Consider the following 103,923-nt stretch of genomic DNA (forward strand, 5'->3'; position numbering starts at 1 on the left):
TATTGATTGCTTCCTTCCCCTGGCAGCTTACACAGTTCTTTCTGGGATTTCACTTTCAGAAATTGGATAAGCTTCAAATTCATAGTAATTTAAATGAGTGATTTTCCATTTTAGTCAAATTATGAATCTTCAAATGGAACTGCCTTTTAATAAGAGAGTGGAGAATATTGCCAATTTTTTATTAAATTGTTTTATTTATTTTACATACCAACCACAGTTTTACCTCTTTCCTCTCCTCCCATCCTTCCCACTTCATTTCTACACACCCCCATTCACTTCTCAGAAAGAGTAGAATCAACAAAGCATGGCATATCAAGTTGAGGCAGGACCAAGCTCCTGCCCCCTGCATCAAGGCTGAGTAAGACATCTTACCATAGGGAATAGGTTCCAAAAAGCAACTTTTTACGTAAGCCACCAAAATGCAAACACTTTTTTTCTCATATTTCTTCAATAAATATATACAGTGCAAGGAAATCCTGTAACCTCCATAGTAATTCAGTGCAAACACTTTGCCTCTATTTATATTTCTTCAATAAATGTACATAGTGCAAAGAAATCCTATTTACCTCTGTAGTAACTCTGTATGTATTAAATGCATACAGTATTACTACCATTTAAAAAATCATTCCTAATCATTTCATAAAGACACTGTATCCAAAGAATTTCAGACAATACCTTTAACAAGCACTGGAAGCTGGAATTTAATTAATGTGCTTGATACTGTTTCCAGGAAGTCTTTATTTTTAGTGAAGAAAATGCCATGGGTTTGAAGGAGAGTAGAGAGGAGAATAAAAGAGGGTTTGTTGGGAGGAAAGAGAATGGAGAAATATTTTAATATTTTATAATCAAAAGAGTAAAATAAAATGTATAGTATCTAGTGGGAACATTATTGAAAGTACTAAAGCAGTTAAATATAAAAGCAAGACACATGTTGGTTGATCCTAAGAACTTTACTACTTTATCTATCAAGTACAGGAATAGACTGACTTGAAATAAACCTATTGTCACAGACAGAAGTGATGTTCTCCTTGATCTCACTATGCATTCTCTGACTCACATGATCTAACCCTGAAGAACTGACTGTGTTACTATTAACTGCTTCTTTCTCTTTATTTTTTCAGGATAACCTCAATCTGTGCACTGTAACTTGTATGTTTGTTTCCAAGGATGACCATTTGGTACTAGATAGCCAAATGGTGTGCTCTACTACAACTCTGCAAAGCCAACATCCTTGCTCTAGTTTAATAAGTACTTTGGGTGAGATGGCAGAAAGAGTTTGCACTGTAACACTTAGTTTACATGATTAAAATTTCTTCAAGCAATCATTTATGTAGTTCAATACCAAAAGTTTTGATATTATATTTAGCACTGTAGTTTTATTGGCTTTGCTTGAGCTTGTACTTTGAGCTGGTCTCACAAGCATTCAAATGCTGTTTTTATTGTTATTGTTGTTGCTGTTGTTTCTTGGTTTGACTAGGAAATGCTAGCCTCTTCCTCCTATTGACAATGTGACATCACCTTTTTCCCATTACCGATACACACTCTGAAGTTGTCAGTTGAATATCAGTGCTGACCCTTGTACCACTGCAGCACAACAAGAAAACATCATGTAGAAATGAGGAGTGGCCAGAGTCACCAAATTGTTTACATAAGTGCCTTGTTCTCATGGATCCTGACAAATGACTAGGACAGTTTTCTGATTATAATGGAACACTCTCAAACTAAAAATAATTGTCTTGTTGATTGTTAGACTGGCAAATACTAGTATGTGAAGAAATCAAAATTAGTTGACTCTTTTTAAAAAAAATTAGAGAATTATATATGCTATTCATCATTAATAATTTTTCATTATCATATACTGATATCCATATAATAGGAAGAATGTACATCATTTTCATGTCTGTATACAACTTGCAATGAATAAATACATCACTCATGACCCTTCTTTTCTATATACTACTTAACTCCTAATAGACATAGTTACACATTCAAGAGCATTTTGTTTCCTGTACACTGTATGAGAGTGAATACAAAAGACTTGTCTTCCTGTGTTGGCTCATTTTACTTAATGTCCTCCATTGCCATTTTCATACTCAAATAATGAAAATTATTAACAATATTCCACCGTATACTACATTGTATACAATGGATAGATGTCGAAAAAAGTTCCCATCATAGTTGTGAGGTAGCAAAGAATATTCATGACCTTGAGAGCTCTATTTTGTTTCCTTAGAGATCCTGCCAGAAAAGGGACAGAGAGATGACAGATCTATTTCCAAGTTTTTAAGGAATCTCTGCATTGTTCTTCATAGTAACTACACAAATCAAATTCCATCATCAGCTTTTTTTAAACATAATTTTTTCATTGATTCTTTGGGAGTTTTACATCATGCACCCCAATTCTGTTCACTTCCCATTCCCTGCACATCCTCCCATCACACCTACAACAATCCTCAAAAGAAAATTTTAAAAGATCAAAACAAAACAATAACAACAACAACAAACCCTTCCCTCCTTCACCTTTCCCACCTCTCTAACACCTCTTCATTCGTTTTGGTGGCACTGGGAACAGGGAGTCACATCTTATACCCTTTTGTCCAATCAGCTTTACTGGCAAATGATCACTACCAAGAGTCACTGGTCTGGTTCAAGGTCTCTGGTTCCTGGTACACCATCATCAATGGACCTCACCGAAACTCCTTTGGGATATCCTGGGTCCACCCCAAGCCATAGAGCTCCTACAGGTATCTTTCCACAAAAACAGTCCCTTCGTGAGCTCCAGCAGGTCCTAGATGAGGCAGATGTTAGGGTGGGGCAACCCAAGGCACAGCTATGGGCCTAGTGGTAGCTGAACTGGTCAGTCCAGGCCACGGGAGCCTCCTGTATCAGGTGAGAGAATATAGCCAACTCCCTGTGCCCATGCATCAGGGTCAGTTCTCTCTTGCCTTGTGGTAAGGGGTGGGCCCACATTCCAGGAATAGTTCTCCTGTGAGGGTCGGGGCCAGCTCTCTTGCTGCAGTGTCCAGTGAGAGTCAGGGCCAGCTTTCCCAGACCCAACAAAGGGCTAGACTGGCTCAGAATTGCCCTCTGATTTTATCTCGAATGGTTCCCATGGCTCCCTGAGGTGACAGAGGCCACAGGTATCAACACAGACCCCAGCTGCAGCTGGACCATGGACCCAGACATGGCCCTCAGCAGCAGGTCAGGTATGGATAATAGCCAGGCTCTGGATGGAAGCACTGACTGCTCAGATCAGAATAGCCTGTGGCAGCAGCATGGCCCCCCAGATAACAACATGGCCACAGGTTGTGGCCTGAACCCTGGACCTCTGTGACCTCTAGCGGCAACACAGGCCTTGGACTTTAATACAGACCCAAGCCATGGTAGAACCATGGACCCAGTCATGATCCTCAGCAGCAGCTGGGTCTGGATGTCACCTCAGGTGGCAGTGAAGACCACTCAGATCAACACAGACCCAACAGCAGCATGGCCCTTGGAACTAACATGACCCCAGACCTTGGGTGTCCAAATGACCTTTAATGGTAATAGAAGCCTTGGACATCAACACAGACCCTGGCTGCAGTAAGGTCATGGGCCTAGACATGACCCTCAGCTGCAGCTCTGGCCCTGATGTCATCATGGCATCAAGTGCAGGCAACTCAAATGTATGGCCCCAGCTTCAGCCTGGCCCTGGACACAAATGTGGACACAGATGGCTGACCGGACACTGGGAATCCGCATGGCCCTCAGTGGCAGCAGGAGCCATGGATGTTAATCCATGTCTGGTTCTGTAGTCCTCCCATAGCCAGGGTCTGTGTGGACATCCAGGACCCATGTTGCCACCAAAGACACAAAGATGTCCAGTGTCTGAGATGTGACTTGTGGCCATTTTGGTGTCCAAGGGCTGCTACTGCCAGAGCCACACTGATCTGGGTAGCCTGTACTGTCACCTGGGGCCATAGTGTCATCCAGGTCTAAGCTGCTGCCAAGAGTCGTGTCTGGGTGTGTAGTCCTACAGCAGCCAGGGTTTGTGTTAATGTCCATGGCCCATGTTGTCTGGGCCGTAACATGTGGTCTTGTTGGTGTGCAAGGGCCATGACATTGCCAGAGCCATGCTGGTCTGGGTGGCAGTCTTGGCTGCTGTTGGAAACCATGACTGGGTCTGTGGTCCTACAGCAGCCTGGGTCTAAGTCAATATCTGTGGCTCCTGTTGCCACCAAAGGCTTAGCATTTGTTTCTGATTAGCCACCTGGGATTGTGTTGATTCCCAAGGACCATGCTGCAGCCTGGGCCACACAGATCTGAGTGGCACATGCTACTACCTCATTCCATGGTGATGTCTGTGCCAGGGCTGAAGCTGGGGAACATGTCTAGGTTCATGGCCCTCCTGCAATCAGAGCCTGTGTTGATGTCTGTGGCTCCTTTTGACATCAAGGGCCATGCTGATTCCCAGGGTATGGATTGCCACCTGGGGCTATGTTGATGTCCTAGGCTGTCACTGTGGCTGTGATGATCTGGGTAGCCTTCATTGCCACCTGGGACCATAGTGACATCCAGACCTGGGCTGCTGCCAAGGACCATGTCTGGGTCAATGGTCCAACTACAGCTGAGGTCTGTGTTGAAGTCCATGGCCCATATCACCAATGTGGTCTGGGCTGAAATCTGGGTGGCCTTACTGCAACCAAGGTCATACAGATTTGGGATGGCCTGTACTACCACCCAGGATCATGGTATCATCTGGGCCTAGCTGCAGCCAAGGGCTATGTCTGGGTCCATGGTCCTATAGAGACCAAGATCTGGGTTGACATCCATCAACAGCCTTTGAGTTTCTTTCCAACTATACATTCACAATCATTTGTTATTTTAAGGCCTTCTTTCTGTAACACAATTCTAACTGGGTGATAAGATATCTCACTGGAGCTTAGATTGGCAGTGAAATTATAGATAATGATATTTAGCATTTTTTTCCTCACTGATATGGACATTTATTTTTTAAGTGTTTGTTCATTTTACCTAGTTTTGTTTGGTGAACTTTATAATTTTTTTTTCAATTTCATGTTTTCTTGACATAGGAGCCTCTTATGTAACATGTGTAAACCCCTGACACTGATGAACTGACCACCATTTTCTCTAATTCTAGAGTCTGTCTATAAGTTGTATTGATTACCGTCTTTGTTATACAGAAGTATTTTAATGTGCTAAACCCCATTGATCAAGTTTGATTTTGTGTCTTTTACTTCAGGATCCCATCCACACATTCAGTGTTCAAACCCAGTGAAATGTTTCCCTAATGTTTTCCCTTTTAAATTCAGTGTTGTTTTAGTCTTACGTTTATGTCTTTAGTCCACTGTAAGTTGGTTTTTGCCCAGAATGAGAGACAGGAATCAAATTTTAATCATCTCCACATGGATATCAATTTTTTTGTAGCTTCTTTGAAGATGCTGTCCTTTCTCCAATGTATGTTTTCAAAACTCTATCCAGATCAATTAACCATAGATGCATAGATCTCTTTATTAAGTATCTCTTCCATTACATTAGTATGTATATCAGTTTTTATTCAGCTGTCTTACAGTTCTAGTTTCTTGAGTTAAGATATTATGATAACTCCAAATGTTTTCTTTATGATCATGTTCTTTTGTCTACTCATTTTAATGTACCTCCATACAAATTTATGACTATGCAATGCAGTACATTATAAGTATATAATGTTTAAACTGGAGTTACTTTCCTGGGAGGCAGTCAAGTTGATTTCACTGAATTGCCTTTAAAATTTCCACTGAAATATGTTTTTAAGAGAAATTTTTATATTCATTATGGTGATATTTTATTTGTAATGAAATATGATTTTAATTGTATGTTAATAAATAAAGTTGCCCGGGGGTCAGAGCTATTAGAGCCATAGCAAATGCTGGGCAGTGGTGGCACACGCCTTTAATCCCAGCACTTGGTAGGCAGAGCTAGGTAAGTCTCTGTGTGTTCAAGGATACAGCCAGCATTGGAGACACATGGTTTTAATCTCAATACCATAGAAGATCTGGAAGTCTCTACAGACAGGCAGTGATGAGGCAGTCATGTGTTTGGGTTTACAACCAATGAGAAGTCAGAACAGAAAGACTATATAAAGATAAACAGACAAGAAGTAGGTCTCTTTCGGAGAGGTCTTTTGGCTGAAGAGGCTAGCTGCAGCAGGCGGTAAGGCTCTTAGCTCTGATCTCTTGGCTTTCTTCTTTGCATTGGCTCTGTGTTTCTTAATAAGACAGTTGGTTACATCTACAATTCATATTTGATTTTTCTCTATACTTGATTTGTGTATCTACTATTTTAATGGTATTTATATTTTCATAAGATTTCATGTTGATTTTGTTTAATTTCTGATCACTGCTTTCACTAAGAAATTTTGTTAGGCTGCTAAGTTACAGAGATGCATTGCTTCAGTTTTTATGGCTAATCTTTGAAGGGTTTTTGTTTTATATTTTAAGCCATGATTTTGCTGCTATTGACATTTTCAGACATATTTAAATTTTCTTCTGTCTTAGTTAGGGTTTCTATTGCTGTGAAAAGATACCATGATGATGGCAATTCTCATTAGGAAAACATTTAATTGGGGTGACTCACTTACAGTTTCAGAGGTTTAGTCCATAATCATTATGGCAGGGAACATGGTGGCACACAGGCAGACATGGTGCTGGCTGCATCTTGACCAGAAGACAACAGGAAGAGTACTGAGGCACTGAGCATAGCTTGGGCACATCTGAGACCTCCCAAGATCAACCCACAGTGATACACTTCCTCCAACAAGACCATACCTACCTCAACAAAGTCAACCCTCCTAATAGTGCCCCTTCCTATGAGCTTATGGGGGCCAATTACATCCAAACTACCACAACCTGTACTATTGTTTATTTCCAAGTTTGTGTTGAAATTTTTACAAATTGAATCTGGTTAAAAATTTTCAACATAATCTCCACTGTCTTCTTCAATTCCTTTACTGTTTTATTCTGTTCCTTAGAAATGAGTAATTTTTTCCTTTTTTGCCTTTCATATTAGGTTCTATCCTAGGTCTCTGGGTTATCCCAGTCCTGAGTCCTGGCCCTCAGTTGGGAACTCCCTCTCAGGTATGAGTCTCCAGCTGAACCAGTTATGAGTTGGCCACTCCCACAATTTCTACACCGAATTTACCCCAGCACATCTTGTAGGCAGGACAAATTTTAGGTCAGTGGATTCTGTGGCTGGCTTGGGGTTCCAGTCCTTCCACTGGAAATCTTGCCTGGTAACAGGAGAAAGCTTGTTCAGACTTCACATCCCTCATTGCTAGAAGTCTTGGCAAAAATCACCCTCAACGATTCCTGTGAGTTTCCACTGCTCTGGGTTTCTAGCTCATCCAAGATGCCTCCAGATTTCAGTTGTTTCTCCCTGTACACTCTAATGATATCCTGCTATACTCACAGATTGGTGCCTAGCCTGTCATCAGAGAGGCTTCACCCAGAAACTGATGGAAACAGATGCAGAGACCCACGACCAAACCTTAGGCAGAGCTGGGGGAATCCTGTGGAAGAGGGGGAGGAAGGACTGACTGTAGGTCCCAGTGCTGTCAAAGGCACCACAAGAACACCCACAGAACCAACTAACCTGGGCTCATAGCGACTCACAGAGACTGAGACTGACAACGAGAGCCTGCATGGTTTGACCTGGGCCCTCTGCATATATGTTATGCAATTTGATCTTTGTGTAAGACTCCTAAGAGTGAGAGAAGGGGCTGTCTCTAACACTGGTGCCTCCATTCGGGACCCATTCCTCCTACCAGATTGCCCATCTAGCTTTGATATACCATGGCTGGCTGATATCTTTGGGGGAGGGTGCTGTCTATATCTGAAGAAAAACAGTGAAGGAGGAATAGATGGGGTTGGGAGCAGAAACTGGAAAGAGGGCAGGGAGGAGAAACTTTGGTTGGAATATAAAAATAGATAGATAGATAGATAGATAGATAGATAGATAGATAGATTAGATGATAGATAGATAGATAGATGATAGAAAAGTTAAATGAATAAATTAATTAAAAATTAAAAAAGAAATTTAATCTCTCACTTTCTTTTCTGAATACTACAGTTTGATTGTCTAGGAGACTGGCACAGATAAATTGGATGCTTTTTATTGCTTAATAAATGTAAAATGATTAACTTAGAGTATTAATGTGAAAACACCAATAGAATATTGTTTATTTTGTTCCTCTTTCTGTGACCTTTGATATTTACCAAACTAGCTGCCAGTAATGCAGTGAAATTCAAAGTCACGAATAGTACTGTTAATGACAGGATTTCCAGATGCACCACCACTGCTGGAGAGCTTTAGGTTTTAGAAGATGGGGTGGTCTAGCATGTTGCTCTTAGACAATGTCCTTCTAACCCTATGGCTTTCTATTGTCAAAGAAGGTAAGTAGAAACAGGTTTGAAACAGGTACTTCCTAATCAAATTTATCTGCTGTGTGTGTATTGAATATTTTTAATCAATTTTAAATTTTATTATAAAATATTGGACACAGAAAAGAAACTATAAAAAATTTAAGTAAAAAATTAGAAAAAATTTTTGAGTCATAAAAACTGATTGATTTATGGAGTTTCTGATAAGCAATTAAAGAGAAAAATTTTAATAAAATGGGCTTTTCTCTGTCTTCTAAACCCATTTTATGTGTGAATGGCTTCTAAATATAATTTGGAGACACAAATAGAAATCTCTTTTAAAGTGTGTGAATAATAGATGTAACAAGATGAATCTTTAAGATGGTATTCAACTTAAAGCCACTGACCAGGACAAAACTCGCAACAGACTCTAAATATCTCTGAGTATGTGTGGGATTTATTTTATATTTACAGATCAGACAAGTTTTAATGTCACAGTCATTAAAATGAGTAACTTTTCCCATTGAAACCAAATTATCCTTTATCAAATGGAAGTGCCTTTTAATAAGCCAGTGAAGAATATTGCTATTTTGAATGTGAGGCACCAAAATGCCAACAATTTGCTCTTTTCTGTTCTCTCCAGTGAACTTAGAAAATAGGAGATTATGTCACCTCTGCATTAACACTGTGTGCTTTACCAGGATTTTACAGCTGTCCCTCAGTGTTTCAGGATGCCATCACATCCAAGGAATCTCAAACAATGCCTTAAACAAGTTGTAGGATTCTGGAATTAAACTATTCTTTACTCTGGTTTTTATATTTTACTCTGGTACTCTATATTTTGCTATTTGTTGTTTGCTATTGTTTACATGTAATTATGGATTATTTATGTAACTCCTCAGTTCTCATTTAAGTGAAAAGGGTAGAATCAAGATAATTACAAACTTTTTAGAGATTCACCTTTTCACATTTTGTAACAAAATTTGTACCATTATTTTAGAGATTTTCAGCTCATTTTATTACGCTATGATAAATCACTTTGATTGCAGTCACATGAAAGCAGTCACCTAATGAGAAAAAAATGCATCCTGTCAAAGAACAGAAAGCAAATGCTTTAAATTTTTTGTACTTTAAAAATTTTTGAGATTAAGATATAATTACATTTCTCCTTATTTATTAATTCTAAAATGTTCCGTATACCCTCCTTTTTCTCTGACTCATGGCCTCTTCTTTCATTAATTTTTTATTGCATTCATGTGTGTGTATGTGTGTGTGTGTGTGTGTGTGTGTGTGTGTGTGTGTGTAGATGGGGAATATATGCATATGTGTATATATATATGGGAGGATATATGTGTATATGTGTATAAATATATACATAAATATATCCCTAAACACACACTGCTCAGTCTGTACAATGGTATTTGTAAATGCAGTTCATTGTCTGGTATTCTGTACATTCTGGAGAATGACCTACATATTTATAATATTCCTTTTAAATAAGTGAATTTACTAAGTGTACAGCAACAAAAGTTAAAGAATATGTAGCAAGTAAGAGGTAGATAAATAGATTACAAACAGACAGTAAAACATGATTTCAGGTCCTCAAGATATCAAGCATTGGTCCACTACAGTGGCTAATTTATGGCAGGCATCTGGATTTCCACTTTGAGAGTCCTCTTGGATGAGGTTTCTAAGAAAAAGAACAAATAGCAACAGAGATCACATGAACAAGTCAGGTGCTCTTAATATCCAGCAGGAACTCACTGGACGAGTTGAAACTGTAAGCTGGAGTTTCTGATTAATTCCCCTCTCCCCTGCATAGGTGAACTTGCCAACCCTCGTCTTTCACTGTTTTTTATGCTCTTCCTGGGAATCTAGATGGGAAACTCCAGCTGGCTAGCCTCACACATCCTTCTTCAGTCTATGCTGGATATATGCAAGACAACTTGATGATGTTACTTTTCCATTAGTTTTGTGCTTTACTTGGAAGCCTCAGGTCATGGGACACTGCTGTGCCCTTTGGAACCCCAGCTGTCTACAATACTAAAACAGTTGTAGTCTTGAGTTTATGCTATGGAAACAATTTGACAAAGTTTGGCTATCAGTTTTGCTGTCTGTTGGCCTATCTACTTTTCTATTTGTCTTTCATTCTATCATCTATCTAGTCTATCTATCTATCTATCTATCTATCTATCTATCTATCTGTCTATCTGTCTATCTATCTATCTGTCTATGCCATCATCTTCATCTATATCTTTCAATTGATTCTTTTACCCCTTTTATTGAAATAGATTTGTTTCTTATACAATATATCTTAATTTCAGTTTCCTCTACCTCCCAGTTTGTGCACACCTCCCCTCTCATCCAGATCTATATTCCCTTTCTGTCTCTCATTAGAAAAGAATAGGCTTCTAAAAGATAACAACAAAACATAACTAAATAAAATATAATAAGGTAAAATAAACATAATCACATTAAAATTGGATAAGAAAAATCAACATAAGAAAAGAGTCCAAGAGAATTAGAAAACCACTCATTCACATATATAGGCACTACATTAAAAACACTAAACGGAAAGTTTTAATGTATATTCAGAGAACTGGATGCAGACCTATGCAGGCCCTGTGCTTGTTGCTTCAGTCTCTGTGAGTTCATATGAACTTTTTTTCTCAGTTGATTCAGAGGGTCTTGTTTTCCTGGTGTCCTCCATCTGCTCTTTCCCTTACACCCTTTCCACCTCTTCTTCCACTGAGTTCCCTGATCTCTGAGGGGAGGTATTTGATGGAAACATCTCATTTAGAGCTAAGCATCTGAATATCTGTCTGTCTGTCTTTCTCTTTCTCTCTCTCTCTCTCTCTCTCTCTCTCTCTCTCTCTCTCTCTCTCTCTCTCTCTCTCAGTAATGTCTGGCTGTGATTCTCTGTAATTGATAAGATGGAGGTGTCTCTGATGAATGCTGAATAAAGGGCTCCTCTACAAGTATAGCAGAATATTATTAGGAGCCATTTTTATCGCTATTTCCTTTTTTAAATGTCCAGTTTTCAGTTTTACTCTAGGTCTCTGGGCTATCTAGTGTCTGGTTCTTAGTCACCCAAGTAGTGTTGGGTATGGGTTTAACCTCATGGAAGGGTCATAAGTCAAATCAGACATTACTCGGTTACTCCTACAAGCTTTGTGCCTCCATTGCCTTAGTATATTTTGCAGTCAGGGCAGCATTGTAGACCAAAGGGCTTGTGGCTGAGTTGTTGTATACATTTCTCTTTTGGTAGTCTGCAGAGTACCTGCCTTTACCAAAGACACTAGAACATAGGGAAAAAAGTTTTATATAGGCACCAGCTTGACCTCTCCATGTTCAATGAGTTGTATGAGTGTTGTCTTCAACAATAGGACCTTGTTGTCAGCTTGTAGAGAGCATCTTACTTCCTTGGCAACAGTCTGGATTATCTGGTGCATTCCAATGTGAGCCATTTAGCCAATAACTTTGGATGTAACCCAGTCCTTGTACTGGAATCTTCTCTTAGCTACAAAAATGACAAATTGGGATTTTCCCCCTCTTATTTGGATAGCCATCATATGTTTGAGAAAGTTTCCACTGCACTGGGCTTCGATTCTTCTCCTATAATGCCTCTCAAGTCTAGCTGTGCCTCCCCACATTCCATTCTTTCTACCTGATTCTCCTACTCCAGTTCTAGCCATTCACAGTTCACTCACAAAATCTATTCAATTTTCCAACCACAGAAAGTCCTATATGTCCCCCTTCCCCAGTCCTTTCCTCTATACATAATCTCTCTGGTTCCATAGATGGTAGCTTGGTTACCATTTATTTAATGGATAATGCCCACATATAAGTAAATACATACTATATTTAACTTTCCGGGTCTGGATTACCCTACTCAGAATGACTTTTTCTAGTTGCATTCATTTACCTGCAATTTTCGCATTTCCATTGTGGCTAATGATGTTAAACATTTCTTTATGTGTTTCTTAGCCATTTGAGATTCCTCTACTGAGAATTATCTGTTTAGATCTATACCCTAATCTATTGGATTATTTGGCTTTTTTGATACCTAGGTTTTGAGTTCTTCATATATTTTAGATATTTAGTCCCCTATTTATATGAAGTCAATAAAAAATTTTCCCATTCTGTAGGTTGCCATTTTGCCTAATTGACAGTGTCCTTTTCCATATAGTATTTTGGTTTCTGTAAGCTGGAACATGCACCCCTCATAGTAGCATGACACATTAACCAATGCTTAGAGTACCCCACTGCTTTCCTAACCCAAACTTCCAAAGTCTCATTTGCTCCAAACAAAAGCATGGTCAGGCCTGTCACAGTAATGCCCCTGTTACTGGTTCCAACTTCTGTCTTACTTAGGATTTCTATTGCTGTGAAGAGACAACATGACCATTGCAGACAAATTTCTAAATGGTCTTATTAAATAAAAACATGGGGCCAAATATAGGGGTGAAAAGATCAGAGAAATAGGAATAGTCACCAGCTAACCTTACCTCACCAGCTCTGCAGCTTCCAAATGCCAAGACTTCCTGTCTACACAGACTTTTATTGCCTTGCTGTTCTACCCTCTCATTGGCTATCTTAGCCCAGCTACCTCACTTCCTTGTGACCGCCAGTCTGTACAGACCTACAGGTCTCTGTGGTTGGTACTGGGATTAAAGGTGTGTGTCACCACACTTGGCTCTGTTCCCTAGTGTGGCCTTGAACAAACAGAGACCTGCCTGCTAAGTGGTCACATTAAGGGTGTGTGCTACCACTGTCTGACTTTTGTGTTTACTTAAAATGGCTTGCTATTTCCTCTGATCTCCAGGCCAACTTTATTTACTAATAGACAAATAAAATATCACCACATTTCAGCACAAATAAAATATCACCACATTTCCCCTTTTATGTCTAATAAAATTTTAAAAATAAAAAATTATAACTAATATAAGAAAAACTATATACAATAAGTACAATAACTATAAACAATATATACAAGGAATAAATACATCAACAATGTCTAGTCCATTTGCATTGACAAATTCAGAGAAAATATTCCATTATCTATCCTATTTTGGTGAGTCCAAAATGTACCTAATTCACTTTCTGTGCTCTCTTGTATTATCAACAGAAAATTATCTTATGATGTCTTTCAAACTAATACACTTAACACCTCTTATTGAAAGCTGCCATTTCAGTCCTAGTAATGCTGCAGTTTAAAGCAATAGATTCACAATAAGGCAGATTCAGATGGAACAAGACTTTAAATGGTTTACAGTGTGTGTAAAAATGTACATAGGCTTGGAAGAGAGAAGAAAATGAATATAGACAGTTATATAAAGAAATAGTTTTTTAAAAATAGTCTTTAAAGAGATAGTAAAGGTATTATAAAAATAAGCCACGTAGAGATGGATATTATACAGAGAATCTGGATTGTGTTGTCTTTGGTGTTTTTAACTGCAGAAAGACATTTGTAAAGGTTGCTAAATTGAGCATATATATACATATATGTATGAATATATATATGTGTTGTATATATATATATATATATATATATATATATATATATAGTATCTTGACTTCAAAATTTGGATCTAAGGATATGTTGCTTTAGAAAGGAGACTCTGCTTTTGTGTCCACAGGAAGCAAGAGGCTATGGATTTGTTTCAGATTAAGATACATCAGGTTTGACCAGCCAAGACCCCCTGAAAGGTCTCCAATGACACCATGGCTCAGATCATCCAATATCCAAAATCAACTTCAAAACATCTGGTTCAGAGAATACAGCATCACAGACTACTCCAGTCAGGACTTGACCATAATCCTAAAATTTTTTTTCTGTACCCTAAGATGATCAGTGCCCTCTATCAGCAGAAAGTAGCCTAGAAAACTATACCCACATACCCCCCCCTCCAAAAAATGGATTATGGACATTTGTCTTTGTTTAGGTTGTTGGTTACAAATTGTTATTGGTCATAGTCAATTTTTTTTCTAAAAGACAAAAAGAGGATATGATATAACAAGGCAGTAGTGGCACACACCTTTAATCCCAGCACTTGGAGGCAGAGCCAGGGAGATTTCTGTGAGTTCAAGGCCAGCCTGGTCTACAGAGTGAGATCCAAGACAGGCACCAAAACTACACAGAGAAACCCTGTCTGGAGAGAAAAAGAAAGAAAGAAATATAGGATATAGATATGATGGGATGATAGGGTAGATTATTGAATCTACTTTTAAAGAGCAACAACTTGTTTGAAATGTTTTACATTGCTATGGATTTTATTATTGATACAAATTTAAAGTTAAACTTGTTATATTGTATGTATATATCTACTCTTGTTTAAAGCATTTTGTTTATGCAACTCATTTGAAATTACAGTGTATAGTTGAGAAATGCAGATTAATAGTTAGTCTTCCATTCCATGATAGTCAAACTTATAGTCATGTTAAGTTTTCTAGGTTACATAGGTATAATTCAATTATATACGTAATCTTCAAACACTTCAAAGACCTACAGAATATGGCATTTAAGATGTTTTAAAAACTTAGACTTTTCTGGACATTAGGATATGCCTACTCCTGGCATTACCAATTTACTTCAAAGAGAGAGATGGGCATCAAAGACACTCTATATGGAGTTTATCTTCTTGACAAAAATAACCATTTGAGCAAGAAACTGTTCTTCTGGACTGCTTGACAAAATGTTGTATAAACTGGACATGCTGGGCCCTTAGGAAGATGACCACTGAACATTGCAAGGTAAAATGGTCCTTCAGGTTCCTGCTTCACAGAAGAAACTGTCAGACATTCTACAGGACACAGAGAATTGACTGAGAGACTCTAGGCCTATGGGCTAAAAATGGATGTCCCAATATTGTAGAAGAACTTTAGGTGACTGTCCAGGCAGCCAGCTGTCTCTGTTATTCTAGATTTTTGGAAGTTGCTTATAATGCACTTCCTGCTTACTTTGGTAATATTATATTCTTCTGGGGTCTTTGATGTAGTTGAAGACTAGATAGTTATAATTTTCCTTGGTTATGATAAAAGATAAATTAGATATGAAACTTTAGACTCACAAATATAGGATAGATAAAATATTTTCTTTAATCTTACAAAATATATAGATTAGATATTATAACTGTAATTCTTGATTGATATATACAATTTTACTATGTTAAAGTTAAAACCTTCCTTTTGTTTAGAAAGAAAAGAGTAAGTGATGAGGGAATGTCTTTTTGCATGCTGTGAAAATGTGTTGCTCTGATTGGTTGATAAATAAAATACTGATTGGCCAGTAGCCAGGCAGGAAGTATAGGCAGGATGAGCAGACAAGGAGAATTCTGAGAAGAGGAACGCTGAGTCAGGAGATGCCAGTCTGCCATCCAGGGAGCAGCATATAATGGCACACAGATAAAGCCATGGAACACATGGTGACATAGAGATTAACCAAATGGGCTGAGTTTAAGTGTAAGAGCTAGTCAGTAGTGATCCTGAGCTAATGGCCAAGCAGTTTTAGTTAATATAAGCTTTTGTTACTTGGGTCTGAGCAGCTGTGGACCAGGTGAGACACAGGAAAACTTGCAGCTACAAAGCTTGGAAATGCTTATAAAGGAAAATATTTAATTGGGGTGGCTTGTAATTTCAGAGGTTTAGTCTATTATCATCATCATGGCAGGACATGGAGGAGTGCAGGCAGACATCGTGATGAGGAAGGAGCTGAAAGTTAATACATCTTGACCTGTAGTCAAAAAGAAGTGATAAGTGTAGCTTGACTATTGGAGACCTGAAAACCTATCCCCTCAGTGACACACTTCCTCCAACAAGGCCATACCTATTCCAACAAAGACACATAATAGTGCCACTCCCTATGAGCTTAATGGGGGCCAATTACATTCAATCCGCCATACATGACATAACAATTTACACTAAGACTAAGAAAATCCCCTCATATTAAGGTTGGATGGGGCAACCCAGTAAGAGTAAAAGGGTCCCAAAGCAGGCAAAGAGTCAGTGAAGTAACCAGGAGCCAGAGACTGGATAGCCCAGAGACCTCGGATAGAACCAAATATGACTGACCAAAAAAAAAGTCAATGAAATGATTCCTAATTATATTGTGTTATACTAATAGACCAGAGCCCAGAGTAATCTTCATCATAGAGGCTTCATCCAGCAACTGATGGAAGCAGATGCAGAAACCCACATCCAAATATTAGGGGGAGCACAGAGAATCCTGCAGAAGAGAGGAAGGAAGGATGGTAGGAACCAGAGGGGTCAAGGGCACCAGAAGAACACAGTCCACAGAATCAACTAATCAATTTTTATTATAAAAGACTTTCACTTTCTTGGTTAGGTTTGTTTTGAGGAATTGTCAATAAAGGGGACAGAGACAGATTCACCTGTACCCGTATGAGAATGAAGACTAACTAAGAGCTGGATTGTGGTCATAATGATATTCCTATCTGAAACCATGCCTCTCTTTGGTAACCTCTAACAAGAAACCTCAGTGAGCTAACTTGATTTATTAATGCTCTATGAAAAGTATAATTCTCAAATTTGTTGAAGAAGAACACTTAGGATGGAAAGAATATACATTAGTAAACCATGTACCAAATGTATAGAAAAATCTTGAAATTTTTATCTTATAAAACAAAGTAAAATGAATAAGGAAGCTATAGAAAATTTGTGTGTTTTTGTCAGTGGCATTTGCTGAAACTCTTTTAAAATATTGCATGAGGTTCCCTGAAGTAGAATCATCCTTCCTGCAAAAATTCATACTATTCTGATATTAAAAGTACTAATTATTTATAAATAAGAATATAAAGAAGAAAAAGTTAATGAAACATTACATAAAAACTTATTAATGTAATCAACAATATAGTACTTCAATATGAAAGTACAAAAATAGTTCAATATGATGTAATAACATAAGATTTTTCAGTCCCAATTCAAATTATAAATAGTTATTGAATATTAATAAATATTCCTGGCCCACTTCTCTGGTGAGCTGTAAGGAATAACTTGATTTCATGAGGAAAGACCATCTCATATACCTCAGCTCTCTGAATTCTATTTGTCTCCTTCTCCGGGACAATCTCTGGACATAGTTATTTTAATTAATAGAAAGTAATTCACTGATCGAGTTTTTGTCTATGATATGAGTGTTTTTCTGTCTTTTTTTTATTGCAGTGAAACCTTGTGATTATCCACAAATCAAAAATGGTGGTCTAGTTTCTGCTGCAATCCACAAACATTCTTTCCCAGCACAGTTAGGAAAGAGATACATCATTTACTGCAATAGAGGATTTGGGCCTTTTCCCATGAATGTCATTTACTGCACTCAACAAGGATGGGAGCCTAAAGTTCCATGCCGCAGTAAGTCAACATCTATATTAAATCATGTTTAACTCTATCAAAGAGTGGAGAACAGAAGAGCACATACATGATTACATTTAAGTATCATGTCAAAAATAAGACCAACAGAAGAATTTGTGAGAAAAAAAAAAGACCAGTTCCTGTCCCTTGTGAGCAGCTCTTCATGAAATGAACATGAAAAATAGGGACTATGAGAAAGTCTTCATTGCTTGTATGTTTTATTTATAAAAACAAAAGATAAGTGGTACTCTTTTAAACATTGAGTATTAGATTTACTTTTAATGTCATTTAACTATTGTAAAGATAAGTTTTAATTTAGTTTTTTTTTAATAAAAGAAGGTCTTATGTTTTAATTTATCATCTTATGGTTCTTAGGACAACGTGTTTTCCATGAAGTGGAGAATGGGGAATCTTCAGCTTTGCAAGCAAGAAAGTTACAGGGCATGTCTATAAAAGTTAAGTGTTCTGTATCCAGAGGGCCTAGTCCAGTCTCTGGATACGGAAAACGGATATTTGGCTCAAACTGTTTTGGGGGCACCAAGGCATGGGGATCGGGATCTGTCCCTGGTCTATGGGCAGGCTTGTGGAATCTGGTGCCTGTGGTGTGACACCTTGCACAGCCTTGGTGCAGTGGGATTGGGTTCAGACCTGCCTAGGCTCAGTGTGCTGGGCTCTGCTAACTCCCCATGGGAGACCTTGATTTGGGGGTTGCAGGGTGGCTTAGGAAAGAGGGCTGGAGGGTGGGAGGAGGGAGGAGAGGGGGGTTTGTGGATAGTATGTGGAGTGAGTAGAAAATTTCTTAATAAAGAAAATCATCTAAAAAAAAAAAAAAAAAGGTAAGTGTTATTCTGGCTACAGTCTTCCAAATGGGTCAAGACACATTACATGTACAGAGAATGGCTGCTCTCCTCAACTCAAATGCATCCCTGTCAGTAAGTAACCAGCACCGAGATCACAAGATGCTCTTGACTCCCCATCCCATGTGTACTGACTATAGCAAAATGCTTCTTTTCAAGTGTATATAAGTGAATACTGAGGATTTTTGGTAAGTATATAGCAAAGTAAACACACATAATAGATATTGGGCCATACTACAACAAAACATTTAGTACATTTCATTTAATTCATAACAGTATATATTTTGAAACCATTTTGTCATTTGATTCATAACAATTAAAATTTTTTAGCTTAAAATTGAAAAAAATATAAAAGCTATGCACATAATTCATATATTCAAGAAGTAATACAACATTTTACAGAAATGCCAACTATCTCTGAGTTCTTTATGATGTGTAATTGGAAAGGGAATTCTGGGGCATTGTGCATTTTCTAGTTATCATGTTTTTCTCCAGTTTCTGTACCAATATACACTTGTGTCAATGCCTTCTTCTTATTCTATGTCCTTGCTAATGACTGTGTGATGTTACACTTCATTATTATTTTTCAAAATAACTGTCTATAAACATTACAGCAGAGCAATGCTGCTATGTATTTCTTTTATTAACATTTGAGATTTTAAAATACAAACCTAAGAAAATTTGAAGTTTTTCATTTATTTGTCAAAATCAGTTTTTTTCTATGACTTTTTTCCTGAAAAGTTAAGAGTTCAAAAAATTAATCTCTTTGAAATATATATATATAATATATATATATATTATATATATATATATATATATGTGTGTGTGTGTGTGTATCAAATGTGTTGCTTACTTTGAACCACAGCTTCTTAAATTAACCTTGGTTTGATATATTTTGACATTATCATGAATTTTTGGAACAATTTTGAAACAACCACATAATATTAATCTTCCTGTTTATGAATGTGATGCATCATTAAAAGTTTAATCTGTTTTTTAATGTTTGGCAATTGTCTTCTATTGTACCATTTTGCTGATGAGAAACTTTTGTTAGTATTATTCTTCGATATATTTCCATTGTTTAATTAATCTCTAAGAATTTTCTGTTCTCAATGATTTAAACTTTTATAGGATGAATATTAGTGACATACTTAAAATTTATACTGAATTTTTATTTGACAGTCTTTCCTTCATGCTAGTTTTACTTACATTATTAATTTTACAGATTCTTTCTATGGTCTTAGTTGGGCTGATTTCTATGGACATACTGCTTTTGTGTATTTCTGTGACTTTTTAAGATGTTATTTTATTTTTATCACCATAGATTACTTTAGAATTCTTTTTCTTTACATAAATATATGGTAATTTAGCTAGGTACCATTTTCAGAAACACATTGGTTATTTTTAATTGTGGAAAATTTTGAGGTATTTATGAAAATTGGAAGATAAACTGTTAGTTTGAAATTTATAAAATATTTCTTAGATTAATTAAATCTACAACTGAAATGAGTGCTATGACATGTGCATGATTTAGTCTGTAAGAAACTGGCATGTACATTTTCAGAATGATTGGGACATTTTATATCAATAGCAGCAATGAGCAAGGCTTCCAGTTGACTTGTTTTCCTCTAAAAATGATGAGAGTCACGATTTAGATTCTAAATGCATTAGCAAAGGAAGTATATCACTATACTTTAATTTTATATTCATAGTTGACTAATAATAGCAATCACCTAAAATGCCTATTATAATTAAATATTTTCTTTTTTAATTTATTTTATAATTCTTTACATATCTAGGATACGATTCCTTTATCAAATTTGTGAATATTTTAATTTATGGCATGGCTCATCTTATGAGTTTATAATATTATTTCCAGTCAGTGTATTTTAACACTCAATGAAGCCCAAGAAATATTTGTGAATTATTTCTGTTTATATATGACACTTAAAATAATTTTAATTTTTTTCAGAATTTTCTTTTTATTATTATTTATTTGAAAATTTTATGCCATGTGTTTTGGTCATATTTGCATAATCCAACTACTCCTGGGTATATACCGCTTCTACTACCAACCCAAATTTCTGTACTCTTTATCTTTCATATTAAACCAATGCAAGAAGCCAAACTTGTACTATTTTCATTTTGTTTGATGTGTGGTATTGTACTGGAGAATGGCTGATTTGCCAGCCCTCTCTGTGATGGAACTGGTCTAGTTTGCACTTGTGCATGCTCTCACAACCACTCAGAATTCATAGGTGCATCCCACCACATATTTCTCTCTCTTCCCAGCCATGTCACTTCCTGCCTCCATCTTTCTAGTGCTGGGATTAAAGGCATGTGTCTCCCAAGTACTGGGATCAAAGGCATGAGAATCTGAGTGCTGGAATTAAAGGTGTGAGCCTCCACTGCCTCGCTCTGTTTCTCTTTTAGACTGGATCAATCTCATGCAGCCAAGGGTGGCCTTGAACTCCTGATCTTCCTATTTCCTCATCCCAAGTGCTAGAATTAAAAGTGTGGGGCATCACTGCCTGGCCTCTATGGTTAACTAGTGGCTGGCATTACCCTCTGATCTTCAGGCAAGCTATTTGTTAGAGTACAAACAAAATATTACCCATTTCTCTTTTTTTGTCTAAAACAAAACAGAAGGTTATAACTAATATAAGAAAAACTATATACAATAAGTACAGTGAGTATATACTATATATGCAGGCAATAATTACATCAATAATGTCTACTCCATTAACACTTGACAAATTCAAAGAAAATATTCCATTATATATCTTATTTTGGTTCTATACTAATTTGCATTGTCAAAATTATCTTTTAATGTCTCTCAACCCTATATACCTTATGCCTCTTGGTGAGTTTCTTTTCTGTGTCGGTAACTATAACTATCTAGTCTTCAATTCCCTCAGAGACCTGAGAAGGAAATATTATCTATGTAAACAGGAAGTGAAAACAAGCAACTTCCAAAAAAATGTGAGAAATGACAGAAACAGCTGGCTGCCTAGAAAGTCACCCAGGGTTCCTCTGTAACATTAGGGCATCCACCTTCAGCCTACAAGCCTACCATAACTGACAGACTTATCTTTGAAGCAGGTTTTTTGAAGGACTGTCCCACCTTGTCTTGGCAAAGTTCGGCAGTCTCTTTTTTGTCCTGTTTGTCCATTTTGGACAGTAACTGTCAGCAGTCAAGGCAATGGCACTTTCTTGTTCAGTAGCTAACATTTGCCACAAAGAAAGTAAGCTCCATATGGAGTTTCTTTGATGCTCATCATCTTCCAAAGTAGATTGATACTGCCAGGAACAAACATTTCTAATAATCATAAAAAAAGAACCAATGTTATTACAACATCTTAAATGTCTATTCTGTAAATCTCTGAAGTGTTTGAAGACAACCAGTCTATTGAAAATATATCTGTTTGACCTTGAAAACATACCTAATATGATGACAAGTTTGATTGTAATGACTAACTACAAACCTTCTTTATTCTCCTAAAAGTTTGTAATAATAACTTTCAAGGACTAGCAATTTGCATTATATTGTTAAATGAGATGTATAGGTACAATAACTTGAAAAAGATTAGAAATGTATGTACAATATGTTCTAACAAATATTACAACTTTGTATCACTATACAAAGATCCTTATCAATTTAAAATATTTAAGACAAGTAGATACTTTCTAAAAGTAGATTCAATAATCTACCTTTTTATCTTATCATATATATATGCATATATATATATATAAACATATATATATTATATATATCCTTTTTTCTTTTCGGAGTAGATTAAATAATCTACACTTTTATCTTACCATTTCTATATCATTTTTCTAGAGTAGATTCAAAAATCTACCCTTTTATTCTATCATATCTGTATCTTTTTTAGAGTAAATTCAATAACCTATCTTTTTATCCTATCATATCTGTATCTCCCCTTTTTCTTTTCAAAACAATAACCCTGAATCTAATCTCCTTTGTTTATCTTTTTTTTTTGACCATTACCAATAACAACTTGTAACTAGTCACCCTTAACATTGACAAATATCCATAACCCATTGAAAGGTCAGAAACCACCCACCCCAGCTCTTGAGAATGTGGGCATCACGTCTTAAAATTACTTCCTGCTATCTGGGATCTTTAGGGGATCTTAAAAAAAATTTGGGTTAATTGTCAAGTCCTGGGAGAGTTAGCTGTATCATTTGTTGTCCAGTCCCTGTATAATGGGAAAGTGCAGGACTTGAGTCAAGTCCTGGCTAGAGTAGTCTGTGAGGCTGGGTCATCTCAGTTAGCCACCTCAAAATTGTCCTGAGCAGTTTGTAGTCCAAAGCTGATGTTTGTGTGGTATTTGTCAACTTATTGAAATTATCACACTCCATATGCAATAATAATTGTGGGACCACATTAACCGTTTGGAAACTTCAAATATTGCTAATAGGCATGATCATGATTCTCTGCAGAAAACTGATAGAGACTCAAACCCAAAATCATGTATGGGAAGCTAGATGAAGCCTTTTCTCTAAATTAGTTAGTACTCTATATGACCATTAATATCATGACAAAAGTTTAATATATATATATTTATTTATTTATTTATATATAAATAAAAATTATATATAAATAAATTTAATATATATTATAAATTTTGAGATAATATTAAAATCTTAAGAAAAGTTTTAGAGAGTCAAAATAAATTGAAATGATCATGCATGACATTAGTAGAAATAGAAAGATTCCTTAATTTGTTTGTCTGTTTTTTTTTTTTTTTTTGTCTGCTCCATATCAGGTGAGATAGAGATTTTGGATTTTACTTTAACACACATGCTTGGGTTTAGAGAAGGAGAGAGCCACACTCCAACTCCAAAGGCAGCTTTAATGTTAAATTGAACTGGGACAACAAAAAGACCATTTGCATTATCTGTCTGTAGAGAAAAGCAGAAACAAACTTTTGGGAATATTTATGAAATTTTATCCTATTGGAAATGTGATATACTAATAGGCCAAATTACTCTTACTCTTGGGACATTTTTTTCTGGTTGATTTGTCCTTTTTTTTCAGATGTTTCATTTGTTCAGTGGTCTTCAGATTCTTTAACTGAATGCCTTTATTCTCCTGAAAAGCCAAAAACAGAGCCTTCCCCAACCCTAATTTTTGGGAGGTTCCCGTTTGACAAGTTACATCTAATTAAATGACAAACATTTGCTAGTCCTATAAGTTAGTTTAGATTGAATGGTTATGCTGGTTGATGAGCTATCATCTCTTCTAATTAAGAGGACTCTCTTGTTCAAATCAAACCTTTATCAATTAGGATGTTATTTTCATAGCTTTTCTTCTCTTGAGGAAACAAAAGTAAAACCAATGTAATACATATCATAGTCTCAATTCTCAATCAGCACATCTTTAAAGTATACAGCCTGATTTAATTCCGTAGCTTTTTTCTATTATCCAATGTATCTCCACATCTGTCATTCCTTTCTAATTAGCATTGAGAAAATTCAAAGTTAATAAAGCATTATGCAGCCTATTTCTGGTGGTCTTTATTACCACTTTCTGTTTATTTAGCATATCCTTTAGAGTTTGATTTGCTCTTTCTATAACTGCTTGAATTGTGGGATTGTGTGGTATACCTGTAATACAGTTAATAATGTAATAAGCAAAAAACTGTTTCATTTTACCAGAGACATATGCTGGAGCATTGTCAGTCTTAATTTGTGCAGGTATATCCAGAATGGCCATAACTTCTAACACGTGTGTGATTACAGAATCAGCTTTTTCAGAACTCAAATTAGTTGCCCATTGAAATCCTAAATAGTTATCAATGTTGTGGTGTCCATATTTTAATATTCCAAACTCTACAAAATGAAATACTTCCATCTACCAGATTTCATTCCCTTGAGTACCCTTAAGGTTGCTTCCTGTAGGTAGTGGGGTTTAGTTGTATAAAGAACAAGTAGGACATTTCCTTATAATTTCCTTGGCTTGTTGCCGAGTAATAGAAAAATTCCTTTTCAAACTCTTGCTATTGACATGTATTTTTTTTTTTATAAAACTCTTGGCCTCAAGCACATTTCCTATCAATAGTTGATCAATTTCAACATTACCTTGTGCTAGAGGGCAAGGTAGACCCATTTGGGATATGATATGTTATATATAAGGGATGATTCCTATTCTTGATTATTTTTTGTAATTGTATAAATAAAAAAGTTAATTCTGACTCATGAGGAATAAATTCAACAGCTTCAATGTGTAAAAACAACTCTTACTGCATACTAAGAGTCAGTAACTGTGTTAAGAGGTGTGTAAAATCCATCAATACCATCAGAATAGCATATAAGTCTGACTTTTAGACAGACTCATATGGGCTTTGAGCAACTTTACTTAAATTTCCTGATTTACAACGTGCCTTTACTGATTTGTTTACATCAGTATAAAATGTAGGGGCTCCAGAAATTGGTGTTCCCCATAAAATATAAGGAAGAATCCAATTACTTTCTTTATAAATTTAATTCCCCCCCCCTTTTTGAATATTTGTTGTTAATCTCTCCAATAAAATCACTGCAAGCTCTTTGCCAAGGTTCACTTTCTGCCCATAATTTGTCAATTTCATCATTAGTAAAAGCTACTACAATTTCTGCTGGGTCTATTCCTGCTAATTAACAAAATCTCAATTTTCCTTTTAGAATGAACTCAGAGATCTTTTCCACATAAGCATTTTTTTTGTTTTTTGTTTTTTTTTTTTTTTTCTAGAGAGTTTCCTCTGTGTAGCTTTGTGCCATTCCTGGAACTCACTTTGTAGACCAGGCTGGCCTCAAACTCACAGAGATCTGCCTGCCTCTGCCTCCTGAGTACTGGGCATGTGCTACCACCGCCCGGCTCCACAAAAGCTTTTAATTTTTTACTCTGTTTATATAATAAAAAAATCCATTATAAGATAATATCTTCCCTCTGCATTAATATTTCTGTAGGAGAATGCTTAGAGGGTAAAATAACCAAAGTGCAATCAAGCCCCAGAATCAAATGATCCACATATGCATCCTGTAATTTCTTTTCCACCAAAGCCAATTCTCTCTCAGCTTCAGCTAATAATTCTCTTGGACTATTTAAGTCCTTGTCATCATTAAAGTTTTGAACAAATTGTTCAGTTCATTATTTTTTTACCCCAATAGTAGGCCATAGAATGGAAATGTGTCCTAGCAATCTTTGAAAGTCATTAAGAGTCTGCAATCAGTCTCTCCTAATTTGAACCTTTTGAGGTCTAATTTTTGTAGGCCTATTTTATACCCTAAATAATTAATATAATCTCCTCTTTGTATTTTTTCAGGAGCAGTTCGTAATCCCCAACAAGGCAAAATTTTCTTCTTCAAACATTCTTTCAAAAGTATCTACATTTGAATCAGCTAGTAAGATGCCATCAATGTATTGGTAAACTATAGGTTGAGGAAATTGCTTACATATCATTTCCAATGACTATTGTACAAAACATTAGTACAGGGTGGGGCTATTCTCATTCCCTGTGGGAGAATACTCCATTGATATCTCTTAACAGGCTGAGAATTATTATAAGTAGGCACCATGAAGATAAATTTTCTCTATCTTTTTCTTGTAAAGGTATAGTGAAGAAACAGTATTGTAAATCAATAACTAGATGAGGCCATCCTTTAGGTAATAAAGGATGCAAAGAAATTCCAGACTGTAGAGAGCCCATTGGCTAAATCTTCTTGTTAACAGCTCTTAGGTCTGTTACCATTCTCCATTTTCCAGATTTGTTTTTAATAACAAATGCAGGAGAATTCCAATGGCTGGTTCATTTTTCAATATGCTAAGCATTTTTCTGCTCCTGTACCAACTTTTCTAAGGCCTGTAATTTCTCTGATGTTAAAGGCCATTGCTCAACCCATACAGGTTTATCTGGTAACCATTTTAAAGGTAGGGCTGTTGGTGCCTTTGAAAAATCAGCAGCTGTTATAGCCTGTTCTTGCACAACCTGAATGGTTAGTGACTGTTCTTTATAATACCTTCTAATATTTTCCCCAGAAATATATGTTAGTTTATGGTTCATTTCTGAGATTGAATGAATGTTAATCTGGGTATTCCATTACTTTAACAAATCACATTCTCATAAATTCATTACTATGTTAGCCACATATGGCCCTAATTTTCTTCTCTGTCCTTCTGGCCCAATATATTCAACCCATCTCACACTCTGTTTTGCCTGAGATAACATTTCAGTCTATAAAAGCTGGACATTTGCCTCCTGAAGAGGCCAATTTGAATGCCAAGATTCTGGCACAATTATTGTTACATCTGCACCTGTGTCTAGAAGACCTTCAATGACAATGTCATTAATTCACATTTTTAATTTTGGTCTTTGTTCATTTATAGAAGTTTTCCAAAATATTCTCTTTATGTTTCTTTTTAATTTTTTATTCTCTCTTCTATAGCTATTTTATTATCCAGAGCAGTTTGGTTTATTACAATAGGCATTAGGCTCTTTAATTTGCACTGGGAACGAGTTTCTTCCATGATGACAGGAAATGACTGAACCAAATTTGCCATGGGGCCTGAAAGAAGGCCCTTAAGGTGTTTCCCATTGGCATAGGGTTACATTGATTGCCCCTTGTTGATCTACAAACATTGGTCCAATGTTTACCTTTGCTATACCCTCTGCATACTCCAGAAGAAGGGACATTTTGTTTGGTTTATTCTTAGAAAAAAACGTTGTTTCTAGAAATGTCCTGTTTAATAATCCCTTTTTAGGTGACCTTGTTTACTGCAATTGAAACACCTGACATTTTGATTTTTTTCTTCAAGCCTCTGGAAATCACCTCACCTTTCTAAGCATCATCGTGGTCATGCAATTCAATAGTGACTGATCTGAAAATTCATTCCTCCAAGGGTGCTGATCGTGCCTTTAATACCTAATTACCATTTTGCATTGGGCATTAGAATGTTCAAAAATGCTAGAGATTCAATTATTATTTGTCTAGCTTCTGAATTTGGCATTATTCTCTTTACCACTGAAGCTAACCATTGTTAAAAAAAATCAGTGAAGGGTTTTTTTTTTTTGAGCCCTGCATAACTTTAGTAAATGACTCAGTTTTCTTTCCTACTTCTTCAATTATGTCCCAAGCATTCAAAGCTGCTGTACAGCATAAAGCCAGGATATGGTCACCATATAGAGATTGCCTTTGTACATTAGCATAATCTCCCTCTCCAAGAAGTTGGTCTTGGGAGATTTCCATACTTCTAGCCCTACTTCATTGTTCAATGCACTTAGCTTCATGTTTCTACTAGGTCCTCCATTGTAATTGAAGACCAGGCTCTAATACTGCTGTAACCAAGTCTCTCCAGTCTTGAGGGATAATTCTATTAGTAGTTGACCATGAGTTTAACATCTGTATTACAGAAGATGAATGCATACCATATGAGAATATTGCTTCCTTGAATCTCCTTAAATCTGACATTTCCACAGGAGTCTTTTAGCTTTTATATAGCCTTGGGGATATCTCTCATTTGGTCGTTTCTGTAAGGCTACTAGATAAATTAAAGTTGTTTGTTTGAAAACTTTGGGCTGTTTTTCTCTGTTATAATGCAATCTTGAAATTGGTTATCCTTTAAATTCTTCTATCTGGGTCTGAATATCTCTATGATCTGTTTTAATAAGTATTTTTAAAACTTGTATCTTAGCATTCATACTAACCAATTTTTTTAAGGATAAAACAAAAATTATATAACTGGTAATGTTTACAATGGACATTACATAAATCCCATCTAAATTAATTATCCTCTCATTTAATTGCTCCATTTTCAAACTGTCCAGCATGTTATCATACAGAGACCTAACTCCCTCCATCATGTTACCCATTTTTTAAAGTGAGGAAAGCCCTCTCTTTTAATAATTCCTTCCTTTAAGAATTCCCATTGTCTCAACAAATCTGCTGGTGATGATTCAGATAATGGTGAAATACGAGGCTGATTTCTCTGCATATAACAGTAGACACCTGAATGGGTGTCAAAGCAGCTACCTAGTATGGCAGCAGCCCAAGGAGGGGGTCCAGGGAAAATACTGAAGAGAGGGAACCTGCTGTCTTAAAAAAAGAACACAGGGAATCACGGGAAGAAGCACATGTGGTAGGAGCTGCTTAAAGGCATTGCTGGCTGATGGTGAGGGTCTAACTCTGGCAGCCTTCTGAGCCCACATACCTGTGGAGTTTGTTGCAGAGAAGCTGCAACAGAAAAATTCCCATCTTTCTCAGAGGCTTGTAGAAAAAAAGAAAAAAGGAAATCCTAGCTGGTGGGGTAGTGACTTTGGCCATGTGCAGCGCCGGGCTGTGTCAGTGGCTACAAAGCCACAAGGAAGTGGCTTTTTGTGTGTGAATTCATGATCCAAAGTTGAACACCAGATATAGAGCAAATTCTAATTGGTTTTAATATGACCAGAAGTCAGATATCTGGGTAAATGCTGAAAGATCAAAGAAGTACAGGAACAACCACAGTCTTACCATTTCCCTTCCCCTTTCCTTCTTACCACAATAAGTCCTCAGACTGAAAAGGGCCAAGCTCCTGTCTCTGCCCACCTTATATTCCTCTCTCTGCCCAGTAATATCACTTCCTGTCTCCTATCTATATAAATCTCCAGATCTCTATGGTTAACTAGTGACTAGCTCCACCCTCTGATCTTCAGGCAAACTGTGTGTTGGGGAGGGATATAGTGGGAGAGTAATGAAAGAGATGTCTTGATGGGTGTCACTTTGGAGTCAGGGAGAAACCTGATGTCAGGGAAACTCCAGGAATCCACAAGGATGACCCTAACTAAGACTCCTAGCAATAGTGTATAGCCAGCACATCAATAGTATAGAGGGTACCTGAACTGATCATCTCCTGTAATCAGATCGGTGACTATCCTAATTTTCATCAGAGAGCAATCGTCCAGTAACTGATGGAAAGAGATGCAGAGATCAACAGCCAATTTTTTGGAAGAGTTTGAGGAATCCTACTGAAGAGAGGAAATATTGTATGTGCCAGGGAAGTCAAAGTCATCATAAGGGAACCCACAGAAATAACTCACTTGGGCTCATAGGAGCTCACAGACTCTGGACAGACTACTAGGAGGCCTGCATGGGACTGGCATAGGCCCTCTGCATATGTGTGATGATTGTTTAGCTTGGTCTATTTGTGGGACTCCTAGCAGTGGGATCAGGGCCTGTCCTTAATACTTAGGCTAGCTTTTGGGAACTATTCTTCATACTCGGTTGCCTTGTCCAGCCTTAATACAAGGGAAGGAGCTTAGTCCTAACTCAACTTGATGTACCATGCTTTGTTGACACCCATGGAAGGTCTGCCACTTTCTGAACAGAAACAGAGGAGTGGGTGGGGAAGGTGCAGAGGGAATAGGAAAAGAGGAGGGAAACTGCAGTCAGGATATAAAATAAAGGAAAAAGGAAAAAATTTTCCTTTATTCATTATTTTTGTCATATAAAATGCCATTGTCTAAGCCAAAAGCAGATGTTCTTCTAGAAGTTCATGTTTTACATTTAGTATTCGATCATTTTGTGTTCTTTTTATATGAATGTGAAAAATAAATTTAAGCCTATTATTTTTCATTTCAATGCGTAGACGTTAATATCCTATTTGATAAAAGACTATCTTCCACGGTGATATTGCTATTGACTCCTGCTAAATATCTCCTGGTCCTTTGTGTGTCTGGTTATTGACTCCCTATTCTCCTCCACTGCTCTGTGGGCTGGTATATTCACCAATATCACAGGTTTCTTTAATGACTACTGAAGACTTAATATATTGTAATATTAGAACTTCCTTTCTTTTTAAACAATTAAATTTAAAATATTTAAATGATAAAGTATAGGTTGTAGAAATATATTGTTGGGGAAGTGTGATATTTCTATTAATCAACCCATTGTACAATAGTTACATTCTATTTAACACATCTAGCTCCTTGAGTACTTTATAAAACTGTTTTGCTATTGTGGTCCCTTGCCATGTTGACATTTCACCTTTAGAATGAGCTTGGTCATGTATGTGAAAAGCTTTTCTTGAGAGCAATTTAGAGATAATCTATACAAATTAAGTGAATTTTCCTATTTTTGAGAATAATATATCTTTATATTTAGTTATAACTTTGGTTTCTTAGAGCACTGTTCTATTGTAAGTAGCAGAAAGACCTTGTGTGATTTCAGTAGATTTATAGCTATTGCATGTTTTTCATATTAAGGCAATTATATTCATATTATCTATTTTTCTTGATATATATGGCTTTTACTAACTCTGTTCATTTTTAACTTGTCAAATTAAATAACATGAGTGTTCATAATATTTCACAATTGTTCTTTCAAAATAGGTTTTAAAACATTATAATGATGTAATTCCCATTATGGTTAACATTGGTAATTTGTGCCATCACTACTTTTTTCAGGCAATTTTTTCCAAATATTTATTAATTTAGAGATATTTTATATTATCAAGGTTTAAAGATAATTTTATGCAGGAATGTGTTGGTCATTACATACCTTCTCTAAAATTTTCCTGCTTTATTATTTCAGTTCAGTATATAAAGACCCCCACCCTCATTTTACAAAATGATTTTAATTTCTGCTTTTTTCTAAAGACTTTTTTGTTTTTTATTTTTGTTTTAAATAGACATATCTTTTTAATTCTTGTTATATTCCATTTCCTCTTATGTTGGGGATTATGACAGTAAAATGAGATTTAGAAAATGCTTCTTCATAGATTTATTTTCAAACCAACAAAAAGTCATTCCAAATAAAATCGAGTCCCAGTACTCACAGCATCTAATTTCCTAACTCAGTGTAGAAGACAGAAATTATACCTTAACAACCAGAAAGTCATAAAACATTCAGTTTAAACAAATCACCTAACTGATGCTATGTGAACGGTTTGTACTATATCCTTTCTTCTTTATAAAAATTACAAAATAAACATAATACCCATGTAAGAATATTTACATAGGTCATGATTTCAATAGTCACCCAAATGCCAATATAATGTTTTTGTGTCTATATCACTGAATTCTTCTGCCTGGTTTCTCTGCCTTTTTAGTTGGCAAATGCAACTTTATATTACTTGGATTACTTTTGTGATTGTCTTTTATGGTGTTTTGCCATTATCCATTGGCTACTCAGTGATTACCAAGCTCCATGGAAAGGACCAATGGAATAGCTAGGCATCCAGGAGTTTCTAAAGTCTGCACATATGACTCTTTATCATGGAGCAGAGAGCTCCAAGTTTGTGCCAAAGAGACAGGCTTTATCACATGATTATCTTCTGATAATATCTCATGTTTTGTTGCTAGAAGGAGGCTCATTCTCAAATACTCAGATTGTTTTCCTTAAGATAGCTATAAACTTCTGATTTTGTCTGTCTTCATCACCATGACTTGAAGAGTATAAAGAGTTTATTTACTCTTCTGAAATTTTGAAGCCCATACTGAGAAGGTGAACAGACCTCTGATAGCAAAACTGTGACAAGTTTGATTCAGCAGGCTAAGTAAAATCTAGTTCACTTAAAAGTGTTGTTGCTTTTAGTACTTTTTTTTTAGTTTCATTTTTTATTAAATAAGATTAAACAAAAACCATCATATCAAAGTTGTCCTCTTCTGTGGGGTTCCTTGAGCTCTGAGGGAAGGAATTTGATAGAAAGAGGTATCTTATCTCTCTCTACATATATAATGTCTGTCTGTGAGTCTCTGTATTTGTTTGCTGCAGAAGGAAGCCTCTCTAACTATGGTTGAATAAGACACCAAACTAAGAACATAGCAGAATATCACTCGGAGTCATTTTTTCTCACTTTCCACTGTGCTAGGTTTCCATACTGCCCCTCGCATTGTCCTTCAATTATACCTGCCTCTCCCCTCATTCTCTCCCTTGACCTCATCTCTCTTCCCCTTCCTACCTGATCTTCCCATTCTAGTCATTTCCCCAGCTCTATTCCACCCATAAAATCTACTCTATTTCCCCCTCTGAGGGAGATTTATGTGTCCACCCACTCACTTCCTCTATGCCTATCCTCTTTCTCTAAGTCTGTGGATTATAGCTTTTTTCCTTTATAGAAGAGTTGTGCTTTATTTTTCTTTCTTTCTTTTTCTTATTAAGAAATTTTTTATTCATTTTACATACCAATCACAGATACCCCTCTTCCCTTTTCCCTCCTCCCGCCCCTCCATCCTTCCCCCAACCCACCCCCATTCCCTCCTACAACAAGGTAAGCCCTCCCATGGGGACTCAGCAGAGCCTGGTACATTCAGTAGAGGCAGGTCCAAGCCCCTCTCCTTGCCTCAAGGCTGTGTGAGAAGTTCCACCACCGGTAGTGAGCTCCAAAAAGCCAGTATATGCACCAGGGATGGATCCTGATTTTACTGTCAGGGATGCCTTAAGTAGATCAAGCTACACAACTGTATTTGTGAAATTATTAAGGCCACTCCACATAGTTAAAAGGTAGGTTTATTTTGTGGGGTAACTTACAAGTGAAGGGATAGGCTACAGGGTCTGGGAAAGGTGTAGTCCGGCAGTGCTCTCTGGAGAACTCTGCTCAGTCTACCTTCAGCGTCCAGGGTCCAGGGACCAAGAGAGCCAGAGCGCACATCTGGATCTCAGGTCTTTATTGTTCTCTCTCAGCCCCGCCTTGTAGGCGTGCCATTACCTAAGCCTCAATGAACGTTGGAACTTCCAGGTCAAAGCTGGAATGGCTACCCACTTCACAACTGTCTTGCTTATGTAGAGGGCCTAGTCCAGTCCTGTGGAGGTATGTACTCACTCATAAGTGGATACTAGATGTAAACCAAAGGATAACCAGACTACAACCCACAGCACCAGAGAAGCTAGCTAATAAGGAGGACCCTAAAAGGGATACATGGATCACATTGGGAAGGGAAAATAGGTGAGATCTCCATGAGTAAACTGGGGGTGAGGGGAGGGAATAGAGGGTAGGGGATGGGAGATGAGAACATAAGGGAATGGGATGGTTGAGCTGGAACAGGGATGAAGTGGGAGAGCAATGAAAGAGATACCTTGATAGAGGGACATCATGGGGATAGGGAGAAACCAGGTGCTAGGGAAGTTCCCAGGAATCCCCAAGGATGAACCCAGCTTAGACTACTAGCAATAGTGGAGAGGGTACCTGAACTGTCTTACCCCAGTAATCAGATCAGTGAGTACCCTAACTGTCAGCATAGAGCCTTTCTCCAGTAAGTGATGGAAGCAGATGAAGAGATCCTCAACCAAACACCAAGTCAAGCTCCAGGAGTCCAGTCAAAGAAAGAGAAGAGGAATTCTATGAGCAAGGGGCATCAAGGTCACGATGGGGAAACCTACAGAGAAAACCAAACTACTGGGATTGTAGCTTTGTTATCATTTATTTAATGGCTACTATCCAGATATAAGGAAAAACATACCATATTTATCTTTCTTGGTTTAAGTCACCTCATTCAGCATGAATATTTTCTATTTCCATACATTTGTCTGCAAATGTTTTATTTTGGCTTTTAATAGCTGAGTAATACTCTATTGTGTAAATGACATTTGCTTTTCCATTCTCTCTTGGGGGACACCAAGGTTGTTTCCAATCTCTGGCTATTACTAACAGAGCACCAATCAACATGACTGAGCAAGTATCCTTGTTAAAGGATAAAGCATCCTTGAAGTATATGCCCAAGAGTGGTATAGCTGGATCTTGAGTTAGATTGATTCCCAACTTTATGAAGAACTGCCATACTGATTTCCGAAGTGACCATAAAAATTTGCACTCCCACCAGCAATGGAGGAATTTTCCCCATTGTTTCATGTCCTAGCCAGCATGAACTGTTATGATCTTAGAAATTCTGACAAGTGTAAGATGGAATATCTCACTGGCACAAATGACTTTTTGAACAGAACACTGTTAAAGCAGACACCAAAATCAACTATTAATAAACAAGAGCTCATAAAACTGAAAATCTCCTTCACAGCAAAGGACATTGTCATTCAGACAAGGCAGCAATCTTCAGAATGGGAAGAGGTTTTTACCAACTCCATATCTGATAGAGGCCAAGTATCTAAAATATATAAAGAACTCATGAAATTGATATCAAAAAAACCAAACAACTAAATTTTAAAAATGAAGTATAGCTCTAAATAGAGAACACATATGTGGATATATTCACATTACATAGAATGGAGTTCTAAGTACAGTTTTCTTCTGGTAGGTAGAGTAGTGGATATTTATTTTAGTCATTGTTTTCTTTGCAATTTAAAAGCATTTTCACTTTTCTTTTTGCTTTCACTCTTCTTGAAAAATAAGAAAATTCTCTTTTGAAAACAAAATGGATTATTTAAATTTGTATTACTCATCTCAAGTTACAAGAAAGTCCCAGATTAAAGTGGTATCATTTATCAACTAACATTTGTTTTAAAATTTTTCCCCAAATTTGTTTCTCAAGATATTATTAATTATCCTATGTAAAATTGGAAAATTCCTTACCAAAACAAGCAAGCAAACAAACAAACAAAAACTGAGTATAGATCCAAACAGAGAATTCTCAATAGAGGTAATTCAAATAGCTGAGAAACCCTTAAAGAAATGTTCTACATACTTAATCATCATGGAAAGGCAAATCAAAAATACTTTGAGGTTCCTTGTTTTTCTAATGTCTTAAGAGAGCACCAGGCACTGATGTGAGGCCTTGTTCCTACTCAATGTGTGTGTTGAGGGCATCATACTTCCTCCATGGTCTTTGCCATCTTCTCACGGATTTGTGTATGTGGCTTACATTTTATTTGATACCATTTTCTTATAACTATGTTATTCTTGAAACAGTCTGCCTTTTTTCCCTTTTGTTGAGAATAGTTTTTTCCTCACATAATATATCCTAATTACAATTTCTCTTGCCTCTATGCCTCTCAATTTCTCCCCACATCTGCTAACATCCAGATTCACCCCATTTCTGTCTCTCATTAGAAAACACTTTTCTAAGAAATAATAATAATAAAATAAAACAAAAAGTAGCACATTGGAATAGGACAAACAAACTGAACAAAAAGAGCCCAAGAAAAGGTACAGGAAAAATATATATGCATAAAATGCCAGTTGTTCACACACTCAGGAATTAAAAAAAAAAAAACAAACCTGAAACCATTCTATATATGCAAAGGACTTGCAGAGTAAAAAGAGAGAAGAAAATAAAGACAATAACAAGAAAGTTTTAAATTAAAAAAAAAAAGGGAAAGAAAACCCCCTATTGACCTTATAAAACAAGGAAACTCCCAAAAAGCCTTTGAGTTCATTTTCTGTTGGCCAACTATTGCTGGGCATGCAGCACACCCTTAAGAGTAATTTGTTTCCTCAGGAAGACTCCCTTGGAGCAAACTAAATTTCATCTGCAAGTGGTTAGTAATTAGAGATAGCTTCTGGATTAGGGATTGAGACCTGGGTCCACTTCTTTCTTCTTTAGGACCCCATCTTGTGCAGATCCATGCAGGCCCTGTGCATGCTGTGTCAGCCTCTGTGGACTTATACGTGCATTGATCCTGTTGATTTAGAGGGCCTTATGTTTTTTTGTGTGTCCTCCGTTCACTCTGGCTCTTACACTTCCTGCCTCCTCTTCCGCATGGTTCCCTGAGCCCTCAGGGCAGAGATTTAATGGAGACACCCCATTTAAGGATGAGTATTCCAAGGTCTCTCATTCTCCGCATAATGTCTGGCTTGGAGTCTCTGTATTCTCTGTATTTGTTCCCCAGCTTCTCTGATGATGGTCTAGCCAGGTAGATGATCTATAAGTACCGCGAAATGTCATTAGCAATTATTTGATTGCTCCTTTAAAAAAAAATTACAGTTGGTTTTACCACGGGTCCTTGGGCTATCTAGTCTCAGGTTCGTGGGCACCCAAGCCACATCGGGCTTCATCTTGCGAAGTGGGCTTTAAGTCAAATTCAATACTCGTGGCTTATTCCCACAAACTGCGCCACCACTGTGCTATCATGTCTTGCAGGCAGAATACCATTGTAGATCCAACAGCTTTTGCTGGGGTGGTGTTTATATTTCTCCCTTGAAAGCGTGCAAAGTGCATTCCTATACCAAAGACACCAGAACTCTAGATAAAACCTCATGGTAGGCAGTAGCTCAACTTCTCCATCTTCAGAGAGTTATGTCTTTTCTTTATCAGTGGGGCTTTGCTGTAAGTTTGTGGAGAGCAACCTATAGTCTTTGCAAAAGCTTGGTTGTTTTAAAAATCCCATGGGACCCCTTTGGCCAACAACTCAGTTAGATGTAACCCATTCATGTTACTGGAAGCTTAATTTAGTGACAAGAGATGTCCAGTTTGGGACTCTGTCTCCTACATACATGGAAATTTTATTTAGAGAGCCAGCATATATGCATATATATATTTAAGCATCATCTACATTATTGGCTTTCCAATATCACCCCTAAAGTGCCCCTTAACTGTTTCTCCCTATTCTATCCCTCCTCTTCCCTGGTTGATCCTTCCATTCAAGTCCCCCCATCCCTCCATAACTATCTATTTTATTTCCCTTTCCTAGGGAGATCTACCTGGTTTACCCTCCTCACCCCCATCTCTTACCATATATCTAACCTAGTGTTTCTATGGATTGTAGCCTGGTTATCATTGACTTAACAACCAATATCCTCATATAAATGAATACAGACCATGTTTGTCTTTCTGATTTGTCACTCGAGATGACTCTTTTCTAGTTCCATCAATTTACTTATGAATTTCATAATTTCATTTTTTAATGCCTGAGTAATATCTCTTGAGGTAGTTCAATTCCCATCTTCCTGAGGGAGTCTAACACTGATTTTCATAGTTGCTATACAAGTTTGCATTCCTACCAGCAATTGATGTGTTTTTCCCTTGCTCCACATCCTAGCCAGCATGAGCTGTCACTTGTGTTATTGATCTTAGACATTCTGGCCAGTGTAAGATGAGATCTGAAAGTAGTTTTGATAAGCATTTCCCTGTTGACTAAGGATGTTGAATATTTCTTAAAGTGATACTGTGTTCTTAATTCTTGAACTAGTCTCCAAAGAAATACCTCTGTGTTTATTCTTATAGGGAAATTTTAAAATTAATAAACAAGATGATGGCCAAGCCAAAACTGATGTCAAGTGATCTCTTCATTCTGACTTTTGCCTTTTTAAGTATTTCTTATTAAGAAATTTTTTATTCATTTTACATACCAACCACAGATCCCCCTCTCTTTCCTCTTCCCATCCTCCCTGGCCTTTCCCCCAACCCACCCCCCATTCCCTCCTCCAACATGGTAAGGCCCCCCATGGGGAGTCAGAAGAGCCTGGTACATTCAGTTGAGGAATTCATACTGCATTTATAGGATGTATTCTATATTCTGTATGCTGCTGCACCTAAAGAGAAATTTGAGGAACACTGGCTTCAGTGTATAAAATATTGATCAGTTTTCTCCTGGAGGACTGGAAGAGATTTAAGGAACCAAATCCCCATCTTTTTATAAAAGAACATTATTGTATATTCAATAACTCAATATTACATGTAAATTTGTTGAAAGTAGCAAATAACTTTAGGAGATTATCAATGTTTTCTAAATGCCATTTAAATATATATGGAATCTTATATGTTGATTGATATTTAAGATGAACAAATAGGTAATAATAGTTTTTTCTTCTCTTTAGCTAATTCCTGTATGGACCCCCCACATGTAGAAAATGCTACTATAACATGGCTATCTGGTGAGACAGTACGTTATGAATGTAATAAACCTCTTAAAATATTTGGGGAAGTGGAAGTGATATGTCAAAATGGAACTTGGACAGAACCACCAAGATGCAAAGGTAGGGCATAATATTCCCAATATTTATTTGAAACTTTAATTTAAATTTTCATATTAATAACAATAATATGAAGTAATTCCTGTGAGATGAATTTTTCAAATGCAAAAAATATTATATTGCTGAAATTTTATTTCTTTTGGTAAACTAGTGAAGAAATATGGTAGGATATTTTAACAAAGATTTTATTAAATTAGTGGAACAATTGCAACTAAGGAAAAAAATTCATCATTTTAAATCTTAAGCCACTAATTTATTTATTAGATATTAAATGTATAAAAGAAAATATACATGTTTAAAGCTTGAGAAAACACTCGCAAAATATTCATTTTGAAATGTAAATAGATGGCATAATAGACTATCACCATGTAAATAAAATACAATATTTTCATCATAGTATTTCCTTGCTTCTTACTTTTTGAATACAACATATGGGAATGATTTATGAATATGTGTTGAGACATTTTTCTAAGTTCAGTAATTTCCAAATTACTTCAATAATCACATAGATTGAATATGAATTATATATCGATGAAGGACAAATTTACATAAAGTCTATAAAGAATCTTCAACTAATTAGTCTATCTCTCAAACCTCTGTCTAGATCATTTGCATGGGAAAGTTACTTGTGTGTTAAAGATATCTGTCCTTTTGTTAATTTCTGTTTGTGTTCTCTGTCCCTCAGTCTTATTTATCTTTTTTCCCTTTCTTTGAGTAGTTTTCAAGAATTTTATTTTGGCATACATCTTTCATTCCTCTTGAGGGCATAATTTAAGTATGCTATCTCTAATAGTTTCCTAAACTCCTATTACTGAAGTCACCCTAATTATTTGTGTGTATGTATCATCCTTTACTAATGCTGTCACTTTACACTTCAATGGAATCTGGAAACTGCACTTACCTTTAAAATCCATTTACCTTTCCAATTTTCAATGTTCCTGTAAAAATGCCATTAGAATTTTCTCTTACAAATATTGAGCACCATTATCAAATGGCAAGTTTCATATCAAACATAAATATAACTTAGCAATCTTATGATCAGGAATATCTACTATATGCCCATTCTTGTACCAGTTACTTTTCTCCTGAAGTCTTTATTTCTGACATGATTCCAGTAATTATTTTTATGGGGAACTCTCTACTGGAGAAACATTCTCTTTCTCTTCTTTCATATGAAAATGTCTTCATTAATGTCTTTGTTTAAAAGGTTAGCACCACAGGACATAGAATTCAAAGTTCATTCACTTCCTGTGGCCTCCATGGTAGTTTATGGGAAGACGCTTTTTTTTACTCAGCTCTTGAATATGCTTAAGCATGCCTTACCCAATTTTTTCATTTTCCTTCTCACAAAAACATTTTGTTTGGGTCTTGAACTTTTTGCTTTTTTTTTCTAAACAATGTTGGAATTCAGTTCAGTTTCATTATGCTTCTGTTGAAAACTTATTCATCAGAACATATTATCATTACCTGATTGCAGCCTTCTCCAGTGGCCTCACCAGGACAGTTAGCAGTCCAAAAGAAAATCAAATCACACACCATTGTCTGGTTAGTTGATTCCTGAGTTTCTTAATCAGAATTCTCAATGTCTCCCTCCCTTCTTCATATATTGGTTACTAGAGGTATATTCACAAGAATACCAGTTGAACTTAGCAAAAGCATAATATGGTAGCTTGAATGAAATGTCCCCCATAGGTTCATAAGGAGTGACACTATTAGGAGGTGTGGCCTTGATGGAGGAAGTGTGTCATTAGGGGTGGGCTTTGAGGTCCCTCCATGATGACATTGGACTAGACCTCTGAATGTAAGCCAGCACCAATTAAATGTTTTTCTTTATAAGAGTTTCAATGGTCATGGTGTCTCTTCACAACAATAGAAACCCTAACAGAGGCAATACTTATTTTTACCTTGACCTTATCAGGAATCTAGCAAGCCTCATTTGCTTCTGTAAGTTTATACTCCCCACATTACTGTTGGTAAATGTGTGTTTCTACAAAATAACAATGAGAAACAAGAATATCTGATTACAAGAACAAGGGAAAACATTGACCTCTGTCTGGTCAGCAGCTGTTAAGCCATTTATTAGCACTAGAAAGTTTCAGAGCAAACATGCTTATTCTATTTCAGTAAGTGTTTTAGGTGAATAAAGAGGAAGAACTTGCACTGTAACTCTCAGTTTATATTATTAAAATATCCTCAAGCAATCTTCTCTGTAGCCACAAATCACTAGAGTCTTGATACTATGATTAGCACTGTACTTTCATTGGTTCTGCTTAAGCCTGTACTTTGATTTGATCTCTCAAACATTCAAATGCTGTGTTCTTAGACTCAACAAGGAAATGTGGGCCTCCTCCAACTATTGCCAATGGAGAAATCGCTTCCATCCAATTTTCAGTATACACACCATTATCATCAGTTAAATGTCAGTGCCAGTCTTTGTATCAACTGCAGGGCAACAAGAAAATAACATGTAGAAATAGAGAGTTATCTGAGCCACCAAAATGTTTACATAAGTACTGCATTTTTATAAATCATGGGAAAATCAGTTTCCTGGTTGGGAAATTTTCCTGTTTATAAAGGAACACTCACAGGTTAAAAGAACTGTTTAGATGACTGCTTGACTAACAAATATCAGAGGAAGGCAAGATGATTAGATCATTTTCATATAAAAAGAGTTGACAAGTTATATGTTATTATATATTATTGAGTTTTTGTTAACATGTATTGATGTCCATAAAGCTGGGTGCCAGCGTGATATTTCCATATCTGTATATAGCTTGCAGTGACTAAACACAGCATCCTTCATACATGCTCCCCTCCCCTTTGATACACCATCTAACTTCTACTAATCACTGTCATTTTAGTTTTACTTTCAACATGGGAGGGGAGCACAAAAGACATGTTTCCCTGTGTTTTGCTTTTATAACTTAATGTCTTCCAACCTCTGTTAATGCACCATCCCATTACATATGCAACCCAGCTCTATGAATCATTGCCATGCATTCAAAGGACTTTCCACTGTATGAGAGATTATGCATAAGACTTGTCTTCCTGGTTTTTTGGATCATTTCACTTAATGTCTTCCACTGCCATTTTCATGCTCAAATAATAAAATTATCTTTTTTATTAAATATAAATATATTACATTGTCTTTATAAATTAATCAATTGGTGGGCATCCAGACAAATATCCCATCTTAGCTACTGTAATGTTGTTATATACTATAAACATATACATACATGTTTTGTAGGTTGATTTCATTTCCTATGGGTTTATACCATAAGAGGGATACAGGGATGATATATGATAGATCTATTTTTATAATCTATGGTAGATTAGATTTTTAAGGAATCTTCATATTGTTTTCCATAGTAACTACAAAATAATCACATTCCCATCAACAGTTTATCAGCTTCTTTTCCTCCACACACTATTAAGCATCTGATATTTTTAAGGGCAATTTTATGTAATAATGGATTATTCTAACTGGGTGAAAAGGTATCTCATTGTGGCTTTAATTGGCAGTGCTGTGATAGCTAATGATATTTAGCATTTTTTCCCTCACTTGTATGTGTATTTACTCTTTTGAGAAGTATCTGTTCATCTTAAGCAGTTGTGGTTGGTTTACAATGCTTTTGTTATTTTTTAAAAATTTAATTAATTAATTTATTTTAGATCCTGACTGAAGTTTCCCTCCCCTCCTCTCCCACCATTCCCTCCCCCGACCTACCCTCCAGGACCCCCAATCCATTCCTCCTTTGTTTCTGTTCATAAAGGGGCAGACCTCCGAAGAGTATCAGCAAAGCTTGGCACATCAAGTTGGCATAAGACTAAGCATTTCCCCTTATATTTAGGCTGTGCAAGGCAATCCAGTGTGAGGATTAGGTTTCTAAGAGCAAGCCAAAGCATTAGAGACAGCCCTGCTCTCATTGTTAGGAGTTCCACAAATGGACTAAGCTACACAACTGTCTCATATATGTAGAGGGCTTAGGTTGGTCACATGCAGGCTCCTTGGTTGTTGGTTAAGACTCTGCGGGTTCCTATGAGCCAGGTTAGTTGTTTTTGTGGATTTTCATGTGATATCCTTGACCCCTCTGGGTCCTTTGATCCTTCTACCCTCTCTTTAGCAAGATTCCCCGAGCTTAGCTTAATGAATGACTGTGGGTCTCTGTATCTGTTTCCATTCATCACTGGAAGAAAGCTCCCTGATGACAATCGTGGTAGTCACCAATCTGATTACAGGGGATGGCTAGTTCAGGCTAGGTAACCACGAAAAGAAAAGAAAGAAGGATATGATATAGATATAAAGGATATAGATATGATAGGATAAAAGGGTAGATTATTGAATCTACTTTTAAGGAGCAACAACTTGTTTGAAATGTTTTACATTGCTATGGATTTTAATTTATTGATACAAATTTAAAGTTAATTTTGTTATACCGTATGTATATTTCTACTCTTGTTTAAGGTATTATGTTTATGCAGCTCATTTGAAATTGTAATGAGTAATTAAGAAATACAGATTAATAATTAGTCTTCTATGATAGTCAAACTTATAGTCATGTTAAGTTTTCTAGATATACATCGATATAATTTAGTTAGGTAGGTAATCTTTAAACACTTTAGAGACCTACAGAATATGGCATTTAAAATGTTTATAAAAACTTAGACTTTCTGGACAGTGAGACACATCTGCTCCTGGCAGCACCAATTATTTCAAAGAGAAAGATGGGCATTGAAGACATTCCTTATTGAGTTTATCTTCTTCTTCTTGGCAAAAGCAGCCATTTGGGCAAGAAACTGTTCTTGCCTGGACTGCTTGACAAAATGTTGTATCTACTGGACATACAGGACCCATAGGAAGGTGACTACTGAACTTTGCAAGGCAAGATGGTCCTTCAGGTTTCTGCTTCACAGAAGACAGACATTCTAAAGGACATAGAGAAAAATGACTGAAAGACTCTAAGCCTCTAGGCTGAAGATGGATGCCCCAACACTACAGAGGAACTTTGGGTAACTGTCCAAGAAGACAGCTGTCCGTGTCATTTCCAGAGTTTTGGAAGTTGCTTATAATGCTCTTCCTGTTTACTTAGCTAATATTATATCCTTCTGGGGTCTTTGATGTAGTTGAAGACTAGATATAATTTTTCTTGGTTAAGATAAATTAGATATGAAACCTTAGGCTCACAAATATAGGATAGATAAAATATTTTCTTTAATTTTACAAAATACAAATAGACTAGATATTGTAACTGTAATTCTTACTTGTTATGCATAATTGTACTATGTTAAAGTTAAACCCTTCATTTTTGATTAGACAGAAAAGGGGAGATGCTGTGGGATGTTCTATATGCTGTGAATGTGTTGCTCTGGTTGGTTGATAAATAAAATGCTGATTGGTCAGTAGCCAGGCAGGAAGTATAGGCAGGATAAGCAGAGAGGAGAACCCTGGGAAGAGGAAAGCTGAGTCAGGAGAGATGTCATCCCACTGTCCAGGGAACAGCATGTAATGGCACACAGGTAAAGCCATGGAACATGTGGAAACATACAGATTAACAGAAATGGGCTGAGTTTAAGTGTAAAAGCTAGTCAGTAGTTAGCCTAAGCTAATGGCCAAACAGTTTTAATTAATATAAGCTTCTGAGTGATTATTTTATAAGTGGGCTGCATGACTGTGGGGGCTTGGCCAGACCAGGAGAGAAACTTCCGAGCTACAGATCATGTTATTTTTTCTTTTATTTTGTTTTTATGGTGGATTACATTGACAGAATTTCCTATGTTTAACCATCCCTACATCTCTGGGATGAAGCCTACTTGATCATAATGGATGATCTTTTTTAATGTGTTCTTGAATTCAGTTTGCCAGTGTTTGATTGAGTGCTTTTGCGTCAATGTTCATGAGAGAAATTAGTCTGTAATTCTTTCTTTGGAGAATCTTTGTATGGTTTGGGTATCAGGGTAACTGCAGCCTCACAAAAAGAATTTGGTAATGTTCTATCTGTTTCTATTGTGTGGAATAATTTCTTATTAATTAAAATTTTCCATTTATTTTATATACTGACCATAGTTTCCTCTCCTTCCTTTCCTCCTGTTCTTCCCCCAGCCTCCCATCTACCCCCTCCCCATCCATCCCTCCTCCATTTCTATTCAGAAAGGGGCAGGCCTCCTATGGGCATCAACAAAGCATGGCATGTGGAATAATTTGAGAAGTACTGGTATTAGTTCTTCTTTGAAAGTCTGGTAAAAATTCTGCACTGAAACCATCTGGTCCTGGGCCCTGAGTTTTAGTAGATGCTTCACAATGAACCTTTGTTGTCTCTCCATTTTTGTGGGCTAGATTTGAAGATGATTTTGCTGTCGACTCTACATCGGTGTGGTATATATGTGTTTAAATTATATTTAAAGTATTTCTCAGAAGTTATTAATGAGTTAATTTTATAAACATACTAATGAATTATGTAGAGCACAATGGATATATAACAAACCTAAAAGATAGTGAGTCGGCCATGATTTCTTTGAAACGTCTTTGATATGTAGAGATTTTCCAGGATGACTGAATGGCTGGATTTCCTAGCACCCTTCTCCATTTCCTGAAATCAACACAGGTAGATAGATTTCTTATCCCACCCCCACTGGCTCAACGCTTCCAAAATTGGCCTTGAACTCTCTGTTTGGCTAAGGATGTCCTTGAACTCTTGATCTTGATGCTTCTGTCGTTCAGACACTAAGAAGAACTGCAATCTCAGGCTGCAACACAGGGCCAGCCTTTCACAGCCACACTTTTGAGTTAAATTACATGGTGGTAGGGAAGCTGGGACTCAGCAAGTACAAGATCCTGAGACCTGGAACGGCAGCACAGAGAGAGAAGGAGAGAAGCCAGCACTAGCTTCCCTAGCTCTCCAGCCAGAGCAAGAAGAGACTTCCCCATACAGAGGAAAGACTGCAAAGAGACTCCTGGATGCTTTGACTAAGATGACTCAGCGGGCAAAGACACAAGCCCTCAGTCTGATAAGGGAGCAGATCAAAGGAATTCAAGCAAGGAAAGAAGGAGTCAAAGCATCTCCATCTTCAGATGATATCATTTTCTACCTAAAAGAACCCAAGACTCTACAAAGAAACTTCTACAGCTGTTAAACACTTCAAGCAAATGAACTAGACACCAAATTAACAGACAAAAATCAGTAGCCTTCCTCTAAGCAAATAAAAAACAAATTCAAGGGAAAAAAACTCAAAGAAATAGTACCTTTCACAACAGCTTCAAAAACTAAAATACAGTTTATTGGCATAACTATCCAAGAAAGTAAAAGACTTATATGATAAAAAAACATCAAGACAGGCAAGAAATAAAGAAGATACAACATGGAATAACCTTGATGCAATGATTGGTGAACACTTAAAATAAAAATGAATTAAATTTATAGACCATGTACTAAATGCTTACAAAAGTTTTGAAAATATTCCCTGCTAAAACAAAAATTAAAATGAATAAAGAAACCGTAGAAAGTTTGTGTTTGTACATTTTTGTAGGAATTCTCTTAACATATTTCTGTGAGGTTCTCAGAAGTACAACCATACTTCATGGAAAATAGTATGATACTATTTTCATACTAAAAGTATTACTTTAAGAGTAAGAACATGTAGTTGGGTGGTGGTTTGAGCGCACTTTTAATCCCAGCACTTGGGAGGCAGAGTCAGGTGGGTCTCTGTGAGTTTGAGGCCAGGCTGGGCTACAGAGTGAGTTCCAGGAAAGGCACAAAGCTACATAGGAAAACACTGTCTCAAAAAACAAAAACAAACAAACAAAAGAATAAGAACATGAGGGGATAAAATTTAATGAAAGATTACATATGAACATGTTAATACAATGATCAATATAGCATTTCAATATGAAGATACAAGAATGGCTCCATATGATGTAATAATATAATATTTCACTTCTAGTTAAAATTATAAATAAGCAGTTATCACACTAGATTTAACAATATGTATAAACCACTTCTCAGTTGAGTTGCAATAAATAATTTGACTTCATGAAGAAAGACCTCCTCACATACCTCAGTTATCTGAATTTTATTGGTTTTCCTGTCCATCATACCCTCTGTCTTCTTATGTAGTTATTGCAATTAATTGAAAGTAATTCACTGATCAAGTGCTTTATCTATGATAGTAGTGGTTTTTTCTTATTTTAAAAGTGAAAGAATTACACTATGTTTTTGTGTAGGTGAAAGATATAGCTTCCTTATTCACTAAATTGTCCCATGTAAATCAAAGGCATACTTACTTCAAAAGGATAAGATGTGAAATCCTCACACTATTTAGAAATAAAAGCCTGTGAATATTAATACATAGACTCAGTGAGAGTCAAGAGCAACAATGTCAAGGAAAGAATTAGAAAGTGAAAGGAATTGTTAATGTTATATATGGTGAAGTTATTGCCATTCATAGAATCATGAAGTACTATATGTGACAGTATCCAGAGAAACTAATTAATGTCAGAGAGGCACACATACATCATGATGAGAGAGGGGAAGCCTGACTGATATGTCAAGCATATAAATATGTGCTCATTAAATTTCATTTGCACAGTTATCAGTATAAGTAAATAGTATCTGTATTTAGTTTTTATATTCTTAATTTTAATGAGAATAAATATTTCTCCTTATTTATATATACTTCTTTTCAGAAACGACATGCAAACCCCTTCTATTCCAAATGGTTTCTATTTTCCTCAGAAGACTGAATATAAAACTGATGATGCAATCATATATGATTGTAAAGTTGGCTCCTATCCTGCTACTAAAATATCTCTTGTAAAGTGTACAAGTGATGGCTGGATCCCTGCTCCAAGATGTAACTGTAAGCTTTATTCACATGTTTAATCCTATAATCCTGAAAATTACTCTTTTAAAAAGGCACAGATAGAGATACATTAATAACAAATATTTGACTTATTGATTGTGTACAATCCTTAGAAACACTTTATTGTTCAAAGTAATATTTTATGTAATATTATATTTTTAAGTAAAACTAAAATTTAACATTTCAAGTAATACTAAACCACATTTTAGAAAACAAATAATTCATAATTTGTTTCTACTCAAATTTATATATATATATATATGCATAGGTATATTTTTCTAATTAATAAACCTTTTAAAGATTTTTTTAGCAAATTATTAGATAAGAATATCATCATAGAATTAATTTTATTTATTTTCATTATAGCAAATATCCATCAAAAATATTTGCTGCATAATGAATAAATATCTTCTTCACATTTGTGTAGTCCAGATTTGAGGATGACTTAGCTACTGTCTCTGCATCAGAGACTGCCATGGCTCTCAGTCATCAGGAGCCTTTGCTGAGTGTTAGGCTCTGTGTTCAACATGTCACACTCACAAGGCTTTAACAAGAGGCCTCAATTCATTATTAGATATGCCTCTGCATAGATTGCTTGATGAAAGCTAACTTGCTGAGAAGTTATTGATCAGAGAGACAGTGGGGGCCCAGAACCCATCTGTGATCTATTCACACACAATAGTTTTGCCATGGCTGTTCCTCATATACTGAGTTCAACACACACATGAAGGAAATTCTGTTTCCCTCTTTGGAGATTTTGCTTGGAAGAACTTCAGTTGCTTCTTAACACGTGTACAACACAGTGTTATTTGAGTCAAGGGTATTTTATTTACTTCATTCTTTTCAGGTATTTTGCCTATCTACATCCATATTCATTTATTTATTTATTTTTCTTTCTTTCTGTTTTTCTTTCTTTCTTTCTTTCTTTCTTTCCTCCTTTCTAGCAGTCCATGGTAAATGTGTATCATACTTAAGCCTGGTATTCCCTAAGCCAAAAAAAAGGGAGTGGCCAAGGAACGCTTTATTGTCATCTTTTTGGCTTTGTGTCAATATTACTGAAGTAAATAACTTAGAACAAGGATTGATTTACACTTGTAGTGACTTCCACCACTTTAGACATGTGGCAGGCAGAGTATCATGTCAAGGATTGCGTGCTAAGGCAAAGCTACTTGTCCCCTCTCCACCAGGAAACATAACTAAAAAGGAAAAGCCAACATCCAAATATCCCTTCAAAAGCATAGCCCCAGTGACCTAAGTTACTTCAGCTGGCCAGCAGTTCCTGAAATTTACACCATCTCCCAACAGGAGCTGCAGTGAGGAACCAAGCTTGTAACTGACACAAGATTTTGGAAAATATATAAAATATATAATATGATAAATATATAAAAGAAGCTAGTTTCATTACAAAATACTATTAATACATATGAGAACTAAAAGGAAACTGTTTAGTAATTTTTCTATATTTTTTAATTTAGTTCTTTAATAATTTCTTACATGTATATAATGGATTCTCAATATTCTTTCTTCTCACATGCCTCCAACTCTATCAACAACACCTCATCCTTGCCTATCTTTTCCCCAGGTTCCTAAGTTTGAGTTTTGATATGATGATGTATTTAGTTTAACCAGAACATATGTGTAACATTGGATTGAAACTGTCCCTTGGAACCAGGTTTATTCACTGGTGGGTAGATGTAGACCTGAGAGTACTGACCTCCTCCCCTTTTCCTGAATCTATGAGCTTGAAATGGCTCAGAGGTGAGAACCATGGCTCCCTGAGACCTTACTCCATTTGTGCCTACATGCTGATTTTCTATTCTTGTGCAGATTCATTGTGGTATCTGTAATTGTTGAGTTTGTGAATATAATGGCTGTGAGGTTCTCTAAAGTACAATCCTACTTCATAAAAAGATTAATGCTATCCTGATATTAAAAGTGCTAATTATTTAAAATAATAACATGAAGAGTTAAAGTTTAATGAAATATTGCATATAACATATTAATACATCAAACTATATAGTGTTTCAATATGAAAATAAAATAATACTTCAATATGATGTAATGATGTTAGATTTCTGTTCTAATTCAAATGCTAAATGAGCAGTTATTATATATTAACAAATATCTCTAATTCACTTCTCTGGTGAGTTCTAAGATATAACTTGGCTACATGAAGAAAGACCTCCTCACATACCTCAGTTGCCAGAATTCCATTTGTTTCCTTGTCTTGGACATACTCTGTCTTCTCATGTAGTTATTTTAATTAATTAAAAGTCATTTACTGATCAAATGGCTTATCTATGATTCGCATGCTTTCCTGTTTGTTTATTTGTTTCTCTTTTTTAAATATATAAATTGTTTTGGTTTGTTTATCTATCTATTTATTTATTTTACAATAATCATCCTGAGTGAGCTAACCCAAACCTAGAAAGACAAACATAGTATGTACTCACTCATAAGAATTAGCTATAAAATAAAGGATAACTATGCTACAATCCGCAGACCCAGAGAGACTAGGTAACAAGGAGGGTTCATGGTGGAATGCCTGGATCTTCCTGGGAGGGGGAAATAGAAGAGATTTCATGGGTGGACTGAGGATGGGAGGGAATGGGAACATGAGGAAACAGGTGAGAGGATGGGGGCGGGAGTACTGAAAGAGACTTCCGCTTTGTTTTCTTTTGTTTTATTTCAAGCAGAACCTTGTGATTTTCCACAAATCAAAAATGGACGTCTATATGATGAAAACTATCTCAGACAGCTCCTCCCAGTACCTGCAGGAAAGTGGTTCTTCTATCACTGCAACAGTGGATATATGATATCTTCAAATAGGAGATCCATTATCTGCACTGGACAAGGCTGGGAGCCACAAGTTCCATGTGTCAGTAAGTCAATGTCTGCATTAAATCATGTTTAATTCTATCAAAGAGTAGAAAGAGAAAAGCACATACATAATTACAGTTAAGTCTCTCATAGCAAAAATTAGACCGACAGAAGAGTTTTTGAGCAAAAAGACTAGTTTCTGTCCTTTATGAGCAGTTTTTCATGAAATGAATGTCCAAAATAGGGACTATGAAAATGCCTTTATTGCTTGCATATTTTTTTATAAAAACTAAAGACAAGTGGTATTCTTTTAAACAATTGAGTACTGAACATCATGCATGCTCATTTAACTATTGTAATGATAAATTTTAATTTATTTTCTTTGAATAAGTTAATGTTTTTACATTTTTAATTTACCATCTTATGGTTCTTAGGAGAATGTAATTTCCATAATGTGGAGAATAGAAAATCTTTATTATGGGACCTATCATATACAGAGGGCCAGTCTGCAAAAGTCAATTGTCAACCTGGCTACAGTCCTCCAAATGGTCAAGACATAGTTACATGTACAGAGAACGGCTGGTCTCCTCAACCCAAATGCATCCCTGTCAGTAAGTAACCAGCACTGAGATCACAAGATGCTCTTGACTTCCCATTCCATCTATAATAACTGTGGCAAAATACTTATTTTCTAATGTATGTAATGAATACCAAGGGTTACTGGTAAGTATATAGAAAAGTAAAGACACCTAACAGACATTAGGCCATAATACAACAAAATATTGGGTAAATTTTGACTAATTCATAGTAGAACATGCTTTGAAACCTCCTCGTCATCTAAATCATAGTAATTACAAAATTATAGTTTAAAATTAAACAAATGATAATAGCAGCACATACCACTGATTTACTCAAGACTTGAAATTTTTTTTTGTTTTTTTTGTTTGTTTGTTTTGTTTTGTTTTTCGAGACAGTTTTCTAATACTTTGTGCCTTTCTGAGCTCACTTGTAGAGCTGTCGATCACAGAGATCGCTGCTCTGCTAAGTGTGGATTAAAGGGTGTGCACACGCCGCTAAAGACTTGAATTTTTATATGATTAATATTAGTAATCTATTTAAAATATGTACTGAGTTTTTATTTAGTAATTTTTCCTTCATGCTAGTTTTGCTCATATTCTTAATTTTACATATTCTCCCAATTTGTTAATTGGGCTGATTTATATGAACATATCACTTTTTCATATTTATGTATCTTTTTAAGTTTTTTTTTAAGTTATATCCAGGTAGATTGCTTTAGCTTTTTTTCTCTAAGTAATTCAACAAGATCCTAAAGCAAATGGCATTTTTATGCTCACTTTCCAAGGACTCATCTCTGAAAATTCATTTTTATTCAAGAATCAGTTCAAACATGTATAGTGCTCAGGTCATTGGCATTGAAAAAAGTGAGTGTGTTGCCTTTTTGTCCAACTGACAGTTGACATTTTCCTTTGCTTTGCAGAGGCTTTTCAGTTTCGCAGTTGATATTAGTGCCCGAGATACTAGTTGATGTTCTGTTTAGAAAGTTGTCTCCTTTGCCAGTATGTTCAAAGCTGTTCCATACTTTCTCTCCTTTCAGGTTCACTATAACTAGATTTATGTTGACTTCTTCAATCCTCTTGGACTTGAGTTTTTTATATATATTTTTATTTTATAATTAATTTAATTTTACATATCAGCTACAGATTCCCCTATCCTCCTTCCTCCCTCCCCCCCAGCCTTCATGCCCAATAATCCCCCCTTCCCACCTCCTTCAGGGCAATGTCTTCCCTGGGGAGTCAGCCCAGCCTGGTAGATTCAGTTGAGGCAGGTCCAATCCCCTCCTCCCTTCACCAAGGTTGAACAAAGTGTTTCAGCATAGGCCCTAGGTTCCAAAAAGCAAGCTCATGTACCAAGGACAGGTCTTGGTCCCACGGCCTCGGGGCCTCCTAAACAGTTCAAGCTAATCAACTTTCTCACTTACTCAGAGGGCCTGATCCAATTCAATGGGGGTTCCTCAGCTATTGGTTCATAGTTCATGTGTTTCCACTAGTTTGGCTATTTGTCAATGTGCTTTTTCCAGTCATGGTCTCAATATCTCTTGCTCATATAATTCCTCCTCTCTCTTGCCAATTGGACTCCTGGAGCTCCAACTGGGGCTTGGTCATGGATCTCTGCATTTGCTTCCATCAGTCACTGGATGAGAGTTCTATCATGACAGTTAGAGGTTTTGGCCATCCGATTGCCAGAGTAGGTCAGCTCAGGCACTCTCTTAACCATTGCCAGTAGTCTATAGTGGAGGTATTTTTGTGGATTTCTGGGGACCTCTCTAGCATTATGCTTCTTCCTGTTCCCATGGGGTATTCATTTATCAAGGTATCTCTTTCCTTGTTTACCCACTCTGTTCCTGATCCAGCTGGGATCTCCTGCTCCCCTAAGCTCTCTTTTCCCCTACCCTTGCGCTCCATTACCCTTCCCTTACCCCAGTTTGCTCATGTAGATCTCATCCATTTCTCTGTCACTAGGCAATCCCTGTGTCTTTCTTAGGGTCCTCTTTACTAGGTAGCCTCCCTGGAGTTGTGAATTGCAGTCTGGTTATCCTTTGCTTTACAACTAGTATCCACTTATGAGTGAGTACATACCATGTTTGTCTTTCTTAGTCTGGGTTACCTCACTCAGGATGATTTTTTCTAGTTCCATCCATTTGCCTGAAAACCTCATGATGTCATTGTTTTTCTCTGCTGAGTAGTACTCCATTGTGTATATATACCACATTTTATTTATCCATTCTTCAGATGAAGGGCATCTAGGTCGTTTCCAGGTTCTGACTAACACAAATAATGCTGATATGAACATAGTTGAGTAGTCCTTGTGGTATGATTGAGCATTCCTTGGGTATATGCCAAGGAGTGGTGTAGCTGGGTCTTGAGGGAGGTTAATTCCCAATTTTCTAAGAAAGCACCGTATTGATTTCCAAAGTGGTTGTACAAGTTTGCATTCCCACCAGCAGGGGAGGAGTGTTCCCCTTGCTCCACATCCTCTCTATCATAAGCTGTCTTCAGTGTTTCTAAACTTAGCCATTCTGATGGGTGTAAGGTGGTATCTCAGGCTCATTTTGATTTGCATTTCTCTGATGACTAAGGATGTTGAGCAATTCCTTAAATATCTTCCAGCCATTTGAACTTCTTCTGTTGAGAATTCTCTGTTTAGCTCTATAGCCCATTTTTAAATTGAACTGTTGGGTATTTTGATGTCTAATTTCTTGAGTTCTTTATATGTTCTGGATATCAGCCCTCTGTCAGATGTGGGGTTGGTGAAGATATTTTCCCATTCTGTAGGCTGTCGTTTTGTCTTGTTTACCATGTCCTTTGCCCCACAAAAGCTTCTGAAAATAGCCACAAATGATATAAAATACCTTGGGGTAACTCTAATTAAGCAAGCGAAGGACCTATATGACAAGAACTTTAAGTCCCTGAAAAAAGAAATTGAAGATGTCAGAAAATGGAAAGATCTCCCATGCTCATGGATAGGTAGGATAAACATAATAAAAATGGAAATCTTACCAAAAGTAATATACAGATTCAATGCAATCTCCATCAAAATACCAACACAATTCTTCAGAGACCTGGAAAGAATAATACTCAATTTCATATGGAAAAACAAATAATCCAGGATAGCCAAAAGAATCCTGTACAATAAAACAACCTCTGGAGGCATCATAATCCCTGACTTCAGGGATATGTAGTAGCTCTTTTACTATAGAGCTACAGTAATAAAAACAGCTTGGCACTGGCATAAAAAAAACAACATGTGGACCAATGGAATCAAACTGAAGACCCTGAAATTAATCTGCACACCTATGAACATATGATTTTCATCAAAGAAGACAAAACTATACAGTGGAACAAAGAAATCATCTTCAACAAATGGTGCTGACATAATTGGATGTCAACATGTAAAAAGCTGCAAATAGATCCATATCTGTCACCATACACAAAACTTAAGTCCAAGTGGATCAAAGACCTCAACATAAACCCAGTTACTCTGAACCTGATAGAAGAGAAGTAGAAAGTAGTCTTGAACACATTGGCACTGGAGATTGCTTCCTAAATATAACACCAGTAGCACAACACTGAGAGAAACAATTAATAAATGGGACCTCTTGGACTTGAATTTTGTGCAGGATGATAGATATGAATCTATTTGCACTCTTCTAATTGCAGGCATCCAGTTAGACCAGCACCATTAGTTGAACATGCTTTCTTTTTCTATTGTGTATTTTTGACATCTTTATCAAAAATCACACATCAATAGGTATGTGGATTTATGTCTGCGTCTTTGGTTCAATTCAATTGATCAAACTGTCTATTTTTGTGTAAATACAATATGTTTTTTATTACTATAGCTCTGTAGTACAGTATGAAATCAGGGATGGTGACACCTCTAGAAGTTCTTATATTAGACAGGATTATTTTAGCCATCCCATTTATTATTTGTTTGTGTGCTTTATTGTTTTGGAGTTGAATATTGTCCTTTAAAGAACTGTAAGGAATTGTCTTGAAATTTTGATGGAAATTGTATTGAATCTATAGATTTCTTTTGGTTAGATGGCCATTTTAACTATGTAAATTCTTCCTATCCATGTGCTTGGGAGATCTTTCCATCTTCTCACATTTTCTTCACTTTCTTTTTTCAAAGACTTGAAGTTTTTCTCATACAAGTCTTTCACTTGCTTTGTTAGAGTTACCCAAGATATTTTATGTTATTTTCCACTATTGTTAAGGGTGTTGTTTCCCTGAATTCTTTCTCAGCTAGATTGTCATTGGTACATAGGAGGAGTATAGATTTTTTTTTAGTTATTCTTGTATCCAGCCACTTTGCTGAAGGTGTTTTATCAGAGTAAGAGTTCATCTTATTTTCTTGATGCTAGAATTGACCCTAAGGCCATGGCTTAACCAAGTGTTGTTCCAATGAACTAATAGGCCTGCCCTTGCATTTTATTTTAGCATTGTATTGTAGAAAGCCATGTTCTCATAATCTTGAACTTTCAATCAGAGAGAAATTAATGATCATCAATTCATTTGTTTGCTTCTACTGTTTAGTTTTTTTTTTCCCTTGACTTTACAATGGATTTACACTTCCTCTAATTTCTTATTTGTCTTTTCCTTACTTTCTTTAAGGAATTCATTCACTCCCTCTTTAAGAACCCCTATCGTCTTCATAAAGTTGTTTTTGTGTTCTTTTCTTTGTACTACAGCTGTGTTGAAATATTTAGGCCTTGCTGTAGTAGAATATCTTGGCTTTGGTGGCAGCATTTTGCCCTGGCTCTTGTTGGAGGAGAGTAAGTCTGGGACCAAGTCAGATTTATTAACTAGTGAAATCAATACAGTACACTCGCCAATACAGAACAAAGCTGCATTGCTACCTCTTCGTTCCAAAAAGAGAGATGGAGACCAAACTGAAAGCCACTCTTCTCCATCGCTTGCTCCCACCTCCACCCAGCCAAAGAGAGGGGCCACCTTTTCCTTCCCAACTCCTTATCCGGTCACATATTTTCACAGAAGACCATGCCCATTGGGCCAAGCTGCTGGTTAATGGATCGGTGTTAATAATTCCTACAACATGTGGTTGTTGATTGTATTCTTAGCTGGCATCTATACCTCTGGGTTTCAGGTGACTAAAGGCTTAGGTGCTAATTTCTGAGTTTGTGTTTGTTGGGTGGGGAACAAAAGTTCCTTGGTTTCAGTTTCTTTCTCTGGTTTTCTGGTCTGTGTGGCCTGTGGTTGAGCAGGGGTTCTCTACCCAAGTTGAAGAGCTGGGACCTGGCAATGAAGAAGGGAGAGAGTATTGAGGATAGTGTTGGAGGGGGGAGACCAATGACCATGCCACTACCTGGAGTTCTGGCATGGCCTTTGGTCAAGTTCGCGTACCTGTTCTTCTCACTGGCGTGGCCTACATGTGAGCAGAGGATGTCCACCTGAGTTGGGAGCAGGGACACATCAATTGGGGTGGGGGTGGAGGGATTATTGAAGATTGTGTCTGGGAACCGAGTTCTATGAGCAGCCTACCTGTCTTCTTGCTGGTATGGTCTGCACTTAAGCAGGGGATGTCTGACCCAGTTGGGAACTTAGACATAACAGTGGATGTGGGAAGTGAGGAAGTAAGTGATGGTGGTGGACTGAATCTGTGGGAACTGAATGCAGGGACTAAGAGAGTTCTGTGGGTAGACCACATACCTGTTCCTCAGGTTGGTATGGTCTGCCTTATTGGTCATTTTTTTCTGTCATCTTAGATGTCATTGCCTAAGCCAAAAGCAAATGTTGTAGAAGTTTATATTTTACATTTAGATGTTTGATCAATATTGGGTTAATCTTTATATGAGTGTGAGAAAATTTTTTTCTTATTTTGCATTTAAATGCCTATTGATGTTCTATTTGATAAAAGGCTATCTTCCACTAGGAAATTGCTATTGATTCTTGATAAATATATCCTGGTCCTATTTGTGTCTGGTTATTGACTTGCTGTTCTTTTCCACTGCTCTGTGTGTTTGTACATTCACCTGTAACATCACAGATTTCTTTAATGACTACTGTAGACTAAATATCTTGTAATATTAGACAACCACTCCTTTTATTTTTTAATCAATTATATTTACAATATTTAAATTATAAAGAAAGTATAGATTGTAGAAATCTATTCTTCGGTAATTATGATACTTCTATTAATCAAGACAATTTATAATCTTTAAATTGGGTTTGAAATATCTAGATTCTTGAGCATTTTGAAGGATTTTCTTACTGTTTTGTTCTCTGGCCATGTGACTTTTAGAAGGAGCTTGCTCTTGAATGTAAAATGCTTTTCTGAAATCAATTTGGAAACAATTGATATTGTATAATTTAATTTTTCTATTCATGAGCATGGTGTATCTTTATATTTACTTATATATTTTGTTTCCTTTAGCTCTGTTCTGTTGTATGCAGCCAAAATATCCTGTGTGTATTCAGTAGATGGTGAGCTAGTATATGTTTTTCCATACTGAAGCAACTATATTCATCTTACCTATTTTTCTTGAATGAGTGGTATAATCTATGGCTTTTACTAACTCCATTCATTGTAAACTTGTTGAATTAATTGACATGAGTGTCCACAATATTTCCCCAATTATTCTTTTAAAATAGGTAAAGGGGTAAAATAATATAATTGTCATAATTTCTGATATTGGTGATCTTTGTCATTTCTACTTTTTATCTAATAAGTCTGTTTAAAAGTTTATTAATTTGCAGACTTTTTATACTATCAGAGTTTAAAATTCATTTTACATAGTTGTCATCCCACAGATTTGGATTTGTGTGATACTAAGTGAGCATTACCAAATGTTTTTTCTAGGATTTTTTTTTAATTGGGGGGAAAAGATGTTGCCACAAATATATTTTCTTTCACCTCCACCACAATCCTTCGAATAAAGCAGCACTCAATAAAGTTGGAACTCTAGCCATCAGGGCTTAGGATAGCAAACCTGCAGGATAGGAAGATTGAGTTTGAGTAATCATTTTCTTCCCTTTGACATTTTATTAGACTTGTTTAGAGAGATTTGTTTTTGACTCAACTAGTGTGTTCAGAGTATCTATAAACTTCTTCTGGGGAACTTCATAAAGGATCATAAAGATTCAGAGGAATCCTTCCACTCTTCTAGTTTGAATATCACACATTGTTGGTGTGCGGGGAACCTTCTATCTTACTATTTGTGGTGGTTTTTCTTCTTGTGTTCTTCTGCATCACAGCCTTGTACTGTGGTACATTGTGCTGGCCTTTGGACAGAGAAGCTATAGGATGGCTGTGGAGACTGTAGGGTACTACTACTCCATGTTCTTTCCTCTGCTTTTCTGTGCCACAGCTCTCAGTAACTCCAAAGTCTTTAACAGCAGTGACTTTTGTTGTTTAAATTCAGTAAAATACCCATTTCTTTTCTGATTGGGAACATTCTGTTTATCTTTTCTTTTATTTACAATTTATTACATTCCTTTATTAAAAAATCACAACTCATTACCTTTCCCTCATTTGGCTTTGGCTTGATCACTGTTCATCATTTTAGATTTCCACAATTTGTGTTTGTGTTAGTATTTGCTTCCTTCTCCACATTAACAAAGTGATCCCAGCACTCGGGAGGCAGAGGCAGGCGGATCTCTATGAGTTGAGCCAGCTAGGCTACCAAGTGAGTCCCAGGAAAGGTGCAAAGCTACACAGAGAAACCCTGTCTCGAAAAACCAAAAAAAAAAACAAAAACAAAAACAAAGTAAAAACACTTATAGATTTTTTTTTTTATTCTTTGTTCTTTTCCAGTTGTTTGAGATGATGGTCCTGTCTTCTTCACTACTTAGTGTTTCCTTCCAATGTTTTATCTCATGTTTTCATTTGCATTTATATAAAATATTTAGCTGGCAGTGTGGCGCACACCTTTAATCCAGCACTCGGAGCAGAGGCAGGCGATCTCTGTGAGTTCGAGGCCAGCCTGGTCTCCAAAGCGAGTTCCAGGAAAGGCGCAAACTACACAGAGAAACCTGTCTCGAAAAACAAACAAACAAACAAACAATTTAATGTTTTCTTCTTTGATTTTCTACTTATCCATACACAAGCAAATGTGTGTACTGGTAAAAAAAAAAAAAAAAAAAAAAAAAAAAAAAAAAACTAGAAAGAAGTATACTTTTATAATTTCTTTTAAAATTGATTTTTCATGAAATATACTTTTAGTGAAGATATATGTTCATGTTTTAAATCCCAGAATATGTGATAACCTTTATAATATGTACTTGACACTATTGGTTAATGCCCATTTTGGAATATCTTCCGCAGCCCCAAAACAAAACAAAATCTAAAATAAAAACCAAAAACCAAACCAGCAAAAAAAAAACAAACAAACAAAAAAAAAGAATCATGGAAACTGTAGTGTGGCCAGGTGAGTCACACAGTGTATCCTTTAGTCCATTTATCTATTTATCTCTATCTGTAAGTGTTCATTGCTATGAGTCACTGGTTTGGTTTGAGGCATCTAGCTTCTACTACACAATTAATAAGAAGCTACAGACTTCAACAGAGTAATCTCAATATTATTAACGATTGTTCCATCATTGAACATCAGAATTGGTTATCATATATGACATAACTCAAATTGTATAACTTTGCCCAATACCTAGATCCCTAAAGGAAAACAAATATGAATATCTTGAAATGCAAGTTACCACTGTTAGAAGTTTTTGATTATAATCTTATTGTCACATTAAACATATAACTTTGACATCATGCAATGTTATGTATTTATTTAACTTTATGTGCTACTTTTATAGTTTTTTAGTTTAGTTTAGCAAAGAATGCTTTAAACATAATACACTCTACTTGAAAACTGAATCTCTGTAGGTTTATGTATTGATATTTTTTGATAATTTTTTTTCTTTTAGATCCATAAATAGTATCAGAAGAAATTATGGAAAAATAAGACCTAATTTTCAGATGGAGAGAAAAACAAAAGGAGTATTATGAATCAGGGGAGACTCAACAATTTAAGTGTAAAAAGGATATCATCTAGCAGCATCTCAACCATTCCATACAATGTGGATTGATGGTCACATTGATTATCCCACTTATACAAAATATATTAAAAGCATTATTTGAATTTAGTTATACAACTTTCTTTGGTTAAGGTGTATGCATATTATCAATAGTTTCAATTTTATTTTTGAAATATTATCTAACTCAATTTTATTATAAACTTGTATTGATATAGTGGTGATTAATCTGGCAACTGAGAGACTGTTGAAACAAAGGCCAATGTGATTTATTCAAAACTCCCCAAACATGATGTGTCTTAGCACAAAAATCAGTGGCAAGGTAATAGATGCAATCACTTCCCAATCTGTCTTTATCCACCACTTTCCCAAAGCTTCTTCTACACCTTTTGATATAAGTCCAAGATTCACAGTGAACACAAGTCTTTAAAATGTGTAATTTCACAAATATGAAAGAACAAAATGTCATACTTTATATTACTAATGAATATAAGTAATTTGTGTGATTTTGCTTTTGTTACTAATTAATAAATAAGAATTTTGTGAATTAATTTTCAAATGTACCACTTTTATAATGTTAAATATACAACAATTATATAAAAGAACAAATTTTAATTGGGCATAAGAGTACATTAAATACCACAATTTTGGCATTAAAAAACTATGAAAATTTTGTATAACTTACAAACAGGTAAGATGCACATACTCTATGCCCCAAAACAATAAAGAAAAATTGTGTTGAATATAATAAACATAAAACCTATGTTTGTCTTAATAACTGGTAGGGTTACAAGTTATTGCTTCTCCTCCTAGCCTACCTCCATCCCCATCCCCTAAATTCCCCTGTTCCTTAGCCTTCATCCATTCTTTCTAATCCTTCTCCATGTCTTTGTAACTCCATGTAGACCCACTGAACAGTTTTCCACCAGGGGTCCTATAGCCACCACACATGTCTAGGAATTGGGGATCCTAAAGCCACTACACATGGTTAGAGTCCAGAGCAGGCAAGAGCAACCCAAGTGTGAAACTCCTACTCAACAAAGGTAAGACCAAGTATTTTCAGCAAGAAGAATGTCAAATGGCATAACTCTAGATGCCTATATTCTAGCATAAAAACATAAACATGAATAAACAAGGCAATGTGCTTCCTTCAGAAACCAGAACCCTTATTATAGCATGCCATGAGAAAAGCAATAAAACAAGAGCTTCAAAGGGGCAATTGTGCATATGCTGGAGAATCTTAAAAAGAATACCAATAAATGCCTAAATGAAGACAGTGAAAACAACATATAAACAGTTGAATGAAATACTGAAAAAAAAAAACAGATTTGAAAGTAGAATTTAACAACAACAAAATAAAATTACTAAAGTAATGCCAGAATGAACTAAAACTCAAAATAAAAAGCTCAGGAAGTCAAACAAAAACTCAGAGAAAAACCTCTCCAACATATTTAATCAAGTTAAATAGATAATTTAATCTTGAAGATACAATAGAAGAAAAATGGATAGCTCAGTCAAAAGAAATATTAAATTTAAAAGAAAAGAAGGTAGGAAGGAAGATAAAGGAAGGAAGGAAAGAAGATCCAGGCACAAAACATTAAAGAAATTTTTGACATTAAAAAGACCAGTAAATAGAGGAAAGAGGGAAAAAACAGACAAAAGGCATAGAAAATACTTTTAACAAGGCAAAGAAGAAAATTCCACCTGATCTAAAGAAAGAGATGCTTTCAGGGTATAAAAGACACAAAGAAAGGGAAATAGACAAGACCAGAAAAGAAAATTCCCATAACACATGATAAGCAAAACACTAAATATGCACAATAAAGGATTTAAAATTTGAAAGGGATAAAGACCAAGCACACACAACAGCAAGCACATTACCTGACTTCACAATAGAGACTCTAAAAGCCTCTGGACATTGATGGGTGTTGTACAACTCTGAAACATCATAGATCCTGACCTACACTAAATACCCAATAAAACTATTCATCAAAATCAATAGAGAAAAAGATTCATGATGAAACCAAGTTTAAGGATCCTTTTTGTTCACCAATAAACCTCTAAAGAAGACATTAGAAGGAAAAACTCAGTCTCAGAGAGTAGGTTAGCTACACCAAGAATACACAAAGATAATCACAGAACAGTAAATCAAAATTAGAGGGATACTCACAACACTACAACAAAATATCAGGAATCAATAAACAGTGCTTAATAAAAAAATAACTTACAATATCAATGGTCTCAACTCCTTGATCAATAGACACAAGCTAATGAAGGAATTAGAAAAAAGTATGTCAGTTGATAGTGACACATTCCAGCACTTAAGAGGTACAGGTAGGCATGTCTCATCTGAGTTTGATGCCAGCCTGGTCTACAGAGTGAGTTACAAGACATCCTAGATTACAAAGAGAAACTGTAACACAAATCTTAAAAGGTCTCATTAAAATAAAAACCTGGAGCCAGATATTAGGGTGAACAACTGAGAGATCAGAAGACTAGAACAAGCCAAGGCAACCTCACCTTAATGACCCTCAGTCTCCAAAGAGACCTACTTCCTGTCTACCCATGCTTATATGCCTTTCTGTTTTGTTATCTCATTTGCTCACTCTGCCCAGCTACATCACTTCCTCTTCCTGCCCAACTCTGTCATTTCCTGTCTGTACAGTCCTCCAGACCTTTATGGTTAACTAGTGTTGGAATTTAAGGTATGTGCCACCAGGCTTGGCTCTGTTCCCAGTGTGGCCTTGAACTCACAGAGATCCAGATAGATCCCTGCCTCCAAGTGATAGGGTTAAAGGCTTGTGCTACTACTGCCTAACTTCTATGTTTAATACAGTGGCTGGCTTTTTCCAGGCAAGATTTACTTATTAAAGAGCACAAATAAAATATCACTACAAGAAACCCTGTCTCAAAAAATAGGAAGAAAGGAAGGAAGTAAGGTAGGAAGTAAATAAGGAAGGTAGGAAGGAAATAAAGAAACAAAGGATGGAAGGGTTAGTATTGAGAATCTTATCCCCAGCCCAGTACTTGTAGTGAGCTGTCTTCCTTTGCTGACTCCATTCCCTGGGGACTCTACTTTGGAGACAAGAAGAATCTGCTTTCCTCCTTATATTGACCCTTTCAGTCACCATTCCTTAGTGTCAACCGCCAATACCCAGAATGACATTCTTCCTGGTATCCCCAGTGGAGATACCTGTAAGGAACTACCAGGAACACAAGCCACCACATGTTCCCAAGATCAAGTGACAGCAACAGAAAACAAGGAATTGAACACCCACCCAAAAACACAAGACATAATATCAAAACTTAAAAATCACAATCATCCCAAACACAGGTGCCTCAAAGCCAATACAAAAACACAATAAATAACAACCAAGACAACATCCCACCAGAAGCCAGCAACCCTACTACAGGTGCCTCTGAGAAATGCAATATAGCTGAAGCACAAGACAAGGACTTCAAAATGATTATTATGAATTTTTTCAAAAACCTTAAAGAGGGTGTAAATAACTCCTTTAGTGAAGTCTGTGAAAACACAAACAAACTGATGAAAACAGTTCAAGTAGAAATGGAACCACTAAAGAACACCCAAAGTGCAGTAAAAGTGGAAATTAAAAATTTAGAAAGTCAAACAAAAAACTTCAGAGGTAAGCCTCTTCAATGGAGTAGAAGAGATGGAAGGAAGAATCTCAGGCATTCAAGAAGTGATAGAAGAAATAGACACTTCAGTCAAAGAAAATGCAAAATCTTTAAAAATCCAGGCATAAAATGTTCATGAACTCTAAGACATTATGAAAAGACCAAATCTACAAATAATTGAAATAAAAAGGAAAAATTAAGTCAAAGGCACAGAAATGATTTTGCTGTGGAATGTTCTGTATGCCATTAATGGGTTGCTCTGATTGGTTGATAAATAAAATGCTGATTGGCCAGTAGCCATGCAGGAAGTATAGGTAGGATAAACAGACAAGGAGAATTCTGGGAAGAGGAAGGCTGAGTCAGGAGATGCTAGTCCGCCATCCAGGGAGCAGCATGTAATGGCACACAGGTAAAGTCATGGAACAAGTGACAACATATAGATTAACAGAAATGGGCTGAGTTTAAATGTAAGAGTAAGTCAGTGGTAGGCCTGAGCTAATGGCCAAGCAGTTTTAATTAGTATAAGCTTCTGAGTGATTATTTTATAAGCGGCCGCGGGGTCTGTGGGGCTGGAAAGGACCAGAGAAAACTTCAGCTACAGGATTTTCAACAAAATGTAGAACACAATTTCCCTAACCTAAAAGAAGAGGTGCCTATCAAGGTAAAAGAAGCATACATAACCCCAACTATACTGGAGCAGTAAAGAAATACCCCACAACACAAAATGATCAGAACACTAAATGTGCAGAACAAAAATTATTTAAAGATTCAAGGGGGAAAGCCCAAGTAAAATATAAAGATAACCCCATTAAAATAACCCCTGATTTCTCAATGGAGATTCTAAAAGCCAGAAGGGCCTGGACAGATATTCTACAAACTCTAAGAGACCACAGATATCAGACCATATTACATTACCTAGCAAAATTTTCAATCACAAAAAACTGAGAAAAAAAGCATTTTATGATAAAAAAAAAACAAATTTAAGTAGTATCTATTTATAAATCCAGAAAACTGCTACTTGAAGAGGTGAACTTCACCCATAAAAACACAAGGAATAAACAATCTCAAACCAGTAATCAAAGGAGGGAAAAACACAATAACAATAAAGTAACAATAAAATAACAGCAGTCAATAAACACTGCTATTTGACAACTCTCAATATCAATCTTCTCAATCCCCTAATAACAAGATACAGACTAACAGAATGGATGAGAAAACAGAATCCATTCTTCTGCTGCATCCAAATAACACACCTCAACATCAAGCATAGATACCACCTCAAGAGAAAAGGTTAAAAGAAGAAATTCCAAGGAAATGGAACAACAACAAAAAAAAACTAGTGTGGCTATTTTAATACCTGAAAAAATAGACTTCAAACCAAGAATAATCAGAAGACATAAGAAAGGGGACTATATTATTATCAAAGGGAAAATCCAACAAGAGGATATTACAATTCTAAACACAAGGGCACCCACTCCAAAACCAAGAATTAGACACTGGCAGCCGTCAAGGAAGAGACAAAAATATCTCTCCATTGGATTTTCCTAAAAGGTGGTACATACTGTACATACTATCTTTCCCTACATGTCCCTGTCATTATTGAGACAGTAATCTCCTCTTTCACATTCTTCCCTTTCACTGACTTTGTGTTTATCTAAAGATAGACTTTTACTCACTGAGACACTAGTGTTGGTGAACATCCTGTTTCTATGCATATTATGTGAGTCGAGAAGGAATTTAAAGGAGACACAAAAACTTTGTTGTATAAAGAGACCAATAGTGCCAGAGAAAGTAGGATTCAACACATTGACACTGGTTCCCTGACAGAGCAGACACTCTACCATAGGCATAGGAGACAGTGTGATGGAGCAGCCTCAGCAGACTTCATTGAGGAGGATGCCAGTAATCTAATTACAGATGCTGATAACCAGCCAATGGGAAGGGGTATCTTGGAACTCATATGGGATAAGTTCTTCCAAAGCTTTGCTACAAGGAAGAAAACCATGATATATTATATGATAATAAATTGTAAAATCTAGAAGAAATAACAAATTCTGAACACCTATGACCCACCAACTTGAGCCACAGGGTGAAATGCAATATGAATACACAGGTGAGACTGAAGGAGAATTCGAGACTCAAACAGAGTGTTTAAAGAGAATTCTCAACAGAGGAAACTCAAATGGCTGAAAGACATTTAAGGAATTGCACAACATCCCTAATCATCATGGAAATGCAAATCAAAATGACTCTGAGATACTACCTTACACCTGTCAGAATGGCTAAGATCAAAAACACTTATGCTAGAGAGGATGTGGAGCTAGGGGAACTCTCCTCCACTGCTGGTGGGAATGCAAGCTTATACAACCACTTTGGAAATCAATATGGTGCTTTCTTAGAAAGTTGGGAATCAATCTCCCCCAAGATCCAGCTATACCACTCCTGGGCATATACCCAAGGAATGCTCAATCATACCACAAGAGCACTTGCTCAGCTATGTTCATATCAGCATTATTTGTGTTAGTCAGAACCTGGAAACGACCTAGATGCCCTTCAACTGAAGAATGGATAAATAAATTGTGGTACATATACACAATGGAATACTACTCAGCAGAAAAAAACAATGACATCATGAGGTTTTCAGGCAAATGGATGGATCTAGAAAAAATCATCCTGAGTGAGGTAACCCAGACTCAGAAAGACAAACATGGTATGTACTCACTCATAGGAGGATACTAGATATGGAACAAGGATGACTGGACTGCTACTCACATCACCAGGGAGGCAACCTGGAAAACAGGACCCCAAGAAAGACACGGGGATCACCCAAAGATGGAGAAATGGATGATATCTACATGAACAGCCTAGACATGAGTGGGGATAATGAAGGGTGAGGGTCGAGGGAAAGAGAGCCTGTGGGAACGGGAGATCCCAGCTGGATCAAGAACAGAGAGGAGAACAAGGAATAGGAGACCATGGTAAATGAAGACCACATGAGAAAAGGAAGAAGCACAGTGCTAGAGAGGCCCACAGAAATCCACAAAGATACCCTCACAATAGACTGCTGGCAATGGTCGAGAGACAGCCCAAACTGACCTACTCTGGTGATGGGATAGCCAAACACCCTAATTGTCGTGCTAGAAACCTCGTCCAATGACTGAGGGAACTGGATGCAGAGATCCACGGCTAGGCCCCAGGTGGAGCTCCAGGAGTCCAATTGGCGAGAAAGAGGAGGGGGTTTGTATGAGCGAGAACTGTTGAGACCAAGGTTTGATAAAGCACAGGGACAAATAGCCAAATGAATGGAAACACATGAACTATGAACCAAAGGCTGAGGGTCCCCCAACAGGATCAGGCCCTCTGAACAGGTGAGACAGTTGATTGGCTTGATCTGTTTGGGAGGCACCTAGGCAGTGGTAACTTTCCACCAGGACCTATAGATGATAATAATCATTTTCCATTTTTGTAGTTTGTAGGTGAATAAAGGAAGGCTGACAAGTGAGGTAACCATTCCATAGCCAGCAACATTGCTGATATGCATATTCAGTATTAGGTGAGTCATGTAGAAAGGGTTTTGAAGGAGATTGGAATATAACTGGATGATAGCAGCAATGTCATTCAGAAATTAAAGGAAGATATGCAAATAAAGTCTTGAAAATTAGGAGACATACAATGGATATATGAAACACGGTACTACCAGGATACCAGGAGTTTTTGCCATCAATATTTTCAAAATGACCTAACATCCAATATAAAAGGGTTAGCAATTTCAGATATCACAGGATAACATAGGAATAAATAACTTTAAATATCATGCAACAATGAGAATTCCAAATAAATGAAAAGGAGAGGTTTCATTATATGTAAAGATAGTACTAAAAATATTGTCAAAATACCTAGTATACACTATGTAGTTTGGGTAAAAATTAAATTGATAGTAAGGGAAGCTGTGCAACATGTACATAAGAGCAGTACATGATGTTTATGTTCTATTAAAATTTCATGTGGACTAACTCCTAAAGTATAAGTCTAGCAGCATATACATGCAGAAATTTTTATAATTCAATAAAAAGATATAAGAAATTACATGTTAATTGTTTTAATTTATTTATACATTTATATGATGGATCATGCATACAATTATACACATTATGCTAGGGGACTGTATTTATAGACATGCATGTGGTATGAATATCCTATATGTGAATGAAATGACATAACTTCCTGAATATACTCTTAAAAGTAACCACATGAGTGATCAAGATTCCACTGTCAGTCAATTCTGAAACTGCTTTCCATTCTTCCAAATAGAGTTGTAAATGTGTAAGCAGAGAGAAGAGTGCTTCAACTGTTGGGGTGTGGATCTTCTAGTGATAAGATACACAAAACATGCTCTTACTTCACTTCATTCTACCTAAGCTCTCCTAACTGTTTAAACCATGTGAGATGATTCTACAGTACTTTTTAATCAACTTCATGTCAGTGAAAATAAGGACGTTATGGTAATTGAACCTGATATTAGTCTTACATACAAAAACACATTGTTTGTGCTTGTAGCAAGCATTAGTAAATATCTGTATGTTCTCTAACGTGACTCTAATGTCCATTAAATAGTGAAATTTGCTTAGACTAAATATGCCACCTTCTATAAAAAAAAGATTTTGGATTTTAAACAAATCCTAGTATAGTCTAATTTCATCAAAGTGGGATATGTATATACAGGGTGAAATTTAGTCATTTAGAAAAACTGTACATATAAAATTAAAAAATATATAAACATTTAAGTGGGAAGATTGAAACACAATATCAAAATGATTATACATGCTTAAAGATGAATAGGCTTATAAAGTAAAAGAGAATGTTATAAAATTCTCATTATTTTCCTACATTTTATATATTTTAATATCTATTGCTTGTCCATTTAGAATCATTACAATAAGTAACTAAATGTTGAGGCAATAAAAATGTGCGTGTTATGGTCTCCTGTTCACCATGGTGCTGGCTTCGTTTACCTCCTCCATAATTTCTCCTAATTCCCTTGTTTTTATTTTTAAATTTTTTACACCATATATTTTTATTATATTCATTTCCCTCCAAGATAATTTCCCCTCTCTACCCACCTGACTTATTGTTCTTTCAAAAAAAAATAACAAAAACAAACAAACTAAAAACATGGAGTCCAATTTGTGTTGGTCAAACTACTCCTGAGCATGAAGCCTGACCCAAACTGTGGTTTATATGCCAAGGCTCATATCATTGGAGAAAATTGGTTTTCCTTTCCCAGAAAGCATCAGTGCAAATAGCTTCTTGGTTATGGATGGGACTTTGTGCTCAATTCTCCTTTTCCATGCTGGTAATTTGTCTGGCTTGACTTTGTATTTGTATGTGCTGTCACAGTCTCTGTGAATTCATATGTGCATTAGTCATATTGTATCTGAAAGACACACTTTCCTTGGAGTTATCTACTACATCTGGCTCTTAGAATGTTTCCATCTGCTCTCTCACATAGATCTCCAAGCCTTGAGGGGAAGGGTTTGATGATGGCATCCAATTTATAGATGAATGTTCTAACATCTCTCGTTTTCTGCATATAGTTAAGTTGTGGGGACTTTGAGTTAATTACTATTTACTACCAGAAGGCACTATTTACTATTTACTACAGGAAGGCACTTCTATGATGAAGGCTGAGTGATACAGTTACGAATGAATATATCAATATGGCATTATGAGCCATTTTATTACAATGTTCATTGAGCTGAATAATGGTAGTAGGTTTTCCTAGAGCCCATGACCTGTGTAGTCTCAGGTTCTTGGCCTCATTAACAGTGCTAGGTATTGGTTCCATCTCATGGAGTAGACCAGACCTTAAATCCAATAGGAAAGTGGTTGGTTATTCCCATGACATTTGTGCCACTATTGGACCAGTACATCTTGCAGGCATGATACCAGTATAGCTCACAGAGTTCACAGCTGCATGAGACTGATTATTACTTTTCTCCTCTGGTAGTGTGTATGCTATCTTCTAGCAATACAAATACTGGTAAGTAGATGAAGTTTCTAGTTAGACATTAGCTCAACTTCTCCATGTTTGATGACATATATATGGGTAACAGCCTAGAAGTCCACCAACTGATAAATGGGTGGTAATAAAATACAGCACATTTATACAATGGAATATTCAACTGCCAAGAAAATGCAAAAATGACATTTGTAGGTATGTGGGCAGAGTTAGAAAAAAATCAACCTAAGTGAAGTAACTCAGAGTCAGAAAGACAAACATTGCATGCTTGCTGATGTATGTAGATACTTGCTTTTCATCTTTAGCTGTGTTTGCTTCCTTCAGAATATTCACTGAGGTTAGGTAGCTAGATAGGGGACTGGATGGGGAAGGGGGTGGGTCTTCCAAGAAAGGGGAAGTAGATTATAGTGTTATAAAGGGATAAAGGGAAATTAGAAGTAAATGAGGAAGGAAATAGGAAAGAAGGGTAAAGGAAGAACTAGGAAGAGGGATAGCTAATACTGAAGACCTTATGAAAAGCCCTGTGGAAGCCTACCATAGAGGCTTCCTAAAATATAAATATATATGAAAGGAATTTAATTTGAGTTAATACATAGTGGTCAAGACAATGTCCCAACTAGACATTATATGCTACCAAGTAAAACTCCCTGTACCAGAAATGGGTTACATCTTTTTTGAGTCATTGACCAAATGGTCATAGATACTCCTCAACCACAACAAACAAAATCAAAGCAAGCTGCTGCCGATGCTATTGCTTACACTCCACAACCTCCATCATTTTTAAGTTCATTTTGATTTTTACCATGGTGTTAATGATATATTGAACAGAAAGTTTTAAATTTTACAAGGGTATTAAAAACACAGATTTCAATCAAAAGCAACGTGATTATGTCAACCAATTGGCCAGAAAAGGATAAAAACCAGGAAAGCCATGACCATGCATTTCCCCAGGAAAGTCATCCTTCTGTAACTTGCACTGGAGATGGTATGGACCAGTTTTATTCTTGAGTTTTAGGGTAAGAAACGTTGGGCTGTTTCAAAATTGTACTTGCTGAAGGTAGCAAACCAATTTCAAGACAAATAGAATAGCGTAGAGCACAGCAAAGTAGTGTCTTGTTATCAAGCTGTGTGCAGGGCATTTACAAAGGCTGGGCTGACATCAAATAATTCCTTTGGTTTTAGAGCATTCCCGTCAATAATCCTTACTCCAAAGTTCATTTAGAAAAAGGTTCACAAGTACCAATGAAGGCATAGAAAAATTCCCAGTGTTGAAAAAAATAATAACATATTCACTTGTTACATGAGAGTCACCTAAGGTGCCTAGATGTTTGTCTGCAATTCCTTGAGTGGAACTTTTACCTAGGAAGCTCTTGTAGCTTTGCTCTTGAAGGCTAGTGATCTGAGGTGAAGGTTCATCTTCCCTTTGGAAGGTGGGACATCATCCTTCACAGTTGTTTCCCTCTATGCAGAGGGCACAGATCCACGTCCTAGTTATTGGAACTCACTCTGCTGAGGGGAATTCTTTCCTGTGGCCCAAACATCTGACAATTATGGTAAGCCTATCCCTTTAAAAATCCTTTTTCTTCAGCCTTGTGGTTTTTTTTCCCCCTGTGGTGTTTTATTTCTGGGTAGTCTTGTTCTTGGGTCTATTATTGTTTCCCTGGGCCTTTTTGTAATCCTTGCATTTTACTTCTGTTATTGTCAAAAAGAAAAGCCAAATTTAAAAGTTAAGTTGAAGAGTCTGACCTCCAGTGATGATTGCCCCTCATGTCTGCAGAAAATTGACTGAGGAAACAATATCTGACTTTAAGGAAATTTTTAATATCCTTTAATTTTGGTTAAATTAGCCATATACACAGCATCTTTAGGTTTTATCTCAGAAACCTGTTAATGACTTACTTGGACCTCCAGAAACAGGTTTAGGCTTTCTGGTTTGGTTTTTCATTTCTTTCCTCGTTTTCAAACCATCGATTACCTTAGGATGACACTAACACGTGCCTTCCATTCTCATCTGAATAAGTGTTCCTTCTTCTCATTAACCTTCAGTAACAAAAACATAGTCTATGCAACAACTTTTTATGCCCCTTTTTACTTCATAGTACATACATCTCGTCTTATCACCAGAAAATATTTCTTTCTTGAAAAAATAACTGTACTTGAATGAAACACAGAAAGCTGTACCTGAAACAAGGGCAAGACATATTAAGAGTCCTTGATATGTTGTTAATTTTAAATCAAAGGTAAAATAAAAGTGTGACATCCTGTCCTCATTTGTGCTCACATTCATGCCTTGGGGTTACTCACTTACTTCTTTACATAGTAAAAGAAGAAGGTCATGAACTTGAGAGTGAATGGGGGCCAGGCACAGGAGGAGATAGAGGAGGGGAAAGGCAGGAATGATGTAAGTACAATGCTCATGTATGAAAACCGCAAAACGTAATTTAAAAATATCCATTACCAAAAAAAAACAAGTATTAATTTTGATAGACCATAAGTTTTTAAAAATATAAAGGTCTGAAGAGGTTGCGGATTTTGTTTTTAGGTACTAGGAACTTTAGTCTTCCTCATGCTATCTTGAACACAAAATGATACATAAATAATTACATGAAAACAGTTATCATTAATACGGGCAGCACAAATCAGAGTGTATGCAGGAGAGACACAGTAGAAATATTGCCACCTTTAGAGTGGTAGGGATGACTGGTAGGGATCCATAGGGAGGTGACTTTTAAATTTTCTGCCAAAAAGATTAATTTATTTATTTTACATGGCTGTGTCTACACATAAGTAGATGCTTACACAACCTGCAGAGACCAGAGGACAGAATCAGATCCCCTGAAACTGTGGTTCCAGGCAGCTGTGAGTTGCTGTGTAGTTGTCCGACTCTCTAAAACATTAGCCAGTGCTCTTATCCTGAGCCATCTCTTCAGCCACTTGGTTAGACTTATTAGAACCACATTTTCTCTACTTTTCCTCAAAGAAGTCAAGCTGAGTTCTCCTGAACTCGGTTTTAATATGTAATGTCCTCTAGTGCTTTGATCTTTCCTTTTATGAAGAGAAGGGTAGATAGCTATGAATTCTTAATTTCCTCTTGAAACTTCCACGTTTCTCTGTGAAGTACTAAGCAATGCCCTTCTACACTGTGTAATACCCCCTGGGTAATCATCATGTTAGTGCTTCTTTGATCTTTTATCCTTGTTCTACAAAGACGGCAAATTATCTAAGCAAAGTTTGCTTTTTCATATTCTTATTGATGAAACTGAGAACACAGTGTTCTTTGAACAGCAAATGATGATTATTGTAACATTATTTTCAACATTTACCCATCTGTGATAATTCACTGAAACTATTCCAATGTGCCAGGTTACCTGACTTTAGACTGGTTTCTCTGAATTTCTCTCCCCATCTGTGATCTCGCCCCATGCTCAGCAGGTAAATTGCTCTTTTTTTTTTCCACAGAAGAAACAGAAACCATAGGATGTAACAGTCCTCAATCCTGCCATTCTTCCATTCTCCTTCCCAACAAAGGTCATTCCTGCCCTGTGCTTTGGCTGTGTCTATTCTTGTCTTTCCAGAAATTCTCTACTATGTATTATTTCCCCAGAATTTTCTACATGTCATTCCTTATTAATTCTATTTAATTTTAATGTGTCCATATTTCTACTATTATTTAAAAAAGCCCCCCTCTATTCTCATCCCTCTGTCCTCATTCATGGCCCCACTTACTGACAAACTCACATTTACGTCTTCATTTTTTTTGTGTGTGCCTTATATTTATTCTCCAATCTACAAGAGTCTGAAGTTCACACAATCCTGTTTCCTGTGAGGGAATCCAGGCCATAAAATGGCAATTTTAGTTTCGTGTCTGCTTGTCTTCACTGGGCCAATCCAGCCAATCTCTTTGTGCTCTCTGGTTTGTTCCCCACTCTATCCCCAACCACTAGGCAGTGCACAGCTGCCTCTGTACCGCCACATCATGTGTCTCCATTCTCACTCATTTCATTCTCTCATTTCTTCAGAAACTGGAACTAGATCAATAGGCTTTGCAACAACAAGTCAAAAGATATAGAATTGTAACTTGGAGGGTTAAATAATGCCAGGTAATAAGAAACTAACATCTTAAGGTAAATGTACAGGAAAAGTTGTATACTCTGCTTGTACTAACTGCCAGTCCTAATGGGGACACCATGATCCTGATAATAATGCTACACACCTGAGAGTGAACAGAAGTCACAACTGGAAATATAACTCTTATTTGAAAAAGGAGGTAGCAGTGTTGCTATTTCAGGTGACCCACTGAGCTAGGTAACTGACATGATCACCTTGCCTACAGAAACTCCACTTTCATAATGTGTAATCGACATGACTCCAACAACTACCTGACCTTAAGATACTGTGCAGAAATTGTAAACTATTAAAACAGCAAAAGCCATTATTTGAACAAATAGATAGTACATTACACTATAATTTGATCATTATCCCTGTAGCATACATTAGAGTTAATTTTAAAAGTTCTTTACATTTTGAAAAGTAGTCTCTTCTTCATTTTGTAAAGTAACTCTTCCACTATGGCATGACAGTTGCCTTATTTCAAGTGCATTTGTCTCTGATATTAATATAAATATTAAATTAAAAGTGACAGAAAACCTTAATTTTAATGAATAAAATAAAGACAGATGTATTTTCCATATAAACTCAAGAAAACAATAGAATCTGGCAATGATCAATAGGAAACAGGAATAATTTGCTGACTGAATCAAATTTAACAGGTGAAAGATACAATGAAGTTCAGGTTAAATGTGAAATCAAACTAAAATGAGATACATTTTTGCTTTGATTTATAAATAAGGAAAATATTGAGCACAATTTTTATGCATAGATAAAACCTCAGGACACTGAACTCAGCACAGTCTTCCTAAAATTATTTTGTTCAGGACTCGTGATGTGTTGAAATACTCCTTATCTTCCTTCCATTTGTTTTTGTGTCTGTAAAGCTCCTTGAAAAGACAGACTCCTTGATGAGAAAGGGAAAAAGAAGAGAATGTAAAAGAATGTTCATCACAATTCAGTGCCTGTTACAACTCTAGTCACTAGACATGTCATGGGAGCATTGCCTTAAGTAGGGAACAACCAGTGCAGGTAGCCATGCTTAATAAAGTATCCTTCTGATTCTGTTTGAAAAAAAAATCAATGTTGTTCATTAATGTTTTTGAATATATTAGCGCCAGGTTTATAATTTCTTCAAAATATTTGCTTTATTTTCCCCTCTTGGAAAGGATGATCTCAGAAACCAAAGCTTTTAATATTGTACAAAAATCTTCTACTCCAATTTTGGCATATTAAACATAACTATTTCTAGGCAAGCACCCTGAGCATTTGTAGAGAGCACATAGATGCATTTTAAAGATCATCATTGTGTACTTCCCAGAGCTGGCTCATCATCTGCAGCTATACATGTATTTCCAAAATTTCATTATAGGTGAATGTATGACCAGTAAGAAGTTTGATAAATGTGCTCCTTTTTTCTTATTTCAAAAAATAAGTCGAATTTTGCACATTTATCTATTGTACATACAAATGTATTTCTTTTCCAACTGTCAAAATCTCACAGATATCAAATGGTCAACAGTAATTTGACTCCAGGAAACTTAAAAGCTTTCAGCGTTTATGGGTTTAAGATATGAAGAAAATATGATTTTCCTTCTAATAGACATAAAGACAGAGCACTGTAGAGCACAATATTTATGAAAATTATAAAACAATGAATCTCTTGAATGATATTTGACAAAAAAATACCATAGGTACATTTTCTTACCTTTATCTTTGAGTACACTTTGGATATTTCAGCTTTCCTCTGTCACATTGCACTCGAAGTTCAAACCCACTAATAGATGTCTCAGTTATGTATGCATCTCTCTTACAAATAAATTCAATATACTCGCCATGGAGAATGAGTGGTCTATTGTCAAAGTTCCATTTCAGCTGTAAATAATTTTTATCCATTTCAACAAATGATAATGGGCAAGGCTCTGAACAAACACAAGAAATTAAGATGAAAACTATATTGATACATCTTGTACTAACAGTACTTTCAATGTTGCCCATATGGGACGACTTTCATACTCCAGACAGAGACAAGCGAGTTAGTTAGAATTATTGTTGGAATAAAAACATATGCTCATTCCTAGTCCCAAAAGGAACCTGTGTGATGTTTACTACTGTGGTGCTTGAGTCAAAGACTACAAAGATAGTTACAAAAATTCATTTACAGTCTCTTTCCTTTGCTTCTTCAGAGAGTTTAAATAATGTGTCTGAGAGGTCACTCAGTGATAAAGAGCTACCTAACATGGATAAGACCCTGTTCTGTGTTCAAACCCCAGCAAACCCATATGCTGGGGTTTGAACAAACGTGTGTGTGTGTGTGTGTGTGTGTGTGTGTGTGTGTGTGTGTGTGTGTAAATGTGTCTTCACTGTCTTCATATGGTTCCATGAGTTAACTTATTGTCTGCAGAGAGTAGGACATATACTTTGCCACTAGTTAGTTTTTAATATGCATAATCAATTATAAACATAATTTCCATTTTATTGTATTTTCAAAAAGGTAAGAAGTCTGATACCATGAAATAATTCACATAATATATAATATTCCTTTAAATATTATATATATTTTTTTTCAAGATAAACCATTAATTACTACTAAGGTGGCAATGTAGAAACTAGCTAGATTCTCAACCCTAACCCAAATGTTGTGACCTATCTCCATCCAAAGCAGTTGACAGTTTTCTCTCTTTTAAACTTCCAGTTGAGGAGTACGGAGACTGGATTCCATTTTAAATCCTAAATAATGAAAGTGTTCAGATTTGCTTTCAACTATGTATTAACATAAAGCAGGGCAAAAAAGTTGAACACATATAATAGATAAATAAGTATCTCTGATTTCTCCCCATGGTAAAAATAGAATTTTGAAAAAAAATAAAATATTTTCAAAATAGGGATCCTTGTGTCTTGTTTGCCTCCTGAATGATGTAAAACCAAAGGAAACCTTCTGGGTAGATTTAAGATGTCCAGAGTTGTTAATGCAACATACCAACCATAGATTGTTACTATATAACCAATATATTTATTCAGATACTTTTAAAGAATGCATTGAGTATTTATAGGTCAAATGTTATGTGAGAGGTACTATAAGCAATATGCTAAGTTAAAAAAAAATGATGGGAAAGTGTCCTTAGAATCTTCAGGCTCTTCATTAAATATTATTTTAATGAGGTCAAATTGAATTGTAATTTAAATTAGTATTGAAGGTAGAAAATACCAATTATTAGATACTCATTGATTGATTAGCTTGTATTGCTTATTGCCAAACATGACTTCACCTCCTTGCTACCTAGAACAGAATAACCTGGAAAAATAGATGAAACACAATAGGTTATTGCCCTTAGCCACCTGACCACAAAAGCTTACACCTGTCAACTACAACATGTGCCTTTGAAAGCAGAAGCCCCTAGGCTTGCTGCTGCTTAAGCTTCAGGAAAACCCATCAGCTTGCCTGCTCACCCTGCCTTGTGGTTTTAGAGTATAAAAGAAGAATGCAAACTAGACCTGCAATTGAAGTCTTTTGGGATCTATCCTGGCTTCTGTCCACTTGTGAATGTATCTCTTCTCTTCCATTCTTATTGGTGTCTGAGAGCTCACTCCAGGGACATTCCTCAAATAGGACTCTTTTCTAAACCATGAGGTTTTACTTAAAATGGATTCATAGACTTTCTGCTTTTGCCTATGACCCTGTACCTTATATAAAACCAAAAATTGTATCAAAAACTAAAAATAATTTTTGAAAAACAGATTAAAACTATAAGTATACAGGTATCTGAGAACCACATATGCAGCCAGTGAGTTGAAACCACTAGAAAAAAAATATTTGGTGAGTTTTTTATTCTCAGTTCAGCTGAAAGGCTATGTGTAAAATGACCAATAACAGGCATATAACAAATAAAGTTTTTGACAGTCTCACAGGGTTGAGAGCAGAAAGAAGCATGAATGGGTCTGGCTGGAGTTGAGGTTTGGCTTGACTTAGAGGTTTGGACTGTAGCTAAATGAGCTTAATTCTCTAAGCTGTTTTTTTTTTCCTTTGAAGTATTCATCGTTTTGTGGCTGTTACAGAAGGGTGAGTGAGCCATGTTAGTTGAATTGAAAACTACCCTGCATGTTTGGTATTCTTCACATACACCATTGTCAGTCTAGAAGGGGGCAAGGGAAGGAAAGTCTCAGCATAGAACCATAGAAAACAAGCATCTTCCACAGTTGGATCTAGCCCAACTACCCCAATCCTAACCTTTAGGCAAAGATGGAACAAGTATTCCATGGAATAATATCACTGTCTAAACTCCTAAATTTGCTCACATCTAACATTTACTGTTGTAGAAATGGAAAAATAGTAGCTAAACTTTTCATAGTTCCAGAAGGTGTTATGCACGCTTCTGGGGAGGGAGCCACATCAACAGGCTTATCCATCACTCAACTCTGCATATAACCATACAGGTGCACTGGTTTATTAGTGACGTGACTGTTTGGGAGTTACTAGCTGCTTTCTGATAGGATTTGAATGCGAATTCATAGCTAGCATTGTAATCCTGGCTGAAAGAAAGTCTAAGGCTGGGGAGGTCATAGGTCGGTACAGAACAGAGGAAGAGAGGAAAGGATGGGACATAGGACATCATCAAGTACTTGTAAATGACTGTAGCCATGCCTCATGGTTACCTACCAGAACTAGAGGAGACCATATTGCTGAAAACACCACACACCTTGGATGCATGACACAGCAAATGTAAGCTAGAATTGAACATAAGCTAGACTTGAACTTGGAACTTCCTCCCTACTGATCAGCTTTCATAGTCACAGAAGAATCAATGCAGGCTACTGGTAGGAAAGTGAATGGCCTCATCCAGATGAATTCTATGATGTATGACACCAATTTACTAATAAGATGTGCCAACTCATAAAATAGTGGCATTAGTGTTATGGAGGTAACTAACTACACTCCAATTAAATTTGAGACCCACCTCACAGGAGGGAATGCATGCCTGGAACAGTAAACCTGCTTTAAAAAAAAAAATCTGTGGTAAGGGAGATCCCATAGTTGAAAGGGGGAAACGAATATTGTTATTTAGCTAAACTGATGCAGCATCAAGCTGCATTCCAAATATTTAAGTTTATACTAAAAAATAGATACTGCTTTCAGCCTAAATCAAAGAATTGTTTCTTTCCAGTGAATGCTGATACATTTATACCATGTCCTCTAAGACCTAGGCAACATTATAGAAGAGAGTGTGTAAAGAATGTAGGACGTGGAAAATAGAGAGAAGGGCTTCAGACTGTTGTCTCATGGGCAAGACATCCATTGCAACTGCAGTCACAGCCTGAGCTGAGCTCATCAACAGTCAGGCTGGGTGGAGGAGGGCCTCTGTGACCCTACCCCTCACGGCTGGACTATTTGCTATTGAGAGATTCAGAGAGAGAGAGAGAGAGAATCTAAATGAAATTCTTGTCTTCAGGTGTATACCCAGTGATGACCCTACCAGACTCCAGAAGATATTGCAATATCATAGTCACACAGATGGCCTTGTTAAACTAAATGAGTCACAAAACTAAACGTCATGAATCTGGGAAAGGGACTTGCTGGGATGAGGGGATGATAGGGCTGGGAGGGAGATAAGAAAGGTTGGGAGGGGCAGAGTCATCAGAATACATCATACACATGTATGAAATTGTCAAATAACTAACTTGATCACAAGAAAATGAAGTAAGATTGTCAGACAAAAATAATGCTAACAATGTCTCCAGGTCTTAAACTACATGTAGAATTAGAAGGTACAGCACACTAACACAGTGTGTGGAAAAAGTAAGCAAACAGAAAATGTCCTAAAGTCTTAGAGAAGAAATAAAAGAATGATTCACATCAGATCTCAGAAAATCAAAGTGCCATGATATGTGATATAATTTATGGTAACAGTTAAGGAAAAACCAGAGGAAAGCATAAGAAACTCATAGACAATACTATCATAAAACAAAAATGCTAATTTATCCTTAAGAGAAAAAAAGAGTATAAAACAGGTAGAGTATCTATGAATGTGGTAAATGACAGCTATAAGCCAAATGTGTCAGTAAGTACATTTTATATGCCAATGATTTAACTATTTTACCACAAAGAAAAACATTATCAGATTGTATAAGTATGTTTTGAAATAAATGAACTGTACATTACACGTAGGAAATACACTTAAAATACAAATTCAAAGGGGCGAAAAATCAAAATATGGAAAACTTTTTACTGCATAAGCTAATGCACTTCTCTCTCTGTCTCTCTGTCTCTGTTTCTCTTTCTCCTTTCTATCCTCCTCCAAAACCCACAAAACATGCACTAAATAGAAACAAAAGTTAGTGGGTAGGAATGGGAGAGAAGCTGGTGGAGATGGGTGAGAGGAAGAACGAATATGATCAAAATGCACTGCATAAAAAAATTAAATAAATTTCAAAATCTGGCTCTATGAGGTAGGAAAGTTGACCACAAGACAATTAAAAAAGAAAAGAATTTTTACTGATAAAGGAATACTGTCTCAAAATCACAAAGAGCAACCAACAATATTTTTGCTGCTTTGGTCTTGATGCATCTAGGAAAATAGCATCACTATACAAAAGAAAAACTGAAAGAATTAAAATGAGCCGGGTCGTGGTGGCGCACGCCTTTAATCCCACACTTGGGAGGCAGAGCCAGGCGGATCTCTGTGAGTTCAAGGCCAGCCTGGTCTACAGAGCAAGATCCAGGAAAGGCGCAAAGCTACACAGAGAAACCCTGTCTCGAAAAAACAAACAAACAAACAAAACAAACCAACAAACAAACAAAAAAAGAATTAAAATGAGAAAAACTTTAAGTGTACAAAAAGAATTCACAGTATTTCTTTTGGTAACTGACAAGAAGACACAAATCGTGAAACCTTAGTTTCTGAGACTCACTAGAAATTCATTCCTTTATTCTTTAGGCCTCAGGACACTTGGACATTATTTTCTCATCCCACATATTGTGTTGGTGTGCTGTGCCCCCAATTCCACATACAGTTCAAGGCCTGGAGATATTAGGATTTTCTTTGTCTATCTTTTTTCATTTTTTAATGATTAATTTAACTATTGGACAATTTCATACATGTATATAATGTATTCTGAATACTCTTTTTATTTTGTATTATAGTATCAATCACACTGTTTCTCACAACATTATGGCTTATTCATCTTAAAATGTAACATCAGATTAGTATGTAATGCGCTGTTTGTGCTTAGTAAGCATTTGTTAGAGTAAATGGACTACAGTTATTCGTAATACAAAGGAAAATCAGAACCTAGTGATTGAATAGGAGAATCAATAAAACAAGTAAAGAAAATAAAATGTCACATCTGTGTCATGACACCTCTCGACAGCAGAGTGAAGCAGGGGGTGTTTAGCAGGTACATACCTAAACACAATGGCGGTGTAGTCCACACTCCATCTACACAATAGGCCTCCTTAGATCCTTGTAGGAAATGGTTATCAAAACACTGGTATTCTACCGAGGAGCCATTTTCGTAGGTGCTGACTGCTGAACTAACAATGTCTCCATTTTTTATCAGTGGAGGAGATGTACACATCCCTTTAGACTCTGAAAAATGATTTTACAGATTACAATATTGGCTACAATGAACGTTCAGTGTCTGATGACTGCTACGGAAATAAAATGAGATACTTCACTGATTTAAAAGTGCTATTAGGGCAGTTATCAACACTTTCTAGTATTGAAGATAATTCTACAATAAATACCATGCTACGCAATGTAGTATCATAATTTGAACTTCATGTTGTAAAACTTGAATGCATATTTACAACTAGCAAAATATTAGCAATATGATTTAATATCTTCCCTTTTAGTCAAGCCAAACGCATATGCCTTCCATATGTATTATCTTGCTTTTCTACTATTAAAGGAAATAGCCCCTAGATCCAGGGAATAAATAAAATCTCTTATATTCTGCCCTAAACCCTTTCTTGAGACAAAGGTTCCCAGCAAATCCTGAGTAAACCAAAGCTTTACAGGGCTTCTACCTGAGGAAAATCAACTCTCAGACAGTATGGGTTTATTTAGGAAACCTCTCCATTTCTCTTCATAAATAGTCATTCAGTGGAAATCTATTGGCATAGTCATGGTTTGGGAGTGTGTATGCTGACAAGAAGCAGAAAACTGAGTCACTTCCAACTGTGGTTAGAAGACAAGGCTGCAGACACTAATCGAGCAACATGTCCAATGTTAATTCTTTACCTCTTCTAACACACACGGGGTATCTCACATCTCCTCTATTGCACTGCACAGATACCTCAGACAGTCGGGTTGTTGGAGACAAGTCATATCCCTGTTTACACACAAAATCTATTAAGTCTCCATGTAAAACCTTGCCCTCATATTTCCACTTCATCTGTATGTTATTTCTGTTCATGTGATCCACATCAATAGTGCATGGCTCTGAAAAACAAAATGCTCTTTTAAAATTATCAATAATCTGACAAATATGTGAGCAATATATTTTAAAATAAAATTATAATAGATATCATCTAAAGTAATATTATAATTGATGTTCATCCTTATTAGAGCATATACATCATCTTAGGTGAAGAAGTAACATGTGTAGAGACACATACAGGAACTAAGGGGTAGTTCCACACTGACCACTACATTGGACTCATTGGCTCCAGGTTTCAGCACACAGACAAGTATAGAATTCCGTGGGGCAAAAGGAATTACTTATTTTTATAACTTTCCTCTAGGGTGTGGCTATTCTCAGGTAATATATGGGTTTACTGCTAGGGATTCTGACTTGGGGAGTTCGGCCTTGGATGCACTTAGCTGGGAGCCTTTGGATAGGAAGCTTGGACACAACTCAGAGCTGGTTTGGGGTTGAGCAACAGAGCTCTCCGGAGGGACAGAAATAAGGAAGAACATTTTTATGTGTCCCTTCTCCATCTGCAGGAGACAGAGATCAAGCCACAGGAGAGGCATGGTAGATCTCCTTCGTGGAGACAGCAGAGAGGGAGGGGAATGGGTTTGCTTTCCCACCACAACATGTGCCTCTTAGTTCTTTGTCTCAAGATTCAGGCAACATAAGTTGTTTTATCCGGTCATAAACCATAGGCCCATGATATGACAATGTCAATAAGAAAATATATACTGCCAAATTAATTAGTTATATATTTCTTATTTTCATAATGTCATAGATTTTTAAACCAATTAGTTTCCAAAATTAAACCATTACTTCAGGTCATTAATCAACAATTTTAAACATAATTTTTAAATTAACTAACTACCTTCAAGCAGAACATGCATTTAACTTATAAATATTTATAGAGAAACTGCCATTCAATCCATATCTATCAATAAGAACTCATGGAGCTCATACTGAAACAGAAACTTCCATAATAAATCATAAATATAATAAATACATAAATTGTTGTGGTTTATAACCATCTTACAGCTGCACTGTAAGCTAAGAGGGCTATATAGGAAGGACTATCAAAAAGGCTGAAGGAAGGAAGTGTGACCTCTTAATTAAAATGATTCCAGTAAGCCTAAATGAGAATTACACTTGATAAAGTTTTTAAGGATTTAAACCTTATTGTTTTCAGATGGAATGGAGCAATCAATATAAAGATTCCCAAAATGAAATCATGGCAAAGATAAAGAAAGCAGTATTGCTGGAGCATTGTGAGAATGAGGAGATGGACAAGGAGATGCTAGAGAGACTCATGTCTGGAGACTGACGCAGATGGAAAGCTGCACCCTTGTGCTGCTGTTTGAACCTGCAGTGGAAGAACTGTTGGTCTAACAGATAACAAGATGGTAATGCTCTCTCCTCGTACCCTGCTGACAAAGGTGACCCTTGCTTAGTGCATGCTTTGATTCATTAGTGTTAGCTCAGAATGTCTTATGACAATTGTTCCAGGAGCAGAATATTTTTTTTTAATCTTGCTATTCCTTATGAAGTTGTTTCACTGCTATTTTAACTGAGTATCTGTCCTCAGGAAGCTTATATTTCAGTTCAACACAATATCAATCACATCACCAAAATTCAATATCAAAGCATTTATGACAATATAATAGTAACAGAAAAATTATAATTGAAGATGTATTTGATGTGACAGGCACAGCATTCTCAGAATGACTTGAAGGGTAGAAGAAACCACAAAGGCTAAAACGAAGGTGTCTATGTTTTAAAACATTATAAATAAAATCAAGAAAAATATTTCCAAAGTATGTGATTCTCAGTGGTTATTATAAATTATGTTGCTATGGTGCACATGAAAGAAGAACATGAAAGCTGAATGATGATGAATGATTCAGGAAACAACAAACCTGAACCAATAGAAAACTGAAAGCTGCCTAACTAAGTTATACATAAACAAAATTAAAATCATTGTAATTATTAGATAAACAATAACACGATAATTAAAATATCCAAAGTTTAACTAAGCTTAAGAAAACTGTAACTTCAATTTCTTAATGGAAGAGTTATAAGCCAGAAATAAATATCTGAAGGACAATTCGACAATTAAGAAAAAATTCAGATATTTCGTCTGGAAATATACATTCAGGAAATCTGAAAAAAAATGTAAGAAAATAAATAGGAAAAAATAAATGTAAGTAACTTTTTAAAGAAAAATGTAAGTATTTGAAGCACAAAAATATTTTGCTGCAAAATTTATTGTTGTGTAAAGATGCTAAAACACTGAATATATGTCAATGAAGTGACTATTTGAATTATTTATGGTACATAGACACTATGGAATACTACGCAAACATGAAACCATCAAACCAGATTTACACCACATTTTAAGTGGAGAAAATACATCCCCACACAGTACAAAGCATGTTTCATTGTGTTCTTGTTTGTGTGTGATACTATTGTATACATGATCTAAGTCACCCACAATAGTTAATTCAGACAAGGTTTGGAGAGTAACGAAGGACCACTGGGTGAGGAAGGAAGTGGATCGAAGTTCTTAGCAATGTACTCTGACAAAAAAAGGGGGGGCGCCCTTCTCTCCCAATGGTGATCTGAGGGCACTACAAGTAAAGATAGTGAGGTCTACAGAGGGGAAATCTGCAGCTAGGCAGAACACTACACATAAAGGATGTGGTCACAGAGTTTAAATATTGTCACTAGATTGTACACTGTGTGCCCCAAATGACCAATTATATGCTATGTGTGTGTATATATATATATATATATATATATATATATATATATATTATATATATATAAGCTTTGCGCCTTTCCTGGAACTGGCTTTGGAGACCAGGCTGGCCTCGAACTCACAGAGATCTGCCGGCTCTGCCTCCCGAGTGCTGGGATTAAAGGCGTGCGCCACCACCGCCCGGCATATATATTTTTATAATAAAATTAAAATGCAAAAAAACGAATGTAGATCCACACTAGGATGTAACAGGTCTCCTGTTTAAACAAATCATGGAAAATGTGTAAGAAAGTTTTTTTTTTTTTTTTTTTTTTGCTGTAAACATTATTTTAAAAAATGCTACCAAAATAAATTCAATTATGTGTTCTCTTGCTTACCCAAGCAAACAGGTGGAGATGACCACTTCCCTTGTTCGCAGCGAGACGTTTTGGATCCGCTCAATAAGTAATACTCATTGCATCTATACTCCACTGACGACCCTGTTGTGTAACTTGCCAGTAACTCATCAACAACAGCACCATTCGCTATTTCAGGTGGAGGCTTACAGTCCTCCTTATTTTCTAAGAAAGGGGATTGTTTGGAAATTTAATAAACTGATAGCAATACAATGATACAGTTATCCAAACACAGTATCTCAATATTTGCGCTATCACTTAGACAATTGTTTCTAAGTTAATCAGAAATACAAAAATTCTTAGCTTAAGTATTTTTTAAAGTATATTAATCAAGAACAAAGATCAAGAACAAATTCATGTGTGTTTCTTCTTTCCTTGATGATAAAGCGACTGTGATGAGGATGTTCTTAAATGCTTAGAAATGCTTAGAACGATCATAAAGATTGCAGTCCACTCTGAAACTGCACTGGGCCTTATTCACTCCTGTTTTCTTCTTTCTCTTTTATTTCTTTTCTCTTTTTTGGTTTTTAGAGACAGGGTTTCTCTGTGTAGCTTTGAGCCTTTCCTGGAACTCGCTCTGTAGACCAGGCTGTCCTCAAACTCACAAAGATCTGCCTGGCTCCGCCTCCTGAGTGCTGGGATTAAAGGCATGCTCCCAGCTCCTTCTCCTTTCTTTTCATCACTATTCTCAATTAACACATGCATGAAATATATACTCTCTCCCAGTTTCTCTTCCTCAGTTAATTTATTTAACCTCTTTTGTAATTCATTTTTTTCTTATGTAATAAATAGGTAAGCATGTTTGGCAAACTTTATTCAATATTTGATCAAAATATGGGAGAGATGGTAGGAAAGATGACTATGAGGAATGAGTTTAGCCTTGTGACATCCTTCAATAAAATCAAAACCAAGGGTGTTCCCCTTAGAAGCTGCAAGATTTAGAAGGATAAGATGCAAAATTCCAATCAGCAGGATTTACCCGTAGAGAAGGAGAGAGTGCCCAGTACTGACCACAGAACATTGGGGAGGGGAAGCGGTCATACTCAGGGCCAACTACTAACCAGACATCCATCTGTTTACTTCTTTAATGAAACACATCTCACATGTGTGTGGTCAATTAAACTCCACAAATCACGGAGTTAACACAACTTCCACAACAGCCTAGCAGTAGTCCACTTTAAATGATGTTTTGATTCTGAATTATTAAATTTGGTCTAAATTCTAAAATACACCTACATACTCAAAAATCCACACAGTAGATTCAGTAGATACATGTCTCTAAATTTTGCAAGCATTAGTGTCTGGCCTTGCATAGACAGACTGAACAGAAGAGAAGAGCATCATAGGCTTAAATGATAGAAGTATATACATACCAACACACTCTGGGGGCAGCGTCCATTGGCCACGATTACAAGTTATTGTACTTGATCCCCGGAGATGGTAGCTACCTTCACACCTATATGTCACTTTATCCCCACTGTAGTAAATCTCAGAGTGTGCTTGTGCAGCACCATTTTCAATGGAGGGCGGTTGCTCACAGGCTACCTTCTCCTTCTCTTCTGTGAAGGTACAATTAAAGAAAGAGACCATTGAGCTACATCGTATTTTAGGAGACACTTATTCAAAATACTACCAAGTAGGGAGAGTAGTATAGGGTAGACTGTGAATAAGAACAAGGGAAAATGATACATATGTACGAGAATGTTGCAATAAATCTCATTATTAAATACACAGGTAGCCTCACTGGTGATGTGAGTAGCAGTCCAGTCATCCTTGTTCCACATTTAGCATCTTCCTATGAGTGACAACTTAAAATAATAATGAAAACTAACGGGAAAAGGTGTTACCAACCAACGCATTTGGGAGGTTCTGTCCACTTCCCATTTTCACAGAGTAGTTCTTCTGAACCCTGAATCACAAAATTAAGTTCACATTCTATACGAACTGTTTCTCCATGACGGTAAGTTGTTGAATGTGGTTGAATTTTGGAATTTTGAGGCACAGGTGGAGGAGGACATCGATTTCTTCTTCCTTGTGAAAGAATGTCAGCCTATTTAGTCATGTAATTATAAAAAATAAAGATTTATTGATAATATTTATGGTGTAAAGAACCATAGAAAATATGGCTGACAGGCACCAGGGAAAACCTTTCCTGACTGCTCTCTGACATGGCGTCCCTTTCCAAGAGTGGAATCTGTCAATTGTTTCTTAAGGAAAGATGATGAATTAGTATGAGGTTATGTGACATGGTGGCCAATATAGATTTGCAATGCCATTCTTCCTGGAAGACCCTCTCCCTACTGGCTTTGAATAATCAACCTGCTGTGTGATGAGAGTCCAAATAAAGGACGCCAGATGGCAAGGGTTAGAGGACTACCTCAACCAAAAACCAGCAAGCCTGTGACTGAGCAGCCTGCAAAGTACAGAGAGCCACCAACACCCACAATGAATCTGAAGTGTTACTGCCAAGCCAAACCTTCAAGTTGCACTGATGTAACTCAACAGCCAATGAGGCCATCCCCACACCTTGACCTACAGGACCAGTTAAGCAATATTCTTGGGTTATCTTGAATATTTTACAGTCACCGTCCCCTTTCATCCTAAACAAATCCCTCACGTATTATAAAGATAAAACTGTTCTCTTCCATTGCTACATATCCAACTTCTTCTTCTGTTCTCAAGTACCCTTTCAGGTCCCTTTAAAATGACACCTGTCATTGTGTTTAGGGTCCAAATAAATAAGCTCAGATAATAGCCATACCTCAAGATCTTTAGTCAACCCTTGAATTTCTTTTGCCTCATGAATTTACTATGCTGGCTCCAGGATTAGGATAAGGATATCTGCGGCTGGGGAGTATATTATTATATTGCACACAATAACTATTAATTATAAAATTACAGGCATGTGGCCATGCTAATTTGGAGGGGATGCAAAACAGGCAGTAAGTCCATCATATATTTTTGAGACAATATGCTACAGACCACTTGCTACCCACCCCCAATACGGTTATACCAAGGCTGTTGGGCTCAACTAAAAAGTTGCTAAAACTTCAAAGCAATTGCTCACTGCATTACAGAATTATGATAGGTAAAGGCACTGTCACCCATGTCCTGTCCAGACACCTCTTCCCTTCCTACTGGCATCTATTTCAATCACACTTTCCTGTTTCACTCCCATGTCTTTGGCCTGCCTGTCAATAATAACATCATTTCCTAGATTACAGAAATAGAGGCTATTGTACTTTTTGTCTCTCATCCCTCATCAAATCCTCAGATTTTTATTTTTTAAGACCCAGTTCAAATATTATCTGTCCTTTCTATGAATATGGAAGAATTCTCTCACACTGTACTAATCAAAATCTTGAATGTTTACTCACACACTTGTACTTAAGTTTCCTCTGCCATATGAGGCCCCTCTATGGCTATGAAGTGGTATCTTCTGAAGGTAATCACAGCACCCCTTTGAACACAACCAGTGATAGAAATCAAACCTTAGCTATTACATGTCTGGACTGATCTAACTAGATGACCGACCTCGTTTTCTATTTCCCCTTCAGGCTAATATTCTTCTGCTGTCTGTGCTTCCTACTCCATTGTTTTGGAGATGGATTTTTCACATCAAGAAATGTGTGGCCAATTAAGAAAGTGCCTCACCCAGCTACAGATTGAAAATGTATGACAGAGGCTTTAAAATATTAAACACAGGGCTGTGGAGGTAGTGAGACTTATAAAGTTGCTTACCTTATAAACAGGGAATCCTGAGTATAATCCCTAGTATATGTGAAAAAGCCAGGCGCAGTGGCAGTTACCTGTAACCCAGCACTAGGGAGGTGAAGATGGAGGCAACCCGATGTTCATTACCTAAGCAGGCCAACCAATTCAATAAGCTCAGGTGCAATGAGAGAACTGCCTTCCGAAACTACCAAGGAGAGGGGCCAAGGGAAACACCTGGCAGGAACCTCTAACTTCCACGTGCACACGTGCACATGCACCCACACAAACAAATTCACACACAGCACACATAAACACTCAGATATACACATGTTAAATATAACAGATAATGCTTAGTACACAAAAGTACACAGAGCTTAGTTTCTCCAGATAGAAGACTTGATATGTAATAATTATTTTCAAAATAGTTCTGGAATTAGAATTAGATGTGAACATTCAGAGAGCATAGAGATTAAAGCTCATTTTTGTTAAGTATGAAAGTTTTAAAAGTTACCTTCACATATGGGAGATTCGGGATACCAGCCAAAGTTATAGCACTGAATTAAATCAGATCCACTTAGATAATAATTTTCATGACAGAAAAATTGAACTACATCTCCTTCTTCATAGGTTTGCTTTACAGGATGAAAATAGCCATTTTCTATTAATCTCAAAGAAGAGCACATTAATTCTAAAAAAAATGAAAGGATAGATAAAAATAATAAAACATTTATTTTTCCCAGTAGAAATTTACAATACATATCTGGAATAGATATTATAACATTTGCTAAAATCTGTTCTATAAGTTTATTAATATATTTTTATCTTGTTAAATATCATCAGGTTTAAATGAAATTAGTTACAATGGCTAAAATGAGGTTGTCCTATTTGAGAGCTTTAGATGACCAAAGTCTACTATTAACTAAATTACAACTGAAAAACAAAGCTAAGAGTCACAAACAGTTACTGGCAGGGACAATGTATACAAGATGAACCTCTGCAGCAAAAGTTCTTCCTGATGTGAGAACCTACTGTTGCACTGTGGTGTGAGGGACCACCCGTGGGTGTGGCACTCTGCTTCCTCTGCCTGCTTCCCTGTAGCGGTGTAGTAGCCTGCAGCACATGAGTACTGCACTTTCTCCTTCACTTGGAACGTTCTCTGCATCGTGGAATAATTGCCATGATACAACTCAGGTGCCAAGCACGTCTCTGAAAAGTTAAACATTTATCTTAGGAACTTTGATAAGCTTCACCAATACCCTAGAATAGTAAAAAGAAGTTACAAAGTGTATTTCATTGAATATTAATAATGTGTGGCAAAGCCAACTGTTGCAAAATGGAAAACATCACTCTGCCTTTGCCTCTGTGATTTCCTTTTCATATTCGTGTAGGCCACCTCTACCAGTCTTCTACTTTGAAATACTGGTCCATTGTACTTGACCAAAGGCCTCATTTCAAATGCAGTCTTGTGAAGAAATATTTTGATTAAGTGTCATCTGTGGATTTGCATAATTTAAACAACTTCTACTGTCAAATTATCTAGCACAGAAGAAAATATTTGCATGAATTATACAGAAAGCTTAGTAGTGTTCTTTCACTTTGAACACTTCAGCTCTTTCTTAATAGTCCAAAGTAAGATCTGATGAGGCAAGAGACTTGCTGGAGTTAAGAACCCACGGAATAAGAAAACACCAAGCATATGAGAAAAGCAAAATACTGTCAACTTCTCACACAGAAGAGACACAGTGGAAAAACAATTGTTACAAAATAAAACTGTCTCTCGAGTGAAACATTAACCTCATAATACCTTATGCTCGGCTTCAGAAAATAACATTATTGTATGTGTACCTTGCTCCTTCCTGCAGGACGGTTGAGAAGACCATCCTTCAGGAAGACACTGGACCACCTCCTCATCCTTTCCTCCAGTGGTTTTGTATCCTGAAGTGCAACCATAGCGCATGCTCTCTTGAATTTTGTACAGTACTTTCTCATCAGAGACATAACCGTTCCTTAGGTCAGGCTTCAGGCATTTTTCTGTGTTGTGAAAGTAAATGTGCTTTAGTTTCACGATAAAATTACAATGTCAATCCGTTTCATAGTAGAATTCAGATTATGCTTTACTAAACTGAAAAATGAACACAAACACATAATATTACTCTTAGTTGGAACTTTGAGGAGTAAAATAATTTTCACTCCTTGATATAGTTCAATTTTGGAAATATCTTGTATGCCCTGCATAAAATCCATTTGGAAACAGATTCAGTGTGACATTAACTGTTTTTGTATTTACAAATTTCTATTTTTATAGCCACTCCTATACTTATCACATTTTCTTTTGGAAAATACACCAATAGCTTTTGTCAGCAATCACAAGCAAGAGCAATTTCTTCTTGATCTGTTTGATGTTTTATTTCATTGTTTTATAATGGAATCAAAACATAATGTATAATTAAATAGTTCTAAAGCATCTTACTATAAAACCTTTATTCATTTATTCTTTCAGAAAATATTTTGGGATCACCTCACTGCACAGGATCTAGGAGTCAATGTACATAGACTGACTAAGTCATACATATGATCCTGAAAACCTTTGAGCCTACAATCAAGATTTTGATAAATATAATATAATAACAATACTTCACATTAAAGATCCCTATCACTTTCATAAGCCATATTATTAAACCTTTATGACAAAGCAATCTAGAAAAAGGTTAAAAGACTTGTCCAAAGTTAATATTAGCACAAACATATTTAGTGTGAGCTGAGCTGTGCGGCAAACCCTCTATGTGAAAGTTTCTACTGAAGCAACATTAACTCCATTTTTTTTGCATTAGAAACAAGCTAATATTTTGAAGTCACTTCCATAGGGGTTGTGCTGAAATTGTATGCAATCAGTTGATTGTAGAGATTCTGTTTTGACCATTATGTTCCCATGACAATCTCTGCAATGTTCTATTTCTTAAGAGAGCAAGTTCAAGGCGTGTGACTTCTTTCTATGATGTTATAGTGAGATTTATACTATAGCTCTATGTTTTATGTTAATGTCATATTAAATTCTGGTCTGTCCTGAAGTCACAGAATGAATGATTATCCTACGCAGTTCTGTTTACACAGAACTACTAACACACCAGAATTCTTCCTCTGAATAGAAAGGACTTAAGGTAAGAGCTTTGCTCTGGAAAACGGGAATTCAGGGGACTCTCGACTTAAGACATTTTACATAAGCACAGAGAAGTCAGTGATAAAGTGACACACCATGCCATGAAGCAATGCAATGAGCCCATTATGATACTACTCACAAATCTGAAGTCAGTACACAGAAAACTTCAGTTTTCAATGGATAGGAAAAAGAAAAGTGGGCATGCAGATGAGTGACAAATACAACACGAAAAAGCACTAGAAGGATGGCTCATTCCTTATGAAACCAGGCCTTATATTTTATTTCGGCTTCCTATTAAAGATTATGAATATGAGAAGTTCCTCCATACTTAAAGTAGTCCAAATGTACCTGTCATTTGCATCATGAAAAATAACATTTTTAAATATTTCTTCACAAGTACCATTAAGAACAGATGAAATGACTTATTGATATAAAAGTATCCTGTACAGAATTTCATGTCTGGCAATTTTATAATGGTAATTTTGCTATTATCTATGTAAAGTTTAACCACTGTTCACATTTAATATAGGTAAACATTCTCTTATCAGGAACGAGTTTATAAGCATCGTGCTGACAACATGCACTGACTTACTGAAGCACCTTGGCTTTGGAGACCACCCTTCTGTTGTACACCTGATTTGCTCTTCTTGCTTCCCACTTCCGGTTGCATAGCCAGCCAAGCAGAAGAACGATAGCTTTTTGTTTATGCTCATTGGAAAGTAAAAGCTTCTAAATGTATAATAGTATTGGGCAATCATTCCATTTTCCACCGTAGGAAAATCACACGGTTTCTCTGAAATGAGGAAAACTCAAGCTGTAAATGGGAAAACATGTAAACCCATGTAACTTGTGATCAAACAACATTCCTAAATATTTTTTGCAGACTCTTCAGTTTGCACTTACTTTCATAACCCAAGCTTAGAAGTGATAGTGTGACTATCTAAATATCTAATACCACGCACTCCCCTCTATATATCTGCTGGCAATTCTGAATAGCTGTGTTACTCAGAATAACTAACAGGTGATTCCTTCCTGGAACCTTGTTCTAGCTTTGCAGAATAACGCGCTTGTAGACACATCCTGACATCACTTATGCAATTTCAACATTTCTGGAAGTCACATTTGTAGAAGTAAAAATAAATATAAAAGCTTGGTTTGTTTTAATAATAGGTTTTATTTAATCCAATGTGTTAAAAATGTTTTGCATTATTTGTGATTACTTTCAGTCCAGCAGGCATTTCATTCACAGAACAGCTCTGCTTGGACTTGCTGTGTTTCCTTTCTCAGTAACCATAGAGCTGACACTATACTGGCAGGGAGTTGATTCCAAGACTCCCCGTAGATGCCCAAACCCATGGATGTTCCAATCTCTTAGACTGAGATTAAAAATTTGCAAATACCCTACACACCTCCACCCATGTGATTTGAATCATCGTTGGATGCTTAGAATATTTAGTACAATGCCTGCCCAGTGTTTTATGACTTGTTTCTGAGACCTTCCTGGAATTTTTTTCCAAACTAATTTCCATCTAAAGTTGGATCCATCTAAAGATGGACCCACAGATGGGGACCCAGAGATGTAGGCTGCCAACCTGTATGACTACTGTATGCTACATTAGAACAAATGAGGTCGCCGAGATACAGAAACTGAACACAACTGTAAGATAAGTGGTTTTTCTTTTAGAAAGGGGGCATATAATCAATTAAACAAAACGTTTCAACAATAACTTTGAAAACAAGATTGTTCAAGTGGCCAGAGAGCAAATATTTAGCTTGATGAATAATTGGGAAATTAACATCAAACCGCCATTACATTACTGCAATGCCACTAAAAAGACTGCAAGGAAAAGGACAAATTCTCACAATGACTGGAGAAATGGGACCTCTCATACATGAGAAAGCATACTGGAGATACTTCTTAAAGCAGAACTCACACAAGGTCACCTCCTAGAAAGGCACACAGTGAGTTCAAAGAGACAGAAATCACTTTTATGTGCTCACTGTTCATAGCAGCATCAGACTGCAAACAACCTAAGTTCCTTGTAATGGCAGCAAAGATAATGATACAGTTTAGACCAGTGGTTCTCAATCTTCCTTAATATTGTGACCCTTTCATATTAACAGTTCCTCATGTTGGGGTGATCCCCAACCATAAAATTATTTTGTTACTACTTTTATAACTATAATTTTGCTACTGTGATTAATCGTAATATAAATATCTGATAGGCAGGATATCAGCTATGTGACGCCAAAGGGGTTGTGACTCGTAGGTTGAGAAACACTAGTTTAAACAAACATACAACAGAGTGGGCTGGATATAAGCCCACAATTTTCAAACCGTCCTCAAAAGTATAACAGTGAGTGAAAAAAAAAAAGAAGAAGAAGAAGCTAGTTTCATGTAAGTGTTTGAGGAGGCAAAGTAAACCATGGTAAAGAAATCAGAATGGTTACCTCTGTACTTTGCTGCTTTGCTGCCCTTTTAGGCAGAAAATAATGGTAGTAACAGTCAGGGCTGAGAAAAACAGGACAAAAATCATAGGCACCATGCTACTGCCAGCATCTAATGAAACACGTGCAGTAGAGTCCCTAAGAACTCTAGCATTTCCCATACCCAAGCACCAGGAGTTTACAATGGAAAGACCCTAAATAGCTGTGCTATGGAGAACAGTGATGATCCCAAAGGCCACTGTTCTGGATAGTGACAACATCAGCCGATGGGCAGACTGTCCTGGCCTATACCTTATGTCCCCAGTCCTGGACCTGCTCTTCCAACACCAGCAGAGGCAGAAAACGTGACTTGATGAACGGAAACTCACCAGAAAAGAGTCAAGAAGTCATCATAATAAAAGAGTCAACTGACTACACAATAAACGCTAGATGAAACATGCTTTGCAAAGGCACAGAACTTCACAACTGCATGACAAGTATCCTTAAATGCATAAGTAAAGACACAGGCAATACAGACCGGAAAAAAATAGAACTACTGAAGACAAAACAAGCGGCCCTACTGAGCATGAAAATATACAACATAAATAATCCATCAAGTGTATAAAGTAGCAGAATAGTTTTAGGGGAACAACTAATAAATACAATAAATGTAAAACTTTTTATTTTCTTCTTTATGACAGCAAAGTTCTTATATTGCACAATTCCAGGGGCATCACATTCTGGGCTTCAGAGGTTAAGGAAGAAAGCAGAAACTATGAGACAAATAATGGACTTTATACTATCAAAATCAGGAATTACTTTAGATAAAATCACTGTCCATGAGAAATACACATAATGTTTAACAAAGGATTTGAAAGATCAAAAACTGCCAAGAAGTTACATTTAATAGTCCACAAAAGGCTTCCCAAAATTTAGCTATCAAAAGGCATAAAGTAAGATAATTGGAAAAAATGTGTATCACAGAAGTCTCAACATCCAAAGAGATATAGGAATAAATGTGCAAACTTCCTAAGAAGCAAGGAACTATGCAGAAATAATACGGAGATATCACTAGGCAATGACAGGGTCTCAAATAGGAGAATTTGAAGTATTCATAAGGAGGATGAGAGGCAAGAATAACACGCTAATTTTGAGGAGATTATAAGCTCTGAAGCAGAAATTAGATACCGTTTTGCAAAGTGTTTTATTGTTAAGTGCCATAGAAGTCCAGCACAAGTCAGAGAGATGACCTGATCATATGGCCGTATTGATTTCAGAGCTATTCATGGATGAATGGGAATTAGAATAACTATATGCCCATCATTAGAAGAACAGATAAATAAAATACATGAAATTCTACAACAGTTAAAAGTAATGTAGAAATAATAGTATCTCATAAAGTAAAACACTTAGAAGATAAAAGTCTTCAATAAGGTTTCATTATTATGAGGGCAAAATGTAGTGATATGTATAGTAAAGCCTTTGTGTCTGGCTCAAGGAAAACGTTTCAGCAAAGCCTTTGCTATGCTTGGGTTAATCAGTAGAGGCTGAAAAGTTGTTTTGAGACTGTTTAAACCTTGAGGAAATGTTTTTCCCCCCTCGGGAGAATCTGTACTTAGTACTATGTGAGAGCTTGCAGCTGCACCAAAATTGGTAATAAAACACTCACTTCTTGCAGACCTGGAATTCTTTTGTTTATTCACATTTATTCCTATATTTCTTTGGATGTTAAGACTTCTGTGATTCCTTTTTTTTTCCTAATTGTCTTGATTTATGATTTATGCCTTTTGATAGCTGGATTTTGGGGAGTCTTTGTAGACTATTAAATGTTACTTATTTGATTATGGCAAGCCCTAATCAAAAGGGACTGAGATATGTGTGGGTTGTCTGCTCTCATGGGAAACTTGAACAAGATGATTTTGGTAGTTGGAACCTTTCCCAGCTCCAATTAACCTTGTATATGTTTGAATAAGTAACTGGAGTGAGCTAGCTGAGTGTCAGTCTTTTCCAAGAAGGCTGTGTCCCTCTGCCCCTTTGCAAAATGAAGGCTTAGCATCTTGGTGAGCTTCTCTCTGTACTGTGGCACCTATGACACAATATCAAACAACAGCAAAACTCATTTTAAAAAATACAAACTTTACAAGGCCAATTTCATATGTAATAGCACGTCCAAACTCTGGAGTGGGTCCTAGGAGAAATGTAACTTGAGATCAGGGGTAGAATTAAGACACTTCTTACCTATGAGGTTCTCAACTGGTGTTGTGACTAGGACAGGAATATTGTTCCAGTCTGCAAGATTACTTTCTTTACTTGTGTGGAATAAGAGTAACATAGTTTCATGTATATATCATTGGTAGAAAATTTATATAAACTATTCAACTAAAACACAATTATAATTATAGATGTTAATTTAAAGGAGTTCTGGCTAGTCACTGACTAGCCTGCCTAGACTTAACCTTACCATCTAATGACACTGACTAAGTCCCAAGTAACTCCCACTGGTACATCACATCTGGTTTACACTCTAGGGAGTCTACCCATAAAGATCTGTAACAGTAAATCTGTAGTATTGCTATCTCTGGACATTTTAATTATAGCATTGTTGTGACAGAGTCACCTCTGCAGCCTTTCTCTTCCCCAGTGCTCCTGTTTCTATAATCTACAATATTGCCCTCAAAGTAATTGCTACTTAATAGCTCCAGGCAATGAAAATAGTACCATGAGTAGAAATCTTGGGGATGATTTTGTTCTTTTTCATATTTCCCACATTAAACTCTAGCCATATAAGGAGAGAAATAAATTATGCAAGTGTTAGTATTATGCATGAATTCTTACCTAAAAATATAATTAAGGCAAATATGTGATTTCCAAACTGCTGTATATTAACCAGAAAACTCTTTAAAGTCGTTAGATCCTGGCTTCTATGCTCCCAAATCTAGAGAAATAAAGGAGTTTGCTTTGATTGACCAAGTTACACTACTATAAAAATGCCACAGTTATGTCCAAAGAAACATTATCAAAATGTTAAAACAAGTTATTTAAAGCACGTATTACCAAATTGGCATATTGAAACAAAATAATTAGGTTAAAATTTAAGTAATGACCGTTAGACTCTCAGTTTTTCATTTATATTGTAGAGATTGAAGAATAGTAAAAGAATTAACGTTACCTTCTGCACAGAGTTCTCCTGAGATGAATAACATAAAAATAAATAGCGAGCATCTCACCCTCATCTTCAGTTGCATGTCTCATGAAGATTTTTACAATCCCGAAGTGCCCATGATCTCATCAGTAAGTACACAATACTTCTGAGAAAACAAGTTAATAATTACAATGTCTGTCTAGGCACCTTTGGAACAAGCAAACATTTCCTTTAAAATATTCTCAAATAATTTAAAATAATGGACCAGTATTAGCTAACAACCGTTTTCATTCTGAGTTCAGTATTAAGCAGCAAAGGTAACAATGACAGTAGTGTAAGTAACACACACAGTCCAAATAAAGACAGGTACATTTGAACTCAGATTCCCAACTGTATATTCCTAGGGCAAAGTTCACCTGCCCACTGCTGTTTACCAGCTTTGACAGAGCAAAGATGAACTTAGGATCGTGAGGTAATGGAGACCTGATGTGAAAATACATTGTCTGGATTCAGTTCCAAAGACATAAATGATCTTGTCTCAGACTATGACAGGAAGTTATCAAAAACAGTAAGGCACAAAATGCTGTGTGTGTGAGCTCTGTGGGAAGTGGGCAGATGAATGCCATTACAGTATCACTCATGTATGAGAAAGTCTTGAAAGGCCACTATGGGCAAGTCATAATGTCCCTGTTTCCACAGCCCAGATGCTTCCCACCAGGCCCCAAATCTGAAAACTACTGTGTTGCAGAATTAAGCGTCCTATACACAATCATTTGGAAGTCATATACAACACACAGCAGTGCCCATTATTGTACTGTTCTTCCATTTTATGTCAGTGGTGTGGTATATTGATTAGGTTCCTTAGTTAGCATATCTTTGCATCTCAAGAGAAAATCAGTGGAGTGCTGCTGCATTTACCAGTTTCCCATTGGTGCTTATGTGTTCATCAGGGATATTTTTTTTTCTTTTTTTTTTTTTTTGGTTTTTCGAGACAGGGTTTCTCTGTGTAGCTTTGCGCCTTTCCTGGAACTCACTTTGGAGACCAGGCTGGCCTCAAACTCACAGAGATCCGCCTGCCTCTGCCTCCCGAGTGCTGGGATTAAAGGCGTGCGCCACCACCGCCCGGCCATCAGGGATATTCTTATCTGGCTTTGGTATCCTGTGCTGCTGGCATTACAAGAGTTTGGAAACTTCTTTGTTTCTTTCTGGGTGGATAGGCATAATTCAAGCGAGACTGTTTAGTTCAGCTCAAAACATTTGGTAGAAACCACCCATGTGTCCATCTAGAAAAGCTTCTCTTCAGGAATTTTTTTGTTCTCAATTTCTTATCCAGTTTAAGTCTGCTTAAATTTTTCTAATTTTTCCTTATTTGGTCTTGATGGGTATCATAATCCAATTTGCTTTGCTATGTCTGATGCTCAGTACTCAAAAAAAAAAAATGTGTTTATTTAGTTCACAGTTCTGAAAGTCCAAAGGTATGCTGCTGGTTATCAGCTTATGACTGTTTTATTTAAATTGTGTTTGTCTGCTATAATCACATTTCCTCTCCACTGGTTATCATTTGAATGGAATGTTTTTGTTCAGTCTGTTTGTGTCTTTAAATCAATGTGAGTTTCTCCTACGTAATAGACAGGATAGTTATGGTTTTATAAAATCCATTTAACCATTTTCTTCAAATATTTTAAGAAGATTTTTACATATATGTGTTTCTTTATATAGTTCCTATATGTACACCACATACGTAAATGTCTGATGTCCACAAAATTCATAAGAGGGTGCCTGGAACTCTAGTTACAGATGGCTATGAATGGGTGTTGTAAAACAAACCCAGGTTCTCAGCAAATGCTCTCATCTATTAAGCTCTCTTGTCCAGCCCCTACTCTATTGTTCTAAAAATCAAGGATTTTTGCCCATTTTCATTTACAATAATCAAAGACATAAATTGCTATTGTGATGAGTGAAACTAAAAAAAAAAATCATCCTGAAGTCATGGATGCACAGTGGACAAACAGCACCTGTCCTCTCTAATGTTAAGTCCTAGCTTTGAGTCTTTGTATGTTGAAACCAGGAATCTACGAACTGGCCACTGTGGGGATGTGGGGGTGCTTGGGGCAAGGAGAAGTAAAATGAAAGCAGAGCAAGGCAGTATTGGGTGAAGGAAAGTTCAAGTACTGGAGACGTTTGGGTGTGTGTGGAAATGAAGTATTGGCAGAAAATTTAGCCAAATGAAGGGTATACAAAAGTTATGTGGAGATCAATGGTCATCCAACTCAAGGAATATTCAATTAGAGCAAATAGGAGAACACAATTGACATGGAAGGAAAAAGGGGAAATATGGTGATATTTTATTTGTGCTGAAATGTGATTTTATTTGTATGTTAATAAATAAAGTTGCCTGGGGGTCAGAACCAATAGCAAGCCATTTAGCAGAAGTCTGGCAGTGGTAGCACACGCCCTTAATCCCTATCACATGACAGGCAAATTCTCTGTGTGTTCAAGGATACTGCCAGCATGAAGACACATGCCTTTAATCTCAATACCAACCTTAGAGACCTGGAGGTCTGAATAGACAGGCAGTGACGAGGAAGTCATGTGGTTGGGCTTAGAACCAATGAGAAGGCAAAACAGAAAGTCGATAAAATGAGACACACAGGAAGTAGGTCTCTTTCTGAGGGGAAGGATGACAGCAACAATGAGGGGAAAGAAGGCAGTCTTGGTCTTAGCTCTTGGCTGCTGCTCTGACCTCTTGGGTTTTTAACTCTGCATTTGTCTCTATGTTTCTTATTTAATAAAACTGTTCAGAATTACATCAACAGGGAAATATTAGGAATTAATGGTTTAAGTGAGGAACAGATGGTTGGGGATAGGAGATGGCAGGCCATGGGTTAGCTACAACTTAAAGGGTATATGAAAACACCTTATGGAAATCCATTAGTTTGTAGGCTAATTATATATAAGTGAGATATATATATATATATATATCTCATCTTATATATATATCTCAATATATATAAATTATATATATTAAAGGAGTACCTTTGTGGCTGACATTGCTGCCCCCAGAAGACATGGGTCAGTAAATGAAATCCTCAGTGCTAAGCCTGGGATATAATTCTGAGTTATTAGTCAGTGAAACCTGAGGCACCCTTAAACATAGGTTATTGCCAGTTCTTGGTGACCCACCATAATTAAATGGTAAGACTCTACTGCTGAAGACACCACTCATCTCAGATACAGGACACAGAGAAATCAATCTGAAACTGACTGGGAAACTCTGATGGTTGGCTTACACAGAGTCAGAAAGTGCTTTGCAGCCTCCTGGGGAGAAAATAACACCAGTGGTCTTACCCAGAACTAGACCCTGCATATTTCAATACTGACATACGGGTAAGATATGTCCCATGGTACAATCGTGAGATGATGGCGACAATAGTGAGATGGTAAACAGCAGTTTTCTGATTGGACTGAGGTCTGTACCACAGCAGGGATTTCATGCCTGGTACAGGAAACATGGTCAAAGCCCAGGGATGCAGAGATCATAGGCCCTAGGGAGAACCTGTCATTTTGTTAAATGGTCGGGCTGTCAAGGTGAATTCTAAATATTTATGTTCATATGCTTAGATCTAAGCTGCTCTCAACTTTGGTTAGAGAAGCTTCTTTTTACAGTAGGTAATGGAAAGTGGCCCAGTATAAAAGCTGAGTACTCAAACAGGGTGGTGGTAGCACATACCTTTAATCCCCCCAGCACTGGGGAGGCAGAGGCAGGTGGATCTCTGTAAGTTTGCCTGGTCTAGAGGTAGTACCAGGACAGCCAGGGTTACAAAACACAGTGAAACCGGTCTCAAAACAAAACAACAAAACTGAATACTCAATCTTGAGCAGATCATGTATATCAACCTTCCTCTATCCAACTCGGGAAACTTTGCAGAAGAGTCAGAAGGAATGGGAAAGGTGGCCGAGCAGAAGGGAGCTGTCAAATACTGACTTCTGGAAAGCACACTTGTTACACACATCAGCTCACAACAGCTGGAGCTACGTGCACAAGAACTGCACAAAATTAGGCCAGACAAGTTCTAACATGGATGGGGAAAGGGCCCCAAAGGCTCCACCCATGGGAGGAGTTACTTGCAGTTGATTGCTGTGAGCTGGAATCACTCACTTGGGAATGTGACTACTGGTAGGTTGCTATGCCCCTGTGGAAGACCACACCCTTGTGTGCATATGGAAAGCACTAACTGGATTCTGGAGTTAATAATAATTTTTTAAAAGACATCAAGAGAGTGAGAGGTACTAGGGGGAGTTTGAGGAAGACAGTGGGTGGATATAATCAATATACACTGTAAGTTTGAAAACTTCAAAGAATAATTTTTTTAATTAGCTATTTTGTTGGTTACTGTTTTGTTTTCTTGTTGGCTTTATGTCCTGATTATTATTGTAATGCTATGTTTTTATTCTTTACTTTGTAGTATAGCTAGTGTATTTGTGCGATGTGTGTCTAGTGTGCCCACCATGAGGCACTGAGCATCTTACAGCAGACCGTCTTGAGCTGACAATACCTAGTCATACCCAGAAACTACAGGACAGTTCTGTACAGTACAGTACAGAACTACAGTACAGTTCAAATCAAAATAAACGGTACACACATACAAATACACATTACATCCCCATCTGTCTTCCTCTATATTCAACACATAATGCCAAATATATGGAAAATTTTCCATGCCAACTAGCTATCTTACAATTAAATTACAAACCAAAGATCTTAATTACAGTTTAAAAAACTCCAAAAACTATGCATTACACTTCAGACACCTGGTCACCATGCTACCTATACTTCTAATTTGACTATAAATTAAGGTTTTTAGCAATGCCCTTCTCAGGATTATGGGTTGGTATAAATACTCACAAAGCTCAAGGAAGCAGGTAACTTAAGCTTATAAGTTTACTATAAGGGACATGGCAGAGTATAGTCTAAAATCTAAGTGAGTATGCACATAAAATCTAGACAATCCTTGCTGACATTGTCCTTGAGATGGATTGCACCAACCTTCTGACATATGAATGTGTTTCATAGCCTGGAGGCTTCACACATCCTATATATACTTCAGGGATTCCTGTGAAGTTTTTTTTTTTTTTTTTTCACACAAGTTCACTCTGTCAACAGAAAGTACAGCTTTCATTTTACAGGGAGTAAGCAGTCATTTATACTGAGCAACGTATCTATGATCGCGGCTGACCATGGATTCTGGTTGTAGCTGAATAATGTGTTCCAACACAGAAGAGGTTTAATAAGATTTATAGAGTTATAGGGGCAAAAGAAAATCATAAATGAGAGCACTTGCCAAGTACATAGGTGGGGCTGTAGGGAGCTAGGTTACAGCAATGAAACTCAGCTGTGAACACCAGACGTTTTTGATGGAGTCTTAGCTTCTAGGTTGCTAGAAGCTAGTGGTTTTCTATGAAGACAGACCAAAGCTTCATCCTAGAGTGAAAAGGATGTTAGAACATACATAGAGGTGGGCAATGAAGGGTATGGGGGGTTAAAGGTAGTTGAAGATAAACTGGCTCCACACCTGGAACCTTTCAACTCCCCGTGGTACTAGAATGATCAGATACCAGTAAAAGAAAGCGATTTTAAAGTTGAATCACTTTCAAATTTGAACCCCAATTCACCCAAAGTTCAGAATTTTAGTGTCTAAAAAGTCCAACTGTGATATTGTAATAGCAAAATCATGTTCATCTAATTGAACGCTTTGCCAACAAAAGATGCAAATGAGAGCACCTTCCAGGTTGTAATGGTTAATCTCAATTGTCAACTTGGTGAGACCTAGAATAACCTGGGAAGCATGTCTCTGGGCATTCCCATTAAGTATTATCTTGATTGCACCAACTGAGAAGACCTACCCACTGCAGCCACTCCCTAGGTTGAGATCCCGGACTATATATAAAGGAGAGCAAACACAAACGTTCATCATTGATCGCTGCTTCTTGACAGTGGATGAAACATGACCAACTGCTTCAAGTTCCTGCTGTTGTGACTTCCACACTGCAATAGACTACACTCTTGAATTAAAAGCCAAAATTAACTGTTTAAGTTGCTTTTGTGGGATATTTTGTATCAGCAAGTGTGGTGTTTTGATTAAGAATGTCCCCCATAGGTTCAAAGTTGAATAGTTCACCAGTGAGTGGTAGTGTTTGAAAGGATTAGGGCCTAATCAGTGGTTCTCAACCTGTGGATCATGACCCCTTTGGGAGGGTGTCACACATTAGATATCCTGCATATCTGACATTTACATTATGATTCATAACAATAGCAAACTTATAGTTATAAAGTAGCAACAAAATAATTGTATGGTTGGGGGTCACCACAACATGAACTGTAAATGGTGGCAGCAATAGGAAGGTTGAGAACCACTGGATTAAGAGCAGCCTTCTTGGAGGAAGTGTATCAC

General features: G+C 36.6%; 2 protein-coding genes across 3 annotated transcripts; one reads left to right on the forward strand and one right to left on the reverse strand.

Annotated features, from left to right (window-relative positions):
* Nucleotides 1–8,280: 8,280 nt before the first annotated feature.
* LOC114707191 (complement factor H-like) lies at nucleotides 8,281–60,450 on the forward strand. The gene is made up of 7 exons (XM_028889854.2): nucleotides 8,281–8,429; nucleotides 17,577–17,762; nucleotides 38,301–38,459; nucleotides 47,137–47,309; nucleotides 50,006–50,194; nucleotides 50,567–50,743; nucleotides 59,600–60,450. Exons 3-7 carry the CDS (start codon nucleotides 38,419–38,421, stop codon nucleotides 59,605–59,607), a joined length of 588 nt encoding a protein of 195 aa, XP_028745687.2. The 5' UTR covers nucleotides 8,281–8,429; nucleotides 17,577–17,762; nucleotides 38,301–38,418; the 3' UTR covers nucleotides 59,608–60,450.
* Nucleotides 60,451–73,814: 13,364 nt separating this feature from the next.
* Nucleotides 73,815–97,820, reverse strand: F13b (coagulation factor XIII B chain). Of its 2 annotated transcripts, XM_037211356.1 has the most exons (13): nucleotides 97,499–97,820; nucleotides 96,568–96,618; nucleotides 92,495–92,695; nucleotides 90,591–90,776; nucleotides 89,775–89,951; nucleotides 89,257–89,433; nucleotides 86,883–87,062; nucleotides 86,405–86,590; nucleotides 85,014–85,196; nucleotides 81,710–81,910; nucleotides 80,873–81,055; nucleotides 75,181–75,394; nucleotides 73,815–74,379 (listed from the first exon to the last, which is right to left on the reverse strand). In XM_037211356.1, exons 1-12 carry the CDS (start codon nucleotides 97,572–97,574, stop codon nucleotides 75,183–75,185), a joined length of 2,013 nt encoding a protein of 670 aa, XP_037067251.1. In that variant the 5' UTR covers nucleotides 97,575–97,820; the 3' UTR covers nucleotides 73,815–74,379; nucleotides 75,181–75,182. The 2 variants fall into 2 exon arrangements, with proteins under 2 accessions (XP_037067251.1, XP_037067252.1); XM_037211357.1 differs by lacking the exon at nucleotides 96,568–96,618 and having other exon boundaries at nucleotides 97,499–97,817.
* Between the last annotated feature and the right edge of the window lie 6,103 nt (nucleotides 97,821–103,923).

Source organism: Peromyscus leucopus, chromosome 15 (genome assembly GCF_004664715.2).
Source record: "Peromyscus leucopus breed LL Stock chromosome 15, UCI_PerLeu_2.1, whole genome shotgun sequence".
Lineage (NCBI taxonomy): Eukaryota > Metazoa > Chordata > Mammalia > Rodentia > Cricetidae > Peromyscus > Peromyscus leucopus.

What these genes read in the sequence shown, in the direction of transcription:
- LOC114707191 (XM_028889854.2), top strand. Translation starts at nt 38,419, where the DNA reads ATGTCAAAATGGAACTTGGACAGAACCACCAAGATGCAAAG. An exon ending in AGAACCACCAAGATGCAAAG is followed by an intron (nt 38,460 to 47,136) that starts GTAGGGCATAAT and finishes ACTTCTTTTCAG; the next exon opens with AAACGACATGCAAACCCCTT. An exon ending in CCCTGCTCCAAGATGTAACT is followed by an intron (nt 47,310 to 50,005) that starts GTAAGCTTTATT and finishes TTTTATTTCAAG; the next exon opens with CAGAACCTTGTGATTTTCCA.
- F13b (XM_037211356.1), bottom strand. Translation starts at nt 97,574, where the DNA reads ATGCAACTGAAGATGAGGGTGAGATGCTCGCTATTTATTTTTATGTTA. An exon ending in ACCAGTTGAGAACCTCATAG is followed by an intron (nt 92,696 to 96,567) that starts GTAAGAAGTGTC and finishes TCCTCATTTCAG; the next exon opens with AGAAACCGTGTGATTTTCCT. An exon ending in CGAATCTCCCATATGTGAAG is followed by an intron (nt 87,063 to 89,256) that starts GTAACTTTTAAA and finishes TTCTTTCACAAG; the next exon opens with GAAGAAGAAATCGATGTCCT.